The sequence below is a fragment of the Ruditapes philippinarum genome, unplaced genomic scaffold (genome assembly GCF_026571515.1).
Source record: "Ruditapes philippinarum isolate M1 unplaced genomic scaffold, ASM2657151v2 ctg14_1_1_1_1, whole genome shotgun sequence".
In the NCBI taxonomy this organism is placed as follows: Eukaryota; Metazoa; Mollusca; class Bivalvia; order Venerida; family Veneridae; genus Ruditapes; species Ruditapes philippinarum.
In genome coordinates, this window is record NW_026851921.1 from 186,908 (window position 1) to 317,453 (window position 130,546).

The following is a 130,546-nucleotide window of genomic DNA, read 5'->3' on the forward strand; positions in this document are numbered from 1 at the left end:
GTCGGTATCAGACTACACAGAATTGTTCACAAAACGTGTCACAGCTGATAAAAAACTGTGTTTAAACAAGTGGAAGAAAATGCCAAAGCTAAATAATGAGGAACAAAACCAAACTATTGGGATGATAAATGCAGCCATGTCAGCAACCGCTGTATCCCGGCACTTTGGTTGTACTCGAAAAGACTATCTAGCGTTTACGGAGACGATTCGCAGGAAACGTTGCCGACCGTCCTCGAAGTAGTAGGTCACGTGTGACCGCTGCTGCCGATGATCGCTATATTGTCTTGTAGCACCTACATAACAGGCGTCTAACTGCAGCAGCAACCGGGTGACAGCATGGTATTCATCCACAGACAGTCTGAAATCTGTTGAGACAGAACGTTCAGCCTATGTGTACTGACTATACTTCGGTCAAATTCTCACTCGACGTCATCGAACTGCTAAGCTGTATTGATCCCGTCGTCGCCTTTGCTTCTGACGTGCTTTTGTTTTCCGACGAAAGTCAGTTTAATCTTAGCCATGCCGGTGCGTGCGTCATTGAGCGGGACCGTTTCAGAGGTGGTTCAGTCTTAGTGTGGGGTAGGATAATGGGAGGTAACAAGACAAGGTTAATGGTTATTAACAGAAACTGTAATGATCAGACTTATAAAATGATGTTCTTGCTGTGTAAGCTCTTCCTTTCATTCAGTTGAATGGTCCAAATGTCACCTTTATGCACGATAATGTCAGTCCACATTCAGCAGCAATAACCAGGCAGTTTTAGCAATAATGTTAATGTCTAGGACTGGATTGCGAATTATCTCGACCTTTATCCCATTGAACACATTTGGGACGAGTTAGGGAGCCGTGCTCGAAGAAATCGTGCAATACACATTGTTAATGACCTTGCAGTGTACTTACAAGCTAAGTGGGTCAATTTACACAGCGTTACGTCAACAGCAGTCACCGCCGTATCACAACGTGCATATCACAAAATGGTGGACACATGCGATACTGACACATTTCATTAAATCTTTAAACTCTTTTTGTCGGTTGATAACTCTGAAATCAATTTAAACTAATCATGTAATGCAGTTGAGTCTTACAAAATTTTGGAAATTGACCCCAATGTGATATCACTCGATTTTTTTCAATGCAAGAATTATAGCAGCGACTTCAAATTTTCAAAGCACGTCAACAAAGAATGATTCTTAATTACAGACTGAAGAAATAATCATAATTCACGATAATTCAAAATACCTAGATAGAAATATACGATGGGTACCTTTTATTTTGGCTGAGTATAGTTATATATACAGCAAAGTTTGTTTCTGTTTATAAATTTATTGAACTAAAGCAGTTATAAACATGCACACATGCAATTAAAAACAAGAAAAAGTGTAACAATGCATGAAATAATCTACATATGAGAAAAGAAAAGAATGACACGAATTTAACTTTGTACTGAATGAATCAAAGACAATATACATGTTAATAATTGGAATGATCATATGAATATTTACAAATATTTATATAAAAATGTTATTAGATTTAGCACATACTTACTAAGGGAGGAAATACAAATTACATGCAGCAGGTGGATAAGTCTTTGTTCATATACAAATTTTATTCAGATGCAATACATAATAAGACGATATTGAATGAGTGTAAGTTCAAAACTGAATTTATTGAACGAGTTGAATATAATTAAATGCAAGCCTTTGGCGAGCATAATATATATTATTTTATTCAACGAGTTCGATAAATTCAGTAATGAACCTTCAGAATATAAAATTCTATTTATTACATACCAAAATAAAGTGAAAAAGAATCATTTTATGGCACTATAGTGTAACGCTAACATTTATCTTTGCACTATATTTGTATAAGCCAAATTACATGTCAAAATACCCCGGTACATGTACAGTCGTGCAATATCATTTTACAGAGCCGCAAAAGCAGCACGGGTATGTCATAAAAAGTAATATCTCCACGGACAGTTAATTTAAGGTAAAAACAGAAAGCCAATAAGGCAGGTTAGACTTAAGTTAAATTGCTATAATAAAAAAGAAATGTTCACATTAACCCATTTCACTCATATTGTTGGCTTAACAAACGTTCAAAAACAAAAACAAAACTAGTAAATACATATTAAATAGAATGTTTATAATTGTCATATTATAGTTTTATCGTTAAACAAAAAATGATAAAATTAATTAACAGGTTGATTTAACTTTTCTTAAAAGTGGTCTTTATTATTTTGTAAGCATGGCAATGTAACTACGTGTAGTAGATGGGAAAATGATGGCATTAATTTCACACTTTGTGAAGCTAAACCGATGAACTTCCAGAGTTTACACAGGAGATCTTCCAATATCAATCTTGGATATAATGTTTTGTCAAAGTGGTGTGAAATAATAAGTTATATATTATAATACATTGTTTAGTGTAAAAATTATTATACAAGACCCGTACACAGCTTCAAAACTTATATTGGACTCAGTTAGCGCCTCGTTCAATATAGGTTTTTAATATGTGTATTTGACCAATAGAATGCAATATTGTACTCAAAATGTATAGAACTACTTCCATAGTACTCGGATTTTGAAAACAAAACTTGAACTTATTGCTAAAAAGACAAACACAAGGTGAAAAAAATGGAGGAGGAACGTGAAATGCTATTCGTCTGACTGTTTCTTAATAATCATCATATAAACGATAAAACCGGAAGAAGTCCACGACGTCAGCCAACTAAGGATTTGTAAGGCGCTGGCAGCATGTAAGTCGTAGTCGTCATTGCGTACTCTTGCAACATACACTGCAAGTCCGAGCATAGAGAAAAATCCTGAAATATACGAAACTTGTTTGATAAAACCATTTTTTTTGGTTAAAAGTATAGATGTGAAGTCTAACATACATTTAATAATATAATGATATTGTGACCAGTCCACTATATGTTTGACCGCTGTGTACACCGTTTAGTGGAAGCCGGTATTGAACTCAACAATGTATAACAACCTCATTATGTATCACACCCTTTCTAGATAGAAACGACTTTCGGAGACTCTCCACTATGCTAATGTTAAAACCCTTATTGGGAACTTAAATATTGCACTTTGGTCACGCCAAAATGTCTGTTTCATGTGTGTCTTAACCCCAGCACCGCACCAGTACGGACTGGGGAAGCAGAAATAAATAGACTGCCACATTCTCCCGTATGATGTAATGTCTTCATAAACAGATGTTTTTATATTTGTTTATAATGTCTAAGAAAACAAAGTTCTTATCTAGGAAAATATTTAATAAATCTGCCACGACAGTCGACGACATTGGACCTTTAAAAAAGTTATAGATGCCTTTGATAACTTGTTCATACCATAATTCTCCAATAAACCAGAAATTATTTAGATTGAATCGTGCATGGAGTAAGACCACGGGGGAGGAAGTGTTACACGAAGGATGGAGTTCTTATGATAACTTGTTTGGAGTTCTTATGATAACTGTCACGGAGTTCCTGGAAAACGTTACGGATTTCTGTGGAAAACTTTTCTATATACTTGGAGAACTCGCGTAAATAATGGTTATTTTTAACTTTAAATGGGGAGTTTGAGGTGCTAAATTAAACTTTGATAATTAAGCTTGCCCTACATATTGACTTATGTTTCAGAAAAAATCTTTGAGTCCATATTTCGTCGCCGTTTAAAAAAAAATCTGGTTGTTTTGAGAAAAGTTACCAAATTACTTGCTAATTCGTACATATTGACCTTTTCATTTGTGATCTTCTTCGTTGCTATACATAATCACCTAATTATAGCGGAGAGTTGCAAACATAAAGCCCGGGCTAATAAATGTATACCCGATTTTTCTAATGTTACGGAGTTCTTGTGATAACTCAAAATATGTCCCGGAGTTCTTATGATAACTTTTGTTACTGCCAGTGTGTTTCTTGTGCTTAATTACGGCACATTTAAGCGTATTTTATTAGTCAATAAGTGTATAAATCATAATGAAGCATAGTACGCTTATCAGTTGCACAAAAATTTGGTTATATAACGTTGGTTTTGATCGTGTTTTAGTTCCTAATTAAATTTGTGCGAAATCATATTGACATTATAAAACCCAACGAATGCACTTAATGTTTCTGTGTATACTGTTCGTCAACAAAAGTTTTATGTCATAAGTTTCCGCAAATGCAACATTGAGGCCATGTGGCAAAATTAAAACACGATCATTCAATATATCTGGAGAAGACATGAAACTGCTTTGGTGCACAGTCTATATAGGATAAACAGGTGCTAAGCTATCTTCAGGAACGACCGCCTCCGTGGTCGAGGGGTTTGAATCCAGTTACCTCTTTGACGTGGGTTCGATCCCCGGGAGATGCTTTGGTAGTTTAGCACGGAGGAAGGTAGCCTAGTACTGGTGTAACTCTCCAGGAACGATGGTTAGGAAACTACCCGCCCATATGACTGAAATACTGTTGGGAAAAGGTGTAAAATGAAACAAACAAACAAAAATCTTCAGGAAAACCTGAATCAGCGGTCACCTGTATTCAGCAGTAACATGGCTTAAACCGCCAAGGAAAAATTGTTTAAAACTTACCATTTTTCTCAGTTACATGTTTTAAGCAACCGCCTTTCTGAAGCAGACAATAAGTAGTTGGGCTCAAAAGCGGCTAAGTAAATTGTATCATAATATACCCTGTATCGTATGTAACCGGGATACCCTTCACACCCATGCACCCGAAATGTATGATCTTTTTATGCATAAAAAATCAACCGATTACTACCGATCTCTTCGACAGATTTGCACGTGCCCTACGGGTTCGAGCGAAAGAAGTTCGACAATATATTTTTGTAAATCAGTTACAGCAAAAGTTGTTGCAAAATTTCCACAACTAGGACTCCAACTTTGATAAGAAAAATGTATGCAGTAATTTTCCGAAATATGGAGATTGCTGTACGTCACGTGATGCTACATTGGATTTAATAGAGAAAGGAACAGGGTCGATAAACGGCATGAACCTTACGGTGACTCACATATCTTATTGAAGACTTACTTTCTATCGTCATATCATTGTCATAGAACTTTATACGTTTCTATGACAAAAAACTGATACCTTTTAGAAATTGTTCTAAATGTTCTCTAAAACTGCCAGGAATAATGTATACTAGTATATGACGAAATCATGCTTGAGTATTAAATTCAAAGCGTCTTTTTATCCTGTAAGTAAATGCTCTACATCAAGTATGTTTACAGTCATTCCAATAAAATAAAAAACACACACACACAAAAAGACCAAAACAAACACAAAAAAACACAAGAAACGGAGGTAAGAAAAATATCTATTGAACTGAAAAACACGATCAAAACCAACGTTATATAACCAAATTTTTGTGCAAATGATAAGCGTATTATGCTTCATAATGATTTACACACTTATTGACTAATAAAATACGCTTAAACGTGCCGTGATTAAGCACAAAAACATACTGGCAGTAACAAAAGTTATCATAAGAACTCCAGGACATATTTTGAGTTATCGCAAGAACTCCGTAACATTTGAAAAATCGGGTATAAATTTATTAGCCTTGGCTTTATGTTTGCAACTCTCCATAATAATTAGGTGATTATGTATAGCAACGAAGAAGATCACAAATGAAAAGGTCAATATGTACGAATTAGCAAGTAATTTGGTAATTTTTCTCAAAACTACCAGATTTTTTTAAAAAAGGCGACAAAATATGGACTCAAAGATTTTTTCTGAAACAAAATACAATATGTAGGGCAAGCTTAATTATCAAAGTTAAATTTAGCACCTCAAACTCCCCATTTAAAGTTAAAAATAACCATTATTTACGCGAGTTCTCAAAGTATATAGAAAAGTTTTCCACAGAAATCCGTAACGTTTTCCTGGAACTCCGTGACAGTTATCATAAGAACTCCAAACAAGTTATCATAAGAACTCCATCCTTCGTGTAACACTTCCTCCCCCGTGAAGACTTTTGAAACAGATCAACAGTTCATTATTCCAGTCACAAACGGGAAGAATGCCCGGATGTTGTTTTTTTAACGATATTTAATCTTTATTATATATATAGGTCGTATCAAGCTACATTTTATTTTTAAAAAAAGGTTTATTACAAAAAAGGTATAAGTTTTAGGTTATAAAAACTGATCAAACCTTGCCAAGTAACTAGTGGTATTAGCAAGTGTGGCTTCTCAGAAAACTTCCAAGAAAAACGCTTTCAATGATAATAACGTTTCATCTTTATGTATTTGTTAACCCTTAACCTGATGCTGAATGTGGATTTACCTTACTTTGTATTTGGAACAGTTTGTTCAAAGTATCAAATATCAAAATATAAAAAATGCGCCACCAACAGGACAGTAGTCAGGCCAAGCTCTATATTGATGACAAAGACTAATTATTTTAAGTTCCAGCAGCTTAATTAAGGGTGAGAATGCCCTACCTGATGCAACCCCGCAAACAGCAGCTGCGTAATGAAACGGATAATTCTTCTTAAATTTTACCACAAACACAACAAGCACAGTACATAGAATGCCAGCTATCTCCAGGATCACAGATATAATCACAAAAGCACGTGTTGCGCGGATGTCTGTTGCTCCACTTCCGGTCGCTGAAAAAGGAAACAAATACGCAACAAATTATTTTTGACATTGATGGGGATGCAATGATTATGTCTAATTCTGGTGTTACGGAACTGCTTTTTTTGTATCAGATATCATGAACTTTAGTGGATCACATGTAAAGTAATTACAATGTATATATTTAATTAGATCGGGAGACATTTGTATCAGCTACACATGTACAATCACCACACCCGATCCAAGGAAATCTGGTAGTAATCAGCGGCTCGGAGCTTCATTTTGTTGGGTTAGGGTCGATTTTCCCCGACTTGCCCCATCAAACATATTTTTAAGACGCTAAAATCGGTACTAGTCTTTGAAATTAAAGGCATTCAAGGGAATGGACCATTTCTTATTTTTCTCTCTAAGTCGAAAAGACCGCGTATTTTTAAACTGTTTTTGGATCGAAAATCTCTTTCCATCCCTTTCCTCTACGTGAATTGTATAACTGAATTTGCATCACTTTGGCTCGAAATTCCACTTCGTGGATCCCCCACGAAGTGGAATTTCAAGCCTTTGGTCCGTTATTGCAGTATCTCCATTGAACATGAACCTGCTAACTTTTTAAGACGCTTTTGTAAAAATTGAACAAGGGAATAAAACGTAAGAATTTTGTTACCTATGTCCACAGGGTCCCCGCACACGTCTATGAGCGCCGTAGTATCCGGTATATAATCAATACAGTATCTCCATAACCCGTGATTGGAAATCGTCTGCTGGTCTCCTAATGTAATATCATAGTACTGCCAGTACGGCAGCCCTAACGCCAGGCACGTGCAAATGAAAGCAAATCCAAAAGTTCCTAGAGCAGCGTACCCGAGTAAATTGGTACTAAATAAAATTGGCTGTTTCATGTTGTCTGGACACTGTATTCCGATTTCGATTTAAATATCTAATTTCATCACGAAAATTTCTTGTTCTGGTACTTAACAAACAAATATTTTTCCCGTCCAAATTACATTTCACTTTTCTTTAAAACAACGGTGTAATTTCCATTTGCTTTTGGTAAAACAACAGTTTCAAGTATATATAAAAACCACCGCAAAATCAATTCCGACTATATGAAGATTTCTAATTTTTCTCAAGTCAAAATACATTTCCACATTAATTTTCACATATTTGGACATATGTAAATATAAATTCAATCAATTAAAAGGGTGGTCGTTAGTAACAAGATCCCGTGTATCTATTACAAAATCAAACAGTTGACTATCAGTGCGTACAGAAATAAGCATATCTTCTTTTGTTTTAATTCACAGACCGCAGTACAGAAGAAAGTATTCGTTTCTATAATCTTAACATATATAACAAGCCAAAACGATTGAAAGGAAAATAAGGGAAACGACGACAGAAAAATAAGAAAAACAAAACAATACACAGTTAAAAAATAAGTTGATAAGTAACAACATATACTTTTTATAAAAAGATTATACAGTCAGCCTTGTAAAACAATGAAATTATTAATGAAAAAGCTAATAATTATGTTAGAATTAGAAAATGGAAGGATCCAGCGCATGCGTGTTACTTCTTTTTCAATGATTGCATTGCTTTCTTAATACATTTCATTCTTTTTTATTATATAATTCATATTATAAAATTTGATAAATACTACATGATAATTCTACCATTTCCATGACCGCCTAACTTACAGCTTTGCCCCTGTCCGTTAAACCAGCTGTCTGCACGAACCCAAGTGACAATGTGGGGTGAATACCCGTGTCCATTTCGTACAGACTCTACTTGTGGGGGGAAACGGTTGCTTAATCAAAGGTATAACCCCATTACGTCAACTCGGGGAAAAAATCGTCCGTCATTTGACTAACAAAATGGTGGAATCAATGTGGGTCCTTTGAACAAATTCTAGTTTATTTTTTTAAGTATTGAAAGCATAACAATAATTTGTACGAGTTTACTTGTAAGTTTGAAAAAAAAATGAAATGTTTATATTTGGTTGGACAAATCATATAGAACGTATATGTAACACTCACTTTGTGTGTAGTGATGAGTGAATTGCGTTCACATCTGTGTAAGTAGCGCTTATAGTGAATTATGATCACTAAATGTGTAGGTAGCGCTGACTGAATAAAGTTCTATAGCTGTGTGAGTAGTGCAAAGTGAATTACTTTAGCAAGATGTGCGGTAGTGTCACAATGTCTGTATTCTCAACTGATCTACCATTAATCACACTTTGTTATAATGTTCGGATTTTAACTTAAAGATTGTGTTAATTACTTTGAATCAACAGAATACTTCTATTTTGGTTCTGTTAACTTTCACAACATTCATTAGACAACAGAAAGGCACAGTTCTTCGTCAAATACTGTGATGCTGCTCTACCTGCTATACACTGTATGTGAAAGAGTAACAAATAATGTCTTGCAATCTTCAATGTATTTTATTTTCATTAAATAAATATAATATTAACAGCAAGAAATACCTCCTTAATACAGCCAGTTTTTACAATGCAATGAATATATAAACATATTTATGTTAAAAAAATTACTGACAAATGATGAAAAAATTACTGACAAATAGCGAAATTTGCTGACAAACAGTGAAAATAATTGTCAAATACATTGAAATGTTCTGGCAAATCAAATAGTGAAATTAACTGACAGTTAAAATCAAAAATTATTAACAAACAGCCAAAATTCAGACATGAAACTTAGGCATTTAAGTCATACTGTGAAAATAACCAGAACTCAGCTATATTTTCATAATAGACTCGTCCGGCAATAAATTTGGACCAGTCCATTTTTTGATACAATGGATTTCAAAGTGGAAAAAAGCTACAACTAAGCATCATACAGAATAGAATAGAGAAAAAAAAACAGAATCCTTGAGGGATGGCCAAAATGGCAAAATTGAAACTTTTGCAGACTTAGTTTTATTGAGCCTGTTCATGGATGGTAAAGGCTAGTAGTCATCATACTTGTGGCCTAAGTTGAGTAATTTTTGTAGCCAGTGTTGAAAGTTTACAGACACATGTCGCCTTAATAAAGCGGTGTCGGTCAGCACATCCCTGTAGTTTGAATAAGTTTTATACAGCTGGCTGCTCTTTTTTGTATTATTATTTTCCTACTGAAATTCCTTGAGTCTTTAATGAACTTTTCCATCTTTAAAGGCAGGCAAGTCCATTAGATAAATTCAGTAGGGTTAAGGTTAAAGCTTCTGTCTGTCTAAAATCATAAGAATTTCGGTGGCTTTCTTCAATATTACCCCAAGAAAAAACAATTGTATGAAACAAAACACTGAAATGTCTTTACTTAATCCTGAAAAATATCAAATTCAATAAACTGTTTGTATTGAAGTTATGGCACCAACTAACCAAAATTGCATTAGAATGAGAAACTAAGCTGAAAGGCCATAATCTTAACATTGTAAAAATTTGCACAGAATAAATGGTCAGTGTCTAACATACTCAAACATAATTATATAGAAATAAAATAAAAACATTTCCGTCCTTGTCATGTACATGGATTTAACATAAGAGTTATGTATATCTTAAAGCATGAAATTCAAAGGTTGATCATTAATCAAATGTGATGCGATACAGTAATTACAGAACAACCTCTACAAAACAACACCCTTTGACAAGCATTTTGGTTGTTGCTGAGAGATGTTTGCTCAAAAGAGGTTAAATTCATTGTGAAATCTTACTTTAATAAAAATTGACACCTATGTTGTAATGAGGATATTGATCCATTAAGGGTCACTCTGTAGAGGTTACACTGTATATCTATAAAATAAATGACAGTTTATACAAATAATGTATTGGCAGTTTGGTGTGAAAGGGCCGTTACTACTTCTTTATTAAATATGAGTTACATACCTTGCACACCAAGCCCTCGGTATGACACATCTACATAACTGTACATATATCTTCTCTTAACAAGAGCTGTCGGAGAATACAGTGTACTCAACTAATTTGATAATACATTTAAAATAGTAATTTTCAGCAAAAACCTGTAAGCATGCCAAACCCTAAACAGGCAGTTTCATGTATTTCATATAAAACTGCTTAAATTCTAACCTCTCACGAGTCACAAACTTGAAAGAAGCACTATAACTTGGATACAATTGTATAAACACTGTGATTTTAAATCATAGATAATACAAAACTCAGTATAAGAACACAGGCACTATGACACATTATTGAAACTCCAAAGTAGCATTAACTATAATGCACACCCAAAATACAAAAAAATAGCTCTATAGTTGTAAAGCCTCTTACTATATAATAAATAATAACTTATAAATATGCATATGTTTACTTAATGTCAACATCATACCCCAAATGAATTTTTCTACATAAAATCTAATTTAAACCCACAATATCAACATTCAAATCACAAAAATGCTTCATACATTTTTCTCTATAAAATCAGACAAGCTTAATATGTTAATACATGTACACAATGTACCAGTTTTGCAGTCAACACATCAGTCTCACACTGGTAATCTAAGGACCACTAACTGTGTGGGTTCAATCCCCTTCACGAGCAAGCTGTTGTTTCCTTTAAGCAAGAAACGTAACACTTATTGCTTAGTCTTGGTTGGTTCCAGGAATGAATTCAAGAGTTTACAGCTTTCTACACACTCAAATTATGATTCAAATAAATTCTGCATAAACTTATAACTATTAATACACAACGTTTCAATTTCATTTTCATTCAAGGCAAAGGAGCAATTTAAACAAATGGGAGTTCTTGAGTCACAATATATTTCTGAATTCATCTGTAATTTAATATTAAAGTTTAATAAGAAACCTGTTTTTAAATCAATTCTAAAAAGTACTGAAATTGACCATTTACAATAAGGCATGAAGACATTTTAATCATTGTTACACTTTACAGCCTAAAAATACATAAGTTACATGACTTATCAAACAAGAAAGAGTGAACTGTTTTAGACACCTATCTTAATGCTAATACATTGCTCCAATTTTTTATAACTTAGCTTGCAAAATAAGCACACAAATATCAGTAAGATATGAAAAAAAAGTGTAAATATCATAAAAAAATTTCCAAACATGAAGAGTAGTAATGATATTGATTTATCAAAAGGCAATAAATACCATAACAAATATATTGTGCAAACAAAAGTGTGATGTAATAATTCTTCCCAATGTTATCATTCTTACATAGTACATACATGTATTTACAAGTGATAATAATGGTTAAGATACAAAACAGAGAGATGTTGATAATGGACTCAATCAAATGACAATGAAATATGTATTAAAATCCACACAATACAAAATTTACAATGATTCTAAATTGTATGGCCAAATTAACATTTTCTGACAGTCCTTATAATAATAACAAGACCTATCAGATTTTTTGCATATTTTGACCTCTTTATGGAAATTTACATGGGTTGTAAGTGCCATTGATAATGTGTAAATTGCATTCTTTTGGTAATTTCACAATATTATACTGTTAAATACATTCTCAAATTTTCATGAAAATTAGCATGAATCTGGAAGCGTGCTGCTTTAAACCAAGAAATAACTGATTTAACAACCTGATAAATTCAGTAAAAAAAATTACCCTGCTAGAGATGTTGGTCTTTATTGTAAAATATTATAATCATCACCAACACAGTTGTAAAATTTTACTTTTGTGACTTATTATGTGATTAATGGATATACAGTTCTTCATGAAAAAAAAAAAACAACATTAACCATGCACAGTCATACATGTGAACAAAGACCATCCAAGGGAGGGACTGACTGGCCTTTATATACAAGTGGTCTTTATAACAGGGTAAGTCGGACAGGCAGACTATTTCTCAAATAGTTCAGCTAAGAAATTCTGAAAGTTTCCCAACTTTATATATTAATGACAATTCATAAAATAGTTTTTAACATTAAACAATATTTCAAAGCATTGCACAGTAATTTTATACATGTATTGTAAAAACATTTTTTTTTCAATTTTTTTTTCTTTTGAATGTTTAAATCTGATTTTTCATTTAATAACTTCATTTTCATTTTAATATAACCTTTACGAAGCTGGAACTGAAAATGATTAGCCTATACATGTACTACTAGTAGAGCGAGGCCAGAGATATGTTAAGTCTGACCAGGTTCTATATACTGTTTGTTGGCTGCTCAACTTAAATTCTTTATATCTCAATATCCCAAAAAATCATAAATGAACTGTTAAAATAATGGAAGCTGGGCAGGTCCATTTGTAAAAATTCAGCAGATGAAAATCTCATGATTCTGAAATTTAATCCTGGCTTACATGAGCATGAAAGTCCTTTTCTAAACAATTGTTACTGTTTAGAGTATTGAATTTCAAATTCTTCCTTACAACCATTCATCTTTAACTACACAGCATCATTCGCAAACAAAACATTCACACTTCTTTTTATTCAGATCACAGTTAAAGTTTTCCTTTCAAACACTGTTATTTCAAAAACAGTACATAAACAGCCATTAAAGTACATGTGAGTGCCACTGGAATATGTAATCTAGTCCCAATCACTGATGCTGAAATGTAAAATAAGACATACATGTATATTCAAATGTATATTTAATAGTTAAGCCTTTCAGCCTACCTACTGTAACAACTATCAATCTACCTGATTGTTAAATTATGTGTTTTGAAGCAATATTACACCTAACAGATTAATATTCCAAGTTAAAACTTACTTTTGCCTTCTGATTTCAAAATGTAAAGACCAAAGTACACATGGCCTTTTACTTGAAATTGGTATCAAATATGTATACAATCAATCTCATTACAGGGTTCTCTCCAGTTGTTGAGGCAAGACTATAATGCCTATTCTTTGAAAATTGCAAAAACTTAAAGAGCTCAGTAATGAAAAGCACTTGGCGTAACGGTAAACTTTAACATTTAGTTTTCATCAAGTTAATAATCAGCGATTACTGTAAACAGCTGGTAAAAAATGATAGCAAAACATCACTTTTCTTATATTAAAGAGTTTGAAAGTTTAGTACCTTTATAGAACACTCCAAGGAAGCCTTTCTTTTCTGACAAGAACCACTGTTTCAATCGTGGAACACGTCTCATATAAGCACAGGTACAAATTACCAACATGCTGAAAATCAGCACCCCGTCAAAGGAATAAGCTGCAAAACATGTAACATGCATTGAATAACATGATCATATAAAACCTTTCCATCCAAGGCTAGAACTTATAGAAAGGAAAATTTACAGTGTACAAAGTTTTCACCATCAACAAAAGCCTGAAAATGAAGCAGGTCTGTGGGTACAAATGGTCTTTCAGAATGATGGAGTATTTCTAAAGCAAAACTAGGACTCTGAGAGTCGGATATGTCGCCTTGTGAACAGTATAGCTGTCACAATATGTCGCCTTGTAAACAGTATAGCTGTCACTTCTAAAGGCATTTTCTTCTTAAGTATAGGCTCTTTATAGGCACTGTTTTTACAATGTACCAGTAACTTTTGTGGCTTTTGAACTGCTTGTAGCAATGTTACATCAGCCTCATCAGGATTAATAAACCTGTTATTTATACTTTTGATTATATAACAGGTTTACACTGACAGATCAAATTGAGGACTCTGTGAGATGCATTGCACTTCAGGTCAATGAAAAAAGCTTACATACCAAATTTGGAGTCAATCAAACTTATAGTGATCAAGTTATGCTCTGGACAAGCCTATTAAGTAAGTAAATTAACAAACAGCAATAACTCAAAAATTATAAAAGTGCAGAGTAACAGTTCTTGTGCACTGCACTTCTTCTCAATAAGATCTACCATCTTATGAAGTTTCAAGTCCATAGCTTTTATAATTAAGAAAAATTGGCCTGGACTAAAATAAAGTAAGAAAATTAACAAAGGGCAATAACTCAAAAAATAAGATGTGAAGAGAGTACTGCTTCTTGTTCATTGAACTTCTTCTCATTAAGATCTATCATCCTATGAAGCTTCAAGTCCGTAGCTTTTATACATTTCATGTAATTTAGGAGAAATGGCCCAGACAAAAATAAAGTATGAAAATTAACAAAGGGCAATAAGTTGAATAACTCAAAAAATGAAAAATGCAGTGCACCAGTTCTTGTGCAATGCACTTCTTCTTAATGAGATCTATCATCCCTTGAAGTTTCAAGTCCAAAGCTTTTGTAGTTTATGAGAAATGGCCTGGACAAGAATAAAGTATGAAAATTAACTCAGGGCAATAGCTAAAAAATTAAGAAGTGCAGAGTGACGATTCTTATGCACTGCACTTTAGGTCATTGAAAGAAGCATGCATGCCAAGTTTAGAGTCAATTCAACTTATAGTGACTGAGTTATGCTCTGGACAAGCCTAAGGGGACACCACCACAGCTGCCGACACTGACGACAAAAGTAACCCCTATGTGTGGCCTTTTTCAAGGCAACACAAAAAATAGAGTGTAGTAGAATCACAGGGTTTCACATGGATGGATGGAAGGAAGGATAGATAGATTCACAATAATTATCTTTGTTAATGCCGTAAACAATGATAGTAGATCTAGCACTAGTTTTAGAAGTTAATACCGAGGTATCTGATCTTTTCAAATTTGAAGAAAAATAATCCTGTCTCATGACAATAGAGCTATTCTTTGAAAACTAGCAATAACTTTACAATGTAACTAAGCAAAAAAAAATCATGTCGCGAAAACCAATTACAAATAGGATGATCATACAGTCATAAGATATCAATAGGAACTGATTAATTTAAGAGTGAAATGTGCTTTCATATTCATACCATTGGTCATACTTTCATTCCCCGGTTAACCATTAGTTAAATAAAAAGTAATTTTGTAGCGTCCAGTTGTCACCGGAAGTGACAAAAAGGTAAAGTTGATTGCAAATTCCCAAATTCCGTTGGAATATGTTCAACCGATCGCAACTTTTCGGCCTCTTCCGTGTTCCGATTGATCGAGCGCTGTCTATAGTTATCCTTTTATTTCGGAAATATCTGGAAAAGGTGTTCCCTCGGAAGCATAAAAAACAGCAAAATTACGTGAAAATTGCAGGCCAGGTTTGAGTCTATACTCGAGGGGTAGGCCTAACGAAAACGCAACATCTCTCACGCCCCCTGGCACCGGCTTGAGCGGTACTTTTTAAAAGTGCTGGACTCAATGATCCCGAAGGACCAGGAAAAATATAAAAACACTGAAGTGAAATACGTACGGGACAACTTTTTACGGCTGCCACACAGCACTTTACACAACTTTTTACGGCTGCCACCTGCTAAATTGCTAAAGTGAGATTTTTGACGAAAGCTAGTGAGCGAAAGTGAGCGAAAATGACTTTTAGAATTTGAATTGTACCGTTTTAATAAAATTTTACAGTAAAATTGCTGTTTGTAGACATATATAAATTAGCAACTAATTATATATATTATAATAAATAACCCAGTAGTCATGATTTAATCGCCATTTATTGGCCTAATTTCTATATATACAAGTTCAGCGATCTTCCTTTCTCTTGCATAGAAAAATACGAAAGTGACTTGTAAAGTATAAAATATAAAGTTTAAATTGACAATGTACTAAATTTGCAGTTTGTGTATTATAAGAAATTAATATTATTTATTTATTAAATTAATCATTATGATGATTTATAGTGTTATACCCCATTTTTTTTTTATTGTTTTTTTTTTCTCATAATTTCTATCTACAATATCAGCGATCTTCCTTTCGCTTACATTGAAAAAAAATGACATGTAAAACAACAAAAAGAAAGATCTCAGAACTTGTGTATAGAAATTTTTCAAACAAATGGTGATTAAATCATCATAATAATTATTTTTGAAAATAAATATTATATATTTCTGATAATATACGTCTGCAAACTGCAATTTTAATATAAATTTCAGTTTAAACTCTATATTTAATATTTTACATGTCACTTTCGTATTTTTCAAAGTAAGCAAAAGGAAGATCTCAGAACTTGTGTAAAGAAATTGTGCAAATAAATGGCGATTAAATCATCATAGTGATTATTTTTGAAAAGAAATATTATAAGTTGCTATAATAATATACGTCTACAAACAGAAAATCCACCGTAAAATTCTATTAAAACGGTACAATTCAAATTTTAAAAGTCACTTTCGCTCACTTTCGCCCTCTTTCGTCAAAAATCTCTTTTTCGTACTTTAGGCATACCGAAATTGCAGGATAACTCTGATCATTCAAGATTAATTTGTTTCAGAAGGACCTAAAATTTCAAGAAAATTACTAGTACTGAGAGGTGATGATTTAAAACTCATATTGGTTAGAACGGGAATTTTAGACTGGTTTCAAACATTGCTTGTTGGCAGAATATTGTTGCCTATAATTGGTATTTGCAACTATAAATTGATATACCGATGTTTGATCCTTTAATAGATAGATTCTTAGTGGAGGGCCCTTCTTTTGAATTTGATGACTGATTATGTTTTGTTGTCAAAAACAAGACTTAGTCTAAATGGTTAATCCGTTGCCTTGTTTTTCAATCAGGTGCCCTAGATATTTACACGGTAGTCATATAAAACATACTGCAAATTCGTTACTGGACAAAACATTTTACTGAGTTATTCCTACAATATATGAAAACATAGTAGCACACAAATTAATTATCCCGTGGCCAACACTATAGTATCTCGTTTGCACCACTTAATTGTCTTGTGCGCACATATGTCACCACTCCCGTGCCACCGTAATTTTGTCTGTAATCATTCCGATGCTTTTATGGAACGATTACATACTGAACTATTGATCTCCTAGTGATAGATGGTCACTTTACTTTTTAAGAAATTCGAAGCTAAGAAATTTGACAGGTTAAGTGTTAAGATATTGCGCAGGAGTTTCCTATTAATGGCGGCAATTTCCCCGTTTGTTAACGAATTTTCATATGTAGCTACATTGATATAATGCGAATGTATGTCTAATAATTAAATGTATCAAATGAATGCATGTCAGGAAAAATAACATGTTAACTAACATGCATTAATGAGTTATAAAATTCGAAAGTGTTATATAAAGTGCAGTTTGATAAAAGTGATCAAGATTATATTCTAAATCAAAGCACTGCAAGCACTGAGGTATACATTTGCTTGACATTATGGCATCCAGTCTTGCATAAGGATTTTTCAGAAAATCATCATAAATTACTGTTCAGGAACAACAGACATTTTATTAAATAACAAGAATTTGTAACAGAAGTACCGACGTCCCCCGGCTCGGGGGAAGTTTTATATGAAGCATAAAATTGTGATATTTCAAAAGATTGAGGTATTGATCTTAGGACTTTTAGTCCAAAATTATGATCAATGCTAGATCTGCAAATGCAACAATAAATTTATTAAAGAAATAAAATGAATGTTAAGCTTTGACCTCTAAGTGTGACCTTGACTTTGGAGGTAGGGGTGCAGGTGCTGTGCATGACATATCGACTTATTATTGTAACCATTTGTACCAAGTATTTTCAAAATCCCTTGAACTATGAAAAAGTTATAGATGGGACACAAAATATACCCTCTAACAGACTATGTTAATCTTTGACCTCCAAGTGTGACCTTGGAGGTAGGGACCCATGTTTTGGGCCTGACATATCGTCTTATTATTGTGATTATTTGTGCAAAGTATTTTTAAAATCCCTTGATCTATGAAAAAGTTATGGACTGGACACAAAATATACCCTATAACAGACTATGTAAATCTTTGACCTCTACATGTGACCTTGACCTTGGAGGTAGGGACACTGGTGTTATGCATGACATGTCATCTTATCATTGTGACTATTTGTGCCAAGTATTTTCAAAATCCCTTGATCTATGAAGAAGTTATGGACGGGACACAAAATATACCATATAACAGACTGTTAACTTTTGACCTCTAAGTGTGACCTCGACCTTGGTGGTAGGGGTGCAGGTGTTGTACTTGACATATCGTCTTATTATTGTGACTATTTGTGCCAAGTTATTTCAAAATCCCTTGAACTATGAAAAAGTTCTAGATCGGATACAATATCTACCCTTTAACAGACTATGTTAACTTTTGACCTTGAAATGTGACTTTGACCTTGGAGGTAGGGATGCAGGTTTTGCGCATGACACATCGTCTTATTATAGTGACTATTTGTGCCAAGTATTTTCAAAATCCTTTGATATTTGAAAAAGTTATGGACCGGACACAAAATATACCCTTTAACAGACTATGTTAATCTTTGACCTCCAAGTGTGACCTTGACCTTGAATTGTTGTTATAAATTTTCAACATCAAGGTTCTTGAAATAGCGATTAACTAATAATTAATTTTTATGAATGTTGAAATGAATTTAATTAGAGAAGAAACGTGCATTTATTGTTGATAAAAAGACTATGATAGATTTACAACCAAAAGAAATCGCGCTTTTTCGGGGCAGCCCGGTTTTGATGGTTGTCAGGTTTTGGTGATCATTTTGCATAAACAACAATAAAATAAAATCTGTTGTCTAAAGTCTCAGAAAATTTTGCACAATGACAGGGAATAAAGTAAAACATGAATTTTGATGAAGAAATAATATATCCCAAACTGTGATTTTATTGCTCAATAACATCACTGTTTGGAGTTCGGATGCGGGGAATTATATCACTATCAGCATTAAAGTATCATTTGTTTATATGTTTAGTTTCTTAGGGTAGGTTAGTCCGAAATACCGTATCTGTTCTTTGTATTCATACTATTGTGTTCGAGGTCCTTATCCAAAGATAAACAGAAAAGACAGAAAAGTCGCGATTGTACCACAACATTATGGCCTATTCAAAATATTAATCAAACAAAATATGGCCATATGAAAGATGCTCGAGCATGCTCTTTTATGCATAAATGTATTTTGTTTTGAGCTTTACACATTATATTTCAAATAATAATTTACAAGATCATCAAGCCTTTATGCCTATACATCCTTTAGAATGCACACCCTTCATTCACCGTCACTGTACCTAAATACAACATAAGCAAGCAGTCATTTGTGGCGGGTTTTTTTTTTTGGTCTTGTGTAGGCATACTTAATAACGCTTTGCAAAATTTTGAAATTATTGATATGTTGCATGATTCACCACAGTAATACTATAATGATAATAACAGATGATTTCTATAAATTTAATTACAGTGTTTAATTTAATAATGAATACTCCTTTTTTCCACAAAAAAACTTTCAACCATAAATTATAAGTTTTTCAATATTGGTCATACGTGCATGTTACACTAATGACTATACTGGTTGGCTTTTGGTATGATATAGTTCATGAAAATGCACTTACGACTGTTTTAATATAAATAACCTCAGTTCTAGGACTGAAGATGTATTGAGCACGACGCCAGGCAAAGAGTTTAATGAAAGTATGTCAAATAAATTTGTAGAACAGAAAGAAAACAGGATTGCTTGTCAAACATGATTTATTTACAATATGAAGGATAAATACATTTATACAGCACAAGTGTGCTTAGCAATGAATGCAGAATTTGTAACAAACATTTAACAAACAAAAAGTGCCAAAATAAAGAAACAACATTTTGTAATTGTAGTAAATATTAATCCAGCTTTCATCACATAGGTGAATAGTCCAAACAAACCTTAGCTACATGTGTCAGTAACAGTTAAATGTAATTTGAGCCGCGTCACGACAAAACCAACATAGTGCGTTTGCGACCAGCACGGATCCAGACCAGCCTGCGCATCCGCGCAGTCTGATCAGGATCCATGCTGTTCGCTTACAGACCCTATAACATTCTTTACTGATAGCGAACAGCATGGATCCTGATCAGACTGCCCGGATGCTCAGGCTGGTCTGGATCCATGCTGGTCGCAAACCCATTATGTTGGTTTTGTCGTGACACGGCTCATTTGTAAATGTGAATTTCTAATAAATAGAAAACAATCAAAAACATGTTTGCACCAAAATTTAAGATGTATATATATTATACAATAAGCTGTTATAGTGAAAAAATATAGACCCCACACTTTCTAACACACATTACGAGGATAGAAATCTATGATTGCACGGAATTCGTGGTATTAACTAGCTTTAAACATACAGATTCAATTTTATATTTCTTCCATGCAAATTTCATTTCCAACAATAAGAATTTGAAACTTTAGCTGCAATGGAAATTCACAATTGTTATTGGCTAGCACTACTAGAATGCATATCTTAAAAGCTCAAAGAATCACATTGTCTCAATAAATGTTAATACGTTCACGTTAATGCATACCAGAAAAAAAGTGCAAAGTCATTAATATTTTAATTTTAATCAAGATTAAACGGGCTTTTTATATGTAATGCAAGTGTTTGTCTCTTAAGACCAGAAATGATCATCTACAAGTAATGAATATATAAACAGCCATTTCACCTGCCATTCATGTATAGCACTTAAATTATATAACAAAAAAGCTATCATATGACATAAAAATAAAAAAAAAATAAAGAAAAACAAATATAGCACAAAACAAACATTCAAAAATGTTAATATTAATATATGTACTAGAAAATATTTCAGTACAGTCTATTCATCATCATTTTTATCATCTTCATCATCAGCACTTTCTTTTGAAATTTCAATCATTGTACGAAACAATATAAATACAAATTATTTGTATAACACAAGAAAAACGAAAAACAAACAATATAAAACAACAGATTGTTCACAAAAAGGGGAGATAATTTTAGCAAATCATAATTATACAAAATGATATTTACATCAGTAACAAAACCATAGACTATTCTTTATGAACTAATAAACACTACCCTGCTTAATTTCTTAAATGGATTCGTCCAGCTTACATTTTTTGGAACTGTTCATTGTTAATCCGGAAAAAAAAATCTAGTCAAGTCAGCCCAGTGTCGAGCCTGTGCAGACAGCATGGATGTGCACGCTGGCCTGGCTCTGTACTGGTGGCATAGCATAGGTTGATCACATTCCCTTTCCGCAGGGTAAGGCTTAATAGTGGAACAGCGGTCTTTTTTTAAACACAAGAATATAATTTCTCTTAGAAATAGACTCTTTTAACTTTCAACATTTTTGACTGAACAATAGGGTATCATGTCTTTACTTACACAAATAAAATGAAACAATGTTTTCTTCACATATAACACAATACTGCTATAGTCTATGTGAATTTATGTGGTCACCACTTTATGTAATAATTTGTCTGATCACCAGCTACAATGGTTACTCAGAAGCAAAAAATATTAACAGAATTAGTTATTCTAAATTTCATTATGTACACAATATAACCAAATATAACCATCTGATTCTCTAACTCTATATACATCTTAATGGGAAGTTAAATGCACATAAATTTTGTCTTTAAAAGCAATTTCATTTCATTTTTGAACTGAAATCATACTGAAAATTCATTAGAAAAGTATCACCATTTTTTTTGGATAAAAAAGATATATTTTTTCTTCTAAATGTGTCAATTTTTATCAGCTTTAGTAACAGCTTCATAAACAATTTTAACAATGTAACCAACCCTAAACAAATCGCAACTAAAGCTGTGAATAATAAAGAGGAAAAAAAAATCACAAAAAGTTCAAAAGTTCATTGTCCCATCACTTCCATCTCACTTTGATGAATTTTACCGCGTTTACAGATCTACCATATATAACAATGTTTGTTTCTTGTACGAGATATCTCAATATCTCCACCACCATGTAGATATTATGCCAAACCAAATCCCTCGGAGCACTCATTTATAGCAAGAAGTAACATGTGTCTTAATTTATCGTAAGTTTCGTAAGCTGGTAAATCAAGCTGGTTGAAGCTGAAAATATATAACAAGATTTATACATGAGAAATTCTTGAATCAAATATGAAATATGAGATATGAAATTTAAAGTAAATTAAACTATACTGCCTACATTACAACATTTTTCACAATAATATAGTTTCTCTGTAGAAGCAAAACAGTCCAGCAAAAACATGTTATCATGGACAATTGGGGCAGTTCATGTCAATACATACCATGTGTGTGCTGCAGGCAGTCTATCAGTGGAACGGTCATCTCTATGAATCTGGAATTTCTGTGTGCCATTCATTCCTTCCAAGTGAGCGAAACCTTGTAGTGGTACCTTAGATGTGCCCGTCACAAACTGAAGGAACCGTGCCCGGTCAGCTTGGTCAAATGATCTCAGAGCGCGCCAGAACCATTGTATCTGTAAAAATATCATAGAAAATGTTCTATACAAATAGAGTTGATATATTGAATGTCTACAGAGACATTAAACTGCTGCAATAATTTTTTTTTTTAATCTGTTCCCAACTGGAGACATTACTTTATAAAACAAGAGGGCCATGATGGCCCTGAGGTCGCTCACCTGTATATAGGCCCCCTGAGCGGGGCCAGTTTAAACCCCAGGGCTTTTATTTGAACAAACTAGGAAGACACCCATAAGAAGTTAAGTTTTTACTACACACATATAATGAAAAACAATGATTTGTCCCCTCCCCCTTCCCCCGGCAGGGCCAATTTCAACCCAAGGGCTTTTATTTGAACAAACTTGGTAGACACCCATAAGATGTTTCATGCTAAACATCTAAGCTGTAGCTCATTGGGTTTTTTAAAAGAAGATTTTTTAAGTTTTTACTATTCACATATAGTTAAAAACAATGACACCCCTTGGGCGGGGCCAGTTTTGACCCCAGGGCTTTTATTTGAACAAACTTTGTAGACACTCACTAGAAGATGTTTCATGCCAAATATCTAAGCTCTAGCTCTTTGGGTTTTTTAAAAGAAGATATTTAAAGTTTTTTCTTTCGGTTGCCATGGCAACCAGAGTTCTGCATGGAATTAAATTCTTTGAACAATTTTTAAAGGTGACCACCAAAGGAACATTCCTGTGAAGTTTGGATGAAATTGGCTCAGTGGTTTATGAGGAGATGTCATTTAAAGTAAAAGTTTACGGACGGACGCCGGACGGACGGACGCCGGACGAAAAGCGATCACAAAAGCTCACCCTGTCACTTTGTGACAGGTGAGCTAAAAAGGAAATGGATCCTTTGTTCAAGGTTTGTTCCTTCATTAAAGTAAAGCTGGAACATTGCCAAATAATCTGTACAACATAACTTTCTCTACATAACTTTTACAATGCCCATGTGACTGTCTTTTCCCAAAAACAAAATGTTGTAACAAAAATTTCAGCTCAAACATTCAAGTAAGACTGTCACATCCAATACAATACAAGAAGTCTATAACATACCTGTAAGGAATTAGACTGGTATTTATGATACTCTGAATTGGACTTCAGATCCTCTATATCAAAAGTGGGCAGTCCCGACAGTAACAATTCTAACTCCTGCTCATTGAAGATGGCGATCAGTTTCTTTGGTATGATGTCGTAGAATCCCTCAAGGAAGGCACTCAGCTGCTGACGTATGGCTCCAGTCATCTTCATCTGACACACGTGTTTAACATATTCGTACTTCGTTTCCTCTGTAACGTTGATGTTACGTCCATTAGGTATCAAATCACGTACCTGGTTGATACCAAACTCCATGATCTGAAGAAAACCAAGTTAACAATTAAATGTCATATTTTTATTTGAAAAGGTTTAATTTTGTTACAAAGTATTTGATTTTTTATGAAAATACCTCAGATTTCCTTTACTCTAAATATACTAAATTCAACTCCTTGCAACTTTCAAGGACTTCAGATATGCACAACTACTGCCCTAACAAGACATCACAGTTCTTAATTATATTCTTAGTTATTAATAATAAACAAACACATATTCAGTAAATGTAAACCTGAGTTTTTGTTGTATTTCAATATATGCTTAGTGTATTGGGTGTTATCTATTTCTTAAAATAAACACATAGACCCCACAATCAGTGCATTATTTTTTTCCCCGTTTATAAAACCATACAATCAACATTTATTAAAATTTACATGACACATCAAACCATAGTTAAAAGTCTATCCAGTTGGACAAATAAACAGAGATAGTGGTTCAAAATGTTATAAACAACCACGTTTATTTATTTGACACCTGTTCTGGTTAAGTAAAAGAGTTGTTTGAATAAAGTCCAAAAATCCATGAAAATTTGGCTAAAAATAAGATTTTATCCTAATAATCATGAACAAACAGTACAGAATGTCACACATCAGACCATGGTTATCATTTTAAATTTACCTCTGTGCTGAATGTGAGATCATATCCCAGATCTTTGACATCATTTTCCAGCAGGAAAACAAGACCCTGGTAGAAGGAGTAGTCTTCTGCCTCCATGTCTGTGTACCTGTATATACAGATATAATTGTATTTTACCATTATAGAAACACAAATCTATCAAAACAAATTATCATACTTGGAAGTTTTCTAATGAAAGTATAGTTATATAACTGAAGACAAACAAACAGATTGATTTTCACTATTTCACACTTCGGGGGTAAGTCTTAATGTTTCATGGATCAAATAATTAGCCAACAAAAAATGTACATACAAATGATTAAATTAAGTCAACAAATTTCAAGTTCAAATCATCTTTCTAATAATACATCAATGCAAATTTAGAAGTTAGGTTAAATTAGTCAATAACAATTCAGTGTTTCAGTTCTTTCACAAATTAAATTACCCCTATCAAGCTATGGTATGTCTTGTGAAAAATACATGTACCTAAAACATAACCATGAATCAAAACTTACTTGACAGCAGCACCAATAATATGTTTGTAGAAAGATCTTGTGAAGTAACAATCCATCAACTTGTTGTCATATATAGCCTTGGCAATAATCCGACCAACAAACTTAAAGTAACTAAGGTGGTTACTGTTACAATGTGACGAGGCATTGATCGTGTACGTGACACGGTCTCCAGGTGACGTGATGAACAAGGCGTACATGGGATTGAAGATTTCACGTGCGATGATGATGTACCATTCTCGTAACAAACCACCGGCATCCTGTCCATCCTCACCTAAATCATACAACAAATAAATACAATAATTTTGAAAACAAATATCTAAATGAAACTTCCCAAATGCAGTAAAATTCTCTAAAATGCATTTCTTTTCATTTTGGCAATAAATTTGAGTGGCAGTGTGTACAACTGGTTAACTAGTCAGAATAGTTTCAAATGACTTATAGCCACATGGGTTCAAACCCCGTTGAGGCAAGCTGTTGTTTATTTGGGCAAGAAACTAAACATTCATTGCTTAGTATTGGTAGGTTCCAGGAACAGATTTGAGAATGGCTTCCAACATAATTGAACTAAAATAAATTCATATAAACTAAACTAAATCTTGATGAAATTACCTAATAAACAAAATAACAATGTATTTTCAGAATTGTACCTTCAAACACAATGTAAAATCTGTGCTTCCATTCATCAGCTGTTTTCCTAAATAATTCCCTAAAGGAATCTTCGAACACGTGTTCTCTACGAACATGTACGGCGAGGTCTTCTCTACGTATGCCTTCATCTAATCTCTCTAGTTCTTGCCGAAAGTAACGTCTCTTTACATCAAAGTCAAGAACACGAGTATGATCTACTAACACTGCAAACGGTCCATCAGCAAGTGGTGTTGTCGACTGTCGTAGAATTTGATTTAAAACGGTACGGTGGGTCTCTGTAAATACACAAATTTTTTTTGTAATAAATACAACAATAAAATACATCATTAATTGTCTACAAGAATAAGGATATAGGTCTGATAAATTCCTACAGGAAATCGAAGCATGGTGCTAACTTCATAGTGTATTAATAGATCACTGTTTCAAAAGTTTTGATCATACATATATAGAACTCATCTTAGATACAGTAGTCTTTGACACAGTCATGCAGTTTTAAGTCTAAACTTTAGGTAGAATACCAAAATTTAGGTACAGTTATAAAGATTTCCTCAGTAGGAGATCTACTCTAAGAAACAAGTTTAAGCTTCACCATAGAATTTTAGGTAAACAAGCATTTGATAGTATTGCGGGCAATACAGTAGTCCCCTACCGGTCCCTCAAAAAGTTCTTTAATTGTCATACACTCCTGTGTATTGCCATTTATAATGAATTTGAGGATGAAGTCTGTATTTGAAAATATCAACCACAAAACATAATAAAATAAGTTTGTCTATATCACAGTAATGTGTTAAGTTTCCATGCTTAGTAAGGAAATTATGTTTATACAACCTTGTCATATTATTACGATGTCGGATTTTAAAGTAAATCCTATAAGGAATGAAGAAGTTGGAGTGAAAATACCAGTTTCTCGAAAAAAATCTAAGTTCAAGGGGGACATAATTCTGGAAATAGTCTTGCTAGAGTATTTAACCTTCTCAAAAATGTTGAGTGATAATAAGAAACATATATATGAAGTTTGAAGTAGATACATTAGGAAATAAAGAAGTTATTTAAAAAAGACAACATTTTTTCCCCTAAAAAATCTAAGTTCAAGGGAGGTAATACTGATATTTTGTGCTAGAGTTATAAACATTGTCACATATGATGCGCTTGATGACCAGAAACTTATATTTAAAGTTTGAAGTAAACACCTTAAGAAATAAAGAACATATTGTGAAAAAGCTGAAAAATTTAAATCAGAAATCTTGAAATTCAGGCTATTTGTTGCCATAGCAACCAGAATTTTCAACATAGGAAGAAAAGAAAAAGATGTGCATAATCTCCAGACTGCCATCTACCCATATTTCAAGTTTCATAAAAATATTTTCAGTACTTTTTGAGTTATCACTGGATCCAGTTTATGTGTTAAATTTGCCATATTTTCAGACTATTTGTTGCCATAGCAACCAGAATTTTCAACATAGGAAGAAAAAAAAAAGACGTGCATAATCTCCATACTGCCATCTATCCATATATCAAGTTTCATAAAAATATTTTCAGTAATTTTTGCGTTATCGCGGGATCCAGTTTTGTGGACGGACGGACTGACGGACTGACAGACGGACAGACAGACGGACGGAGGGTAAACCTAAAGTCCCCTCCGGTTAAACCGGTAGGGGACTAATTACAAAATCTTTGATACTGGATCATGTCTCAATCAGAAGAAACACATTAAGACAATAAGACCATATCCAGTTAAAACTGCACCAAGATGTAATATCTCACCAGCAAACTTGAGGAACTTCTGTGTATCAGGAGGTAGGTTGGACACAGACGTCTGTAATGAATTCTCCCTGTTTAGAGCTGGAACATCGGAGGTTGATGTTGAGGGTGCTGGTTGAGGTGAGGGAGGCATGTCCATGTTGAGATGTGCAAGTTGATCCTCTCTCTTCACTGGCTTATTATCCTTCACCTTGTTCTCTTTCTCACCTAAAACAAGTCAATTTACTTTGAAGCTTCACTTTGCTAAATTTATGCAATGGATTTGCTTTGTTTTAAAACTATAACAGTACACTATGAATTTTAGGGATTTAATATCAAGATAATAAATGTAACAGTTGAGAAATAAACAAAATAATAAAAACATTCACTGCAAAATATACTCCTGATGTATGCAGTCCATATAAATAAATCAACTCGACATTGTTTTTTTTTCTTTTCATTATTAAGCTGGCTTTATAACATGTTGTTATTATCTTATCAACATACTGAGCAAACAGTTTTAAAAGTATGTGCATATTGAGCTTGATATCAATTAGTCTGATTTCCAGTTTTAGATAAGAATTTCATAAATGGGGATAATTCAGTCAAAATCCATGCTACAGGTAGTGACAAACAATTTTGTTTCAAATAAATTATTTTAGTTGTTACTTTACAGAACTTGCATCAAAAAGTTGAAGTACATTTCAGTCAGGCTGCATGCTAGAATTTTTGGCCCTGAAATTTGATTAAGTTATGCCAAAACTAATACTGAAGCCATGGAGAGCATGGTACCTCCTTTGTTATTCATAAATGCATAATAAAATTTAATACATACCAGCATGTACAAGGAAGAATGCCTCTACTGCAGGTTGTAGAATAAGTACAGCATGATGATCTGGTGTTTTATCTAACTCTGTTAAACATTCCCCTAGTGTGAACCACAACTCTTCTAGATCAATCTGCTCACTGAGCCTGGGTAACTGTACCTCAGTCTTTGTTGCCTCTGTCTCGGAGGAAGTACCTAAATAACATACAAATACAATTTTTTTAGAGCTGAACAGATTCAACTTCAAACAAAAATACTTGTCCAGAGATCTGCCGAGGACGCGATTTTGCGCCATTGGCGCTAAAAAAATGAGAATGGCGCAGGAAAATCGGCAGCAAAGGGCCATGGGCGCATCTAAAATCTGTGCCAGAGACTTATAAGAAAACAAAACTGTCTGCTGGCTTAAAACTGGTACTAACAGCAACATGTTACCAATTCCCCAGTAATTACGCATATTCTTGAGTTTATCCATTCCCCTATAACTTTTGTCCATGTTATCTACTCACCTTATTTCTTCTCATAATCCCTTTCCCACACAGATACTCATTTTTACTACGTAAATTTAATCCAATAAAACAAACAAACAAATTATACAATTACTTAATATTTAAAATGACTATTGGTAACTGAAAAAAAGTGTTGCTATTTTAAGAAATGCTGTAAGTTACAGTAAAATCTGACAGGTGTACAACTGGATTACCCCTAAGGTCACTCAGGTTCACGTAAGCTTTGGCTGATTTAGTGTAAAAAAAAAAAAGATGTCTATTTCGTCATCAGAATATTTGACAGGGTGATTAACCAATCAGGGAAACATAGTGCATGACTTTTATCATGATCAAAAGGTCTGTCGGCAAGTGTCTTTGATGTATGCTGTCTAAACAGAGGCATACAAGGGGCAAAAAAATTCGTCAATATACAGTGGTAAAGGACATTTGGTGCAAAGTAGGAACAATTAAATGGATAATGCACAGTATTAGACATTAGAAGTAAGAACCAGCAATTATGTAAATAAATTTGCATATAAAATTTTTGAGCAGCCATTTGAAAAAAAAATTTTGCCTGCAATTAATATTAGTTAGAAAGTTACCATGTAGACATAATTTTTAATTATTGGTTAAGTAATGAATCATAAGTGAACCACTTGTCATAAAATATGGTGTAAGTTTTATTACCAGGGAAATTCAATTATCTACTAACTTTTTAACAATTATTTAGGTCAATGTTTACTTATTTTCCTAAGGCCCATACTTTGGTAAAAATGGCCCATCATTTTCAGACCAAGTGGGCCCAAGGCCCAGTACTTTCAAATTCTAGGCAGATCTCTGCTTGTCACATTTTGACTTTGTATTTAAATACATTTGTATTTTTATGTCAAGTTTAAAGTCAAACTGATGGTGCTGAGACCCTATGGTGACTTTCTAGCTTAACAGGTGGAGTGAAGACATCAGATGCCACTCTTGCCATTATTTTCATGGAAAGAATCATCAAATGCCTACATTTTTATTTGGAACCAGTAATGCACTTTCTAGAATAAATGACTAGACAGCAAAATAGAATTATACTTTATTTTGAGACCAGTAACAAGCATTATAATACTGTTTTCAAAGGTTACCGGTTGATATGATTGCAAGAAAGAATATTTTGATTACAACTGTATCTAATGAGTGATATCTCTAATACCTGGTTTATCTGTTTCCATTGGAGATTCCCCAGTGGTATCCCCACCAGTGGCCCCTGCTGCTGGAGGACCCTGTGCAACAACTTCTTCATCCGGAGAGTCCCTCTGTTGTGCAGCCAGGCCAACTGAACCATGAACTGGTGGTACATGTGGGGTGTCAGGTGTATTGTTGTCAGAATCACGTAAATTGAGCTCTACAGCTGGCGGTGGTACGGCAGCCGTACCGTCTCTCCGATTGTTCACAAACTGCATGATGGCATCAGCCTCGGCCTCTAACAGTGCCATCGCCTCACCTAGGTGACGTAGGTCACGGTTAGTTGGTGTAGTACCTGGTAAGCAAATATTTACATCATGGCATCAAGTAATACGTTACGGGTAAGTAGCAACAAATTAAGAAATAATATGCTGAAACAGAAGTTTCAGTCATTAAGACAAAGTAATCTGATCACATATGTGTTTTCTACTACACAGGACAATATGGCTTTTAACAAAACACTAGAACTCCGCGAGTCGGATGTGTCGCCTTGTGAACAATATAGTTTAGGAGAAATGGCCAGGACAAAAATGAAATACGAAAACTAACAAAGGGCAATAGCTCAAAAAATAATAAGTGCAGAGCAGCAGTTTCTATGCATTGCACTTCTTATCAATAAGATCTATCATTCTATGAAGTTTCAAGTCCATATCTTTTATAATTTATAAGAAATGGCCTGGACAAAAATAAAATATGAAAATATATAAAGGGTAATAACTCAAAAATAAGAAATGCAGAGTACCGGTTCTTGTACACTGCACTTTTTCTTAATGAGATCTATCATCCTAAGAAGTTTCATGTCTATAGCTTTCATACTTGAGGAGAAATGACCTGGTTAACTGAAATACGAAAACTAACAAAGGGCAATAGCTCAAAAAATAACGAGCAATTATCATAGTATTGCAAGCAATCCATAAGTCCCCTACCGGTTAGAACCCCATCATCATTCTGAAGGGCCAATGGCCATTCACTAATGTTTCAATTTTTCTATATTTTAAGTAAATTTGTTGGAAAAGTTCTTTAAAAGTGATCACAGGAAACAGTTTTTATGAACACACAGACAGACAGACGGACTGAAGGACACTCAAAAGTTAATATTTGAAACATCCCTGCTACCAAAATATAACATTTTTAAAAGCAAAATGCTTAAAGAGGAGATAACTCTTGAATTAAAGATGCAATTTCATAAAAAAATTTCAATAAAAAAAAAAAAAAAAAAAAAAAAAAAAAAAAAAAAAAATAAATAAAAGCGGTAAAACAGATGAAGAACGCATTACATGCGCGTTTTCTTACAAGACTGCATTAATGATGACATCGTACCGAAGGGTCTTCGTCTATCTTTGAAGGTGAGCGTCGGACCAGATGGTAAAGAATTACAGGATGACATAAACAATCTACTTCATAAAGTAAGTGTTGAAATTTGTGAACGTATTAAAGAGGACCATCTCCGTCACAATGACAAAACAGATAATATGATTGAAAATACGCGACGTTTATTACAAAATAAACTTACTACTTCCGATTTCTCCAATCTTGAAAATGAAATTACAAGTTACACAGAAGACAAAAAGAATGACATTGTTATTAAACATGAAAAAGAAACTGACATATTTGAGAGAAGAAATGAGTAAATCTAGATCTACATTGAAATAAAAACGGAAATCATTCCCCTGTCACCACTGATTCCATATCAACGTCGCCGCAAATTGTAAATTATAATAGTGAACAAGACTGGCAAACGGTAAAAAAGAAACAAAGATCATCTAAATCGACAAAGAAATTTACGGTTAACAAAAATGTCAATAATATTTCAACCAAAGCTTTCAACAACTACAAAAACAGGTATAATCCAACCAACCTTAGAAAATCAGAAATCAAAAAACGTGAAAACCCCGGGCACCAAGAAAACATACAGGGAGGCCGTGATCAACGGGGAACCAAAGAATCTGAAAACAAATCAACTGCTACAAAAAAATGGATATAGTGTTACAAGAAATAAAGGAAATCGCAATGATAACAACAAAGCAAAATCACGAAGGTTCAAAAAATTCCAGACACGAAATCAATATAAAAATATAAAAAGCGGAAAAGTCAGATACAACAAGGTAAAAAAACAGTGTTGAACTTATCATCACGCCCAATGTCAGAAACTGAACTGATAGTGCTTGGAAAAAGGGTTAGGATTTTGTCCACGATATAATTCGCATGATAAGGTTCGATTAGCGGAAGAAGTTTTTCATTTTTCAAGACGTTTAAGACTAAAAGAGTACTTCAACGATTTGTATAAAAATGATAACAACGAAAGCGATGATAATAACCAAAACGAAGAATATCAAAATTTGCCGTTCTATAATAAAACATCATCTACCTTTACCCCACCTAGCGGGAGAGACATTTATTTGGATTTTTATATTGAGGCTATAAGTAATGAAATTATGCACTCTTCTAAACAAAAACGGTTTCGTCCTAATATATCCAAACAAGAACTCCAGTCGCTTAAAGACCTATCTCGTGATACAAATATTATTATCAAAAAGGCAGACAAATCCAATACCATCGTTATAATGGACAAACAGAAGTACATCAACGAAGTGAATCGGCAACTGAACGATGAGCGATATTACAAAAAAGTAGAAAAGGAACAACATAATTTGACTAAGTTAAAAATAGAAGAATGTGTAAATGAAATACAGGAAAATAATGTAAGCATTACTAAACAATTTGACATGTTCCCGTCTACTATTCGTACACCTCAATTTTACATTTTACCGAAAACGCATAAATCATATGATGAGAAACTTCCTCTTGGATACCCTGGTCGTCCCCATTGTTTCAGCATGTAGCTCCAGTACTGAGAACATAGCGAAATACCTAGACTTTATTTTAAATCCTTTTATGCAAAGTTTGCCTTCCTATATCAAGGATACCACCGACTTTATAAATAAGGTTCGTAATCTTAAATTAAACAAAGACACCTATCTAGTTACCCTTGATGTTTCATCATTATACACAAATATCCCTCATAATGAAGGTATTGAATCTTGTATATATTTTTTTACAGAAAGATAAAGGAAACAATAACATCAAAGCTAATGATATAAGGAAATTGTTAAATATTGTTTTACATAATAATTGCTTTGACTTTAATGATCAGAGTTATTTACAAAACCATGGGCACAGCAATGGAAGCCCTATGGCACCTTCTTATTGCTTCATTATTCATGGGTAGACTAGAAGAGCAATTTCTTAACTCTACTTATGTAAAACCTGATGTCTGGTTACGTTTCCTAGATGATATTTTCATGATTTGGAATGATTCTTTGGAAACGCTAAACTTTTTTATAGATTCCTTAAATAGTTTCCACCCGAATATTAAATTCACTTACAATATTTCTAAAAGTTCGGTACCTTTTCTTGATGTTTCTGTATCTAAAGACGTAACAGGAAAAATTGTTACGATATATTTTGCAAACCTACAAATATGCATTTGTATTTAGATTTTACATCCTCTCATCCTTTATCATGTAAGCGTGGTATCCCGTTTAGTCAAGCTAAACGTTATAGACGTGTCATTTCCGATGACGGTACTTTTAAGCAGTCTTTAGATACGTTAAATAGATATTTTTCTTGATAGAAATTATCCTAAATCTATTATTGAGAAAGCGTTTTCTAAAATTGAAGGCATGTCCCAAAATGATGCTCTAAGTCCTGTCGTTAAAAATACTAGTTCAATAATACCTTTTACTGTATGTTTTAATACATCTCTGCCTAATATTGGTGAAATCTTAAATAAATATTGGGATCTATTACTTTTGTCTGATAAGGTAAGCGTTAAAAATATACATACCAAGTTCAAACCTATTTTAGCATATAGACGTCCTAAAAACATTCGAGATTATCTTATGAGAAGTGCTTTACGTGATCGCACATTTTTATCTAGCCAATGTTTACGAAGTAGATGTTCACATTGTAACAATATAATTGTTGGTTCCCAATTTAATAGCAGCATAACAGGTAGTTCTTTTGATTTACACAATGATGTTAATTGTACTACGCGTAATGTAATTTACCTCATTACATGTAAAGGCTGTAAAAAGCAATACGTAGGTCAGACTAATCAAAATGTATCATGCAGAATGAATAAACATAGATTTGATATAAGAAATTGTGACGTTAATCCAGTTTCACATGTTGCGATCCATTTCGGATCAAACGATAATAAGTGTTCATTGTCAGATTTTTCATTTTTACCTATAGAAATTATAGACAACAACATGGACCGGTTATGTAAAGAATCTTTTTGGATCCATAAATTAAATACTATGATTCCAAATGGACTAAATAATAAAGTATTGTTTGATTTATAATAGGTTACATGAATATTAATATGTTTGTCTATTATCTTATTTTTATTAACACTGTCTAATAGACATCTGTATCACTGTTGATCCATTTTAATTCATGTACCAGCTTTATTTATAGCATAAATATTTGTTACTACATGTTATCATAGTTTTGCCGCTAAACGCCATAACGTTTTTCGCGCGTTTAACGCGTGTTCCGTTATGACGTCGCTTCCGGTAATTTTATTATGTTTTGCACTGATGAAGGCATATAGCCGAAACGTTTGCAATTAAATTAAATTACTAAATGTTCGTGTTTGTGTGGCTTGTCTGATTATAAAAAAATTTAAGCTCTTTTTGACTTATCACCAACAATGTTATATTTGCCATGTTTTAAGCCTATTTGTTGCCAAGGAAACCAATATTTTTTCAAAATAGGGAGAACAGATAAGACATGCATAATCTCAAGACTGCCATCTACCCATATATCAAGTTTCATAAAAATATTTCCAGTACTTTTTGAGTTATCACTGGTTTCAGTGTAAGTGTAAAATTTGGCATATTTTCAGTCTATGTGTTGCCATAGCAACCAGAATTTTCAGCATAGGAAGAAAAGAAAAAAACGTGCATAATCTCCAGACTGCCATCTACCCATATTACAAGTTTCATAAAAATATTTCTATTACTTTTTGCGTTAACACAGGATCCAGTTTATGTGTAAAATTTGGCATATTTTCAGTCTATTTGTTGCCATAGCAACCAGAATTTTCAACATAGGAAGAAAAGAAAAAAACGTGCATAATCTCCAGACTGCCATCTACCCATATTTCAAGTTTCATAAAAATATTTCCAGTACTTTTTGTGTTATCACTGGATCCAGTTTATGTGTAAAATTTGCCATATTTTAAGCCTATTTGTTGCCATAGCAACCAGAATTTTCAACATAGGAAGAAAAGAAAAAGACGTGCATAATCTCCAAACTGCCATCTATCCATATATCAAGTTTCATAAAAATATTTTCAGTGCTTTTCAAGTTATCGCGGGATCCAGTTTTGTGGACGGACGGACTGACGGACGGACAGACAGACAGACGGACAGGACAGACAGACGGACAGACAGACAGACGGACGGAGGGTAAACCTAAAGTCCCCTCCGGTAAACCGGTAGGGGACTAATAAGTGAAGAGCAGCAGTTTCTATGCACTGCACTTCTTATCAATAAGATCTATCATTCTATGAAGTTTCAAGTCCATATCTTTTATAATTTATGAGAAATGGCCTGGACAAAAATAAAATATGAAAATATATAAAGGGTAATAACTCAAAAATAAGAAATGCAGAGTACCGGTTCTTGTACACTGCACTTTTTCTTAATGAGATCTATCATCCTAAGAAGTTTCATGTCTATAGCTTTCATACTTGAGGAGAAATGACCTGGTTAAAATAAAGTATGAAAATTAACAAAGGGCAATAACTCAAAAAATAAGAAATGAAGAGTACCGGTTCTTGTGCACTGCACTTCTTCTTAATGAGATCTATCATCCTATGAAGTTTTAAGTCCATAGCTTATATACTTTCGGAGAAATGGCCCGGACAAAAATAAAGTATGAAAATTAACAAAGGGAAATAACTCAAAAAATAAGAAATGCAGAGTACCTGTTCCTGTGCCCTGCACTTCTTCTTAATGAGATCTATCATCCTATGAAGTTTCAAGTCCATAGCTGTTATACATTAGAAATGGCCCGGACAAAAAATAAAGTATGAAAATTAACAAAGGGAAATAACTCAAAAATTAGGAAATGCAGAGTGCTGATTCTTATGCACTGCACTTCTTCTTAATGAGATCTATCATCATATGAAGTTTCATGTCCATAGCTTTTATAGTTGAAGAGAAATGGTCCGGACAAAATTAAAGTATGAAAATTTACAAAGGGCAATAACTCAAAAATTAAAAAGTGCAGAGTGTGCCCTGCACTTCTTCTTAATGAGATCTATCATCCTATGAAGTTTCAAGTCCATAGCTGTTATACATTAGGAGAAATGGCTCGGACAAAAATAAAGTATGAAAATTAACAAAGGGAAGTAACTCAAAAATTAGGAAATGCAGAGTACTGATTCTTGTGCACTGCACTTCTTCTTAATGAGATCTATCATCATATGAAGTTTCATGTCCATAGCTTTTATAGTTGAAGAGAAATGGTCCGGACAAAATTAAAGTATGAAAATTTACAAAGGGCAATAACTCAAAAATTAAAAAGTGCAGAGTACCGGTCCTTGTGCACTGCACTTCGTGTTATTGAAAGAAGCATGCATACCAAGTTTGAAGTCAATCCAACTTAAAGTGACTGAGTTATGCTCTGGACAAGCTTTAGGGGACGCCGACAACGACGACAAAAGTAATCCCTATATGTCGCCTTTTCAAGGCGACACAAAAACTGTTTTGTGTTATCAAATACTGACACATTTACACTGACTCAAGAACAAGCAAATAAATTGTATCTTCAGTATTAAAACACTTGGCATTTTAACGACATTTGATAAAATGCCTGTAACTAGTAAAGTTGCTTGATGATTAAAGCTTCAAAAGTAAGTGTATTTCTTCACATAATTGAAAAATTTTATTCTGATATTTTTCTCTTTAACATACTATTTACTGTACATCTTTAAGCTTTCTAAACATCTGCCTTGATCATATACTTTTTATAAAGATAGAGACCTGCAGTTACTCAAATAAAACAAAAGAACAATCTTTCTTTTTTAATGAATGCTTTAGTAACAAAGATTAACCTGTTCCTATTTTTTTCTTCTTGTTGGCAGTTCTGGCGGCATCTCTAAGTTGGATGATCACTTTCAGTATTCTCAGGAAGAAATGTTGACTAGAAGATTTACTTGTTAATGCCGACATTGACGGGACCTGTAGCTCACGACCACTCTTCATTTTCTTAGGAGCAACGACAACCACTGCATGTCCAGAATACCTGAATACAATAATACCTTGCAATATTGCCTAAATTATTTCATCATAAGTTCAAAGTTATACTAGAGGGGTGATAATTATCTTTCTAAATTTGGGTATATACAGCAGTTTTTCTTCTCAAATCTTAAGACAGGAAGAGGATGTTAAGATTATCTCTCTTTGAGTTTTCATACTACTTCTGGCATTCTATGTTTAACACTCTGATTTTTTTGATTTTTTTCAATATCAATAGAAAAGCCATCAAAGAGTTAAAATTACTTATTCCCAAGGGAATGGCAGAATGAACATTTAAGGAAACTTTATATTGAATAAACTGGGTTGTATGGTAAATATTAACAAAAATACAAGTCATTAAGTCTATAAAACAACAGTGTGGTAAAATTAACGTCACTTTAATAGCCTTTTCTAATTTTAATACTAATGTGACTTGAAAAAATTGGTAGGGATGAATAGCCTAGAACAGAAATAACATTCAAGCTCAATCATTATGAGAACATGATGATCCAAAAATCAAACCAACAAATAATATGATATTGTACCAAATCTTGATAATTTACATTTTACTTTTAACACTGTAACATATGTTGCTGAAACATGAAAAGCTGTACAGGCAGCTTTTCACCAAATAGAAATTAATAGTTCAGTAAACTCACCAACAATTTCACCACATTTGTTCACCCTGAAGGGACAATTCCCTTTGCCTACAATAAAATGCTTTCAATGGAAACATATTAAAGTCATTAGAGAGAAAGAGTACCTGTCTTGAAGAACTCCTCTACCCGTACTTGTTGACATTGTGTCCATTTCCTTGCCTTCATCTGAATCAACATCTGGGCTTAACTTGTTTAACTGGTGCAAATCGTCCAACAATATCCTAGAAACAGATCATTCCATTAAAATTTACACAACATTTTTAATATTCAATAATTTCTTTTCATTTCTGAAGCTGTTAGTGTTCTTTTCATTACTTTTCATGAATTAAGTGTATTTTAACATTGTTTCTGTGATACATGTTTTTAAGAACCTTTATTGTTATTAAACTTCACACAATCCTATGAAAACTAGAACTGCCTCTATCATGGCGTGAATACCCCCGCATACCACTTTGTCAGAATCAACAGTGGCAATTTAGAGCTCAAGGACAACCTCCCTGCCAAATCTGAGGTTACTAAGCCAGTGCATTGCTAAGTTATGTATTCTACATGCTTCAAATGTCAAAATCAATACATTGCGGAGAGGACATTCTTTAGCAAATGAGAAGAAAAGCTTTTTTTTTGTCAAGGTCCCTGTGACCTTGACCTTTGACCCAGTGACCTCAAAATCAATAGGGGTCACCTTATAGTCATGATCAACATCCATGCCAAATATGAAGACTGTGGGTCAAAGGAATCTAAAGTTATTGGGCAGACAAACTTATTGAAGTCAAGGCCCCTGTGACCTTGACCTTTGACCTGGTGACCTCAAAATCAATAGGGGTCATCTACTAATCATGACTAACCTCCATTCCAAATATGAAGACTGTGGGTCAAAGGAATCTTAAGTTATTGGGCGGACAAGCTTTTTGAAGTCAAGGCCCCTGTGACCTTGACCTTTGACCTGGTGACCTCAAAATCAATAGGGGTCATCTACTAATCATGACTAACCTCCATGCCAAATATGAAGACTGTGGGTCAAAGGAATCTTAAGTTATTGGGCAGACAAGCTTTTTGAAGTCAAGGCCCCTGTGACCTTGACCTTTGACCTGGTGACCTCAAAATCAATAGGGGTCATCTACTAATCATGACTAACCTCCATGCCAAATATGAGGACTGTGTGTCAAAGGAATCTTAAGTTATTGGGTGGACAAGCTTTTTGAAGTCAAGGCCCCTGTGACCTTGACCTTTGACCTGGTGACCTCAAAATCAATAGGGGTCATCTACTAATCATGACTAACCTCAATGCAAAATATGAAGACTATGGGTCAAAGGAATCTTAAGTTATTGGGCGGACAAGCTTTTTGAAGTCAAGGCCCCTGTGACCTTGACCTTTGACCTGGTGACCTCAAAATCAATAGAGGTCATCTACTAATCATGACTAACCTCAATGCAAAATATGAAGACTATGGGTCAAAGGAATCTTAAGTTATTGGGCGGACAAGCTTTTTGAAGTCAAGGCCCCTGTGACCTTGACCTTTGACCTGGTGACCTCAAAATCAATAGGGGTCATCTACTAATCATGACTTACCTCCATGCCAAATATGAAGACTGTAGGTCAAGGGAATCTTAAGTTATTGGGCGGACAAGCTTTTTGAAGTCAAGGCCCCTGTGACCTTGACCTTTGACCTAGTGACCTCAAAATCAATAGGGGTCATCTACTAATCATGACTAACCTCCATGCCAAATATGAAGACTAAGGGTCAAAGGAATCTTAAGTTATTGGGCGGACAAGAAAAAACCGCCGGACGGACAAGCTGATTCCAGTATGACCCCCTTACAACTTTGTTGTGCGGGGGTATAATAAGAGGCAATAATAACTAGCCCTTCTACAATATAGTGCCAATCTTTTATACACATCTTCTCATTCTGACCAGGGCCACATGTTCACAAAGATATAAGGGTCAGAATGAAAAGCAATAACAAAATTTACATTTCCAAGTCATAGATTTACTATTATTCAATATCAAAGTGGACTTGAAATGGCACAATTTCATGAAATTTTAGAAAAATTCATGATTACTTTACAAGCGGTTTGACACAGAATGCTTGATAGATAGATCCATCAATGATAGATATGTACATTTAAAAGTTGATCCAAACATTGATCTTGATCCTAAATTTGATCCAAACTTTGATCCAGCAATTAGTGTTATTTGTTTTGTAAATTCTAAATTATATCAAAAATCAGTTTGTTTCTTTGTGAATCAGCAATGTTTACATTTTGTTTATCTACCATATTATTACAACCTAATATAATCAGTGGATGTTTCATACAGCAATGAAAATAAAATCAGGATCTGTAGAGTTCCTTGAGCAGAAAACAAGTCCTTTCCTCAAATTTACCATGGTAAGGATTAAAGCATTGACAAACCTGATGTGGGAGCATACAGTAAGGCCGAGTTCACGTGCACCTGCCAGCAACAACTTGAGAACTGACAATCGTGTGGCAGTATTAGCGAAGGACAACTGCAGCAGTAGATTGGTAGCATCTTCAAGACCCTCCTCCGAGCATGACTTGGATATAAGCACCTGTACAGCCATACTAAGCTGGTTCTCTAAGATAGGATCCTCTTCCACTACCTTCTCAGGTTCTAAACAGAAAACAGGAATGTGTAAAAACAATCCAATGCCATATCATACTAAAAAACATTTATTATATCAAATATAAACATGTTTAAAATGTTTTAAACAAAAATCAACTTGGCTACTTCATATGAATAGTAAGCTTTGTTTGATTGTGTTTTTATGTCACACCAACATATATAGGTCATAAAGGGATGTTCCAGGTTTACTGGTGGAGGAAGTCCTCAGGTGCCCTTCTGTGCATTATTTCAGGTATGAACGGACACCTGAGTAGAACCACTGACGTTCCGTAAGCTAGCTGGATAGCTTCCTCACATGAAAGAATCCAAAGTCCCTGTCGATATTTGAACTCACAGCGGTGAGGGGCAAGTTGTTTGAAAGTAACGACCTTGACCACTCTGCCATGGACGCCCCTAAATAATACCCATTCAGAATACAAACTTCAACAACGCATCTAATAAACAGCAGCCAAAAGTTAAAGGTGTTAACACAAAGAATGATGCTACAATGTAGTAACAAATCAAACCAAGGTTCCTAAGAAGAAGAAACTTGCTTCAATTCCCAACACTTTCCTGTTGCTATTTAAATACTCCATTTTACACTAAAAGAGCAGAAAAATGGGAAGAGAATAGCTTATTTCACAAGAAATTCTTCTTCAACAAAGTCTTGATTTTCAGACTGAAGAAAAACAAATGTGCAAGCTAAATAAATCTTAAACATATGACTTATAGAAATGATTCATGTGTAAAAATGATTTCAGTATTTGGAAAGAATAACACAACATAAACATCATGTGTCAGAAGACTTGAAAAAGAGATTGGGTAATAGAAATAGTAAGATATTTGACGGTTAGATAACTGACAGTACAAAGTTTAGTAGTGATTTGGTAGTAATGTGTCTAATGAAAACAATGTTATACTCATTGTTATACTTGTTACTTGTATCAAACAAGTTTTCTCAGCCATATTAATATAATGTCAGGTTCAAAACTGAAAACTTAAAACATAATGTAGTCATTGAGTTATATCAAGATAACATGATATTAACTTGCTATAACTCCTGGCAGTTACTGTAGCTATTGAATTACTCCATGCATCACCACAAAGACAGAAACATGGGAAGAGAATAGCTTGCAGAACAACTACTGCTCAATCTATATATGGGAAATACCCATTAAATCAAAATTCCAACATTAGCACATTTGGTGGAAAACAGCAATTATGTTATTACAATTCTTTCAGAAAAAGCTCAGCACTGTAGGTCACATAATACTGATAAATGCTTAATGTAATTTTTCACAGTAAAGACTCACCTATATGAATAATACAACTAATATTTTGGAGTCTGCTATTATATTCAAGCAAATCTAAGAATTTTTGAGAATGTTTTTTTATAATTGTTGCTTGGGTTTAATTTATTGTATCACATGGACACTGTTAAGGTCATTCAAGAATCAAACACAATGGGTATAGACAAGAGATATGAAATGTAAAACCTCAACCAGTTGTTAACGAAGACCAATATTAGTGCAATGTAGTCACTGATTTACAGCATGGCATCTTGTCAAGAAACTTGCTATAAATCCAGACACATTACTATTGCTATTGAATTACTCCATGTAACACTAGGACAGCAGATACATGGGAAGAGAATAGCTTTAAAGGATATAAAGTTTATTTAAGCGATACCGAGAGCCAACTCAGAATATGTTTTTTTTTTCTTCCTTTTTTTGACAATATATTTGCAACTTCTTATGTACTTTTAAAATGATTGAGTGAAAAAAGGGTAGTTTTACAGCTCAAAATTTTTATATTTCCTAATCCCACCCTATTTCTGTTTGATAAAATCTGACAAATAACTGTTTCAATTAACCCCAAATTTAAGGAAAGGGCCCCTTCCCTTATCTGTGAAAAAAGTCCTGTCAATTTATACACCTTTATGACACAGATGGCAGGAAAGCATATTATAACACTACATTGTAAAAAATCTCACAAGATGCTAAAGGATTACAGGAATGCTGCTGTTTCATTACTACAGCTACATACCTTTCTTCTGTTGTACAGTTTGTTCAGTTTTCTTCTCTTGTTTGTTGGCAGCAGCTGGCGTTGTCTCAGATCCAGTACTTCTAGTAGCCTCCGTGCTGGCAGCTCCACCTGGTGCCTATTAGAGCAGAAGGTAATCCTGTTATTTATATCTATTATAACACCAAATGTTTAGAAATCTGAAAACTACTAATAAGTATCAAATGCAGAATCTTTAAGCTAATGTATCATCCATTCTAATGAAAAGCCAAAAAGTGTTGCATTTCCTTCAAATCATTAACTGCTGATATTTGTTTTTAATAACAAGTTGTTTTTGCCAGTTTGCCGCATCTGACCAGTGCAGATCAGTACATATTTTGTAATTTTCCTTGAAAGACAGACAAGTACATAAAGATATTTAGTGTGGTAAGGGTGTTTGTCTTATCAGAAGTATTTTCACTATGAGAAAGAAATTTCCTAGAGCCACAAAAACTCTTCAACGTCCAAGAATGAATATATATAGATTTTATCGAAATTCTTAATGAAAATCACTTTGAAAACAACTTGATAAGCAATTATTTACCTGAGCCGTGGGTTGTGGAGGGACAACTGCTGCTGTATTCTCTTGCCGTGTAATTATAGATGGCATTATTTCAATGGCACGAGCCTGACTACTGGTACCAGCCCCTGAACTTCTCTCACTCTCCGACAGACCGCCGGAAACCAAGCACAATAAACGCAGTAGACGGTCAGTGAGAAGCTGACTACGTTTTATCACAGGATGAGACAACATTGCCATTAATTGACCCAGCGGAGAACTATCAAATTCTTTAAAGCCTGGATCTTGTTCACTATTTACATTGCTATGAGTTCGTTGAATACCTTTTCCTTTTTTACTGCTACATAAAGAATCTAACTTCACGAGTAATTCCCAAAAGTCAGTGTCACGATTATCCGATTTAGAATCCTGCTTTTCTATAGTTTTCACTTTGGGGGTAGCCCCAGTTGCAGAGGTCATTGGAGTTTTTGTTTTATCACTCTCTTTTTCCTTATCATTATCACAAGTTTGCACTTCCTTTGCCTTAGATGGTAAAAACTGATTAGGAAACATTTTAGCTAAAGAGATCAATGCATCTAGTACATGGCGACACACTATCGGTGACGCCTGAGGATGGATTGTCACACAAGTGTTTCCACTAGACGAGTGTTTCTTGCCCATGGCTCTATGAATCTGGAAGACATTTGCCCGACAGCCTAATGCTGCCTCCAGACTGATTGATAACCATGGTCCCTGGCTTCTCGACTCCATCTTACTACTGCCTGGTCCCTCCGTCACCATGGCACTTTGTGATTGAGACTTTTTTCCTTTCCCTTTCTCCGGAGTTCTCATTCTTTCTTCAATATCTACTCTCGTTTCAGCAGTTCTACTTAAAATTGATAACATTGCTCGCAGTACCCATACCCTAGTGGGGCCATGATAACACAGATTTCTTAACACACGGTGCAATCGGCCAGTATTCAGTTTTGGCTCATCAACAAATAACAATACAAGAAGACAAGTTAAAGCCTCATGATCTAGTAAATGTCTACCCCGTAATTTTAATGTATTAGCAAATGCCATACTTTCTCTTCCTCCACGATCACCGAAGATCCAATTTTGGCCAGATCTAGGACCACGACCAAGTGTACATCTAATCGTGCCTACAACATAGAAAAAAAATCAAATAAGAAAGAGAAACTAACTACAGATGGAATCAATAAACCTATAGGAATACAGAGATGGCAGTACAAAAACAGTTTAAAAAAATAACATGCTTTTAAATCAGATGCTAAATTAAGTGTAAGAAACTTTGAGTAACATGCAATATCATTGAAGTATACTCCCTCAACCAAAGACCTTGATTGAAGTGACCTTTAACTCCACTTAAAAGTTAGAGGACCACGTTAGGCACCTAAGTTATGTACCTAATAAAAATGAAAGACATCTGTCAATAAATGAAGGCTATACAAGCAAATGTGTTAAAACAAATTCTTAGCATCATTGGTCTTGCTCTTGACTCCAGTCACTGAAACTTAATATGAAACAAGAGTGAAAATAAATGAAGTTGTTAGGAAAAACTTTGGGACAGTGCAACAGAAATTCAAAAGGACAAAGTGATGACTATATGCTCTGGAACTTTTTGGGGTATGCTTTCTGGACCAAATAAATATACACAGAGTAGATCAATGCTAGTAAAATGACTATTTACCTGCATGTCTGAGTATAGAAGAGAGAGAACCACCAGATCCTGGTTGTGTAAATAGTCTCTCTTGCATGATTCTACGATGACGGTCCTCCAACTCTCTCCTCAAAGTTTGAGCTTCAGCAGCGAGGTCTGCTGGTAGTACAGCCATCATGCTATCATCCATGTCGGCCAGCACAGACTGGCGCAGTGTCGACGGTAGTGTCGCAAAGAAACTAGCTGGGTCAACAGGTGTCTCTGGATTTGTTGTTGGATTTGTCTGTGCAGCCAGACGTTCTTGTTCTATACGCTGCTGAGCTAATACCTTAAATTGGTGAAAAATATAAACCATATTATATCACTTGCACTGAACAGTACATGTGTAAATTTAATAAAATGAATAAAAGATGTGAAATACATATAACAAAGTGGGTCAGGTTTAAGTAGATAATAAGTATGTTTTGACAGTTTAATAGCCTTCATCAGGGTGTACATTTGTACAAGTTCACAGCCTGAGAAAAGAGATACAATATTGGTTTTAGTTTCTCAATCTGAATAAATATATTTCATAGAATAATGACACTTCTTTCATCAATGGTTTTATTTCGGACACATGAAAAAGTCAGCTTTACGTTAACAAAGTCATTGGATGTTGATAACAGGTTATGATAATACAACTATAGTAAGTTTATATGTAAAATTTAAGTAAAAATTTTAAATTCATGTTATTTCAATATAATGTAGTCTCGACTAAAGCAAAGGACCTAGAAAAAGGTACCGTTCTTTAATGGCAGACACATTACTATTGCTATTGAATTACTCCATGTTACACTAGAACAGCAGAAACATGGGAAGAGAATAGCCATAAACTGGAGTAGTGAACAACCTGGTACAACATCAACCTCCAACAAACAAATGACAATGAATCAATTTTACCTGCGCCCATCAAAATACAAGCAAACCTAGTAAAGAAGTTAACATAGACCAGCTTGATAAATGTTTGCATCTGGCATTTCTGTCATTTTATAATCTATCAAATCTTTCCTGAAGAATGTTTGCAGACGGAATTCTTTCTGTATTTTTTATTTGTTGAGGGGCACAACAGAGGCAGGCTATCTAATAGCTTATACAATTTACAAATGGAGACAATCCATTTAATCAACACTATGCACACGGATCCTGAATTCATTATTACCTCTTCCTGAATATTTGGTGGTAAGGCAGCCAAGAACTCTGGGTTGACCTCCATCCCCCCAGCAGTCTGGTTCTGTTGCTGTTCTCGAGTTCGAGCCTGTATACGCTGCATTCTCAAGTGGTCAGCTATAACCTCAGCTCGGATGTTTTCAGGAAGTGCAGCAAGAAACGATGGATCCAAGCCTTCAGGGACACCACCTTCACTGCCTTCACCAGCACTTGAACCTGCAGAGGGTTGACTACTCTGTGGGGTTGATTCTGAAGGCTGGGTGCTGCAGTTACAATAACAATCACTGAGTATTACTCAAGTTATGACAATTTTTAACAATTACTAAACCTATAATTTCTATGATCAAAAGAGTGATTACTGTTTCAGTACAAGAAATGTTCTGATTTTTAGGTAGAACTGTCTAAGCAATGACAGTAGTGAGGAGGATCCCTCTATAGAATGCAGTCAAGGTCTTCAGCATACATTAAAATAAGAACAAAATGCCACTCTCAAGCTATGGATTGGAATAATCAATAGCACCAAGGACATCAGATCTTTTACATGGTTAGGTTATGCAGCTAGATGGCTCGCCTAACATGACCACCAAAGTCTGAAATAATGGGGGGCACCTAGGTTCTTCTTACATCAAAAGACCTGGACAGTCACTATACCACATTCACAATGTAAGTGGGACTTCTTGAAACCCAAAAACAGCAACAAAATACATTTAAGATTTCATCTATAAACAAATAATTCATATTTATTGTTTAAAGTTACCTTGCGAGTGTAGAGACTGGTGTAGCACCATCTGTTATTGATGTCAGATTGGCTAATAAACGATCAGCACTTATCTCCTGTGGACTCCCTATATCAATAGATATATGTATAAAATATATTTTCAAATAAAAACTTAAACTCTAAACTTTAAACAGGTATTTCTCAACCATATGGCAATAAAAACATCACATGAAGCAAAATGCATCTGTAAATCTATCATTAACTATAAAGGAGTAACTATAGACTTCTATGGAAACCAAATTAACACTTTTTAACTAAGGATTTCTTTTACAGGAACAAAACATTTTGGTTATAAGATTATTAAAATTTGGTTTAAGATATATCAAATTATCTTAGCTTATTTGAAGCATGTATTTTGCTGACGAGTTTACATAAATGTAGTAAATCACCATTACATAGAACAGAATATACCATATCTTGGCTTAACTCACCAGAAGTAGAAGAATGCACAGTCGCTGCATCAGAGCTTGTAATGTTGGATATGTCCTCTGGAGTTATCAATCCTGATTCAATATCGGACCTAGGTGGCGCTCCACCTGTACTTCCAGAACGAGGGCCAGTTCCGGCATCATGGGATTCATCAGCATCCGCTGTCAGCAACAATGATGCAAGGTGGCTCATTTGTAGATTAGAGGATCCCGTCCCTCCCTCGTTTGTTGTTACTGGTGTTTGAGGAAACATTGAATTACGCAGATAGGACTGGAAAATATCTGTCAGATTGTTCCTGAAAATAATTACAATACCTCTAAAATAACTATTCCCAAATAAAGAAATTTATTTCCTTCTGAACTTGTTGGAATATTCCAGAAAAATTATTTTGAAATCTGGCCAGCCTTTTTAACACAAATAATTAACACTTTCCTCAAACAATTTCAAATAATAGATAATTAAAATGTTTCATTCTATTCCCTACTATCTTTAAACAAAGTAAAATAATTCCAAAGTAAGACCATCATTTCTTATTCACATTCAAATATGAAGGAAACGAGACATGTAACAATTACACTTGTATTCCCGTAAAATTTCCTGGAGTAAAATATCATAATCAGTAGGATAATCGAACAAGGTTTTATTGGCTACATACCCTGTTGCTTGCTGTCCTGATCCAAACCTGTCCAATCTTGGGGCCATAGGTGTAATGAGAGGTATATTTTGGTAGGCAGGAGTATATTGTGCTGCTGTGGGTACATTACTGAAAGATCCACTTGTGGTTACCGTAGAAACAAGCCCTGATGGTATTGGTGACACAAGTGGTGTCAACTGAGGCATCGTCAAGTTCGGAAACTGATCTGACATTCGACTGGAAGAATTTGACGATGGCGTAAGTCCCATTGACACGGGAAGAGGCTGTCCGCTAGAGGGTGTGACTTGTTCTGGAAATGATGGATTCGGAACTGGCATGGTAGGTGGTGCAAATATACTAGATACTGTTGGACGGGTAGCCGAAATCGGAGTTGTGAACTGTAGAGCTGTTGGCAGCGGAACGAGCATCGGAGTGGACAACAAAGGATTTCTTGTCGTTTGGGACCTCTGTAATGCACTTGCCTGACTGGACTCGACCACATCTGGTGATGGGGGTGACGGGATCATTACTTGGAATCCAGTTGGAATATCAGATGTGGTTACAGCTGTACTAACAGCTAATGCTTCTTCAACCATCTGTTCAGCAATGACTTCAGCAGCTGCTGCAGCTTCTGACGCACCTTCAAATACATCAAAAATAATTTGATAAACACCAGTAATTTCACCCAGTTTTCTTTCCATTAACATTTGATTTTTTTATTTACAATGCTTTTAACTGTTGTAAAAAAGACTTCTGACTTTAAAATGTATTCTGACTTGTAAAGATGAAAAAATTATTGAGAGTTTCTGACATCATTCAAAATGTGGCAACACAACAAATAGTACATAGTTTTATGAAGTCTACAAAATTCATTTGTCTGAAATACTATACAATTCATCAAATATATATATATATTTTTTTAAGGGATGGTTGGGTTTTATGTCGCACCAACATAGCAGAGGATACATGGAGATTTTCAAGCTTAAATGGTGTAGGAAAACCTCAGATGCCCCTCTGTGCATTATTTCAGGAATGAATAGGCAGCTGAGAAGTACCACCCACATTCCGTAAACTAGCTGGATAGCCTCCTCACTTGAGAGAATCCGAAGTTCTTGATGGGATCCTAAACTACAGCGGTGAGTGGCAAAGTAGTTTGGAGTGAATGACTGTAACCACACAGCCACAGACATCGCTACAAATACAGTCGTATCTTATATGATGTGACCAATAAGAAGCATAAATTATACCCCATAGAATGGCCAAACTATGGTTGCCTACTGAAATATAGGAAAAACTCAAATACACTGTTATCTATGAACTGACTTTCTAAGTGGGTTTGAATTCAGTTTGTACAGCTATAATTCTATATATAACGTATGCTAGTACTTACTAATTTGTCCAGGTTGTGTTGTGGTGGTTGTTGAACTTGTAGATACTGCTGTAGTTTCACCAGGTAGAGGGATGTTGCTAATGTCAAGTATACTTGTACTCACTGGAGGTAGAATACTTGTGGTTGCTGGTGATACCTACATATACAAGTCAATACCAGATTAGTTCATTGGGTAGAAAAAAACAACCGCTCTTATCATCTGTGTAGGCCATTATGAATTTTCTATACACCAAACCTAATTATGGGGAAGGAATGATTGGAAGGTATATGGTGATTTTGATATGTTTCAATTCAAGTATTTGTCTCACCAGCACTGCTATGACAACTTTCCAAACTTTTACCGATGCAGACTGGGATGCTTCTTAAAGTAAATTCATGGTTCATACAAATTATCTGAAGCAAACAACTTTTTTCAAGGCCTAAAATTTCAAAATGAAGAAGTAAAATGCAGTTAGAAGCATTATCACCCATAAATAAATTTCCTTTGATTTTAACTTTTTTACAATCTTTGTTGAATCAAGTCAAAGGTTTTTTTTAAGACCATTCAGTTAATCATAAATTTTCTTTTTAAGGTTTTCTTCTTTTTTCTTCTTTCTTTCTTTCTTTTTTTGGATATCATATATCATTTTCAAGAAGTGTTTTGCAAGACCTGTGTGAACTGTGTATATCAAGAGTGACCAAGCACCTCACTTGAACCATCAGCCCAGATAATCCTATGAGCCGCGTTACGACAAAACCAACATAGTGCATTTGCGACCAGCATGGATCAAGACCAGCCTGCGCATCTGCACAGTCTGATCAGGATCCATGCTGTTCGCAAACAAACCCTATTACAAGTAGAGAAACTGATAGCGAACAGCATGGATCCTGATTAGACTGCTCGGATGCGCAGGCTGGTCAGGATCCATGCTGGTCCCAAACGCATTACGTTGGTTTTGTCATGACGTGGCTCATATAAAAACCAGTATCACTAACCTCCATTTTCTGTTGTTCAGCATTTTTCTTGGCCTGTTCCTCTAACTTCTTAGCAGCTTCTTCTTCTAATGCCTTCTTTTTCTTCTCTCTCCTCTCGGCCAACTCTTCATCACGTTTCTTCTCCAAAACCTCAATAATTTCTGGTTTTATAGCTGCATTAAAATAATTATATATTCTCTCATTATAAACAACCTTTATTTCTTGATGATTAACATATCTATAGACTACAGTTTACTGGGGAGCTTGAATTCATCACTACATTGTATTTGTAAAAATATACATTGTAATTAAACAAAAAAACATGTTTATTGCCTTTCAAAATACGTTTGGTTTATACAAATTTATTTTAGTTTGTGTTGGAAGCTATAAGCTTATTGAAACACTCTCGAATCCGTTCCTGGAACCAACCAGTACTAAGCAATTTAAAATTCCTTTAACCTGGTCTTAAGTAATGCAAACATGTATACTTCTCTACTACAGTCCATGTAGTACTTTGGAAATTGATAATGTCTAATAAAATGTTAATTTAAATTTGTTCAGGTTTAACACAAAGCACAAGCTTTCTGCAGAACAGCATGCTCCACTTGCAGATCTAAAGAACTCGCACAAAAAGGATCTCTAATGCCACCATGGGTAAGGGTATAATGGCAACAAACATTTTTTCTAATGTTTTTAAATACTCAACAGTTTGAGACAAAATTATCATTGTTGATTTTGAGATATAGAAACAAGTTAACGTTTTCAACAATCTTATATTCAAAGATACAATTCCTACCTGCCATACAATCGTGTATACTGTCCCCATCCAAAACTTTGGCCTCTTCTGTCCACCTGTTTAGTGTATTTGGCACGCTGGATAGGGTCCCGATACCCATGCCACCTCCAGTGTCCGGTGGGTACGAGTCCTGATAATGATAATAAATGGACAGTGAAAACAGACCTGTTTAGTTATACATCAAAATCTTAGTCACTTATTACAGTGAGGATCATTTGACGACATTATGGAATGATTTACCTCTTATGCAATCTTACCCATCTATACCACTCAAAATAAGTTTTTGGTACTGTTCCAGTGAATTAGCAAACATACAATGTGAATTAATCAGAACTAAGAGATTTTCCAAGATAGTTTCTTGAATGTGATCAAAAGTTTCTTGTCATTAAACATGCAAACAAAATTCTTAGAATGAGGGAAATCAACAAAGCTTAATAGGAAAGACATATTCTCACATGTAAAAAGGGGGCATTTTTTCTATTTATATATTTAATAAAATAATCACTGTGACCTATCTAAAAAAATTTTTTTGGTCACATCTAACAACTATGGAACAAATAGATTACCTTTACCATATTGTTCCATAGCCATTAAAATAGAAGATTGTCAGATTATGGTAAGGATAACACCAGAATATTAACCCTTAGCTGTCTTAATTAACATAAGGATAAATGAGCCGCGTCACGACAAAACCAACATAATGGGTTTGCGACCAGCATGGATCCAGACCAGCCTGGGCATCTGTGCAGTCTGATCAGGATCCATGCTGTTCGCTTACGAACCACATAACAAGACAAGAAACTTGATAGCGAACAGCATGGATCCTGATCAGACTGTGCGGATGCGCAGGCTGATCTGGATCCATGCTGGTCGCAAACCCATTATGTTGGTGTTGTCATGACGTGGCTCAAATAACACATACCTGAAATAGTTCCTCTAGAATGTCCTCATCCTGTCTAGAAATGATTCTCAGGTCATTGTTGGAGAGAACAACTCTAGTATGTGCTGGTCCAGCCTGGGTGTTCATAGTGTTTGTTAACTGTAATACTTCTGCAGCAGTCTGTGGACCCAGTAACCTAGAAAAAATATTCCGTTTTATATAATATTCAATATAATATTTCCCCATTAATGAAATAAATAATTTGTTTGAATCCTGTTGACAATTTCAAAAGATTAGAAACTATTTTCTTTCCCTGTACACAATGACAAGTATAAGATATAGCTTAATTTTTTTTTCTATAATATTTCATGTTAAAGTAGCTGCCATTTAGAGACCATGTTATCATTTATTCCTGTTGTCCTTGATAAATGACAAAAAAACATGTTCATTAAAAATCCTCCACAAAAAAAATATTGTCTAATTTGTTGAGACAGGTATCAAAATGTTTTCTCTGTCTTTCCAACACAAGCTTTAAGTCTAGTCCTACAGCAAGTGGAACATTAATCTCGATTAATTATTTCTAATTCTGTCATGTTCTGTCCCTTTAACAATAATTCTAGCATGCAATCCAGTTAAATTTGCCAGCCAGATTTCATCTTTGTCTTCATCATAGTATATCTCTCCCTAAAATACAGATAACAAGTTATACCTTTGCAATATAACTGGTGGATTCGGTGGACGTGGGAAGTTGACGTGAATGGTCTGGGAGAGAGGGTTATATCTACACGTGCCACGCTGCCGTCTCTGTAATCTCTGGAGCCGCGTCGAGTCCGCTTCTGATTGTCTCACTAGTAGAGGATGGATCATTGTAACATTGCTCGGTGCTGGTGGCAAACTAGGGGCTGAAATCACACAAGTTTATATACATGTACACTATGATACCCTCATTTAGTCAACAAAATGCCACATCATCCTATCAAATTCTCTTCAAAAAATTAATTTCACAATAGTCACATTTTAACTGAAGCATAGGAAAATATGATCAACACACAAAAATAAATATACAATAGATATTACTGAATTTATTAGCTTTTCCTCCCATAAACTTTTTTTTAAAATTTTATGCACATTTAAGTTTTTTTTTTTAAATTCTTTTTTAACAAAATTGCATAAAACATACATTCAACATGGCTAAATTGAACTTCAGCACAGACTTGCTTAACTGTAACCTGGTTATCTCATCAAATCAACCATTTTGATCTTTATATAAAAATCTTCATAACAATGGCAGATAATAAAATATAGCAAAAGCAAGGTCATTATATAAATCTATGGTTTACAACCACACCAACATGGTCAAATGGCAACTTTTCAGCATTAATCACACAGCCACCATAGGCAAGTTTAATTTAATACTGCAACATTTATAATGTACGAGAAGAAGTACCTGAAGTCTCATTGCCATTGTTATCATTATCATGGAGTGATATTGGCATCTGGTAGGTACGCACATGGCCATTATCTAAAGCATTGAACACAACATGCTGTGAATTGGAACCTGCATTCAACAAGAAGTCTTCTATACAGACAATGTGGTAAAAAATAGAGTTGAAAAAAAGGTACAAAAAAAAAGAAGAGAGTGCTAATACTGCTTATTTCTAAATATAAAAAGTTTGTTATTGCAGTCAAATGATTTTCATAACAAACTCTTATACAGTTAAATTCTGTTTACACTAAATCTTTAAATCATAAATGTAATATATTTTTATTTTTTTTGGTTTGGTTTTACATCGCTCCACCACAGTATAGGTTATGTGGCGACTTTTCAGCTTTACTGGTGGATGAAGACCTTCTTCCATGTATTATTTCAGGCACGTGAGTAAAACCACCAACATTCCCCATAAGGTAGCTGGATAACTTCCTCACAATTTGCACCCACAGCAGTGAAGAGCAAGTGATTTGAATTTAACGATCTAAACCACTCAGATATGGTCACCCCTTCAGTAAAATAACACCGAAACAATAAATAACATAACATAAACTAATCCTTCAAACAACCAATCTACCAATTTTTCAGGCACTTACCTGAACCACCAAACATTTCATCAGCATGTATTACAAAGTGATCATTGAAAGGTCGACCAAATGGGGCGTTCTCTGGCTGAAAATCAAAGTTATCGGCCTCCATATCTGACCCCTGCAAAATGTTAAACAAAGGAGATGTTAAGTTAACGATTTATAAAAATTAAGCAAATAATCAAGACCACATTTTGAAATTATTGTTTGAAGGGTAAAGGTTGTCTGCCTTTTAACACAGGCACCTGCCTTAACAAGTACCTGCCTTAAAATCCAAGATCATGCTTTTCAACCTTCAACACAGGAAATCAGTTAAAAAGTCAAACTGAATTCACAACCATGTTTCTTCATATGACAATATAATTTTAATAAACAATTCATCTCAATCAAGCCAATTTTAATATGTTAAATAAATCATAGGAGGAGACATTTTTACATGTACCAGCCTGTCTGAGGTCGGACCCGTTGTGTGCCGCATTTTGAACCACACCATTTACTGACAAGAATGAGTGGCTTCAGTAGGGAAAGTTTTTCTAGCTAACTTTATACAGCTCCATACATCAAAGTCTTCTATACAGACAATGTGGTAAAAGATAAGAGTTGAAAAAAAGGTACAAAAAAAAAAAAAAAAAAAAAAAAAAAAAAGAGAGAACGAAATAAAGTGCTAATCCTGCTTATTTCTAAATATAAGAGGTTCGTTATTGCAGTCAAATGATTTTTATAACAAACTCTTGCACAGTTAAATTCTGTTTGCCCTAAATCTTTAAATCATAAATGTAAATTTTTTTTTTTTTTTGGTTTGGTTTTACACACTCCACCACAGTATAGGTTATGTGGCCACTTTTCAGCTTTACTGGTAGATGAAGACCTTCTTACAAGCATTATTTCAGGCATGAACAGGCATGCGAGTAAAACCACCAACATTCCATAAGTTAGCTGGATAACTTCCTCACAATTTGCACCCACAGCAGTGAAGAGCAAGTGATTTGAAATTTAACGATCTAAACACTCAAAATATGGTCACCCCTTCAGTAAAATAACACCGAAACAATAAATAACATAACATAAACTAATCCTTCAAACAACAATCTACCAATTTTTCAGGCACTTACCTGAACCACCAAACATTTCATCAGCATGTATTACAAAGTGATCATTGAAAGGTCGACCAAATGGTGCATTCTCTGGCTGAAAATCAAAGTTATCAGCCTCCATATCTGATCCCTGCAAATGTTAAACAAACAGGAGATGTGTTAAATTAAGTTAACGATTTATAAAAATTAAGCAAATAATCAAGACCACATTTTGAAATTATTGTTTGAAGGGTAAAGTTGTCTGCTTTTAACACAGGCACCTGCCTTAACAAGTACTGCCTTAAAATCCAAGATCATGCTTTTCAACCTTTCAACACAGGAAAATAGTTAAAAGTCCAAACTGAATTCAAACCATGTTTCTTCATATGACAATATAATTTTAATAAACAATTCATCTCAATCAAGCCAATTTTAATATGTTAAATAAATCATCGGAGGAGACATTTTTACATGTACGAGCCTGAGGTCGGACCCGTTGTGTGCCGCATTTTGAACCACACCATTTACTGACAAGAATGAGTGGCTTCAGTAGGGAAAGTTTTTCTAGCTAACTTTATACAGCTCCATACATCAAACTTCAGTATGGCCATATAAGATAGCATAGACAATTTTATTTCCTCAAACTAATAATTCATGCATGAGGATTTCAACAATGACTGGTCAGATGGCATAAATAGCTTTACAGAGATTTTTTGTCATTTAATGACTCCCTTCAACCTAATATTAGCACATACAACAGCATTAGTGATGGGTAAAAATAAGTGAGCATCCTGGCGGTGGTCTTTCAAATAAAAATACACCACATTTTACATGTAAATAGCATTTCTGAAATTTGAACCACAAAAATTTGATGAATCCAGAAATCATGTTGACTTTTCTTGAACTAAGGAATTCAACAACTCCCTAGCTTGATTTGAAGTCAGTTTTTTATAGCTATCCAAGAACTCCACCAATCATCCCTGTATCAAATGACAGTGGGAAGAAGATAGCTTCATCTGTTACACAGTTACGTTAAACTAGAACTCCGCGAGTCGGATGTGTCGCCTTGTGAACAATGTAGTTTAGGAGAAATGGCCAGGACAAAAATGAAATATGAAAATAACAAAGGGCAATAACTAAAAAAATAATAAGTGCAGAGCAGCAGTTTCTGTGCACTTCACTTCTTATCAATAAGATCTATCATTCTATGATGTTTCAAGTCCATAGCTTTCATACTTGAGGAGAAATGACCAGGACAAAAATAAAGTAAGAAAATCAACAAAGGGCAATAACTCAAAAAATAAGAAATGCAGAGTATCAGTTCTTATGCACTGCACTTTTTCTTAATGAGATCTATCAACCTATGAAGTTTCAAGTCCATAACTTTTATACTTTCGGAGAAATGGCCTGGACAAAAATTAAGTATGAAAATTAACAAAGGGCCATAACTCAAAAATTATGAAAAGCAGAGTACCGATTCTTGTGCACTGCACTTCTTCTTAATGAGATCTATCATCCTATGAAGTTTCAAGTCCATAGCTTTTATACTTAAGGAGAAATGGCCCGGACAAATTTAAAGTATGAAAATAAACAAAGGGCAATAACTCAAAAAATAAGAAATGCAGAGTACCTGTTCTTGTGCACTGCACTTCTTAATGAGACCTATCATCCTATGAAGTTTCAAGTCCATGGCTTTTATACATTAGGAGAAATGGCCAGGACAAAAATAAAGTATGAAAATTAACAAAGGGCAATAACTCAAAAATAAGGAAGTGCAGAGTACCGGTTATTGTGCACTGCACTTCTTCTTAATGAGATCTATCATCCTATGAAGTTTCAAGTCCATAACTTTTTTAGTTCAAGAGAAATGGCCCGGACAAAATTAAAGTATGAAAATTAACAAAGGGCAATAACTCAAAAAATAAGAACTGCAGAGTACCGGTCCTTGTGCACTGCACTTCGGGTTATTGAAAGAAGCATGCATACCAAGTTTGAAGTCAATCAGACTTATAGTGACTGAGTTATGCTCCGGACAAGCTTTAGGGGACGCCGACAACGACACAGACGCCGCCGCCGACGACAAAAGTAACCCCTATATGTCACCTTTTCAAGGCGACACAACAAAAAATGTTTCTTGTTAAGCTTTTACCCTACTTGAACAGTAAGTGATTAGCTTTTGTCACCAGTATAGAGCCTAGTCAGCCTGTAAATCTGGTCAGCCTGTACATCTGGCCAGCCTGTACATTTATTCAGCCTGTACATCTGGTCAGCCAGTACATCTATTCAGCCTATAAATCTGGTCAGCCTGTGCATCTGGTTAGCCTGTACATCTTGTACATGTGGTCAGCCTGTACATCTATTCAGCCTGTACATTTGGTCAGCCTGTACATCTAGTCAGCCTGTACATCTCTTCAACCTGTACATCTATTCAGCCTGTACATGTGGCCAGCCTGTTACATCTATTCAGCCTGTACATCTTGTACATGTGGTCAGCCTGTACATCTGGTTAGCCTGTACATCTAGTCAGCCTGTACATCTATTAAGCCTGTACATCTGGTCAGCCTGTACATCTGGTCAGCCTGTACATCTCTTCAACCTGTACATCTGGTCAGCCTGTACATCTATTCAACCTGTACATCTGGTCAGCCTGTACGTCTGGTCAGTCTGTACGTCTTGTCAGTCTGTACATCTTTGTAGTCAGACTAGGCTCTATACTGATGGCCAACAACTTTAAATTTTCATCTTGATATTCCCCAAAAAAACAAGCAATTATCATAGTATTGCAAGCAATCCATAAGTCCCCTACCGGTTGGAACCCCATCAACATTCTGAAGGGCCATTCACTAATGTTTCAATTTTTCTCTATTTTAAGTAAATTTGTTGGAAAAGTTCTTTAAAAGTGATCACAGGAAACAGTTTTTATGAACAGACAGACAGACGGACTGAAGGACACTCTAAAGTTAATATTTGAAACATCCCTGTTACCAAAATATAACATTTTAAAAGCAAAATTCTTAAACAGGAAATAACTCTTGAATTAAAGATGCAATTTCATAAAAATTTTCAGCTCTTTTTGACTAATCACAAATATTGTTATATTTGCCATGTTTTAAGCCTATTTGTTGCCAAGGCAACTGATATTTTTTCAAAATAGGAAGAACAGATAAGACATGCATAATCTCAAGACTGCCATCTACCCATATGTCAAGTTTCATAAAAATATTTCCAGTACTTTTTGAGTTATCACTGGATTCAGTTTATGTGTAAAATTTGCCATATTTTCAGTCTATGTGTTGCCATAGCAACCAGAATTTTCAACATAGGAAGAAAAGAAAAAGACGTGCATAATCTCAAGACTGCCATCTACCCATATGTCAAGTTTCATAAAAATATTTCCAGTACTTTTTGCTTTATCACTGGATCCAGTTTATTTGTAAAATTTGCCATATTTTCAACCTATTTGTTGCCATAGCAACCAGAATTTTCAACATAGGAAGAAAAGAAAAAGACGTGCATAATCTCAAGACTGCCATCTACCCATATGTCAAGTTTCATAAAAATATTTCCAGTACTTTTTGCGTTATCACTGGATCCAGTTTATGTGTAAAATTTGCCATATTTTCAGCCTATTTGTTGCCATAGCAACCAGAATTTTCAACATAGGAAGAAAAGAAAAAGACGTGCATAATCTCCATACTGCCATCTATCCATATACCAAGTTTCATAAAAATATTTTCAGTACTTTTCAAGTTATCGCGGGATCCAGTTTTGTGGACGGACGGACTGACGGACGGACGGACAGACGGACGGAGGGTAAACCTAAAGTCCCCTCCGGTAAACCGGTAGGGGACTAATTAAAGCTGGACAAGTTCAGTTTAAAAATTCAGTGTGTCAAAGCTGTACGCCTCCAGATGAGCCAAAATGATTCAAGAAATTCTAACTTGAGAAAAATGTACTAAAATCTTAAGAAGAGTAAAAAGATTCAAGATTAAGTTAATAATATACATGTTGTGTGCGATTAATGACTGATTCTGCAGTATTTACCAACATATTTCTACTGCTTGAATAATGCAGGGAGGGCTGTTTTTGGTAATTTCTATAGATTGTAAGTGCCATTTTCAATGAGTAAATTACTTTCACTTACAATATTTTAGTTTAAAACAAATATTCAAAATTTTCATGAAAATTGGCATGAATCTGGACGACAACAATGTGAGATGGCATTGATATTTCAATCTGCATGGCTTATCCACTTGAATATAAAAAGTTTTAAAAACTTCAATTTATTGATATATATAAGATATCATTCATTTACTACAGCCACAGAATACAGGTTAAATACATCCTTTATCTGGAACTAGAAAGGTGTATAAATCTTTCTTGAGTTTTTACTCATAAAAACTCCTAAACTCTCATATATATTCTAATTAATTTATATATTTTAAAGCTTTACTGCCATGTGCCTGTAGTTAACATCTTGAACAAGGAAGTCAAAACGTCCTAGTTTGATTTGTTATCGATTTAATATTGCTATCCAAGTACTCCATATCACATCACTAAATTTAATGTGAATGGGAAGAAGATAGCTAATGATATCTAAAAATAACCTTCAGTTTATTAATGAATATCATCTAATTTATCAAAGAAGCAGGCTCATGTGATAAATAAAATTGAAGGAACTCCTGAAACAAATTTGTTTAAACTAGCTTTAGAGAACATGTTATTTAAAGAAATTATGAAAAATCTTCCAACAATAATCACAGGGTTCGTACAAACATCCAATGCAAAAATTCAAGCACTTTTTAAGCACACTTTCTCATTTTTCAAGCACAATTTGTTGCACATAAATCATTTGTAACCAATGATAAGTCATAAAACATTTAGAACTTTATTCTTGACAGCTAAATAACATACATTGTACCTTATGTGATAATTAAAAATATGTTTTCACGTAAAGTGCAACTTAATTATTCTAGTATGACCAGCAAATTTAATCATTATCATTGTTTATAAATTTTGTTATCAAATTTGATCGTCGTATTTGTTTGTTTTGTTTTGTTTTTGTTAACTGTCGATTTTTAATATAGTTGCAGCAAATTTAAGCGCTTTTATGAGATTAACCAAATTCAAGGACTTTAAAGCACTTTTTTCATTTTCAAGCACTTTTTAAGAAAGGGACTCAAATTTAAGCACTTTTTAAGACTGTAGAAACCCTGAATTAAATTGCTTTTTTACCCAAAATGTTGTTCTACAACTCACCTCATCATCTTCATCTTCGTTATCATCAACACCACAATCATCATCATCATCATCGTCTTCATCATCGTCATCATCATCATCACCATCATTATCATCATCATCATCCGGGTCTGAACAACTATCAGCAGTTTCCTCATTTTCGTCTATATGGTCAGCCATGTCTAAATCAGTCAAATGTTAAAAGGTTAATCCCTTAGTATCATTTAATCCTTATTACAATCTTTAAAAGTACAAATAGTTCGAAAAAACATTATATATTTTTCTGTTTAGTCACACTGTAACAACAGGTGAAGGAAAACCAAAGCACCTCACCATGTATTATATAAGACACTGGCTTGTTTGTTGATAAAGCTACAAACCTGGTAGATACCTAACACTAGAGAATTCAAAGTCAAAGAAGTAAAGGGCTTAGTATATGAGCATTCAAAATAGTCATTATGAATGACTGAAATGTCTGAAGACACAAGCCTGACTCTGATCAAAACAAAATGTTAAATGCAGGCTTATCTGATGGATTTAAGAATATACAAACAACAAAAGTCTGCATCACCCATCATTCTTTTTTTACCAGTTGACACTAAAAATTATCTGAAATGTGTATCACCTATCTGATTTTAACAAACTTGATTATAAACACAATTTAGATAGAATTTTACACCAAACTTCTCAAAACATTCAGAACAAACAGTTAGCAAACATACTACTTGTATCATTAATGTCAAGGTCAGCCTCGGATAATATCTGACTGATCATTTGTGAGTCATGGTGATCATCTATCTCTCCTTCTTCTATATCAACATCTACCAGCACATCTGGTTCCTGATTCTGATCTGTAAACCAAAACAACAACAATACTATTTTAATACATTAAAGTCATTTCAATGTAAACAATAGCCACAAAAATTAGTCTCAAGAAAAACAACATTATAGACATTTGAAACATTGCAAGATTTTATTAACACAAGACATCGGCAATGACTAATTTTCTTGCTCTAGGGCCATCCTTAAAAAAATGTTTGTTTGCAGTAACGCGACCGACTCACAAAATTTTCCCCTACTCAAATTTTTTTTCATGGTCTGGATAAAAATTTTTTTTTTTTTGAATTAGAAAATTATGCCTTGTGCTTTGTTTTCCTTCTTTTAAAGGTTAATAGAAGAAATAAAATGTAGTTCTTATCAAATAAGAATTCAGTTATCAATTTTTTAATTGTTACCAGATTATCAAAGCATATTTTGTCCAGCATTTTGAAATTCCATGTTTATTTGAGAGTACAGTTCAATCAAAAAAAATAAATAAAAAAAATCGACCTACCTACCCACCTTGAAAATTCTGGGTCGGGTTACTGCAAACAAACATTTTTTTAAGGATGGCCTAGGCCTTTTTAAATTATATCATTTCTCTTTCTTTTTTTCAAAACAGATACATGTTTAAGAAAATTTTAATCTCACCAGTTTCCATAATTATTTCTCCCATGACCTGAGATTCGGGGTTTGTGGTACGATCCCTTTCTAGAAGGTCATCCAGCACGTCATCCAGCTCGGACGGTTCGTTTCCCGTCGGTTCTATAACACTATCCTGGTGAGTCTCCTCTAGATCATCGGCCTGCGTGTTGAGAACTTCCTCTATCTGTACCTCACTTGTATTACCAGTGTCGGCTAAACTTGCCGACGCTACCTCTACAAATAACAAAACATCATGGAAATGTTACATGTTACTGGTATAACAGTATAATTGAGAGAGAGTGATGCTAAATGTCTTAGTCAATAAGAGATTCTTATAATAAGGCAGCTAACAGTGTGGATTTATTATCTGAATGCACAGATTCAAAAGATGGTCTAACTATACTGGAGAAACAGGAAAGTCATAACTGCTACAAGTTTTCCAAGCATAACGATTTTGTTTATTTTATTTTTTTTGTATACAAAAACTGTCTGTATATCCTAAAATAACTACTGTTTAGATAGTGTTACAAAAAAACAAACCTCAACAATAAAAGAAACTAACAAAACAAACAACATACCTTGAGTATTTGGGGTAGAAGTATTAACTTCTGGAACATCTGCAGATTCCACTATAGACTTTGTTTTCTGTTTTGCAGACACATTCTGACTGTTCATGTTAACACTACGTGTTAATGTTTCCAATGGTTTCAGAGCGGCGTTAATAGTTGCCGCCATGTACGGACTAGATAAATCCAAACTATACGGAATACGTGCTAAATCAGTCACTAATCCACGTTTCAATAAGTTTCTTACTATGCTATTCATAATATTCTGTTGTCCTTTGAACACTTGATTGGGGATTTGTCCTTGTGTTGGGCATGACTCTATCATTGTGCTTATAATGCCGGTCAATGCCTGCACCCTGGAATGTTTATCCGAACTCTCCGGCAGATTGAGAGCTCTCTGTAATGCTGATTTCACTTCACTAACCAGAGCAAGCTGAGCTTCAGGACTGTGATTACACGAAGCTATGCTCGCGATGAACACACGACTGAGTGCCGGGCAGTCTGCGTCGCCAACATTACCTTGAGGGTGTAACAGATGATCCAATACAAAACCTAATACCGTGCAGTCCTGAAATAAAATATTTTGTAATGTAAAGTGAATAGATAATTTTTTTTTGTTAAAGAACAGAATAAATATGACAATACATTCTTTAACTTTATGTATTATTTTAACATTTCAATTTTTCAAACTTTGTTCACTCGGGGAATATAAAGCTTTATCGCTTAATATTTTAAGACAGGGTCAACATTTGTGTCATGGTTTCTCTGTTTTTTACGCCGATATTATCATGTTATTTGTTCAGATCTCCGTGGTCAATCAACATTACAGGCTTTCCTGGAATTACCAATTTCTCCTCAAGTAACAAGACTATTTTTCCCATTTAATATTTAAATCAGCAGTGAAAGATGTATGATCATTAGATCCAATGTCCAAGATCAACATATTTGTTTGTAATTTCTATTTCCCATATCTGTAAGTATTTCCCATATCTGTAAGTATTTCACATATCTGCAAGTAGTTTACATATCTGTGTAAATATTACACATATCTATGTAAGTATTTCACATATCTGTAAGTATTTCACATATCTGTAAGTATTTCACATATCTGAGCAAGTATTACACATATCTGTGCAATACTTAAAATATCTGTAAGTATTTCACATATCATATACAGTCTAGACTGTCATATGTGACTTTCCAAGGGATCTTCAGAAAAAGGTCACATATGACAGGGAGTCTCTAAATACAGTCTCAAAGAAAATTTAATTTAAATATTATCTATCTGTCTATATACCATTATGACTTAACCCTTTCACTGCCATAGGGACGGCTTAAGCCGTCCCTGTTATTTTCGGCGTATTTGCCATATGGACGGCTTTAGCCGTTTCTATAATAATAATAGTAATAATAATAAATTAATAATAATAATAATAAAAATAATAATAAATATAAAGAAAATTATACCATCGACAATAATTATTATTATACTAACAGATTTAGAAACATATATAATTATTATAATACTAATAACAAATAATAATAATTATATTAATTAATAATATAGTAATTTCTTAGAAAATCCTCCGGCAAATAGGTGAACAATAAAACAATAACCCTCTGGCAGCGAAAGGGTTAAAGATCCTGTATGTTTTGTGATTGACATTGTTACCGTGTGTATATCACACTTGCAAAAAAATGTACATTGTATATGGATATAATTATGCAAATAAAACAATTTTCAAACATCAAAGAATATGTAAAATGTGTACTACAAATATTTGTGCACATTATATTTAATCAATAAATTACATGCATTGATTTCTTATTGGAAAATTTGACTTAGAATTTATAGAAAATAAAGTTCTAATTACCTCCCTTTAATGGCCTTTATTCACATGAAATGTTAAATTGGGTGATATCTTTATAAATAATGTTTATTTGAACTAACAATATTGACAAATCTTAATTTGAGCATCATATTTATGAAATAAAACCATGAAAAAATTGTGTTACAGGATCTTTAAACATATCCATATCCACAGCTTTTCTGGTTTGGTATCAATATTTTTTCCGTATTAATTATGCAGCCATAGAAAGGTAAATTAAAAAAATGCTGCCTTAAAAATCTTCCGTGGGCACTCTTTAATTAAAAAAAAAGATCTAACACAAGTCTTAACTCAGTTTACTCAGGCCATCATGTACATTACACACACACATCGATTGCACCATGCTTGCTACGTCACTTGATACCTGCATGTATACATGTTAACTGTATAATTGAGATAGAGGTGTGTAGACTTTGTTTGCTACTGGATTATAACTGGACTTAATTATTTTGGCCCTCTGGGTGTTATAATAGGTATTATTTATCTGATTAACGGACAATTATAAGGTGTGAAAGTCGTTTAAATCAGACCAAACATTGCATTGGGACCAGACAATTAGGGTCGCTTGTCACATATGACAGGGAGTCGTTTAATTCAGACCATTTATATAGGAAAATATGTTGAGAGTACTGAAACAAGGTCGGATAAGACAGCGAGTCGTTTAAATCAGGGGGTCGCTTAGGCAGTCTCGACTGTATGTGTAAGTATTTCACATATCACATATCTGTAAGTATTTCACATATCTGTAAGTGTATGCAGACAAGAACAACTTACCTCTACTATCAACTCAGATTGTCCAGAATGATACATATGCTGTGTTATAAGCTGAGTGCAGTTACAATACGATTTTATAATCTCCGACAGCATGCGTAAAACTGACGACTTTGTCAACAATGGTCGCTGTGCCTGCTTGTTTTCAGCAGCATTATTCTCTTTGGTCTTCAGTGATTCAGCTGCACCATCACTTCCAGTCTATAATTTCAATGTGAAAGTGTTTTTTAAAAGGCAAACATCAATATTTACACTAAACTTGTTGCAGAATATGTGTCATAAATCCGCCTATAATGACAATGGTGTTCTCCTGCATTGAGTTTCAGGAATTTTAATATCAAAGCAAATTTGCAGAGGTATCAAAATTGATCATTATCAGACAGCGCAGATGTGCTAGATGGTCGCTCTTTAAGCTTGGTGACATAGTGAAAATCATAATCAATACTCAAACTGTAAGGGATAACCTACTCAAGAAGAATGCATATTAAATCTATACGTTCCCATTTCATTAGGACATGCATCTTGTAATTTTCAACAGTATTTTACCGCAACAGTAATTCCTGCTACATATTATAATAGCATACATTCTCCATCTTTTCTATTTTCATATTTCCCATTTATAACAAATACTGTGTCTTTAAAGTTTTACTACTACAGGGAGACCTCAGGTGCCCTTTTGTACATTATTTAAGGCACAAGCAGGCATCTCAGTAAAACCTCAAACCATCTGTTAGCCAACGGTGGCTTCCCAACAAAAAAGAATCCAAAGTCCCTTTTGGGATTAAAATCCACAGCTATAAAGGGATTTCAAATCAACAATATTAATAACTCAGCTGCTATAATAAATTTTCATACAGCTTAAGCAGTCTTCACAACTCATTTGAGTCGTAATTCATCGTCAAAGAAGATTTCCATCAGAAATTTCAGGTGTAGGTGATATTAATGAATTACCTGCGTGTCATCATCCGCCTGTAACATCTCTGCTGTGCTGTTTTGTCGTGTTATTTCAGACTGTCTATCAGATAATTCATTGACAACATCTGCAATTACTTCAGCTAAACTCTGTGAACCCTTTCCTGTAGTATCATTAGATTTACCTGCAACATAACATAAATGTCAATTCAGAAACATCACAGTTTAAAATCATTGTTATCATTTTGTTATACACAAAACTAGCATTTGTTTTTCAACATGTCCTCTAACATTTGGCTTTCACTTAAGTAGATTCCATGGTCAGTTAAAGAGATTTTTATATAAAAATTCTAAATATTAAAGGCACATTAAGCCTAGAAACTATCCATATTTTTTCAATTCTTTACAAATGTTGAACATGTGTTTAATAATGTTTTAATAATGGATTTAGAGCATATTAGATGTTTAACAACTGAAGAAAGTTGTGTTGAATGTTCAGTAATGTGTCATAAAGGAAGTAAAATGTACACAAAGTATTATTTGAATTCCATACAAAATCTTCATTTACTATGTCTATGCCCACTGCCAACATAGCAAAAGAAGTAAAAGACAGTTCATTTATGAGGTAAATGAATATTTGTTTGGAAACTGTTACAAGTTAACAATAATTAAATGTTTTTGAGAAATAAAAATAATAGCATTTTTGAATATTTTTTTGTAATTAACTTTCCAAATCTTTGTAGAATTATGAAAACAGCTTACCATCTTCTGTATTCCATGAATATTTAACAATCAAAGCATCCATAAGACTTTCTATGACAAGTTTCATTGGAGACTGTATGGTGGAAGATGTGGCTTGGTGATCACTAGACACACATTTGAGTATCTGTGGGGAGTTAGGTCCTGTTAGCCTACTTTCATCATCATCTGTGGAAACAAACAGATCATCAGGATTGGTGTTTTGTTGTTTTTTTAAATGTACTTGTCTATTTATAACCATCTTCCATTATATAATGTCAAACAATAAATCTTAGAACAACAGAAACAATTCAGTGCCTAGCCACCACATTCAAGACAAATTTTTCAAGCTAAAACTTACAAAATTTCTATGACAGAGCTTCTGAGCTCCTCTCATTGAAGCAGACATGTTCATTTATGTGCTATAGAACATATACACACATTTAACTACACACATTAGATACTCTCACTTTAAAGATTTCTATATAAAATTAATAAATTTGATCAGCCCTCTCTAAAGAGCCTTGTCACACTGCACAAGTAGGTACTTGTAACATAAGCAAATCACCTCTGGCCTCTAAAAAGTTAAGTTACAAGCCCTTAGTTTTACTAAACATACCTCTTTTTGATGGTGGTGGAAGAGCTATTCTCATACATTGACGAGCCAGTTCAGAAAACAGAGCTGGATTTCTACAGGCAGCTGGTCCCAAAACACGCAATACATAATGCATTTCTTTGGCCCCAACACTCCTCTGTGACACACCACTAAGACTAGAACCAGCCCCAGAACATGTACTCTTTATAACCTGTACAAATAAATCAACTTTCATACTGTACAAATACAATTTCGACTATACGGTAATAGCTTGTACACAAAATTTTCATAATTTATAAATAGTATCAATAAAATCAGAGAGCTATCTAAAAATTAGAAACAGACATTTACCATTTATGTCCAAGATTACAATATCGAAATTACAATCTCTACTCGTGTTTAGATCGGATAAAATACATTTTTCAGATAAAGTTGTTACCTTTTCAATTGCTTACTAAATTTAGTTGTTTTTTGTGTTTTTTCTTTTCTTTAATCACTAATTTAATACAAGGAGTAACCACGGCAGTCATGTCGAGTATGAATTCAACAACACTTTCACATACCTTTTCCATACAGTATCTAAGTGACGAGGGTTCTTCTAAAATATGTCTGAAGATCAGTGTAACGAGTGACAAGAACCCTTGAAAAGCCGAGGCTTGTGTCAGACCTAGTAACAGTTTTGGTCCACCAAGTTCAGCAAACTGTAGTGCATATTTGTGTTCCCTCGTAAGACGTAAAATAAGTCGTAATGCTGCGTGTAACGTCTCCGCCTCAACTGGTACACCTATCATACTCACTATAGAACTGAAATTAGAATGAAAATCTCATAAAATTAAGCAAAATCTTTTTTCTTAACCCATCCTTCTACAGCTGGAAGTGCAAAACAAACTTTCCTGACATTGAAACTGTCCACTGATTACAGGCTTAAGTAACTGAACATCGAAATGCAAAACATAGTGCCTGCTGATCTAGTTGTACACTGGGGGCATTGAATGGCCTTGTTAATTCACACCCAATACTTGTGAAGGTGATGCGTTTCAAAATCAGGGACCTTAACCACTATCATCAAGGATATCATACAATTGCTACCAATTTTGTATCTATGCTTAAGTTTAGTCAGGTAGGAAACATTGATCAATGTCACTTAAATGGTAATTTTATATCAGCATTTAACATTATTTACACAATGAAGAAATTGAATATTGCTTTTAATCATCTGACATTGACAACACACACTGCTTTTCCATTTCCATTTTAACAAACTTATGTTATATAGAACCAATATTGTTTCACAACGTGCTAGTCAATAAAACTTATACATTTCTTTTTTCATGTATAATACAATATCTATGAATAAAACTCTATAAAATAAATACAAACTAAATACTGAATCCATAAGACTCTATCTATTCTTGCATATCAGACTGGTGTTTGGGTTAGTTTTACCCATGCCAGAAATTTCATCTGTCATGAGGGGTGGCCAGATGAGCCGCGTGCTATACAGTGACATCATTTTAGCGCATTTTATGAAAGAACCACATTTAAATGACATGCAGTCTCGGCAAGCTTGTTACCAATCAATGGACAGGTCCCCACGGGATGGATATTCTGAACCGCAACATTTGTAATTATTATTACCTAATAATGTTTGATATTTGTTTTGTAGAAAGGCCATGTACAACAACAGCATCTTTTTTCTGAGCACTAGTTGACGGCATCTCAGAGTCTGTGTCCATCTTGCTTTCTGTAGACTGGTTCTCTGTTGTGTTCTCTTCTTTCTTCTCATTAGACTGCTTCACTTCCGACTGTGACAGACACGTCAACATGATCGGACGCCTGTTAGCCGTGTCCTCATTTATCTGTTCAAAGTAAAGAAACAGTCTTCACTGTTTTAGTTCCATTTTTAAGACAACCACATGACCATCGATTCAAAAGAAATAATTATACATATGAAATAAAATGTTTTCCCTAAGTATGTTGCAGGTTAAGTTAGATATCAATGTCAATCCAGCGTTCGCCAGATGTTGAACAATTTAATAATCCCATAAAATGTATAAACTACATGTATAAGAACAGTGAATTTTTCAGCAAAAGAGGAATGGTGGTTGTGACCTTTTGCAGAGGAGAAAATTCTATTGCAAAATAAATCAAGGACTATAGAAAGTACGTCAAATCCAGTGAAATTTTTTTTTTTTTTTTTTTTTTTGTGAAAATTGTCATTCATCTTGAGAAATATAATTAAACAAATGGATTTCAAATATAGTATTACATTAGTTAATTGAGAGCAATTCTTTTGTTGTTTCACAAATTCATGTTTATATAAATAAAACATCACTGTAATGACTATAACTAGTGTTGTACCTGAACCATGGAACTGAAGTACACAGTATAACGTCTCCTGCCAGCTGTAAACTTGACACTACTTTCACCAGCCTGGTATGCATCGTCTATTGTCTTATTATTACTAGCACTGTACTTACACCAACGTCCACTAGTGTCATCAAACCATTTCCATGTGTGACAATCAGCCTAGCATTTATACAAACATCTATTTATAGATTCATGGTTAAACAGTAAAATACATTACTTGTACAAAACTGAACTGTTAAATTTCCTCTTTTTTTTTTTTAAATTTTATTTCCAAGATTATAACTAACAACCTTCTGCAAGCTGTGGTCAAAGTGTTTGAACACAAGTGAGACCCTCTTAATAACAAAACTGTAATGTAAACCAGGGGTCATGTGTGTGTGTTTGTTTAGGGGAGGGGTCCCCTAGCAAGATTCCAACCAACAGCAGTACCAGGCAAGTGCAATGAAGAAGGCTATCAAAAAGTGAAGAAAATATTTAAACACAGATATTGAATTAGTGACTCCAACTGATTCTATTAGTATCACCACATTATTCAAACCAGGCATTTTGTTTTACAAAGTTGTCTTACCAAAGTTTTTTCGGCTTCAGCTTTCCTTTTTGAAATGACAGAAACTTTCTCATACAAGTCCAGGAGAAGTAACAGGGGTGCCAGCCACCTAAAGTTGACAAAAAATATAACAACATGAAATACGAAAACAATCAAAACTGCATATTCTATCTTTTACATAAGAATAAAAGAATCCATTTTCAGGTTTAACTTATTTCAAATGAGTGAAATATTAGAAATACCACTGAAAGCTATTTACAAACATTGCATTTAATACAAGAATATATTTTTTTGAGCCAAGACAATTAAAATTTTACTCGAAGTCATTACTGAATACATACTTGGGGGTGCTAACACTTTTCACTGCCATGAGATAATCTTTACCGGCCATCATCACTTGTACTAGCAGATCTGTGAGATTGTTGTTCTCTACTGCTTCTGCACATGGCATCATAGTCTCCTGTATGTAAATAATATCCTAGGTAAACTTAGGTTCTAGAACAAGAGCGATCAGTGATCACATGTGTCGCCTCATGATGGCCAATTTCATGTTAGGACAAGTTTTGTGACAGACAGACAGTGCACAACAAGACTTGGTACAGGTGTCGCCTCATGATGACCAATTTCATGTTAGGACAAGTTTTGTGACAGACAGACAGTGCACAACAAGACTTGGTACAGGTGTCGCCTCATGATGACCAATTTCATGTTAGGACAAGTTTTGTGACAGACAGACAGTGCACAACAAGACTTGGTACAGGTGTCGCCTCATGATGACCAATTTCATGTTAGGACAAGTTTTGTGACAGACAGACAGTGCACAACAAGACTTGGTACTGATCATTCCTGTAAAGTTTGGATAAAATTGCACCAGTTCTTTATGATAAGTAGTCCGAACAAGCTTTTGTGTATCTGGCAACACATAGAAAAAAAACACCTTTTTATCAAAGGGCCATAACTCGGCCAAAAATCTTTCAACCAAAAAACCCGTGCAATGTGCGCAAGGACTTGAGCTACAGATCAATTTTGTAAAGTTTCATTGAAATTGCATTAGTGGTATAAGAGAAGTAGTCCGGACAAACTTTAAAAATAAAAATTATTAAAGGGCCATAACTCTTACAAAAATCATTGAACCGAAAAATGCTGACAATATGCACAACTAGACTTGGTACTGATCATTCCTCTAAAGTTTGGATGAAATTGCACCAGTAGTTTATGAGGAGTAGTCCGGACAAGTTTTGTGACAGACGGACGGACAGACAGACATACGACGGAGAAGTGATCCCTATATGTCGCCACTACTCCGTAGAGACGACACAAAAATGACCAGTAAACAGTTAATTGTTCAGTCAAACCTCAATGATAAATTACTTCCACTGAATAAAAACAACTTCACAGTCTCTCAGTTTTTGTTGTTCTTGTTTTTAGTATGTAAACAGTTTTCATTAGTAAAAAGATGTACTTCAACGAAGACCTTATTTCTTATTTACTATGGCCTTGAAAATGTCTACAAAAAAGCTTTCTATATTCTTTTTCACAAAGTAAGGTCTTGCAAATCACTACTAAAATTTTGTCTATGTCCACAAGAACAATGATTTTTGGTAATATAAATACCACAGTTAACCTTTAGTATCTATCTTTAGTAATTCTGTCTTATACAATTATGATACATTATAAGCTATGGTGCAAAACTCTCTCCTGGACAAGCATTGGGTCACTCGTCCTGCAGGTGTAGCTTCTAAATCCAATGTGTAGGCAACATTTTCTACTTGTCCTACATCAAGTTTTCTTAAATCAATTCTACTCGTAACTACAAGCGGACAGGTGGAATTTATTTTATCTCTGACTCCAAATCTTTATCCCTTAGTGCTAGCAAAATATGTTACCTCAAACAGGAGACTAAAGAGATGAATCCTGACAGCAAATTTGGCCGCCTCTGTCTCAGCAGTCTTGTTACTAGTGTCCGACATAGAAGACAGTGACAATATACTCTTAGCTAACGTTTTCACCTGTAATGTAATATACAGAGGATATTGAATGAGTGTGAGTTTAAAACTGCATTTAATGGATTGAATTACTGAATTGAATTTTTTGAACTCATGGAATAAATGATATTAGCTCGCCAGTGGCTAGCATAATATGATTTTTTACAACAAGTTCAATAAATTTAGTATTAAAGTTACACAAATATAACATTCTATTTATCACATAATAAAGACCGTTTGCAGTGAAAATAAACCATTTTCCATTGTTGCGCCTATAGTATAACGCTAACATTTAGTGAGTCTTAATGCTATGTTTATATAACAAAAATAACGTCGCATCAAAATATATACATGGCTTGTTCTATTAAAGAATTAACAAGATTACTGACCTCTGCCACCAGTGTATTTAGCACCATGTTCTGCCATTCCTGACCGTTCCTTTGTGTGACAACAATAAGTAACTCACAAACTCTGTACACTGTCTCCGGGAGCGTATCTAACAATGTGAGACAGCCTGGGAAAAGTTTCTCAGTGAAGTCATCCAGCACAGATTTATCAAGTGGTTCCTGAGAATCCTGTTTTTCCTCCTCTTCTTTCTTCTTTCCCTCGTCCTCCGTCTTACTCTCACCCTGAAATTATTAGCCAGGGTATGAACAAACAGGTAAATGTATAAATGAAAATATCTATCTGTTATGTCTTGCAATTCGAATGAGACCTGGCAGGTATCTGAGGGATGGATATTCTTATTTGAACCGCACATAGATTTTTTCTCACATGGAAATTTATTTTTTCTCACATGGATATTTATGGGATTTCATAAATAACAATGTTAGTATAATAGTGTATAAATTTGCAACGTCATTTATAATGGAGTAATGACAATATTTTTGAGCACGAGACTCATTTTTCACCCCTATGCCAGATGAAATTTCAGGCATGTATAGAACTATCAGATAAACACAGTTTGATATTCAATACAGAAAGTAATACATTAGGTATAAGTTATTAAACAAGAGGGCCATGATGGCCCTGAGGTCGCTCACCTGTATATAGCCCCCCCCCCCCCCCACACCACACTAAGAAGATGTTTCATGCTAAACATCTTAGCTCTAGCTCATTTAGCTCATTGGGCTTTTTAAAAGAATTTTTTTTAAAGTTTTTACTATACACATAAAGTTAAAAACAATGACACCCCTGGGGCGGGGCCAGTTTTGACCCAAGGGCTTTTATTTGAACAAACTTTGTAGACACTTACTAGAAGATGTTCCATGCTTAAGATCTAAACTCTAGCTATTTGGGTTTTTTCAAAGAAGATTTTAAGTTTTTGCTATACACATATAAGGAAAATCAATGACCCCCGGGACGGGGCCAATTTTGACCCCAGGGCTTTTATTTGAACAAACTTGGTAGACACTTACTAGAAGATGTTTCATGCTTATTATCTAACTTCTAGCTATTTGGGTTTTTTCAAAGAAGATCTTTTAAGTTTTTGCTATACACATATAAGGAAAATCAATGACCCCCGGGGCGGGCCAATTTTGACCCAGGGCTTTTATTTGAACAAACTTGGTAGACACCTATTAGAACATGATTGATGCTAAATATCTTAGCTCTAGCTCTTTGAGTTCTTTAAAAGAAGATTTTTTAAGTTTTTACTATATGCATATAGGGAAAATCAATGACCCCCTGGGGCGGGGCCAATTTTGACCCCAGGGCTTTTATTTGAACAAACTTGGTAGACACCCATAAGAAGATGTTCCATGCTAAACATCTAAGCTCTAGCTCATTGGGCTTTTTAAAAGAAGATTTTTTAAAGTTTTTGCTATACACATATAGTTAAAAACAATGACACACCTGGGGCGGGGCCAGTTTTGACCCCAGGGCTTCTATTTGAACAAACTTTGTAGACACTCACTAGAAGATGTTTCATGCTTAATATCTAAACTCTAGCTATTTGGGCTTTTTCAAAGAAGAGTTTAAGTTTTTGCTATACACATATAAGGAAAATCAATGACCCCCGGAGCGGGGTCAATTTTGACCCCAGGGCTTTTATTTGAACAAACTTTGTAGACACTCACTAGAAGATGTTTCATGCTTAATATCTAAACTCTAGCTATTTGGGTTTTTTCAAAGAAGATTTTTTTAAGTTTTTGCAATACACATATAAGGAAAATCAATGACCCCCGGGGCAGGACCAATTTTGACCCCAGGGCTTTTATTTGAACAAACTTGGTAGACACCTATTAGAACATGTTTGATGCTAAATATCTTAGCTCTAGCTCTTTGAGTTCTTTAAAAGAAGATTTTTTAAGTTTTTACTATATGCATATAGGGAAAAATCAATGACCCCCTGGGGCGGGGCCAATTTTGACCCCAGGGCTTTTAATTTGAACAAGCTTGGTAGACACCCATTAGAACATGTTTCATGCTGAATATCTTTAGCTCTAGCTTTTTGAGTTCTTTCAAAGAAGATTTTGTAAGTTTTTACTATATGCATATAGGGAAAATCAATGACCCCTGGGGCGGGGCCAATTTTGACCTCAGGGCTTTTATTTGAACAAACTTGGTGCACACTCATTAGAAGATGTTTCATGCTGAATATCTTAGCTCTAGCTCTTTGGGGTTTCTTTAAAAGAAGAAGTTTTAAGTTTTTACTATATGCATATAGGGAAAATCAATGACCCCCTGGGGCGGGGCCAATTTTGACCCCAGGGATTTTATTTGAACAAACTTGGTAGACACTCACTAGAAGATGTTCCATGCCAAATATCTAAGCTCTAGCTCTTAGGGTTTTTTAAAAGAAGAGATTTAAAGTTTTTTCTTTCGGTTGCCATGGCAACCAGAGTTCTGCATGGAATTAAATTCTTTGAACAATTTTTAAAGGTGACCACCAAAGGAACATTCCTGTGAAGTTTGGATGAAATTGGCTTAGTGGTTTATGAGGAGATGTCATTTAAAGTAAAAGTTTACGGACGACGGACGGACGCCGGACGGACGCCGGACGAAAAGCGATCACAAAAGCTCACCCTGTCACTTTGTGACAGGTGAGCTAAAAATTAATAAACAATCTAATAACCATTTTTTTTCATATGGAAAACCTGGTTAAAAATCAGTTGCTGAAACTGTATTACCATGAAAATGTATCAATTCCTTCAATGTATAGAATTAAGGGAAAGTATGATATACCTCTGTATCTTGTCTTAAAGATAGAGCTATTGCCTGTAACATTTGTTCATCCTCATTCATATCCATACTTGTCATGGTCTGAAAATACATGACCACATATTACTGTATATACAACTGTCAGTCATCGAGTAACAAAATATACAACAAGTGTAATTTATAATATTTTGCTACCAGATACATATATGTTGAAGTTTGGCTCATTCATAAATTTAACAATATTGATTTTAAAGTCAAATATTTTTAAATGAAGTGAAAATACCTTCATGCCATGATACTTTTGCATGCATATGCAAAGAATTGTGACCGATCGTGTAAAAACTGAACACTTTGGTTTGGTTATTTTCATCTATTTTCTTAATTATTATCTTCTTTTCAGAGTGGATGGGGTCCTTTTTGAAACCCAGACACAAAATAATAAAACACTTTAATTTTATTAATCTGTGGAATATATACTCTTTTGTTTGAGCACATATACAGAACAATTCCCTTCAGAACAAATAAAACTGTTCATATAATATATATGAGTAAAAAGATTTAGTACCAGTACAGTCAGCATATTCAGAATTCTATCACTAAAGCAAAAGTACATGTATGTCAAATTCAGACCAGTTTCAGTGTTATGTACTATATGTATATACTTCGACCTAGTTGGAATACTTACAGGAGGAACAGGTTGTGGTGAGAATCTACTGGTACCATCAGATGTGAGCAGGTACTCTGTAGCCTCCTCCAGTGTGTTTGTGTGTAACAATGCATCTACACACCTACTCCTTGTAAATCCCATTTCCATCAACTATCATTTAAGAATACAGAAATCATTACTATTGATGCTTTTAAATAGTTGATTCATGCTGAATATGAATCTGTATGCAATTAATATTTTACAACTGCTTTCATTCCTAAGCATACTTTTTTGCCTATTTATTCATTTATTTCTTTTCTTATTAATTTACTTCTTATCTCGGATATTAACGTTTTACATTCTCTCATTGAATTTATCTTTCACAAATGCCATTTACACATTACTGAACAAATAAAATTTTAAATATGCCCATTTGAAACTACTCCAAATTGGAGCTGGACTTATCCAGAGGTAAAGTCATTCTCAGACGACAAGGATACATGTGGGAAATTTGGAGATATGTGTTTAAATACATGAATAAAATGAAGATCAAAGAGTAACATACAGCATCTACATGCGAGTCATTGACTGGTCTCAATGATGCTGGTGCAGCTGCAGCTGTTGCCCCTGACAACGCCGATATTCCCGTCGCTGGTACTGGCTGCCCTACAACACTTGTTCCCGGCACTGTAGCACTACTACTGGAAGTACTAGCAGAAGCCACATCGCTGGTTGCAGGCTTCACCTTAGCCATATGCTCCTGACAAATTGAATTATAAACAATTCAGTAAATACTGTCACTTATAATCTTCCTGACGAGAATACTATATGTTGGTTAATTATCATTCATCAACATTTGGTTACCAATCAGTTTGTGAAAACAACAATTTTATTGTATATCCTGCCAAAATTGTATGTTTGCTTGTACTTTATAACTGTATTTAGTCACCAATCAGTTTGTGAACAATTATTGTAATGTAAATCCTTCCAATATATTTGCAACTACTATGGCCCTTTTTAAAATTCCTCTTTTAAATCAGTCTAAGTGTGGAAACTACATTGTATATCAAATTTGCATTCATTACAGCTCCTGTCCTATGTAACAATATCATAACACAGCTTCAGCCTTGTTTAACAGTGTAACACAGCTCGAGCATTGCATGACAAAATTATGACAATATTATGAAAGAGTGTCAACCTTGCCTGACAATGATATTATACTTACATTTATCACAGCTTCAGCCTTGATGATATGGCACATTATAGCAAGTATGGACTCTGACATTCTACCTCCATACATCTTTAATGGCTTCTTGTTCCACAAGTTCATCACTGCATTAAAAGCAGCCTGTCGAATTAAAAAGAGCAGAGAACATTCAATTAAACTGATGAAGTATTTATATTTTTTATACAAAATTGTAAACTATAACTTGTTAAGCCAGCTTAACTTAAACCATTGTCGAAAATAAGGGATTAGCCTTTGCCACTAGTAAAGAGCCAGGCCAGCTTGCATTGTACTGTTGGCAACTCAAATTTGTACTTTCTTTCTTAAATCCCTAAAAAATTGGACTTGGAAAGTTCCAATTTCAAAGCAGGGCATACTGTATCTGTTAAACAAATTTAGCAGCACAGGTTAAGGGTTAACGCTTCAAATACAGTTATCATGCACAATGCATTGTCTCAACAAAATGAAAATTTACCCACAAAGTTATTTCCTTCTTACCCAAGATCTTTAAGACCCCTTTTTGATGACTTATCTCAAACATAGACCTTGACCTCTAAACTACATAAAAATGCTTCTTATCATCCACTATCAACAACAAGAGGGCCATGATGGCCCTAGATCGCTCACCTGACTTATCAAACTCATCCAAACAATTACCTAGACAACCGTTCTGACCAAGTCTCATGACAGGTGAGTCAAAAATGTGACCACTACAGTGTTAACAAGAATTATCCATATTTGAGCAGTGCGACCTAGTTTTTTACCCAGGTGACACATATTCAAACTTGACCTAGAAATCATCAAAACAAACTTTCAGACCAATTTCCAGGATACTTGGATCAAAACAGTAGCAACTAGAGTGTTAACAAGATTTTTCTATTTTTAGCTCCGGTGACCTAGTTTCACATGCGATTTCTAACTCATCCAGACAAGCATCCTGACCAAGTTTGATGATAATTGAGTCGAAAATGTGACCACTAGAATGTTAACAAGGTTTTTTCCATATTTGGGCGGTGTGACCTAGTTTTTCATCCAAGATGACCCAATTGTTTGAACTTGACTTAGAAATCATCAAAACAAACTTTCAGACCAATTAACAGAATATTTGGATCACAACAGTAGCCACTAGAGTGTAAACAAGATTTTTCTATTTTTAGCTCCTGTGACCTAATTTTTCATCCGAGATGACCCATGTTCGATTTATTCCCAGCAATGACCTAGACAAGTTTCCTGACCAAGTTTGATGACAATTAAGTCAAAATTGTGACCACTAGAGTGTTAACAAGGTTTTTCTATTTTTAGCTCCGGTGACCTACTTTTTCATCCGAGATGACCCATGTTCAAACTCATCCAAGCTATCACCTAGACAAGCATCTTGACCAAGTTTGATGATGATTGATGCAAAAATGTGACCGCTAGAGTGTTAACAAGGTTTTTCTATTTTTAGCTCCGGTGACCTACTTTTTCATCCGAGATGACCCATGTTCGAACTCATATGAGATTTCAACTAGATAAGCATCCTGACCAAGTTTGATGATGATTGATGCAAAAATGTGACTGCTAGAGTGTTAACAAGGTTTTTCTATTTTTAGCTCCGGTGACCTACTTTTTCATCCGAGATGACCCATGTTCAAACTCATCCGAGCTATCAACTAGATAAGCATCCTGACTAAGTTTGATGATGATTGATGCAAAAATGTGACCGCTAGAGTGTTAACAAGGTTTTTCTATTTTTAGCTCCGGTGACCTACTTTTTCATCCGAGATGACCCATGTTCGAACTTATACGAGCTATCACCTAGACAAACATCCTGACCAAGTTTGATGATGATTGAGGCAAAAATGTGACCTCTAGAGTGTTAACAAGGTTTTTCTATTTTTAGCTCTTGTGACCTAGTTTCTCATCCGAGATGACCCATGTTCGAACTCATCCGAGCTATCAACTAGATAAGCATCCTGACCAAGTTTGATGATGATTGAGGCAAAAATGCGACCGCTAGAGTGTTAACAACTAAATGTGAACGGACGACGGACGGACGACGGACAATCATCGATCCTAAAAGCTCACCCTGAGCATGCTCAGGTGAGCTAACAAACTAATGAAAAACTGGAAAACCAGCCATTCATATTTCTGAAAACGAACATCGAAGTATAACTTTATTTCAATTTTCAAAAAGATAAACGAATTGCATACCTTTTGAGCTCCAATGAGAAACTGAATGGGATCAAAGGGTACAAATCCTAGCTGAGTGGATTTAGCAGGAAGCTGGTGTGAGGATTCTAGCACCGTCTTTGGGTTCACCATCTTCTCTATCAACATCAGCCAAGCATCAAGAAACTCTCCAGTACCAACTGAAAAGATTTTTAAGTATTATATAAACATTTAAAGTACAGATGGCAATGGGTACCAATTTCAGTACTTTATTATTTGGTCATTCTTCAAATTGAGTACCTCGTTACATCAAGAAACTCTCCAGTACCAACTGAAAAGATTTTAGATAATATATAAACATTTCAAGATGGCAACGAGTACCCATTTCAGTACTTGGAGTATCTGCTCATTTTTCCAGTTTAGTACTTGGTTACTAGGGAGATTACTTAGTACTTTTAAAGAATGTAACTGTAATCTATCTAAAGTATCTTATAATCCATTTCTGTCAAACCCATCACAAGAACGAAGATGGTAATTCAAAATCATGACATCGTCCGCCATCCACTTTCGTTTATTTTCTTAATACACAGAATTGACTGAATATAAAAACCTTGATTTTGGGTATAATTAATTATCATTCAAAGCCATTAGCCCTAAGTTGTTTATATATCAAGTACCTTGTAACAGATTTATTGAACACTAATTCTAGGTAGTTGAATGCCATAAGCAACCAAAAATGATATAAGCAACAAAGTTGTTGTTAATTGTATACACCTGTCCAACTACATTGTATTGACAACCCATTTCTAAAGTATTGAATGATACACAAAGCCAGAATCTTACCTGGTAGATCTGGGTTTTCCAGGCCCTCGTCCAATGATACCTGTCCGTTGATGGAGAGAGCCCAGTTAAATGCCTGAAATAGAGCATCTTGCCCACCGCATGACAGGAATTTCTGTAGCATCAGATGATAAGGCTGTTTCTTGTCATCAAACAACATTGGGGAAGTAAACCCAACAGAACACACCAGGAATGTTAACCTATTAGCATAGAAACATACATTTTAGAATGGCTGAAAATGAGGGAAGAAATTGTTACAAAATCTTTGTTTTTTAATTATACTGACAATGTTTTAAAAGCACATAGCTGGCAACAATCGGGTAGATGTATAACCCATTTTTAGTCACTTAAATATCTGACATCATGGTAGCAAAATATTCAGACTACAATATCTAGTTCAATACATTTGTAATTCACTTATGTGTCCCATGTCCAAACTGACTAATTTTCATAGTGTTAACAATGAAATTGAATAAAATAAATGTTTAGAAACAACATCCCCCCCTACCAAAAAAACCCTACAGAGCTAGAGGTCGTACCTTAGTTTAGGATGTGGAGAATAGGAAGGTGGTTCCCATTTCAAGCCATCAGTAAGCAGCTTTGTGAGAGCCTTGGCTACAGACTGGGCTGCAGGAGTTGGGACTATTGGCATTGTAGGTGGTAACTGGTTCCCTCTCTGTCTCAGCCTTCCTCCAACAGATAGCTTCACAAGGAGACCAAATAATTCAGCCAGGGCCCGTCCTAATCTTGAGGAGACAGTCAGCAATGGTTTGAGCTGCTTCACTTGTGCCTGAATTCATTAAATCAGAATATTTAAATGTGAATCAATTGCATTCATGATAACATTGTACAAAATCATAAAGTTTTACATGCAAATATACTGTGTAAAAAAAATAAAATTGTAAATTCAGAAATTTTTGTATGGTTTCATATGACTTATTTCTAAAATTTAAGATTTTGGAGGGGAAAAAAATGGAGAAAATGTTTGCTTAATATCTAAGAAACATATCAATTTAACAGAGCTGAAAGTAGAAATTTGAGAGAATTTAACCTTGCCACTTTGTCTGAAATTTAGATTTCACGAAATATGGCACTGGTGAAAACGTCTAACATTACAGTAAATATTCAGAGAATAGATATTATCATTTAGTATCTCAAAAATGATCAAGAATTACTAATGTATACAAAATAATCCAAAGATAGAAATTTAAAATCTTGCTTTCAAATGTTTTTTTTTTTATATTTGTAAGCAAGATAATAACCTGTAAAGCTGGGGACAATTTTGATTTCTTGCTGTCTTTGTCGCTAGGTGTTGTTTCTTCTGTATCCATGGTTACTGGAGTATCCGAGGTGGACAGAGACTCCATGGCTTGGCTGACTCCATTACTGCCAGGACTGACGGAAGCTCGGGACATTGCGGTCTCTTCATCTTTACTGTCCGTCTCATTTTTGAAGTCTTTCGGTAACAACTTGCTCATATCTGATCGTCCAAATTCGCTGTTGGCAGGTAAAATGTCCTCACTACACAAAGCTAGGAGCACCGTGCTCTCCCAGACTAAGGACGTGTACAACTTACTGAGGCCAGAGAGAACCTCTAATCCTAGTTCCGAGCCCCAATGATTTACAGATATAGTCCTTATGTCAGTCTACAACACAAAAATTAGTAATGAAAATATCTCTAGTATGTTACATAACTAGTTCAACAGTATCTACACAAAACTTTTCTAAATAACTTTGCAAATAATTTTTTTATCGATAAATCAAATACAAAATGTACTTATACTTGCATTATCTGCCATAGTTTGTAACAAAACTTTGTAACAAGGCACAATACTGGTATTCTTCAGTCACAAAACAAAATACCATAGTTCATGCACAATGCATTTATGGGAAAAATGATTCAACTGTGACACATTTTCAATAGAAAGGTCTCCAAACTATGAAACAAGTATAATTACCTGTCCCATCTTACAGACATGAACAAACATCATGATGTAGGCATGAGCTGATGAAAGATAATGTAGTAGCGGTGTAGCATTTGGAGATAGTGTAGCATCTGGTATATGGGCTACACTTGCTAGCTCCCTCAGCAGTACCGAGCCTCCTGGTCCATCAAGGGGCCGATGAAGAGGTTCAAGCCCCTCAAGAACTGTATTCAGCTTTTTCAAACCTTCTTCAAGCACTTTAGGGTCTCTTAATAGCGTCTGTAAACATGGAGAAAAGTTTATGTCATGTTAAAGAAACATTTCTTCTACATGTAAAAATAAATCATTTCCTATAGATTGTCAAACCAGCAAGTTTTGTTTTCTTTCTCCCACTTTTGGGAACACAACTGGGCCTACCAAATATTTTGAGTTAAGCAATTATGCATTTTATAGTCATCTGAAGGTTTTAATAACATTGTGTGAAAAACTAACTCATTTCTGCCATTATCAACAAAACTGTTCATCAGACAGGAAATAATACTGTATGGATCTATGAATAGATACAGGAATGAACTTTCAATCAAATATTTCCTATCTTAGCTATTTAAGTTGTTTGAATAGGAATACTACCACTATATATCTCACCAGAATAGCTTTGCAAACACTGGCAACAGCCTGACAGGCTGGCGATGCTGGAAACTCAATGGGAAGGTTCGGCATACCAAGAATGTCCATCAGTTCTGGTAAACCATTCTGTCCGACAAATTCCCGACAATGATCATCTGTTGAGTTATTACTGAGAATAGCCTCCACAAACTTCATCTGTAAAAACATACATGTATATTATTACATACAGAACTAATCTATTGTATACTGTCCATTTGACAAAGAAAATGTCAACAGTTTAACTGCCATTATGCCCATCCAACGGTATACAGTGAGTAACAGGTGAAAGTAAAAAAAAAGTTTACATTTTTCCTCTAATTTTATGAATTACTTCACATGAACAATAAATAAACACCCAAAGGGAATTTATGTAAATATCAATCAGAATTAACCTGCAACGTTCAAATTACAGTTGGGCAATCTTCTTACATTTTATGCAGATTTATAATTTATCCTGACAATTTTCAAACATGAACTGTTGGTCAATCACCATTATTAGAGTCAATCTTGAGACTTCAGAAATATTTACTAAATTCGGTTTAAAATGACAATGGGAAAATGAGCATAATATCACTTTAAGAGGAATAAGCCTCAGCATGTTTCAAGCACCTTGATTTGTGCAAATTCTTTTATGATGTTTATACAAAAAATTAATTTATGATCAGAGGTGTGCTAGCTTTTACAAGATTTCTTTACTTGCATTTGGTTAAAAACTGTTCATCTAGTAGAAATAACATCCATTTTTACTTTAATTTTATAAATATAAAAATTTATTGCCCAATTCATTAATGTTATAACAGATTTCGTAAGAAGACGACATTACCACATTCAGTACGTAATCCATTAACGGTATGGCACGTTTGTCAGTACTCTCAGTAGTTGAACTCCCAGAACTGAAAACATTCAATAAAATCAATGAAATATGATTAAATAAAGTAACTATACAAATCTCATTCAAAACAGAAGGTTACATTTGACATTTTCTACCCAACATTTTTATTCTTCACAACTTCTAAACACTTACTGATCTTTAATTACAAGCTATGTAAATTTTCGTCTTGCCAATTATCCATTTTTTTATTATTTTTTTTTAAACCCCCACCCCATGTAGCTTTGCTAAACATAACAATGTAAACTTAATAATGTGCAGTTACAAAATGGCAAAATATATGACGATACTAACGGTTCAGAAGATTTGGACTCGGATGCATCCACTTCCTGTTGGGCCTGTGAACTTCCTGACGGTGCCATTTCCTCTTCCTCCTCCTCTTCATCAGATGAGCCACCATCTTGGGCCTGTGGTGAGCGTAGATTGAGGAGCATCTGCTCTGTCTTTGGCTGAGGTTTCTGGCATATGTACATATTGTCCCTACCCAGGGAGTTCACCTCTTGTAACAACTATATCAGAGAGTATCAAACAACTGTATATTGCATCATAAATATTCTTATATATAAAAACATACACACAAAACATTTCTTCGACTTTCAATTTGAGAGGATAATGGTGAAATTTCCAGCATTTTTCAGAACTATTGAAATGTTTTTAATTCAAATTGGGCTAAGAATCACACAATAAAATAAAAATATTTGCTTGAGTACAATTCTCTATCATCTTTTGTATATTTTTCCATTTTAAGAACAACACTCTTGAATCAAGTGAAATATCAATGAATAAACACAGTAAGTTTCACATACCCGAATGATTGCCTTTGTGGCATCTATGCGTAGAGAGGGTTGATGTCTCATCAGTTCATCCATGGCATTACCAAGGTTACTCGCTGTATCCCCTGAAAAAAGGGCCAAAGTGTAGTTTCAAAAAACAGTTTTATTGGCACCAGTAAATACTTCATATGCTTTGCTTTTTTCATATTTGGCACTTCTGTCAAGTCTATTCACACGAGTTGTAGGATTTTTGACTAGCAGCCCAGTCCTTGCATTTATATAAAGTTTGCCAACCCATTGCAGCACATTTACTTCAAAGTTACAAATAATTACATTATGACACTCGAAAGAAACAATAGTTTTTTTCCTCAACCTATTGTATGTTAAACATTTATTAAAAGGATTTCTATGTGCAACTTTTGTTTTGTTCAGAAATTTGGTACAAGTTATGTAATGTAAAGTCTTACCAAACGGGTCAGCACTTCTTCGCCTTCTCATAGCAGGTAAATAGTCTGGCGACAGCAAAACCTTAAATAGTCTCTCAAATGGCTGGCACTTGACGAAGGACTCTAACCCTCTAGCATTAAGACAGAGGGCGCTGAACACATTTGGTAACGAGGCTAGCACTTCTCTTGTAGCTGGTACCTATCATATGGCAATATAACAAAATATGGTCATAAATTTATGGGAGAAATATTTTACAGAAAAAAAAAAAATACAATAAGGGGAGTAATTCTAGAAGAGCTTCCTCTGTTTAATGATTTTTTCTCCTTTCAGATCAGGGTATAATTCTAAATAAATATTGACAAGCTCTCCAGCAGCATGTTATAACACTGAAAGAGAATTTTGAATAAACTTTTCAGACAACTAAGATACTTCATTATGACTGACAACACAGTTTTTTTTAAATATCTTTGAAAAATCTGGATAGCCTGTAGAAACTCTGCCTATTACACAAAACCCAAGATTAAAGTTTATATTTTACTAATAACCTTCTCACTTTCAACACACCTGTTCCCTGTACAAACAGTACAATCTATTTGCCAACAGAACAGGTATACCCATTATTGCAATGTATGATGTGAAATTTTTCTAGCAAATACACTGTTATCTTACAATAGTTCTTGCAGTGAAAGAGTTAATAATCTCGTTCTTTTAGACGAGTCGATAACTATAACTACAAGTAACTATAACTAGGTGATAAGATATAAAGTATTTTACATCTTTGATCAGAAGAGCATGAAGAACAACATCAGTGAGACCATTATCTTGTAAAGAGGAAAGGAGAGACGGTTCCTGGAATACATACACTGTAACCACATCGGTCGCTGAAATATACAACAATACAGCAAACATTTAACAACATCTATTGTGTAAGTAAATCATGACATAATTATTATCTAGTTACCTAGTTTTGTTTGACAATGATTATGGCTAAAGCACCAACAGTAAATGTACAAAACAACTTTCCACCAACCACAAATGCTTATCTGTGTATTGTATATATGTGTGATACAAGTGGTGTTTGCATTCAACATTATTAAAAGCATATATATCACAGTACCTCACCAAGCTGGTCTGAAGACCTTATTTGAAACAAATCCTCTTATAATAACAAGCTATCTATACAGGAGTTCACTAAACAGTTTTATGAAAAGCAAGTATCTAGTAAAACAAGTTCAAGAAAAAGGTGCCAACTTAAAACCAATAAACAATAAAAATAGTTTTTAGTTGAGATTTCCAGAGTAAAGTAAAGTTAAGGTAATACTAGTTCAACTTTGTGAAGGTATACAACAACAGCTGGTCAATACTACAACCAAATCAACCCACACATTTGTGCAATCTGACAAGACAATAATTGCCTTATATGACAAATTTAGATTTGAATTTTATGGAATTTACTGTCATCTAAAATGTACCGTCAAGACTTAAAATCAAGTCATCTATATTGTTTTCAAAACTGAAACCAATTCAAAAGGAAAAGGGAGAAAATCATAATGATAAAACTTACCTAGGAGAAATAAAGATGGTCCATAATATTCAGCATTACTTATAATATGCTTTAACGACTTCGGTAGAGACCCTTCCATTACTGAAAACATAATGAAAACAGACATGTACATATATGTATACACAGTTGACATTTGTAGTGAAAGCCCTCAATAAGCTGGAAGTGGTTTTTTACTCTAATCATTCACAAGTCATTACTGGCAATAAGTTGTTCATATCATGCACAAATAAACATGCTAACACTATCGGAAATTTTTCTATATATAAACAAAGAAGGCCCGAAGCATGCATTATTCTGCAACAATGCACTCGCCGTTCTATTATCTCCCTGTGTATTTTCACATTGAGGGCGCAGGCGCAATTTTGTTTGAAAAATCTGATAATAAAAAAATAAAAAAAAATAATTGTGAAACTATCTAGAATGAAAGAAAATGGTCTAACTAAGAAATTGAATCCAAACACCAATATATTTAATTCAATTGTCAACGCTGTACAGACGTTTAAAAGTGTTGTTTACGTGACGTCACAATGTATCGCCAAACAGCACATGCAAAACAATCAAATCATGTAGGCTATTTTAATGTCGCAAACGAGTTAAGTTTTACATTTATTTCACATTTAGTAATTTGTATTTCGCTTGAAAAATTATTGAGTGAAATAAAATAAACAAACAAAGTTTTATCAACGTTTTTAAAATTCTTTAAAATTCAAAATGTTTCAATACACAGTAGATTTATCGACAGTTTTTCAACCCACTGGAACAGCCTTTAAAGGACGTTTCTATTCGAAAACTCTAAGGCGAAAACAGATTTAACCACCAAACATAAAGTCCAACTTTATAATAATAATTATATTTTTTCTTCACATGTTAGAATGGAAATAGATATTAATTCTTCATGCATTATTGTATAATAATGCACATTTTTCTTTCAAATGCTTTGTAATTAATCACTCGGGCCTATCGGCCTTCGTGATTATTACTACGCAAAATGTTTTTTTACTATCTACATGTCAGATCAAAATCATTGTACATCAGACCTGTTATTTTAATAAACACTGAAAACAAAAAAAAACTATTACCCAACTGTAGATGAAAATGCCCATAAATATTTTTACAGTCAGATTGAAAATGTAAAATCAAACAATTCTAAATTGTGCAAATGACCTATAAAGGATATCTCGTACACATGAATGCCATTCATACACCATCTCTTGTTTAAATTTTTGAAATATTTATTAAAGAACTTATGTAATTATTTTTACCAACAAACTCAGTTTGAAAGTGTAAAATCAAACAGTTTTTATTTTGCATTCTGCCCTGTCGCAAATGACCCATAAAGGACATCTCGTACACATGAATGCATTTATCCACCATCTCTGTTTTTTTTTGAAATATTTATAAAAGAAGTTATGTCTGAAAATATTTTTGCCAACAAACAAAAATAGCTTGAAAGTGTAAAATCAAACAGTTTTTATTTTGCATTCTGCCCTGTCGCAAATGACCTATAAAGGACATCTCGTACACATGAATGCATTTACCAACCATCCCTGTTTTAATTTTTGAAATATTTATAAAAGAAGTTAATGTCTGAAAATATTTTTGCCAACAAACAAAATAGTTTGAAAGTGTAAAATCAAACAGTTTTTATTTTGCATTCTGCCCTGTCGCAAATGACCTATAAAGGACATCTCGTACACATGAATGCATTTACCAACCATCCCTGTTTTAATTTTTGAAATATTTATAAAAGAAGTTAATGTCTGAAAATATTTTTGCCAACAAACAAAATAGTTTGAAAGTGTAAAATCAAACAGTTTTTATTTTGCATTCTGCCCTGTCGCAAATGACCCATAAAGGACATCTCGTACACATGAATGCATTTACCAACCATCCCTGTTTTAATTTTTGAAATATTTATAAAAGAAATCAATGTCTGAAAATATTTTTGCCAACAAACAAAATAGTTTGAAAGTGTAAAATCAAACAGTTTTTATTTTGCATTCTGCCCTGTCGCAAATGACCCATAAAGGACATCTCGTACACATGAATGCATTTACCAACCATCCCTGTTTTAATTTTTGAAATATTTATAAAAGAAGTTAATGTCTGAAAATATTTTTGCCAACAAACAAAATAGTTTGAAAGTGTAAAATCAAACAGTTTTTATTTTGCATTCTGCCCTGTCGCAAATGACCCATAAAGGACATCTCGTACACATGAATGCATTTACCAACCATCCCTGTTTTAATTTTTGAAATATTTATAGAAGAAGTTAATGTCTGAAAATATTTTTGCCAACAAACAAAATAGTTTGAAAGTGTAAAATCATAACAGTTTTTATTTTGCATTCTGCCCTGTCGCAAATAACCTATAAAGGACATCTCGTACACATGAATGCATTTACCAACCATCCCTGTTTTAATTTCTGAAATATTTATAAAAGAAGTTATGTCTGTAATTATTTTTGCCAACAAACAAAATAGTTTGAAAGTGTAAAATCATAACAGTTTTTATTTTGCATTCTGCCCTGTCGCAAATGACCTATAAAGGACATCTCGTACACATGAATGCATATACCAACCATCCCTGTTTTAATTTTTGAAATATTTATAAAAGAAGTTAATGTCTGAAAATATTTTTGCCAACAAACAAATTAGTTTGAAAGTGTAAAATCAAACAGTTTTTATTTTGCATTCTGCCCTGTCGCAAATGACCTATAAAGGACATCTCGTACACATGAATGCATTTACCAACCATCCCTGTTTTAATTTTTGAAATATTTATAAAAGAAGTTAATGTCTGAAAATATTTTTGCCAACAAACAAAATAGTTTGAAAGAGTAAAATCAAACAGTTTTTATTTTGCATTCTGCCCTGTCGCAAATGACCCATAAAGGACATCTCGTACACATGAATGCATTTACCAACCATCCCTGTTTTAATTTTTGAAATATTTATAGAAGAAGTTAATGTCTGAAAATATTTTTGCCAACAAACAAAATAGTTTGAAAGTGTAAAATCATAACAGTTTTTATTTTGCATTCTGCCCTGTCGCAAATAACCTATAAAGGACATCTCGTACACATGAATGCATTTACCAACCATCCCTGTTTTAATTTTTGAAATATTTATAAAAGAAGTTATGTCTGAAAATATTTTTGCCAACAAACAAAATAGTTTGAAAGTGTAAAATCAAACAGTTTTTATTTTGCATTCTGCCCTGTCGCAAATGACCCATAAAGGACATCTCGTACACATGAATGCATTTACCAACCATCCCTGTTTTAATTTTTGAAATATTTATAAAAGAAGTTATGTCTGTAAATATTTTTGCCAACAAACAAAATAGTTTGAAAGTGTAAAATCATAACAGTTTTTATTTTGCATTCTGCCCTGTCGCAAATGACCTATAAAGGACATCTCGTACACATGAATGCATATACCAACCATCCCTGTTTTAATTTTTGAAATATTTATAAAAGAAGTTTATGTCTGTAAATATTTTTGCCAACAAACAAAACAGTTTGAAAGTGTAAAATCATAACAGTTTTTATTTTGCATTCTGCCCTGTCGCAAATGACCCATAAAGGACATCTCGTACACATGAATGTCATTCATACACCATCTCTTTTTTAATTTTTAAATATTTATAAAAGAAGTTATGTCTGCCCTGTCGCAAATGACCCATAAAGGACATCTCGTACACATCAATGCATTTACCAAAGGACATCTCGTACACATGAATGCATTTATCCACCATCTCTGTTTAAATTTTTAAATATTTATAAAAGAAGTTATGTCTGCCCTGTCGCAAATACCTATAAAGGACATCTCGTACACATGAATGCCATTCATACACCATCTCTGTTTTTATAATTTACCATTTCCATACAACTTTCAATTGAATTGTTCATAATATGAAAAGAAAATTGAAAGTCCATTACCTGACAGCTTAAGAAATGAATAAAAATGATACAAAGTAGAAAATACTTACAGTGCCTCATACTTTCTGAAAACGATGGATCTGGTATGGCCTTCTTTAAGAAGTTTAGCATCGACTTCAATAGTGCAGCCCTCTGAGGAAAACACTGACGACCTTAAAAATAAATGTAAGCTTACAAATTTAACACACTTTAATACATTTCTGAGATACAAAAATTATCTATTACTAGCATAAGTGAAAAGAAAAGTAGCATAAACATAGCACTAATTACTAAGTTAAGTAACTTCATTGCTAGTCATTTTTTAATATCTTAGATAAAATTAACATCTGAATTTATCTTTAAAATAATCTATTAAAGACTCTGTCAAAAAAAGGTAACAATTACTTACATGTTTAATCAAAAACATAACTGTCTATTCATCAATTTTTGATATTTAATATTTCTATTAAAGATGAGACTAATAAACATATAGCCCTTAAACTGCTGGAATTTACAGTGACAAATAGTTCTAGAACTATATTATATATATTGCGTATGGTTATCATAAAATAATAACTTCTCAGTTGTATGATTGGAAGAAAAGGTTGAATTTTGCCTCTTTCTATTCACATACATCCCTAATACTTAACCTGCTGGAAATGAGTGATAAACCTCTGCCAATAATATTAATGAAGTCTCACCTGGCTCTATACTGTGGACAGTTAAATCTAGGGATTAAACGATGATCGAGTATAATCGATAATTGATCGTTTATAGGACCGATTAGCGATGATCGAATACAAAGTTCAATAATCGATCATCGGTTATTTATCTTCTTGCTGTTACTTAAGTGACTCACTGTATTATAACAACACTTTAAATTAAAGCCAGCTTTGGTTTACCCAATAATTTTCATTAAAATGAATGAGAAAGCATACTGGTGACCATGAGGTTAATAGTTGACAGTGAGGCATTCTAGTTTACAGACATACTATGCTCAAATTTGAAATTAGAAAATTGCTACACAGTCTATTTTTAAATATGAAATAAACATGTTTTGACTTCAAACAAAGAAGATATGCATAAAATTATTCTACACACTAAACTAAAGATGGTTACAATATAAATATATAGTGTCATTAAAAAAACCTGGCATTTTTATTAATGACCAACTTCTCTTGTTCCCATACATAGCTTATTCATTCCTTTATTGGAATTGAGACATAATAATTTCATAGATATAATGAATTTATTTGATTAAAATATTTTACTCAAGGATGAACATAAGCATGAGTAACTAGTTTATTTCAGTTGATTAAGTGGTAGTTACACAAAATATAGAATATTAATGGAATTCTTATAAATATTAAAGCATGATATGTGCATTGTGCATATTTACTTTGTTATCATAAATGTTTTGATTATATAATCGATGATTGATCGAAAAAGGTTGTTCGATTATTTTCGATGATCGATTATGATTTTTGTCCGATTAAGAAACCCTAGTTAAATCTTTGTATTTTGATATTGAAATTCCTTAAAGTTTTAATGGACTGTTTGTAATTCAAATCGGGGCAAATCCACTTCACACATTCATCAGCTTACAGGTTAACAATATTATTAAGTAATTACCATGCTCTATATTGTTGACAGTTTGATCTTTGTATTTTGATAATGAAATCTCTTCATGTTTAAAAGGACTGTTTCAAACAAATTTAGCATCTAACAGGTTAACAGTATTATTAAGTAATTACCAGTTTTTGCAGCAGAATAATCTGGTAGAGATGACTGACTAGCACCAGCAGCAGCACCTGTAGATGTAGAAGGCTGTGGTTCATCAACACTAGTTCCCTGGTCTTCCATTGATTGAGAATCACCGGCTTGTTCTGGGCTCACAGCATCCGTTTCCATGGCAAGAGGAGGCGACTCTGGCTGTAAATCCATGGATGAGTCGAGACGATTTGGACGGATTTCAAACGGTTGAACTTGGCGACAGATACTTACTTCATGCTGTGGAAACAAAAAAAACAGTAACAAATAATTTCCTAAATAGACAGTAGTTTTTTTCAACCTAAACATCTTGTGAGAAAAAGCTAATTTGAGAAAGAAAAAGGCTGGTGAAAGTTCAGAATTTCGGGAAAACTGCATGATTTTAAAAAAAATTCCATTGGGAACAGGCCTTTTATACGCCTTTATTATAGAAGGTGAAAAATCACTCGTAGTTTTGTTTTGGGTTTTATGTCACATCGACACAGTATAGGTCATATCGCGACGTTCCAGCTTTACTGGTGGAGGAAGACCTCAGGTGCCCTTCCGTGCATTATTTCAGGCACGAACGGGCACCTGAGTAGAACCACCGACGTTCCGTAAGCTAGCTGGATAGCTTCCTCACATGAAAGAATCCAAAGTCCCTGTCGGGATTCGAACCCACAGCGGTGAGGGGCAAGTGGTTTGAAGTAAACGACCTTAACCACTCGGCCACGGACGCCCCTCGTAGACATTATAACATTTCTAGCAGTTTATTCAATCAATCAACATTTCACATCGTTTGTGAGGAGAGAGAAATTTATTTACATAATTTTATATTAGTAAAATTGATGATTAAAAGATGGACTTCCTCCTATACTTTCAAACTAAATTTCAATGAAGTAATGGAATTTGATTTTATTAAAGAACAAGATCCTACTTATTTTCTACACTGTAATATGTTTATTTTATGCTTGACGAGTGAACCTGATTTTAAGATACCTACCTCTAATCTATTTATAAATGCCTGTAATCCACCTTGTGTCTGAAAGGCTGCCATGTCTAAATTTGTTATCAGGTCCACAACTCGAACAGCACGGGTAGCAAACTGTGGCAACATAATAAATAAATTATCAACTACTTTACTTAAAATATGTTGTCTTACAAAACTAGTCAACATGTGCAATGCAATGATTTTTGTGCTCACTAATGTCAGCCATGTTACACACCGCCATGTCTCAAGATACAATGTGAAATGAAGAGAAAAATACAGGATGTATTTCTCCTTTTCAATAGGGGTCCAAATATATTCTAAAATTAACTCAAAATGGTAAATCTGACTAAGACAAGCAGTATGATACAAAAGCAGGCATTGAAAAAAAATTTTTTTAAGGTCACTAGTCCTGCAAAGACGAGTAGCTTCTAAATCCAATGTGCAGGCAACATTTTTATACTTGTCTTGCATCAAATTCTCTTAAATTCCACTTGTAATTACAAGCAGATGAGTGGAATTTTTGATCTCTAAAAAGTTTAGAAAACAGTAGACTCACAGTTATGTGATCATGACCTTCTCCATACCAGTTGATCACTTTGAGCAAAGATTCCATCATACCACAGGACACTAACGCCTCCACACCTACAGTCACAAATTATATTACAATAATAACTGTAAGGAAGGAAATGTTTTAACTTAAATTCTTGAATTAACATGAATAAATGTAAGAACAGTGAATTTGGTCAGATAAATTTCATATTTAGCATACAGAGTCCAAAAATGTCAGGGATCGTTACCACAAGGAAGCATATGATATGTGTTCAAGATTACAGTGACCTTGACCTTCAACTTTGTCATCTTAAATAATTATGAATATCTTCCAGACATTTTTTCATTAAGTCTAAAGAATGGAGATCTATCAAACCTGAAGAAGGTATTGAGAGTTACTATGACCTTGACCTTTTACCTACGGTCCTAAGGAATAATAAAAAACACTAAGGTTCTTTATGAGTAATTTAACTGAAACTGAACTTGCCAAAAACATATATAACAGTACTATCTTGTAATGATGAGAATTTATCAATTGTCATGTAAGAAATTACCATTTTCATAGCTTGCCAAATGGTAGAGGAACGAGAACAAGGCAGTTGCATAGGGCTGTGGAAAAGCTTTCATCTCTGAATCTACAAATGAAAGAATGGTTATAGAAGTCAAATTCTCGATGATGTCTTCATACACTATGTATCAAACTTATTATTAAATGTATGGAATTATATCAAATATAATCTGTTTTTGTCATAAAATTAATAAATCGTAAAAAAATCCCTTTAAATCAGACAAAACAGATAAAGTATGTCTTATATAATGTTATGTTCATGTTATGTATATTGTTTAAGGTTAATTACAAGAAATATAATCTGTTCAATTTTGTCAGAAAATTAAGAAATAGATACTGTTACGTTCACTTAAGTGCAATGTTTAAGATAAGGATAAGACTGAAAGAAAAAGATAAAACATGTTACCTGTCATGTGTTGTATACAATTCCTGACTAGTACAGGAAGGAAGCCATGATAAGATGCCGCTCCCGTAGCATCTATAATATTGGTCAATCTGAAACAAATAATTTATGTCTCTGTATAGTTTACAGCACATATATGTACATATGTAAATCGTTATGTCTAAAATATCATTAAATTATGCCATAATCTTATAAATCTCCACCCCAAGTTGGAAACAAATGAAACAATAGGCAAATATCGGATTGATAACATGCAAATTTCCTGAATGGAATTGTCCAACCCGTTACGAAAAAAGTCTGTAATCACTAATATGAATATCCGTTTGAAATTTAAAAACTGATCTGCCAACAATATAAGAGTCTGTTCAGATTGTAAGCATATACAACCTGGCCTTAACACTAAACTAGTGACATAGCCAATTGGTGCATTCAAATCCTATAAAGGACTTTGAATTCTTTTATGTGAGGAAACTATCTAGACAGCTTAAGGATGCTCCATGGTTCTACTCGGGTACTGCCTGTGCCTAAAATAATACACCAAGGAGCATATGATGTCTTCCTCCACAAATAAAACCTGGAATGTCACCATATGACATGTACAGTGGACAAAAAAATCCCACAATATTGATCGAATGCTATACAAAAAGAATCTTGCATTTTCTTTTTTGATTTGCAGAGAAAAGCTATTGCCGAATGTGGATGAAAATCTAAGGACAATGTTACATAACTGCTCTTCAGTATATGACTAAAGAACGGTTTCAACCTGTATTATAGCCAATTAATTCTATCATTTACATAAACTAGAACTTACTTTGGGTTCCTTTCAAGATGTATTATTGAAGTCAAAGTTCTCAATGCAGCACTTTTAATATCCTGAAAAATGTATGTAATGTTAATGTATTGTAACTAAAAAGAGGCAAATCTTATTTAAGCCATAAAATTTGAGAGATCCTAAACATTTAAATTTTACATTTGTTAAATAGCAAGTAAAAACACATTATCTGTTAACATTGCATGATTCATGATCACTAACTTAACATACCTAGGTTCTAGATTTTAAACACACAAATGAAAATTAGGAAACATCTAGCATTTTAAAAATCAAATTAATCAAACTTATTATCTGCACTTGCCATGTTTGTGCTAAAAATTAGCTTACTTTCTAACACTATTCCTCAGTCACTAAAACATTTTACATCCTTTTCCCATATCATTTCTTCTAGACATTTGATTGGTATTATAAGAATTGCCAGTCAAAAACACGGTCATAACCATTAGGTTTGTGAGATATAAAAATAGTTAACAAGTCCACTTACCACTAGATTTTCCTTCTTTAATTCTACAATATCTACAAGTTCCTCTATAAAGCCAGGGTATAACAGTGAGTTGATATTTTCTTGCATCGCATTTGAGTACACTGTAAATATAACGATTAATGTCTCAAATAAATCCAAATTATATTGGGCAATAAGATAAAGCTACCAGTAAAACAAGAGCTGTCAGTAGGACAGTGTGTTCCACTATTCTCAGTGCTTGATAGTAAAACTAAAAGCCTAGATAATGTAGAATTTTCTAAGTTCAAAAAGGGCCATAATTCTGTCAAAATCCATGTTAGAGTTATGGACCTTGGACAGTGACCTCCTATTATGCTCTCAAGTAAGTGTATGAGGTTTCCACCCATTCTTTTCAGAAATTTTGAAAGTACCAACTTGCAGCGAAAAACTTAACAAAAGTATGATGCTGACACCTGGGTGAATACAATAGATCTCCCTATTCTACATAAAGGCGAGTTAAAAATGTACAAAGAAACTTCAATGTTTTTTATCAATGTTGCACCTATTGAAATGCAATTTTCCCTAAAGAAATAAAATTTCATCAAGCGCGCAGGACAAATCTCTTGAAATTTCAATAAAGCCTTTCAGCATTATCTTCAACAGGCATCTTGTAACATTGTCATTTATGACATAACATACTTTTATCTAAAAATTTAGTTTTGTTTCAATTGTTGGGTTATACAATTGTTTCACAGTAATTCAGTAAGTTAACAGCATTTAATCGGTAAAACAAATAACACTCAGATATTGAATCTGAAAGTTTAAATAAAGATGCTATGATATACAGGATATATTTTGTAACAAGAACATTTTGCTTTAACTCTTTGCGACAACCATTCTGTCTTGTAAATTTAATTCTTTCTAAGCCTACATACCTAGAATAGCTATAGACTGTAACCTCGCTTGTACACACTGAACCCTACATTCATGTTTTGTGAAAAGGTGCGCCAGTCTGATGTGTGTATATAACAATGTCTGAAATAAGAATTCAAAACAACAGTTAATCACCAAACACAATTAAAACAGGGCATTGCCACTCACAAAAGTCATGTCCAAAAGAACAAATACACAGCAAGATCTTATTGTTTTTGTTCTCTTGAAATTTAAAACAAGATTAACGTTAGTAAATATAACTAGTAATAACAATCAAATTGTTCTTGTAAATACATAATTTCTCAGATTTTCATTATCAGAATTTAACTCAGAAAATTAAAGAACACTTAACTATAGTGTCAGATACAAATTTGGTACCTTTAACCATGCCAGACAGGATATTCAATTTAAAATCTTTTTTACTAAATATTTCATTTGTTGGCTTTTCCACTCGATATATAGTTTCTAAATATAACTTTCGTGGAGAAATTTCATTTTGAGATTCATTTGCAGTTTTTTCCCCATAATAATTTTATTCCTAGTATATTTTTACCTGTTTATTTTCTGGTATTCTGTATTTACTGACTAGCTCTTCCATAATCTGCGATGGTAACTGCTCATACTGGTCCACATTTTCAATATGTATAGACGTAATAATATTTGATGTACCCTGTAATATACAACACATACGTTGTGCATCGTTGACCATATTCTCATCATATAAATTATAATAATAACACTGTTAGTGTACATTTCATATTGCTTAGTTGCCGGAATTTTTCACAAAAATTCTTGCTATTATTTCACAGACACAAACTATGTAAAAACACAAAGCCAAAAGTGCCATATCAAGCTATTAAGATGCTATTTTTAGCAATATCAGACATAAATGCAAGCATGTGACAGGTCATGGGTTTATTTAATGCCATACTTAACATTCCTATACTTTGGTTGAATTTTTATCCAAAAATCTTTTTTATTCCATCAATTACAGCCAATTATATCTTTAAACTATTTTAAACTGCTATCGAATACCCGATAGTTTTAATGTTTCACAAATGCTACAGTAATCTGTATTACTAAGAATGTGGAATAAATACAAATGTCATGCAAATACACTGTATCTATATACAATCAGGGCTCATCCGGAAGGGCGATTCAGGCGAAAACTTCGCCGTGTATATTTCCATTTCGCTCTCCCAATTGATCAAAGAGAAGTCAACATCGCCGATAAAATCTTAATTCCCAAAGACTAATTACTTGGCGATGTAAAGAGCAGAGATTGTATCCGCCCATATGACGACTGCTAATTATCATTATCCAATCAGAGCGTCGCTTTATACTACCCTTCTACCTGTATGCAAAGCGATAGACCGCCTACTCTAAACAGTAAATAATGAGAGCATCGGCCCGAAACGGGTATAATTGTGTGACAGTTTTGCGAGTTTAATACGGGATTAGGCGATAATTATAGATTGTTTTTTCCCCGATCATCTAAACACGTGCATATCTTCCCTAATTGATATACACGCGGTGTTTAACCCGAGTAATGGCGATGTGCAATGGGTTTTTCACGGCTATCACAAAACTGTTAGTCAATTAAAAATAATCAATTTCATTAATGATCAGCGACCGGATTAAAAACTTAATTATAGTTTTGAATGATTTCAGTCCGTTAACATGAATTAAAAATTGTTATGTCGCTCACATCATGGCTACAGGGCAAAATGCCCAAACCTAGCAGTAAAAGAAAAACTACGAATCATGATCGGCATGCTACATATCGGTCGTATGTACATGTATACATGGAGTTGAATAGACTGTATATCTGTGATGTATATAACAACAAATTTTGTCAGGAAAGAAGTGTTCTTATAGTTTCAATATATATATTTGTTCTAATGTCATAAATATGACGCTCATATTAAGATTTATCAATATTGTAAATTTCAAAAAGCATTATTTATAAAGATATTATGAGTTAAACATTTCATGAAAATAAAGGGAGGTAATTAGAAATCTATTTTCTATAATTTATCAGTCAATTTTTTCAATAAGAAATGAATGTATATAATTTTAGTGATCAAATATAATGTGCACAAATGTTTGCAGTACATATTTTACATATTCTTCGATGTTTGAAAATTGTTTTATAAGCATAATTATATGCACATAAATGTGACATTACATCATACAAGATCTTAAAAGAATTTCTGTAATCATTTTAACAGAACAGACAGATATTGTTCAGCAATATCCAATGCAACTTTATCTTCTAATAAAAGTGAGGAATGTATATAATAAAAAATTAATTTATTCATCATACTTTTTCTTACACATTATTATCAATAAATCTACATGAAAATAAATAAACAAATATTTAGAGAAAGCTTATAAATAGATTAATTGTGTTTATATTATAGTTAAAGGATGTATAGCCATGCATGTTAATGCATACACATTGGGTTCTTTCCCTTCTCCCTATTTTTCGCGAGGAAGTCACTTCTCCCTAAAATTTCCCCCCAGGATGAGCCCTGACAATTATATTCTTTATATTCCAGAACTGTTATCAACAATTATAACATACACATTATGATAACTCCTAACAAACCATACCTTTCTTGAATTTTTCTCCTCTGAATTTTCATGATAAAATTCGAAGTGGAGCGTTGTTGCGCTTGTTGGAAAACTCTGAAAACATTCAGACAAAGAAAATGAGCTGGTAGCTAAATTAAACCATCCTGATAAGAACAACCCCCCTTTAACTTAAAATAAGAAAGTCTTAAATCGAAGCAAAACATGTCCATTATATAAAATCAGTGGTGATCAGGTTCAAACGACTAAAATTGAGAAAAAAGGTCTAAAAATCAAGGTTTTAGAAAAACCTTCCTTCTTGTCACATCTTATTTCTGACAGTTTTACTTAAAAGATATTCTACCCATTTCTAAAATGATAAAAATAATGATGAAAAAAAACTAACTGATATTGGAATATCCAAACAGCACTCAGCAAGTCCAAACCCATTATCTTTGCCACCCCAGCTCTCTGCAAGGTGGGTCAGGTGTACAATCAAACCTTGCTTCTTATCTGAGCCAAGTCTTGTAATAAAATTTGATCTTTTGCTGTAAAAAAATAATAATAAATAATAACTCAATCATTTCAATTTCATACAGCATACAATACAGGGCTCCAGATAAGATGCGTATACGCGTAAATTACGCATGGAAATAACACGTTTACGCATTCAAAACAAAATTTAAGCGTATGAAAACGCACACAAAATTCAGGTTACGCATTGAGCAACATTTCTTTCGCATAAACGTAACCAAAAGTAAACTCGGTGATTATTTCGTCTGAACGCTTTGCAAGCGTCTACCGGTAACTTCCTGTAGTTCCGACCATCATCGTTTGTTATCGTATGGTGGTGGAATTAACTTCGTAACTATGAATGCTTTGCAACGTCTAACGGTAACTTCCTGTAGTTCCGACTATCATCGGTTATTATCGTATGTATAGTAAGGTCGTGGAATTAACACAATTTCATAAACATCCGGTACAATGTCGCTGTCAAATTGACTCGTATTTTAAGCTGAAACAAAATCGACCGGAAAGTAATTGTGAAGGTTATAATTAATGAAATAATTAGCGCTGCCACGTATGAGCAACAAAAACATTCCTCAGGTTCAGATAAAACGTATGCTGTTTGGAAATGCAAGATTATAAGAAATGACTTTGACATATCTTTTATTACAAGTATAATAATACAATATACATGGAAGCATATTAAATGTTTTACTCTTTTACAAACATTTTAAGGAGTAAAAATACTCCTGCAAAATTTCAGATTTCAAGTTTTACTCATTCACAAAAAAATCAATGAGTAAATACTCAATGCCCTAAAAAATTATCTGGAGCCCTGCAATACTGAAGAATTTCAAGATATTCATAAACATTGTAATTTTAATATTTTTACTAAACTGACATTTTGCTCCTTTTTTTATCGTCAAGTACAGTTGATTTGACTTCATATTTCAAATGATTAACTGTTATAATGGTGATTGACCAACAGTTGACAATGGAAAATGTTAAAGATAAAATATAAATTTGCCTAAAATATAAAAAGATTGCCCCCAATCTTTTTTAAGAATTGAACATTACAGGTAAATTCTGATGGATATATATGGAAATTTCCTTGTGCCATGTGAGTTATTTATAAATGAGAAGTAAATTATAAAATTTAAAGGTATTAAGGCAAAATGTAAACTTTATTTCGACTTTCACCTGTTCACACACTATAAACTCTTTGATGGACATAATGTCACTTAAACAACAAATTTAAAATTTCTAGAACCTAAGTGGGAACAAAGGAGACAGACTTACCTAAACACATATAGAAGATTTAGAACTTCAAGCACGACAGTCATGTCACACGAGGAAAGAAGTGTGGTCAAATGTTCCATTGAATTGTACATATGCCTTGAGAAACTATGCTCTATAAGTGTAGATGTGAAATTGAGAACTTGTAACAGTAACATCTTCAGCTGAAAATAAAGGAACAATTTAACGTCTCATTGTTATAATATTTGTTCAATAATAATCCTTGTTATTTACAGTTAATGTTAACTGCCAGTTATTGGATATGTTGTCATTTTAAGTCACAGTGACACTGTTTCTATATACTTTTAAAAAAACTTCAAACAGTCACATTTTATATGGTATCAAAAAGATAGTAAACTTGATACCTTTACAAAATTAAATTCACTATAACTTTCAATCAAAACTTATGCTGAAAGCCTTTAAACTTATTTTCATAACTAGAAACAACATAATGAAGAAAATAAAACTTTATAGCACAAGCTGTGGAAAAAAATGTTTACATACTTGTGCATTTTCTGGCAAGTCACAGGCCAGAGTCCATGACTTCTCAGTCTCTTTCTTACATGCCCTTTCCAGGACATCATCAAATATATCCAGCACATCTGCCCAGTGGTATAGTTCACACTGTAAATTAAAATAATATTTCCTTGTTACAAACTTTCATTGATATTACAAATTTTCATTGAAAACATTCATAAACACTTAAGAGAATGTCTAAAAAGAAGTCAGTTATGTAAAGAATAACAAGTCAGAAGTTTTTTGATTACGGCTTGATGGTCCTTTTTCTATAATTCATTAATATCCACTATTTTTTAACAAAAACTAAATAATGTAAAACATATTCATTATATATTCTAACTTATACATATCTTGTAAGGAAATTATCAAGTAACAAGATTATTTGCAATGCAGATACAGCAATTTATGATCAAAGAAATGCACAAACCTTGACAAATGTAGAATTTTTCAGGGCATTTAGTTCTGTAAGCAGGGAATCTTGTGTTGCATTCTTGAGCCTGTCTATATGAGCTCTGCAGTCAGCAGGCTAAAACAAAAGATATCACACAGTCAATTCAAACAAGACAATATCACAGCAAAATATACACTCCTGAACAAAAACTGCTATCAAATTTCACAAATGCTTCAACCAAATACAAGTTGCTTAATACACTGTCTGTTAAACAAAAAACCTTTATTTCTCAGCAGTTCTGAATCATTTCATTGCCTAAATATATTGCAAACTTTAAAAAAAAAAACACAAATTAGATTCATGTATAAATATGTGGTAAAACAAGGATAGATGACTAGGCAAATGTGGGTTTTTCTCAGCTAATATGTAGGTAAAAACAAACTTTTACTGTTATAGCTTCACGGTGCAATACCAGTCACGATAGATTAGTCAACCTGTTGCGCTTATTTTTGAAGCTGTAACTGTAAAAATTTGTCTGTAACACTAGATTAGTTGGGGAAAACCCAATTATTTTTAATTCCGGAGTAAGTCTATTCTCTAACCGTACATGCTGCTTTGCAGTAGTTACACTACAAGTAACACTAAACTTTTCAATACTAGAAGTACAACACTGGAGCAGGTGTTCAAATGGGATTACAACATACTGTCGTCAAGAAAATTGACAAAGACTGCTGTGTTTACAACTCAGTCTTGCAATCCACAATCTTTTCTAGCAGTTAAGCATGTGACTTACCACATTTACAAAATGTTTAAACAAGAAATAAACAATGCAGTTTACAAATCCCAGCAAACCTTAACTCCAAAGGTAAAATAATTATATAAATACAAGTTTGACATTTTATTGTGCTGGATTTATTAGCTTTGTAAACTCTTTTTTTAATTAATTTTCTGACCTTTAATTCAAGAGAGAAATGCTTTATACCAGCTCCTATGGTACAGTATTATATTGTCATTGATTCTATCCTTATGTTCCAGCAACCATGGTACTATATTTATTATAGTTGATGTAGATTATATATTTATACGAACTACAGTGTTGAATATCAATTAAATTTCAGTGCACTAAAATGTGTTGAAATATTATTATAAATTTCCATTTCATAGGTAGATCACATTTCTTACTTAACTTTATAAACTTACCACATCTGTCGAAGACTTCTTTAATTTATTTCTATCAATCTTCATGTTTGTAAGTGATTTTACCTGAAAAGGAGAAACAAATTACAGCATCTAAATATTTAAATGATCGTTTAATTTCAGGCATTGATGAAACTTAATTAGTTTACCTGTTCAACATACATCTGAATTCAATAAGGTATGAAAAAGTATCTAGACTATTTTGGGCTGTCAGCAAATAATACAGTATGGAAAATGAGAAGAAATTTCAGAGCATTCCCTTCCTGCCAAATTGTTTTCCTCCTCCATATTCAACTTCCCTATAATAATTTACCTGAAGGAACTTTATTACCAGTCACCACTTACCAGATTTTCAACCTTACCAAATATTAAGAAATGAAAATTTGATCAAATAAAGAAAATGACTCCCCAGAACTCAAAGAAAGAAATGATGCAAACAACAAACATTCCAGTTAATTATCAGACCGATTCCAAATTTGTCAAGTGCTAATAAATATTTTCTTCTGTGTGACAACCAATATTCTATATTGATCTATTAGGGTCTATTTTAGGATTTGAAAACTTAAGATGGACTTTCAAACTTTATTTTTTCTTTTTAAAAGATTCAACTCGGCCAAAATAACTCTTTATTGACTTTGCAGCACTTTATCTACAAAAATAATCATAAATTCATAACATTTTGATGTCTTCGGCACAGCAAACATCAAGTTTTTACATGAAAATGACAATTATTCAGTCATTGAGTCTCATTATCATAGATGATCAAAAGTACATAGTTGCCATACACCATTCTCATTTACTATATATCAATCAAAATCATCTTGATTTAGATTCGAACTAACTTTTTTGAAGGTTTAACAGTTCTGACTCCAACTTTCTTTTAACACCATTTCCTGATCTGAGGTAATAAATCTAAATATTGTCTTCTGAGCCGTGATTCGGTGCAATTAATGAAAAGTAAAAGTTCTTTAATCCATAATGATAATCCAAATTCTATCACATTTATATCAGATTTTATAACAATTGATATTTTAATAGCTAGCCATAATAATAAATAAATCACTCAATACAGTAAGAACTAGAGCTATCACTGAAGGTGATTAATACCCCCACCAGCAACTGTGACTTTTGTAATAAGAAGTGGTCTGAAAAAAAAATTGAACTCAACCTATAGTTCAATATCAACTGCGTTCAATTACTTGCAATACAAACCGGGGTCTTCATATGAGCTTGCTATACACCAAGTTTGATTCTTAACTCTAGTTATTGTCCGGACACCATTTTTCAATTTTAAGTTGCGGTGACCTTGACCCCAGGGGGGTCCAAATGCAATACCAACCAGGGTCTTCATATAAGCTTGCTTTACACCAAGTTTGATTACAATATCTCATTCCTAACTCTAGTTATTGTCTGGAAACCATTTTTCTATTTTTAGCAGTTGTGACCTTGACCTTGTCCCCAGGGAGTCAAAATGCAATACCAAAGGGGTCTTCATATAAGCTTGCTATATATCAAGTTTGATTACTATACCTCATTCCTAACTCTAGTTATTATCCGGAAACCATTTTTATTTATTTTTAGTAATGCTGACCTTGACCCCAGGTGGTCCAAATGCAATACCAACCGGGGTTTCCACATAAGGTTGCTATATACCAAGTTTGATTACAATACCTCATTCCAAACCCTAGTTCCCGTCCGGAAACCATGATGTGGACCAACATATTAACTAACAGACAAGCTGACACCTATATACCCCACAAACACAGTTTAGGGGGTATAATATTTGTTATCGTAAGTAACGGTGATAATAAAATTCAAAGACATCAATAAATGTTTGATGTAACTTAATTATCAATTAGAGTGCTTTAATTATCATCCGCCATTCATGGTCTTTCACAGCTTTAACAACATGTAAACAAAGCACATTTTTAAGCAAATGTGTCGCTTTGGCCACACTTCAGCAGGTGTTTTAATTACATCAGATTACACTCCAGGCAATTGTAGTGAAATATACATCTCAGACTTTTTCATAGAGATTTTTGGGCGACTAGACTTTCGGTTTTCCAATCAAATACTTAATAGGGAAAAAAAAAAATTCAACAACTTTATTTGACTGGCATTGCCCTAAACACTGTCCAATCAAAGTCTACAGACTCTGTATACTGTGGCTTTGGGGATTCTTTTTGAAATTTTCCATTCACAAAAATCAGCATTTTTTTTCTTATGATGTTTAAATGGGGGGGGGGGGGGGGGGGGGGGATATAATATTTTCTATTTGGAATATAACCGAATATCGGCTATAAAATCAGCCAAAAACAAAAAAAAAACAAAAAAAAACCAACCTGTACATGTATGGGTTTTTCTTGCATGTGTATTAGTCCAATATATCAGACTATACAGGCTTCAATGTAATAGTTTATGTCGGTCAAGCCTGATGTCTATAATAGTTATAGCTCATGAATGCATAGAATCATAAAAAAATCTAAAAATGTCTTTTGTCTTGCCTTCTTCTTTTCTTTTAATTTCATGCTCAATCATAAACAAAAACTCTCAAACAATGTACTTATCAATATAAAATGAAATACAAACATCAATCTATTTTTGTCCTTCAGCCATACTGGTTAAGTAAGGCGTTCTACAGATTGATTCAAAATTTTAGAACGGAAAATATTCCAACACGCTGACAGGGCACGGGCAATTATTTCCTTAAATTATATTCAGTTAGAATTTTCTGAATCAGTTAAACGCTTGCATTTGAATTAGCCAATCAGATTTCGCACACTAAATGGTGGCCATTTGTTTATTAGAGGTGCAACGATACCTTTCGATGCATCGAAAACCGGTTTTATGAGCGCCAATTCGATTCCCGATACCAACTGTAACATTTTCGATTCGATTCCCCACCCACAAATAAAAATGGAAAAAAGTGAGAGTTTAATAGTCTTTCCCTTCGTGCTTTATCACGTTACTTACGATTGGCCAGTTAAAACTCGGTCATCCAATCAGTGGGCGCGTAATGTTTTATTTTCGGCAAACAAGTCAAAATGGCTACCAACATCAATGTTGATAAAATAAAATTAAAAAATCTTCCTAAAAATTAAAATCAAAAGTTTGGGAACATTTTGGGTTTCGGGAAGGCCAGGACACGGATAAAGCTACTTGCAAAATATGCTGTACGGACGTGTCATATCCAAAGTCCTGCAGTACGTCTAATTTAATGCAACATATGAAACAAAAACACGAACACGATCATGGATGTGGACTTGTTTTGTAAGCTTTATCCGTGTCCTGGCCTTCCCGAAATAAGTTTGATTAGTACTACAGTAAGTAGGCATATTTGGGATTGATGATTATTTCTTTAGTCAAGTGTGAAAAAAGTGATAATTTCATGAATTTCATTTTTTCTGTATTGTTTACTAGACTAAGAAGTATTGTGTGACAGCTCTGGCATTAGGATTGGTTATTCATTTTACATATTATGGGAATTATAAACAGAATATCTGAATATCAGTTCTGACAACCTTGTGAAACTTTGTTCATTATCATTTACTTTACAATTTACATACTTTGTTAAATTTCTAGTCAGTAGTCAGCAGAAGGTATCTGTGATAGTCATGTTACTGAGATTAATGATTATTTGCCTGATTAAAATTATTTTCCAAATAGACAAGAGCTTTTTATTCTCATAAACACAATTATTTAGTCATATAAGTTTATATAATAGTTATATTACAACAGAAAAGCAAAGCACTAGGTTGAAGGCCACTCACTTTTGGAACAGACAAGCAGAATTATATACCAAAGATAAATTAGTAATCAAAAATGTATCGAATCGAAAAAAATCGAATCGAGGTGTCTAAAATCGAAATCGAATCGAACATTTGGTGTATCGTTGCAGCCCTATTGTTTATCGGCTGTATAAGGAATTTAATTACAGGAGAGGATTAAATCATGATTTTTCAGATGTGACAGGTTAATTATTTTGTCAAAAGGTATTTATTTTTAAGTTTTGTTCATAAATAGGTCAAAATTAACGTAAATACACGCTGTCTTGTTTTTTTCGTTCCGCCTGATTTTCTGGCAAAATGTACTATGGGTTTTTGAGCAATTTCGATATAATTGGTTTGCACAGAAGCAAAAATATCTCAAAACGACGCCATATTTATAGGACTAGCATGTGTATATGCCAATTAAACAAAATTGAATTTGATTGGTTTTTAAGGCTGGCCGCTATGTGATGATTTTATTCTACACACCAGTTCAAATCATTAGTGCAACTCCTAATTAAGTGTTAAATAGCTTAGCTCTGTATTTTTTTGTGTTTTAGTAACAGCTTGGTAGGCCATAATCAAACTTTTAGGATCATATTGACGCCTCTTTGGTACCAAATGATATAGTTAGTTCTAAAAATAGTTTGAACTCAATTAAGTGTTGTTGTTTACATAATCCCTCTAAAATATATTAAGTTAATGTTTACTTATTAGTTATATGAGCATTTAGCAATGAATACTACAGTTTTCCATTGTAGGGACATGTGTTTCTATTGTTTTGTTGTCAAAAATAAAAAGTGACAGGGTTCTCACTAGGACTTTAAAACATGGAGTCCATGGACTCCCAACCCTGAAAAAGTTGGAGTCCAAAAGCGCGTCGCAATTAATATGTTTACAGATTAGTCATTCAATGCTCACAATAGCATTGCTGATATTTTGAATCTTCAAAAGACTTCCAAAGTTTATAGTTATTCAAAAGAAACTCTGAACTACATAGTATAATTATTGTTTTGTTGTTAATATTTATTATGAAATTATCTTATTATAATGCATCAACACATGGAAATCGTTTTTTGTTGTTTTTTTTTCACTTTTATACCAAATTAAATTTTATTCTGGTTAAATAAGTCCACTCTAAAGACAAAAAGTTTATATTTGTAAAAAAAACGTAAATGTATATAGGCAGCGTTTAGCGGAATGAATAGGAAAATCGTGTACAGCTTCACACAGTGTGCAAGAGATTCATCCAATCGACAATTATTTTAGCAAATATCTTTAAATGTGGGCAAATTGAAGATCGATATTTAAAGATTTAATGTTGATTAAATATTAAAGGAACAATTCATTCGCATGTTTGGCTTGGAAACCGAGAATTTTTGCGAAATTTTAGGGTTTCTGGCGAACGTGAAATCGCCGATGTTCGGGACCAATTTTCGTCAAAGAAAAGCGTATGTGTATTTTGGTTTGTTGTCCTGGCATTTCGGCACAATATCTTAAATTCTTAATACTCTTGTAAAAAGTTTTTGCAAGATTGAAACTAAAGCAAAATTGTGCGTAGAAAATGCCGAAAATATTCGACAATCATTCAAAATTACACTCATTTGTAATTTGAGAAAACAGTCTTTAACCTTGCGGCGTAAATAGTCGATAATTTTATCCTTTTGTCGGTAAAATTTGCTAATTTCCAATCAACTGTTGATCAAAGATATTAAATTATCACCTCTTGTTATATCTGGTAATTTATACATGTACTATACAGCGCGTGTATACATTAGTCTGATCACTATTGCGTGATAATGATCGGAAGCGTTATCGCTGATTGGCTAATCGCTTCACGGGTCGATGTGCATAGGACCGCCTACGTATAGACTGACACGCGCTGACGCGTTTGTGTATTTGCGGTTGTAAACAATCGGTAATGTTTATGCGTCCCCAGGCAAAATTAAGCGTACGTGGAATCCTTGCTCTGAAATATTTGCGTCCAGCTGTAATAAACATGCGTACCGGGACGCCAAAATAAGCGTCCCCGAGAACCCTGAGTGATAAGGATAAACAATGTTTCATTGGAGTTCACATGATTCGTATATAAACTGTTTGTTGAACAAAAATTTTGACCTGTATTGTATATATAGTAGCGTGAGACCGTCATTTGAAACGCCTTGTGTCAGAGACTCGCTACAGGTTTCTGCAACATGGAAAAATCTAGAAAATTGATGATTTTTGGGGAAAACTAATAAATTTAATGTTTTTCCTTTGGATTTTACGATAATTCCCACAGTTATTTTGTTTTTTATCTGTTTTTTTGACGCATTTCTTTCATTATTTTTGCCCGAAATAACACAGCTCTGCTAAATAGACAAGTTTTCGGATATCGACAGAAGTCGCGAGCGTCACTTCCATCCGTTTGAATTATTCCATGATAATACGAGAAACAGGGATATCTACATTTAATCACAGGACCCCGAAATGTAAAATTGCCTTTTTAATTTAATACTCAAATCCACAGCTTAATATAAATTCGCTCTATATTTTTTAAGTCAATACACAGTAAAATCCTGTTCTGTGTATGCTTTTCTCTCATCTATTCGTGACTCTTATTTGGAAAAATTGCCCTTGCACAACAAATATCAGACATACATACAGTTAAATTAGTGCATTTGTTCAATAAATTCATTATCTAAAAGTTCAAAAACTTTAAATTACTTTTAAAAACAACCGCTCAAAGATTAGAGCATCTGAACATGTCAACCATGACTGTCTTGCTCAGCTGGACGCTTACCCATCGATTCGTGAAATCCGATTCACCCTGTGACGTCATCAAAATATAGGTGCTCACACCACTAAATGTTCGCATGTTTATTTTCAGTCCGATCTGATCAATATATGTTTTAAAGTCTTAAGTAAATTCTTACAGCGTAATGAATATTTTTTTGGCTTAATTGTAAGTGTGTTTGATAAATTAAAACACCAATATCGAATATTTTAAAGTAATTAGGTCATCAGCTGATTGTAGGGTTAGCTCATATACACCTGTTCAATTACGCATTTTGATGTGATAGAATTGTCAAGTCGAGTGTCTAATAAAACTTGTGTAGTTTTCGGTAGTTTTCGGATGGTGTATGTCCTTGCAGAAGTATTTATACCAGACAATTATGTAGGTCACGAATCGATGAGAAGGCACGAATCGATGAGAATAAGGCATAATTGTGAAAATAAAATGACTGGAAAATGTTATGCCATGCTTCATAAAAAAGTTGGGCCACATATGATATTAAAAATTTGTTGTTAAAAAGAATACTCAAAACATTGCGTACAAAATTGCTAACAAACTTAAAGTGAGGGCAAAAATGTCTTTTCTCGACCAACATGAAAAAGTAACATGCGTAATTTATTCAACATTCTAGAACAAAATAAAATCGAAGATGGCGGATTTTCATAGCGCATGGAGGGAAACCTTCCAAAACGATATTCAACAATTGTTGTCACACGGATTAAAACCAGGGGCTCAACATTTCAACACACACTTAAATTGTAACAAACACAAAACATCCAAATACATAAATAAACATAATAATTCATATAGAAAAAAAATTAACCTCGAGACGGCTGCCATGTTGAATTTGCAACAAGGTCCCGGATTAAAAACTCAAGTCGCTTATGTCTTGGAAAATACAATTACTACTTACTTTCGCTTTCGAAGATAATCATTAGTCAGCTATTAACCAAAGTCAAACCGAAATCAATTACAAAACAAGTAGATGATTCACTTTTTATACTGTTCATTTTCGAAATAAGACCGAAAATGTAAAAGAAAAACAGCATTAAAATGATTTTATGCAATAATTAATTGTAAACATCTGCACCACCCAGTGGATGACCTGGGCCTTGAAGCAATCTTTTTGAAAGATAATTTCCATATTAAAATTCTATGCTTTCGTAGCTGTTGCATTTTATGTCTTTTGTGAAGTAAACTTTTCTTTGGATACTATTTGTTGATATCAGTAATTGAACTTTTACTCTCAAATTTGCTAATACAATGCACAAGCAAGCCAAAGCTCAAATTTCTATTTTACACTTAAATTTTAGTTACTTAACTAATTGACAGGGCACGTATATCTTACGCATGTAAGGCGGCAAATATGTGCTTGAGTTATTCTCCCTGTATTAAAGATCCCTGTATCACACCGTATTACCGGCGCCAGTGATGGCAGATCACTGCAGTGATGGCAGATAGCTGAAATTTACCGCTCGGTACAGGTAGGTTATAAATTTGGTTGGTATTATTATTTTACACAAATACGGCCCATCTCATTGCTATGAAACAATTGTTCATTGACTGGAGATACAATTAGGTAATTTTGGACTCGTCTTTTCTTGAAAGTTTTACAGACGTTCAATCTGGTCCGATCGAAGAAAAAATGCTGCCGTTGTAGGCAGATACTTATTTTAAATGCTGCCGTCGATGGCAGAAATACCATGAAAGTGGCTAACATTATGACAGAAAATCAAGGTCAATCTTTTATCAATTCCTCTATTCTTTGTGCCCTTTTAGTCAGAATTGATACGTTAAACTATCATTTCTAATTTTTTCTCAAGATAGAAAAGTTATTAATACGATATGTGCATCGAAAAAGCTTTTTAGCAACACGCAGTTACAATACAAAATGTGATGATTCAGTACGACCAAAATGCACTATAAATAGAGCAATTAACATGAAGAAATTCATTTTTCTATATTCATGCATGTGTGCTTGATCTGTTGTGTCTGTCACTTACATGCATATGTACAATACCATATGTATCTTTAGTTTAGCAGCGCATAATTCACTCCCTTTTCAAGACATAACGCCATTTGCATATTACAGCTGTAACTTCAGTAAGTGGATATTCATTTGCTAGCATATGACATTATTTTCTCGAGGTAATAATGTTCATCGCTTTATGACAAACATGTATAAAGGCTGAAATTTACTTAGTCGGCGTTAATGCTGCAGATTATAAGATACTAAATCGATGTTATATAGGGAATATTATTAACCTTGCAACTGACAGGATATGTGGACATCAGTGTACCATACAACAATGTAGCCTATGTTAATGTAAAATGGAGATTGAGATAATATTATCGACAGTTCAAATATTTTCCTATATTATCAAGTTCTTGAAAAACACGACAACGTGGATTCATTTCTTTAAATTTTCATGTTTGAAATCGCGTCGTAGTTTGCCTTTGAATTACATTTACTTTGCTAAAATATTAACAACAGTACTAACAGTAAGGTGGACAAACAACGCGATTTCAAATATGAAAACTTTCATAGTATTTCTGCCATTGACGGCAGCATTCAAAATAAGTCTGCCTACAACGGCAGCATTTTTTCTTCGACCGGACCAGATTGAACGTGGGGTAGATATTTGGCTTGCGTGACCCCAACGAATGGATGAACGTCTATATTAATAATACGAAATCCAGCCATTTAGTTAAAACTTGAGATATTTTGAACAAAAATCAGACATTTCCACGGATTTTTCCGAAGCTGTCACTTTTTAACTGCTCAAAATAGTCTAAAAACAGGAAAAACGAGTCCAAAATTACGTAATAGTATCACTATCTCCAGTCAATGGACAATAGTTTCATAGCAATGAAATGGGCCGTATTTGTGTAATATCATAATACCAACCAAATTTATAACCTATACCTGTACCGAGCGGTAAATTTCAGCTATCTGCCATCACTGCAGTGATCTGCCATCACTGGCGCCGGTAATACGGTGTGTGTATGTTGTGATCAAAGTGGTTAACCACATTATGTGTACATAATTATGCAAATAAAACAATTTTCAAACATTGAAGAATATGTAAAATATGTACTGCAAATATTTGTGAATATTATATGTGATCATTAAAATATATGCATTCATTTCTTATGTAAAAATTGACTTAAACTTTATAGAAAATAAATTTCTAATTACCTCCCTTTATTTTCATGGTAATATCTTTCTAAATAATGCCTTTTGGAACCTACGATATTGATAAATCTTAATTTGAGCATCATATTTATGATTTAAAACCATAAAAAATGTGTTACAGGATCTTTAATATCTGTGTCGGCATGCTCGTTGATACTTGTAGCTCCAGTTATTGAAAGAATATTATAAAACTTATATAGATACTTTTAACAGGGCATCTCTTCTCACTTCCCCTCGGAGCGTGCACGTCGCTGAGAAGGCACAGGGCATCGGCAGAAGATTTACAACTTGGCTGGTAGACAACTTTAACGTAGCCTTCAACCGTGGGCGTTAACTACGGAATCCTACTTCGTCACTTCTGCGGACCAGCTGCCGATGTCCTGACTAATGCCGAGGGGAGTGGCCCTACAAAGTAGGCTGAGACGACGAGAATGGTGTACTAGGGTGCGTGAGCCCTTAGTACAGATAGACGGCTTGTAAGGCAGGCCTATAGCTGGCACCAACAGCCCTTTTCAGGGCTAAACACCTTTCCTATTGTCACAGGTTACTGTACATTTAGGTTCTCATTGACCTACTTTTGGCTCAAAATTCATATCTTTGGCTAATACTCCGTGGAAATTGCATGGAGGTAAATTATCACCACTTTGTGCTTCAAAATTAACTCTTAAAGGACATGACTTGTGACATGTCCGGGGTCCGTACTCGACAGCGAAAGCTGCATTTTGTGCCCGAGAGGGCGGATGGACCCTCATTAAGCATTAACTACATACATACATTAACAGGGCATCTGAGCCAGCCCGCATAGCTCAATCGGTTAGAGCGCGAGACTTGTAATCTCGACATTGTGGGTTCGATTCCCGGGCTGGCCAACTAAAATTACTAATCAGTCTTTCGGATGAGACTTTAAATCGAGGTCCCGTGTATGAGTGCTTAAACACTTGGCACGCTAAAGAACCAGGAGAAGGTTCTGGAATTGGGGCATTTTTCTGTATCTGTAGTTGCACTGTCCTCCGAAAAAAATAAAATGACTAATAGTAATACTCTTCTGGAGGACTCGCCCATATGGGCAACCGGTGGCGAGTATAAATAAACGCAAATACACAATTAACAGGGCATCGACAGAAGATTTACAGCTTGGCTGGTGGCTAACTTAAACTGAAGCCTCCGTGGGCGTTAAAGACGGAACCGCTACTTAGTCAACAACTGCGGACCAGCTGCCGGTGTCCTGACTAATGCCGAGGGGAGTGGCCCTACAAAGTAGGCGCTTGGGTCGACGAGGACGGTGCGTGAGCCCCTAGCACGGTTAGACGGCTTGAACGGCAGGCCTTTTCCTGGTACAAACAGCCCCTTTCAGGGCTAACCTTTCCTATTGTCACAGGTTACTATACATTTAGGTTCTCATTGACCGCCGTACAGTGACCTACTTTTGGCTCAAAATTCATATCTTTGGCTAATACTCCGTGGAAATTGCATGGAGGTAAATTATCACCACTTTGTGCTTCAAAATTAACTCTTAAAGGACATGACTGGTGACATGTCCGGGGTCCGTACTCGACAGCGCAAGCTGCATTTTGTGCCCGAAAGGGCGGATGGACCCTCATTAAGCTTCAACTTCAATCAATCAATTAACTACTACAATGTAAATTTTTTGCTCAAGGAAACATGGGATGGCCGCTGGCGGGGTTCGAACTCACGCCTTGACAAGCGATGCGATTGCAAGTCCGACGTTTCAGTCTAGAAGTCACGGGTTTGATTCCTAACTCTTTCAATGTATTTCCTTAAATTCTTTCGGATATGACCGTGGTCCCATGTGTTTACGCCGGACACACAAAAGAACTAGTTTTGCTCTTAGAACTGAAGCATCTTTAGTATTTATGCATTTTCCTCCGTGTTGTAAAATATTAATATACATCTAGAGGCCTCGCCTAGATGGGCAACAATAAATAAATACAAATAAGATTATTCAGCATTTAGTTAATCATCATGATGCAGTGCAAGTCTAGCACTAATGTATACGGTGCCACCATTTTCGGTGCGGAAACCATGATACGAAACAAAGAACTCGGTCAGATGTCATGCTTTTGTGTGTGTTTTTTTAAAATATTAATGTTTACAGCTTATATTTGGGTGCAATATTATGTGCATACATATCTTTGATGCTCACAGTAATATCAAATAAATATTTTGATTGACAACAGAATTTTCTAATTCAAAAGCATTCCAAATGATCATTTTCCCCAAACCAGCTATAAGTTTTTTCATTAAAACAAAGAAATGGTACAAGTTTTTGATAAAAACCAGGCAAAAATATAACCTTCAATGATCATAATATTTTTGGACCCACTTTTATTAATACACTTACTTCAAAAGTGTCACTTTTTGGTCGTTTTCCATCATGCATGTTGTGTTTCAGTGTTTGTTTTGTCTAAAATGATAAGGTGCTGCGCGCAGGATGATAAATTATCGACGGTACGCGGAATAATGATGCGTAAACCCTTGACATCGTGTAAAAACAGGTATTGTCCCAGAAGACTGGAAGCATGCAATATTTGCCCCAGTTTACAAAAAGGCCTAAAATGCAAACCCAGCAATTATAGACCAATGTCCCTCACATGCATAGCGTCCAAATTGATGGTCCAATATTATGTCCTTTTATGATAAGCACAACATCCTTATCCTCTATCATCATGGCATCAGATCAATACGGAGTTGTGAGTCCCCTCTAGTATAAGCTTCTCCCAGGAAATTCATAACAATCTTAAAAGTGGCCAAAAAATTGATGTCATAGTCATGGATTTCAGTAAGGCATTTGATAAGGTGGACCATCACAAACTTGTGAGTAAACTGGAAAGATTGAGCATAAACGTGACGAGGTTACAAATTGGGTCCATTCTTTCCTTAAGTCACTCTCCCAGCAAGTTGTAGTTGAAGGTCAAAAATAAGGAATTCTAGCAGTCCTCTCAGGTGTCCCCCAAGGCTCGATATTTATAGGTCCCTGCCTTTTTCTTTCCTATATAAATGACAGTGTCTATGACTGATAGTGCCCAAGGTAAGGTTAGACTTTTTGCAGGTGATACTGTTGTCTACCTAACTATCAAATCCAAACAATATGCCCAAACCCTTCAAGATGACCAACATGCATAAGAAATATGGGGAAATTGACTGGTCCATGGAGTTTAACCCTGACAAATGTGAAGTTCTCCGAATAGCAAGAAAAAGAAACCCTGTATATTTTCCTTATACCCTCCACAAATTCAACTTAACTCAACCCTTAACACAAGAAGCAAAATACGTAGGAGTCACAATTAGTCAAGAACTTTCATGGACCAAACATATAAACACTATTACATCTAAAGCAAATAACTCCCTTAGATTCATTAGAAGAAATGTTAAAACCCCAAATAAAAAGATAAAGGAAAATGCATGTTAGACCTCAGGTTGAATATTGCTCCATAGTTTTGCATCCTTGGCAGAAGTACTTAATTTATAAGGTACAAGTTCAAAGACCCCCTGCTAGATGGTTTTTTCTAATGATTATGACTATACAAGTAGTGTCTCAAAAATGATAACTGAACTTAATTGTCTTTGTTGACCACCAACACTTTACTCAAACAAAAACTACCTGATACCCAACTCGACGACACAATACCATCAAAATTCTTTCTTTCCTAGGAGCATACGTCTTTGGAATATATTGCCTTCCACTAAATGTTTAGTCTAGCACCAGTTTTAACATATTTACTGAGAGGTTTGGCCCATTAGACAAATTCTAATTTGCACAATATGTCTTTTTTAATTAATAGTCTTGCAGAGCTTTTATTCTTTGATCTTTTTAAATTTGCATATACATTGTAATATAAATCCGTGTTGTTATATAAGCAGTACTTATCATATGTAGATGTAGAGATGTAGATTACTTTCTCCAACATTTTCTGCTTTAGTCATGGACAGTTAGGTTAATGTTGAGGGTGAAATTTTCGTCATGAAATGACGTTTAACCAAATGATAAAATTCACGTTAAACCAATCGTAATATGGGTTTTGGCTTAGGCATTAATTATTGCCAGCGGGGAAAAGGAAGCTAGCACGTTTTTCGGATTCTTTAGTAGACACCTATTATCATCAACAAAGTAAACCTATCATTTAATTAAATTGTTCTTGTCCACTTTAGGCTTAAATTCTCATTTCTTATCCGTGTGTTATCTGAATAAGCATAATGAATGGAATGTTTTACGGCCGTAGAATGCTTGCCTCATCTCGATTTCCGGTAATTTCCCGGGCAAATTTGCCATTTCCATATATAATTTTTATGATGTTTCTATCCTACACAACTGTCTCACTGTGACATCAGGAATTATACGTGTTCACTGTTGTGTAATATGATATGCTCTCTCATTTTCTCTTTAGTCACGTGGGTTTAACTCAGTGTAGATACCAGTTTGATAGAATGCTTTGACATGTAAACAAATGCTTTCGTATTATGTATATGTAATGGTGTTTAAGTCCAGGCAAAAGTACAAAATGACGACACGCATAAACAGACAGATACCAATTCATATTTTCCACGCTAGTTAATTACCTTTTTTAAAGCCAGTTTATAAACGAACTGTAGCAGTGCAAAAGCACAATTTCCTCTTAATAATAATAATAATAATAATAATAATAATAATAATAATAACAATAATAATAATAATAATAATAATATCTTTATCTAAAGAAGGTAACACTCGAAGATATACCATCGTAAAAAGCAAATAACATATCTTTAATAATTTTAAATGTGGCTTTCTAAACAATATATAGAAACACAAACATAAAACATCATAAAACAACAACAACTACTTAGTATTTCATTAAGATTTGTCCTAAAACTTTTTTGACAAACTTTTAGATATTAATTTAATATCATTTATACAATTTTCATTTACAAATACTTTAAAAAATTAAAAATACACGCATAAATAACAAGTATTATAATATAATGACATAATGAGTAGTTGATCTGCAACATATGCTTTTTATAATTATTTTTAGCTCGACTTTTTTTTTTTTTTTTGAAAAAAAAAGTAGAGGTATTGTTATAGTCGGGTCGGCGTTGCCGTTGCCGTCCGCAAACTTGTACCTGGATCATAACTTTTTTATTGTCTTCATACTTGGCCACAACAACCCTTTGGACAAGACCTTTCAGTAGACCACACTAACCTTGACCTTCATCCATAAATGACCTTGACCTTCAAGGTTAAAGTCCAATTTTTGCTTGTTCATGCTGTTATTGGCTGTAACTTTGTTATTTTTGAATGGATTGTCTTCAAGCTTGAACATAATAATTTTCAAGGTTATCCCTTAAAAATAACCAGCCGTTTTTGTACAGATCTATATACACTTGATACATACAATTTAAGAGTGCAACCCGTTTTTGTACACGTATAAATGACGTATATTGATTAGATTTAAAAATGCAACACATAAACACTTTAATTAGAATAAATAAAAGAGTGTTACCCGTTTTTGCACATACATATATACCCTAAAAGCAGTTAATTTTACAATGTAACCCGCTTTCGTACACATCTATACACACTTAATACATGCACTTAAAGAGTGCAGCCCTTTTTTGCACACGTATAAATACCTTATATAGATTAAATTTAAGAATGCAACCCGTTTTTGCACACACCTATTAACCTAACAAGAGTTAATTTAACAGTGTAAACCGTTTTTGCACACATCTATATAAACTTGATACACGCAGTTTAATAGTGCAACCCGTTTTTGCACACATATAAATACCTTATAAAGATTAAATTTAAAAATGCAATATTGTATATAAGTGTTTAACCCGTTTTTGCATATATCTATATACCTTAAATGGATTCAATTTAAGAGTGCAACCCGTTTTTGTACACACCTACATAACCAAAAAAGATTGTATATAAGACATTAAGACTGTAACCGTTTTTGCACACACCTATATACCCCAAAGAGATTCAATTAAGAGTGTAACTCGTTTTTGCACATACATACATACGTTAAATGGATTCAATTTCCGAGTGCAACCCGTTTTTGTACACACCTACATGGCCAAAATAATTTCTACATAAGAGTGTTACCCATTTTTGCACACATAAATACATTGAATTGATTCAATTTAAGAGTAATCCGTTTTTGCACACACCTATATAGCCAAAAAAAAAAAAAAAAGATTGAATATAAGAGTGTAACCCGTTTGTGCTCACACCTTTTTACCGTAAAGAGATTGAATTCAAGAGTGCAACCCGTTTTTGTACAGATCTATATACACTTGAGTCATACAATTTAAGAGTGCAACCCGTTTTTGCACACGTATAAATGACGTATATTGATTAGATTTAAAAATGCAACCTGTTTTTGTACATACATAAACACTTTGATTAGAATAAATAAAAGAGTGTAACACGTTTTCGCACATACATATATACCCTAAAATAGTTAATTTAACAGTGCAACCTTTTTTGTACACATCTATATACACTTAATACATGCACTTTATAAGTGCAACCCGTTTTTGCACACGTATAAATACCTTATATAGATTAAATTTAAGAATGCAACCCGTTTTTGCACACACCTATTAACCTAACAAGAGTTAATTTAACAGTGTAAACCGTTTTTGCACACATCTATATAAACTTGATACACGCAGTTTAATAGTGCAACCCGTTTTTGCACACATATAAATACCTTATAAAGATTAAATTTAAAAATGCAATATTGTATATAAGTGTTTAACCCGTTTTTGCACATATCTATATACCTTAAATGGATTCAATTTAAGAGTGCAACCCGTTTTTGTACACACCTACATAACCAAAAAAGATTGTATATAAGACATTAAGACTGTAGCCCGTTTTTGCACTCACCTATATACCCCAAGGAGATTCAATTAAGAGTGTAACACGTCGTTGCCACGACTTAGTAACTCGTGGCCACGACTTAGTAACTCGTGGCCACGACATAGTATTTCGTGCGCACGAGATAAATAAAAACACACACACATGTGACTTTTGTGCCACTGTAAATATCTCATGGCCAACTATAATACGCTATTAAAAATCTTGATAAAGTTTGATCCCTCGGAAGCATTAATCACAACAAAATTACATGAAAAATGCAGACTAGGTTGGAGTGTGTACATGAGGAATAATGATAAAATGCAACATCCTTCATGCCACCTTGCACCGGCTTGAGTGGTACTCAATGATCCTGAAAGACCAGAAAAATATAACAACACTGAAGTAAAGTACGGGGCAACTTTTTACAGCTGGCACACAGCTCTTGACACCTTCTGTTGTGAAGTATAAAAATCAAAATAAATAAAAACAAAAAAATAATTAAGTCAGATAATCTTAAACAGTGATTATTTTTAAACAATTTATTCAGAACATGATAAAAAATATTAGCTCCCGAATTTGCTAACAATAATTAATTGGTTACCCATAATGTGATGATAGGGTCTTTTTAACATATACATGTATAAGGTTATATGTGACGAGCTCGGGAATGAGTTCTGACCAGTTTGGGGTTGAACAACATTTGTTGAATAGCTCGAAACAATAATGTTTTAAAAAATACTTGATATTTTACGAAGTATTCTAATTTATATGATATCATCATAACAACAAAAATTACATTTTAAATTTTATAAACATAGCTATGAATAATAAAATAAACAAAATATAACGTTATCTATGCATGAAAATGTAATAAATGATATAAAAACAATAAAATAATTATAAAACAATAATCGGTTGCCATGGCAACAAAAATATTAACAAGGGTGCCATTGGCCCCAGTGCGCTCACCTGAGTGATATACAAAAGTGAAGTTACCAGGTCTTAAATTAAATTTTGACCCCAGGGCTATAATTTATACAAACTTGGTAGAGTTCCAGTCTACACAATGCTTAATGCCTCATGCACGGGCGGGGCCAATTTTGACCCCAGGGCTATAATTTGAACAACTTTGGTAGAAGACCTATAGATAATATTATATACCAAATATCTAAGCTCTAAGCGTTGTACCTTCAAACAAGAAGATTTTTAAGTTTTTACTATATACATATGAGGAAAACCTATGACCCCTGGGACGGGGCCAATTTTAACCCCAGGGCTTTAATTTGAACAACTTTGGTAGAGGACCTGTAGGTGATAATTACATACCAAATATCTAAGCTCTAAGAATTTATACCTTCAGACAAGTAGATTTTTTAAGTTTTTATTATATACATATAAGGAAAACATATGACCCCCTGGGGCGGGGCCATTTTTGACCCCAGGGCTATAATTTAAATAACTTTGGTAGAGGACCTATAGGTGATATCATATACCAAATATCAAAGCTCTAGGCCTTGTACTTTCAGACAAGAAGATTTTTTAATTTTGCATTTTTTAACTCCTTTTCTGGCCCCGTGACCTACTTATGCAACACACCGGAACCATTTGAACAATTTTGGCAGGGGACCACCCAATGACCATTCCTGTAAAGTTTGGTTACTGTGCAGTCATTGGTTTCTGAGGAGATGTTGTTTAAAGAAATGGTTTTTTAAATAAGGCTCATAGCTGTAACATGGTGGCATATACATAATTAATAAAATGCAAAACATATATTCCTTAATGCAATGTTTACAAGAAGGTGTATTTTTGGTTGCCTTGGTTACAAAAATTATGCCAAAAAAAACTGTATAATTTAAAATAATGGAATTTTATAGGAGTAAACCATATTAAATATCTATATTCACAATAATTTTAAAGGTCTTTCAGAAATTTAACAAAAATAGTAAGAGCTTGCACAGATATTTTAAACTGTATAATATGAATAACATATTAGTAAATTCTTAAATTGAAATAATTTCAATAAACAATTATTAAATAGAGACATACAGAATGCCCAAAGAATGCCAAAAACAACAAAATTGACAATGTTTCCGGCTCAGTTTTATTGAGCCTGTTCATGGACGTGATGGAAAGTGCAAGTTAACGTCCACGCCCCCTAGCACCTGCTTAAGCAGAATTCAACATTCAAATATGAGAAAGGTGAAATTTTGAATTTAGAAACATCCGCAGATGTTAAAACCTTATTCTTGCAAACACATGGAAAGTCGCAAATGACAGCTCACTTATGTCTTTGTACTTGGCAACGTAGTCTTGCAAAGTTCTCACCCCAGTTTGTGGGTTTGAGCCAAACAAGGTAACCTTAATCATGTTTACTCTTATGCTTCCAGTTTTTGAGTAGAAAGTGATTTATAAACTTGCAAAAACTTGTTTTATAATCAAATAAAAAAACTATTGCATCTGCCACTGCAGTATTCCGCTTTTTCAGTAATTCACCTTTGACATACTGTCAAACATAGACAAGTCATTGACTTCTCACATGCCATCCTGAAAAAAATCGGGAATAAGTCTTAATGAAACAATGAATTTATATGATGATTTGACTGATCAGATATAAACTACAAGTAAATATTTGTATGATATTGCACAGCTATTGGGTTCATATAAATTCTTGTGTAATATATTACAGTTTATATATAATGTAGCTAACATGATCAAAATAATCTAAATCTACATTATATACATGTATTGTGATGATGACACCTCATTTTTATTTCATCCAATAAAGAAAATTTAATATGGAATACTGAATAAATATAGATATAATAAAAACATTACATGCTTACCCAAACGAAGTGTTTTTTTTATCTTGACCAATACTGTACAGTTAATACAAATTGATCCCTGCAATAGAGCATAGATGTCACACATTTGGCCTCATTTCCAACAATTCACAGGCAAAAAGATAAAATATCTATGTGTCCTGAAAATTATGTATACAGTATATACTTTAATATTAACATTATTTTCAATACATAAATGACAGAGTATTTTGCATATAACACAATGCAGCAGTATTTCTTAATTTAAACTTAAAATTTAGCTCCTTTTACTACAGTAGGCCTGTAGAGCTTTTAAATTTTAAAACAAATTAACAATTTTTAAGATCTCATGATCATCTCTAAAAAATGCTAAATTGATAACAAGTTACATTTGTTTTCAACTGCAATTCAGGAAATCTATCATTATCATTATTTGATAAAAAGGGTTGAGAATGGTCAGTTCATCATGATTATTTACATATGTATACAATCATATAAAGTAAATTATCTGCTCTTTTAAACAAGTATCAAAACTTGCGTTTCCTTGTGGTCTTTAAGAATATGGCTTCAACATGCGGATGGTTATCTCTTTAAAATTCAAAAACTTTTAAAACTGTAATGAATTATGTTGAGAAATTTCGCTGTAAGTTGGATGACCTAAAATTACAACACAAAATAATTCATCAGCAAAAATGCCTGGATCATAAATGATACAATACTGTATGCTACATGGTAATGGTATTCATGAGTACTGGGAATATAATATGATTTATTATGGAACTACATAAATTATAGGATTATATTAATAAATGTGTTGCAATATTTATATAATGATGACACATTCTTGGAAAGTAGATCTATTTATTGTATTTCAAAAGCAGCATACAGGGGTATTAAACATTTTTTACCAATCTTAAATTTTTAATCTGGAAACAAAATGATCCCTCGGAAGCATTAATCACAAGATTACAAGAGAATTGCAGACTCGGTTTGATTGACTCTGTACATGAGGAATAATGAATATGTGCAAGATCCCTCACGCCCCCATCACCGGCTTGAGCGGCACTCAATTCTCAAGACTTAATAGTGCTGGCATCAATGATACCGAAGGACCAGAAAAATAAAACAACACTGAAGTGAAGTACGGGGCAACTTTTTACAGCTGCCACACAGCACTTGACACCTGCTGTTGTGAAGTATAAAAATCTGGAAACAAAGTGATCCCTCGGAAACATTAATCACAACAAGATTACAAGAGAATTGCAGACTCGGTTTGATTGAGTCTGTACATGAGGGATAATGAATATGTGCAAGATCCCTCACGCCCCCTAGCACCGGCTTGAGCGGTACACAATTCTCAACACTTAATAGTGCTGGCATCAATGATCCCGAAGGACCAGAAAAATATAACAATTCTCATCACTTAATGCATGTTTACAAACTCATTTGCAAACAATTACAGTACAGAACAGTAGCCTTGAAATTTAACACCTTTACATTTTATTGGTAATATATGACAAGGCTACTGTACTGTAACTGTTGACAAATGAGTTTGTATTACAATTTTATAGAAAATAGATTGCCAAAATATTCTTGTGTCTAGTTACATTTTTGTCTCAGTGATGAAGGTAAAGTACTGTAGTAAAATCAGCTTCTACTTCTACATCATATGCCAACTGCTTTAAAATCGTTTACGATCACTCTAAGCAGGTATACATTGTATACATTAAAGAGACAGCTATGACATACAAGGGAATCCGGGAACCAGTCCCTAGCTCTTATTCCCCCCTTGGTTCTTTTACATGCCCAGTGTACATTGTATAGAACTGATACATGCGAGGATTACCTTGATTTCTTACCAGTACACCTCTAGGTAGGTGGGAAACATTGAAAGTGTCTCTGAAAAATCCCAAGGGTGTAACCCAGGATCGAACCCGGGACCTGAGGAGTGATAATCAGTGGTTTAACCAACTGAGCTATCGCGCCACCTTTTGTTAAATATCACTTGTTTAATATTTACATTGCAGCCTGAACTTGACAGTGTTTAATCTATTTTAATTTATAAGATAACATTTTTCTATGAAGACCATGACAAATACAAATCAAGTGCAATAAACATTGTACCCTAAAACATGTCTGCCAAGACCTGACCTAGACTCCTGCCATGTTTTTTTTATACATGTATATATAAAACCAGTTCTTGAATGTGCCACGGGTATGGTCACATCACTTCTTACAAGATTCAAGATTCCAAATACATGTGCACGCCTACTAAACGGTGGCTCTTTCACATTTTGGTGATCTGTTTAAATGAGAGCCATCGACATTTCCGTTGCAGAGCCCTCGATGAAAACAAGGCTGAAAAAAGGTTAGAAATTTTAGTAAAAATATCATGCTTTGATATTTTCGAGGGCTCATTCACATTGCCGATGGCGCCAGCACCGATCACAGTATGTATAGAACTGTTAAAGCGTGTATTAGTTGTAATAATGAAATAAGTGATTTCATATTAAGTTCAGTAGGATTAAAACAAGGCTGTCTGTCCAGCCCGATTCTTTATTTTTTCTATATAGATGAATTACAACATATTTTAGATGATAGTGGCATGAGAGGAATTCAATTACACGCATTTGAGACACAACTGTTATCATTATCATTAATGTTTGCAGATGATATTGCTCTCCTTTCTGATAAGTTTCTGGTTTACAAAAAACAGTTAGATACTTTGTCAATTTTTTGCGATACATTTAAACATAGGTAAATGAAAGTAAAACAAACATAGTTGTTTTTTTTTTAAATGGTGGTACCTTTCTTTCTAAAATTGAAAGTTGGACTTATAAAAACAAGCAGATTGAAGTTGTTAATGCGGATTAACATTTACAAGACAACTTTCTATGAAAAGAATGGTACATGAGTTATGTTTAAAGGTTAAGAGGGTTTTATATCAATCTTAAAATCATTGTATGATTGTGGCCAATTAAATAAGAAAGTATTTCTTAAACTGTTTGATACTAAAATATGTCCTAAGTTTCTTTATGGGGCTGAAATTTGGGGCATGGGTAAATTTGAAGAGCCAGAACGAGTACAATATTATGCATGCAAACGCTTTATGTGTTGTAAACAAAATGCATCCAATGTAGCTGTATTAGGCTACTGCGGGAGGTATCCCATTTATATAATATCCATTAAGAGGTGTATTAACTATTGGTTAAAAATTATTAAAATGCCAAACGATAGATTAGTTAAAAAGTGTTATTTAATGATGTTTAATGATGATATACAGGGACATGACAATTGGGTTACATCTTTAAGAAAAAAAATTACAAAGTCATAGTTTTGGATATGTATGGGAAAGTCAATCAGTTACATCAGAAAAATACTTTATAAAATAGGTTAAAAGATATATACCAACTAGAGTGGCATTCATCTGTAACTTCTAATGTAAAATTGTAATTTTATGGTATGTTTAAGGCAAATTTCTCATATTAATGTTACTTAGATGTTCTAGACGTTAGAAAATTAAGATATATAAACTCAAATTTTAGAATAGGGTCACATAATCTTGAAATTGAGGTTGTTAGACATAAAAAGATATTGAGGGAAAAAAGATTAGAAGAAAACAAATAGAAGATGAATTTCATTTTTACTATGTTGTGATTTTTATTCAGAACTAAGAAAATTATATCTATCGATTAAGTACCTAAATGCACCAACCCGAAACAAATTTAATATATTAATGTCTACAAAAAAGGATGATCTTATAAAGGGTACAGCAACATTTTTGAAAAAAGGAAGTTAAACAATTAATATGTCTTCGATACACAATGATAAATAAGAAACTCCCAGAATTTTTTTAATGCTTTAAAGTTATTTTCAGTTAAATTTATATAGTATATGTTTAAACATTGTGCACATGCTATAATTTTGTGTAAATTTTTTCTGTGTATATATGTTTTTGCATGGACCGTAGGCCTTAAAGCGAAATAAAGTATTTGTATTGTATTGTATTGTATTGTATATTTGAGCAGAATAATCATATTACAGCAAGGTTTAAATGAAGCACACGTTTTGCATATTGATATCAATTAAGTAACATTACATTTACCTTCTTATAGCTACTATAATTTACGAATATTCAACATTTGTTCTTAATTCAAACATTTTAAAGATAAAAATTGATAATATTTTTTTATAATATTTTCATTTTGAGATGTTAACAATTCAATAAATTTTGGTATATTTGTTTTTTTTTTCAAAAATATTTATCTATGAGCTGTTTTCTCAAAACATTGTACTGTGGACATTCTAATAATACATGAAATTCATCTTCTAGTTTTAAGCAAATATTACATTTCTCTACAAATTCTCTACACATTAGATCATATAAAACTTTGACATATTTTTGTACTACTTGACTAAACAACTTTTAACCAGTATTTAATAACATAAATAGCTCTCATTGTTTTTAAAGATGTCCTTCCAAGTTCACCATAGATAAAATTGTTTTGTGTTTGTCTTTTAACTCCTAACAACAATAATTTAAATGTATCTTTTTCTAATACATGACTATCAAGTAAATCCCATATTTGTGATCCATAGTTAAGAATTGGTAAAACAAGTTTATCAAATAAATCCAGTTTATGTTTAACTGACATAAAAGGACATCTTATCAGCTTTTTTTTTCAAGTTTATACAACGCCTTCAATGCTTGTCCAGAAAGTGTTTCAAAAGTCATATTAAAAGATCCGCCTACAGAAAAAAACAATGCCTAGATATGTAAGCTTTTTAACTATTTCAATTGATTGACCTTTATAATAAATCAAAGGGCTGCAAGCTCTGTGGTATTTTCTGATCTTTGTAATCTAAATCGTCCTGTATATCTGTATGTATTTTCCTGTATTAGTTTATTTTTATGCACTATTATTCATCTTGCAAGGCACCAGAGTTTACAACATACGGAATTTTGCATAACTAGAGTTGCATCAAAAATCATTAATGTTCATTTTTTATGACAGCTACACTTTATCCTTGTATATCATGGTTACTTCTTTAACAAAGACACTTAAAAAAAGAATTTAAAAAAAAATTACCTCGAATGGGATTTGAACTTCAGACCTCTCACACACAAAACGAGCGCGTTACTCCTGTACCACGAAGAAGTTATACAAACACAGCCTGAATAAAATTAAGTCATACTAAATTTAGAACTTCCATTGCATTTCGGGTTTGTAATCCTTATAAATTTCGAGGTATTTTGTTCAGGATAAACCTGTTGTTTAAAATTGAAGTAAATAATTTAGCGAAAAATCTTCTCGCCCAAACAGTCCGACACGTAGAATCTATATATATTCCACTACTCGGCAGTCAGATTTATTTGTGTAGTATTCGGTAATCGACATCGCTAAAAATAGCATTTTCATTGATTAAAATCATATTCATCCGCGTAATTTGTGATTGTGTATTAATAAAATACCCTTCTATATCAAAGAAAATAAAAACGGCGAAAGGGATTCGCCTTGTCTTACTCCCAAGTAACATATATACAAACTCTTCACTAATAGTATTATTGTATTTTACTCTTGATCTTACATTCTCATACATGGACCTTATAATATCTAACATTTTACCTCTCACTCCAAATTTAATTAATCTATACCAAATAACATCTCTTACCAACATTATCAATAGTGCTCATGTTTTTTTCTGAATTCTATATATACATTGTATTTTTCAGCCCATATATTTAAACGCTCATTTATTACTTTTGTGAAAAAAAATCCCAATGATGCTAAGAAGAGTAATACCCTTATAGTTATAAGAGTTATCTATATCCCCTTTTTATGAAAAGGTACAAAAAACCTTCCGCCAAACTTAATGGAAAGTAGCCTATATCAAACATTTTATTAAACAAAGAAACTTTAACCTGTAAAAAGTGATCAAAATCAGATCCAAACTTAAAAAACTCATTTAGTAAATAATCCGGCCCAGCTGATTTACCAACATTTAACTGTTTGCAAGCATTAAACATTTTAGTACCAGTAAAAGGAATATTAAAATAGAGTGAACTAAGAATCCCTAAAGAAAGCCCAACACGGCAAAATTGAAAATGTTGCAGGCTCGGTTTGATTGAGCCTGTTCATGGACTGTACTGTCAAGTGCAAACTACCGTCCACACCCCCTAGCACCGGCTTAAGCAGAATTCAACATTTAACATGAACTGGTAAAATTTAGAATTTTGAAACATCCGCAGATGTGTTCATATGGCGATTATCATGGAACCTTCAATGTAACACGTTAGTGCTATTCCATGAAAAGCAGCATATGGTGCCAAGTAAACAAATGCGTGTGCCCTATACGAGAAAACAATGGGCGGAACTAAATAAAATGGAATTTTGAAAGGGGATCTGAGGTTATGAAGCCTGCATATCACAGATATAACGTCAAAAGACAAATTTTAAAAAACAGGTCTCATATCCTATGATAATAATAATAATAATAATAATAATAATAATAATAATAATAATAATAATAAACTCTTTATTTAACGAAGGTAACTTATTAAGACAATACATCAAAGCATTAGATACAACACATATAATGCAAAATCTTATTTTCAACAAGGCCTTCAATAAAACATAAAGATAACAATGGACATATTCAAGCAATTATAAAGATTACAACATTCAGTAAATCTTAATCAACAAAGAAGACAGACATAATATTATCTAGATAATAATAAAAGTTTGAAATGTTATTTAAACAATTTAAGACTTGAAAGATTTCTTATTTTTAAAGGAATAGTGCTCCATAACTCCATACTAGAATAATAAAAAGTACGTTTCAAATAATTTGTTTTAGGTCGTTTATGCATAATGTCTTTTTTATGTATTGATCTTAGTAAGTAAGTTTTATTTTGAGATAACGGAATTAGATTAGAAATATATGCTGGCGATAATTCATTCATCGCTTTATATACCATAATTCCAGAAAGGTATTTACATCTAGATGGAAAAGATAACCATTTCATATTTTGAAACATATCAAGAGAATTTGTTTTTACGGGTTTATTTAAAATAATTCTGGCAGTTCTTTTTTGTAATTTTGCTATTCTATTTAGATCTGATTTGTTACATTGGGACCAAATAATACATCCATAATCAAAAGAAGGGGCAATGTAAGCGTTATAAAATAATTGTTTCATTTCAGGTGTAAGAAATATTTGAATTCTTTTCAGCAGAGATATTTTAGAAGCAAGCTTAGAACACGTTTTGTCAATATGTGTTTTCCAAGATAGACAGTTATCAATATGCAATCCAAGTAGCTTTTTACAATGAACATCATCCTAAAGGTGATTCAACAGTATTCAAGTGAGGAATACTGAAAACCATCCAACAAGAAAGAAGCCGAATAGAAAGAACTAAAATATCACAAGCACAGCAATAATGTCGTGCTGAACGATCTTTAAAGATCGGAAATATCACATCCCTGATTGAATGTACGGGGCGACTTTTTACAGCCTCCACACGGCACAAACAACGCTGATGTGGCGATAAAATAGAGTGAAATACGAATCCCTAAAGAAAGCTCAGAGAACATTTAATTCTTCATTTAATTATCTATTGTTAAATATAAGACACT

The 130,546-nt window shown here is 33.8% G+C and overlaps 3 protein-coding genes across 9 annotated transcripts; all 3 read right to left on the reverse strand.

The window, feature by feature from the left end:
- Window positions 1-1,315: 1,315 nt before the first annotated feature.
- On the reverse strand, window positions 1,316-7,792 carry LOC132742670 (uncharacterized). The gene is made up of 3 exons (XM_060731139.1): window positions 7,250-7,792; window positions 6,453-6,620; window positions 1,316-2,824 (listed from the first exon to the last, which is right to left on the reverse strand). Exons 1-3 carry the CDS (start codon window positions 7,482-7,484, stop codon window positions 2,658-2,660), a joined length of 570 nt encoding a protein of 189 aa, XP_060587122.1. The 5' UTR covers window positions 7,485-7,792; the 3' UTR covers window positions 1,316-2,657.
- A 1,214-nt stretch (window positions 7,793-9,006) lies between these two features.
- Window positions 9,007-15,496, reverse strand: LOC132742722 (protein kish-B-like). Its single transcript, XM_060731190.1, has 3 exons — window positions 15,357-15,496; window positions 13,601-13,732; window positions 9,007-13,129 (listed from the first exon to the last, which is right to left on the reverse strand). The coding sequence occupies exons 1-3, from the start codon at window positions 15,364-15,366 to the stop codon at window positions 13,047-13,049; spliced, it is 225 nt and encodes a 74-aa protein (XP_060587173.1). The 5' UTR covers window positions 15,367-15,496; the 3' UTR covers window positions 9,007-13,046.
- Window positions 15,497-19,998: 4,502 nt separating this feature from the next.
- LOC132742732 (E3 ubiquitin-protein ligase HUWE1-like) lies at window positions 19,999-110,921 on the reverse strand. 7 transcript variants are annotated; one of them, XR_009627467.1, is made up of 75 exons: window positions 110,846-110,921; window positions 103,483-103,545; window positions 102,319-102,417; window positions 101,877-101,996; window positions 101,376-101,536; window positions 99,976-100,117; window positions 99,612-99,686; window positions 97,549-97,665; window positions 96,998-97,097; window positions 96,105-96,205; window positions 95,600-95,661; window positions 94,792-94,880; window positions 94,372-94,452; window positions 93,825-93,910; window positions 93,281-93,382; window positions 92,283-92,538; window positions 90,600-90,701; window positions 86,607-86,687; window positions 85,817-85,923; window positions 85,063-85,240; window positions 84,629-84,720; window positions 84,117-84,331; window positions 83,757-83,826; window positions 82,913-83,089; window positions 82,301-82,546; window positions 81,605-81,988; window positions 80,882-81,132; window positions 80,346-80,542; window positions 79,545-79,702; window positions 77,352-77,474; window positions 76,692-76,886; window positions 76,166-76,297; window positions 75,505-75,582; window positions 72,708-72,947; window positions 72,220-72,342; window positions 70,675-70,793; window positions 70,355-70,442; window positions 69,778-69,945; window positions 69,055-69,275; window positions 67,980-68,220; window positions 67,441-67,627; window positions 66,846-67,010; window positions 66,123-66,268; window positions 65,175-65,372; window positions 62,524-63,079; window positions 61,952-62,179; window positions 61,204-61,332; window positions 60,503-60,663; window positions 54,180-54,291; window positions 53,542-53,652; window positions 52,804-52,996; window positions 52,137-52,290; window positions 51,215-51,344; window positions 50,440-50,591; window positions 49,465-49,600; window positions 48,096-48,714; window positions 47,443-47,735; window positions 46,991-47,078; window positions 46,226-46,496; window positions 45,058-45,355; window positions 43,392-44,509; window positions 42,833-42,947; window positions 40,576-40,795; window positions 38,267-38,383; window positions 37,320-37,510; window positions 30,159-30,485; window positions 28,488-28,673; window positions 27,677-27,880; window positions 25,912-26,187; window positions 25,265-25,535; window positions 24,753-24,858; window positions 23,820-24,119; window positions 22,585-22,775; window positions 21,650-22,384; window positions 19,999-21,618 (listed from the first exon to the last, which is right to left on the reverse strand). XR_009627467.1 is itself a non-coding variant. In XM_060731220.1 (74 exons), exons 2-74 carry the CDS (start codon window positions 103,525-103,527, stop codon window positions 22,282-22,284), a joined length of 13,665 nt encoding a protein of 4,554 aa, XP_060587203.1. In that variant the 5' UTR covers window positions 103,528-103,545; window positions 110,846-110,921; the 3' UTR covers window positions 19,999-22,281. The 7 variants fall into 7 exon arrangements, 6 of the variants coding, with proteins under 6 accessions (XP_060587203.1, XP_060587198.1, XP_060587209.1 ...); XM_060731220.1 differs by having other exon boundaries at window positions 19,999-22,384; window positions 84,629-84,711; XM_060731215.1 differs by having other exon boundaries at window positions 19,999-22,384; window positions 76,169-76,297.
- Between the last annotated feature and the right edge of the window lie 19,625 nt (window positions 110,922-130,546).

Bases quoted from the DNA above. Each gene is read 5' to 3' on its own strand.
- LOC132742732 (XM_060731200.1), bottom strand. From the start codon at position 103,527: ATGAAGATTGATAGAAATAAATTAAAGAAGTCTTCGACAGATGTG. The intron at 94,881-95,599 runs GTAAGTTCTAGT...TATTTGTTTCAG, and splicing joins CATCTTGAAAGGAACCCAAA to ATTGACCAATATTATAGATG. The intron at 49,601-50,439 runs GTTAGTGATACT...TTGTATATGTAG, and splicing joins CTGAACAACAGAAAATGGAG to GTATCACCAGCAACCACAAG.
- LOC132742670 (XM_060731139.1), bottom strand. From the start codon at position 7,484: ATGAAACAGCCAATTTTATTTAGTACCAATTTACTCGGGTACGCTGCT. The intron at 6,621-7,249 runs GTAACAAAATTC...TTCCTTTTTCAG, and splicing joins CGGGGACCCTGTGGACATAG to CGACCGGAAGTGGAGCAACA. The intron at 2,825-6,452 runs GTAGGGCATTCT...CGTATATTTCAG, and splicing joins TGTTTGCGGGGTTGCATCAG to GATTTTTCTCTATGCTCGGA.
- LOC132742722 (XM_060731190.1), bottom strand. The intron at 13,130-13,600 runs GTACTAAACTTT...TTTACATTTCAG, and splicing joins CCTTGGAGTGTTCTATAAAG to CATCAGTGATTGGGACTAGA.